General features: G+C 32.5%; 1 protein-coding gene across 4 annotated transcripts; it reads right to left on the bottom strand.

Moving 5' to 3' along the window:
• Positions 1-52,242: 52,242 nt before the first annotated feature.
• On the bottom strand, positions 52,243-102,661 carry LOC127734568 (cAMP-dependent protein kinase type II regulatory subunit-like). 4 transcript variants are annotated; one of them, XM_052244507.1, is made up of 3 exons: positions 102,446-102,661; positions 64,327-64,465; positions 52,243-54,293 (listed from the first exon to the last, which is right to left on the bottom strand). In XM_052244507.1, the coding sequence occupies exon 3, from the start codon at positions 53,924-53,926 to the stop codon at positions 52,808-52,810; it is 1,119 nt and encodes a 372-aa protein (XP_052100467.1). In that variant the 5' UTR covers positions 53,927-54,293; positions 64,327-64,465; positions 102,446-102,661; the 3' UTR covers positions 52,243-52,807. The 4 variants fall into 4 exon arrangements, with proteins under 4 accessions (XP_052100467.1, XP_052100465.1, XP_052100466.1 ...); XM_052244505.1 differs by lacking the exon at positions 102,446-102,661 and adding an exon at positions 79,957-80,327; XM_052244506.1 differs by lacking the exon at positions 102,446-102,661 and adding an exon at positions 69,935-70,255.
• Between the last annotated feature and the right edge of the window lie 41,518 nt (positions 102,662-144,179).

The following is a 144,179-nucleotide window of genomic DNA, read 5'->3' as shown; positions in this document are numbered from 1 at the left end:
AGAGCGTCCGTCTGGTTGTGCGGGATGTATAAATACGCAGCCACGTCCGGTCAGAACGGAGATGTATAAATACGCAGCCACGTCCGGTCAGAACGGAGACGTTAAACACGATACCTCGTGTAGGAAGTGACAAGATTTTTACACATTTAAAAATTATTGCAGCAACTCTTTCTTGGATGGCCTGCTGCAAAATTTCTACCCCTAACATACATGTAGCCTCTTTCCAGTGGCAGTCTAAATTTTTTCGCCCTTCATCCCAGTCGACTCGCTTTACAAACCATACCTATTAAATGTATTGTCAAATTGTTTTTGTTCTGTCAATGAATGAACTATTTTCTGTAAGATAATAAGAAAACCACAATCCATCATTTAGTCATAGCTTAGCTGTCCATATTTTGTAATTGACCATTGGTCTCTTCTAATTTCATTTTAGTGTGAATGAAAGTGAGCCATAGTTTTAATAAAATGCACTCACTTAAAAATCTGAATAGCTTACAAAAAGATCTGAAGTTGAACTAAACTAGATAAAAAATTATATAGCAGTAAACTCATTATGTGGGCAATGAGCTAGAGATAAAAAAAAAGCAAAAAAAAAAACAACCGCTGTTGGTAATGAACATTAAAGTTTTGTAGTATAGGTATATATTTTAAAATGGAGATAAAACGTTTCTTCAAAATTAATAATTATATGACCATTGATTCCGAATTACTACTCTTAAATCATTAAAATGAAATTAACTGTAAACATTTTGTATTTTCAAATTGACTAATTTCATCAGGATTAAACGATTCCTGTTCAAGAGAACTTTTAAATCAGCTTCATTGTAGGGTATTTAATTGAAAATTTCAACTGGAATGACATTGTTCCATGAAGTGAAATTAAAATGCCACTTTGACATGAGAACTTTCTACAAAAGTGATTGATTAACTGCACTTATGTCAAAATGAACGACGAAACGATAGTGAATAGGTGCTCTTCTTTCACTTTTTTCTAATGTTCAGAATTTTAATTGAAACATCTAACTAAACGTAAATCCCTTGAAGGAATCGGAATGAGATTATTGACATATTTCGAATCAAAAGTACAACATTCGTTTTTCAGTGATCCCCGATTGTGTTGGCATTCCACCCAATATTCTAACCTCTCATTCATGTTAAACCTTATTCCTTTCCCTTTTAGATAAATTGATGTTATGGTCAAGTAATTATTCTGAAATTTTTCCATTACACTGCTCTTAGCATATATTTATTTATATTTCCAGAATGTGCATATGATGCACTTTGTTGTTAAAAAAAAAGAAATATGTTGAACGTTTACGTTTAAAGCTATGTGATAAATTAAGTGTCCAGTGTTTTTGTTACGCGTTTGTTTTCTGAGGAAAAATGCCGACGTCGTAAATGATTGAAGTAATTTGAAGACTTTACGTTTGTGGACTCAGCTTTATGCACGCCGTCTGACTCTTGAATGGAATTGTGTTTCGTAGATATAGATTAGCCTATCTTTATTAGGAATCAGCTGTACAGTCGCTTTCTGCTATTATATAGTTCATTTTGTCTTGTATTCAAATTGGATATTAGTTTCCAGCTGTGTCGAGACCTGTACAGGCTTTTGCAGGACTACCAACTCATCCTTTTTTGGCTTGCATGAAAAAATCTATTCGCAGACAACTGATTGACTGTTTAAGTTTCAACGTGGATTTAGTTATTGAATCATGTACATTTGAAAATTTTTTAACTATTTTTTTTTTTGCTCTAAAGCTTCCAAAGCCGCATTTCATGACTATGAAAATACCTGAATACATATATAAATATTATAAACGAACAGTTTGATGTCGTATGTTTTATCTGCCGATGGGCTGTTCTCTCATTGACGTATACCCCACTTTTGCGTTGACATGAATTATCATTGAAATTGTCATATTTACAAATTAACTGTTCGAAATATTGAGGATTTTCTATCATAGGAATAGATTTCCTTAGCTGTAATTAGCAAAACCTTTTGGAATTTTTGGCCTTTAATGCTCTTCAACTTCGTTCTTCATTTGGCCTTTTAACTGTTTTGAATCGAGCGTTAACGATGAGTCTTTTGTAGACGTAACGCGCGCCTGGCGTCGCAAATTATAAGCCTGATATCTTTGATGAGCTTTCCCCCAACACATCTTTTAAATATTGTCTAGTAGTTTAATACCTTGCGTTGGTTATTCCGTGTTGTACTTCATTCACGTACGCAATTCAATTTATAGCAATGGGAATCCAGTTTCAACACACAGAATATTGTATCGTGAACTGATTCATCTTAGTAAAAACCCACTTCATGTTTAGCAAATATCTTGTAGAATATTTAAATAGCTTTATAAACATCAATTTTTGCACGTCATATGACTGATGATACTTTTTATACTTGTGTAATTTCATACAAATGTGACGGATAATGAATGGGATATATCATTTATTACTTGTTTAGTTGCCATTCATAGGAGAAAATGGAAATTTAAAGTTACCCTAGACAGAGAAGCGGTCAGGTAACAGGTGAAAGTTATAAAAAAGGAGAAGCTTTGCAAAATGAAAAAAATAAGAAACAAACAAATAAAAAAACCCCGACAGCAAGAAATTTTATAAGAATTATTTCCTCCAGAAGTAATAGTGTTTTTCAACTATTTTTGCCGTGCCGTCGTCTTCATCTAACAAAGACAGTAATTAAACCTTTGAAGTAACTAAAAATAAGACAGATTATTTTAGTCTTAATACATGATTATTTTGTAAGTTTTCATTGGCTTTGAACTAGCTGTCAGCAACTGTGAGTACTCTCAGATCTTTACTTAGTGCCGTTTTTGTTGTGGGATGTATAAATACGCTGCCACGTCCGGTCTGTGGTTTCGTTAGATATTATCTGCTTTGTATCGATCTGATGAGTTAAGCCCTTTTCAACTGATTTTTATAGTTTGTTCTTTCCCAGGTTTTTGGGAGGGTTTGGCGCCAGCAAACTAGTTTAACGCCGCTACATTCTATATGTGCCTGTCCCAAACCAGGAGCATGTAGTTCAGTGGTTGTCGTTGGTTCATGTCTGTCATATTTGGTTTTTTTTTGTAGATTGTTTTGTTATTATTTATGCCGTTAGTTTTCGCAATGAACTGTTTCATATTTTTCATGTCGGGGCCTTTTATAGCCGACTATACGGTATGGGTTTTTCTCATTGTTGTAGGCTGTACGGTTGCCTATAATTGCTTACATCCACCTCATTTGAACTTTGGTGGATAGTTGCCTCATTGGCAATCATACCACATCTCCTTATTTTTATACTGTGAGATAAAATCCCATTTTTTCATGGAGTTAGATACTTGTACGTCTTATTCTCGGTGTTAGTTCATAATTTGCAACACTTTGTTACAGTTTTGGAAAACTAATACAGACTACCATACCACTTTTACATAATTGTTTAAACATTGTTTATTAATATACCCGATATGTTATATGAGGTTTGTCAAAGTTAACTTCGGCACATAATTGTGAAAGATAAGTCGTGGCTGTGCAGAAGTTGAGAATAGACTAATCATAGATACAAAAAAGACAAAAGATACCAAAGGGACATTCAAACTCATAAGTTGAAAATTTACTGACAACGCTGTGGCTAAAAAAGAAAAAGACAAACAGACAAACAATAGTCCACGAAACACAACATAGAAAACTAAAGACTGAGCAACACAAAGCCCACCAAAACCTTATGGTGATCTCAGGGTAAGCAGATCCTGCTCCACCTAGTGATAAAGCTAATTCGGTAGGTCACATTCGAGGAAAATGGGGCGTGATTGTAGTTTCGACAATTGGAACATATCCGTTGTCATCTGTGAAACGGATATTCCATAACGGTCAACCAACTCGTGATGGCGTCCGTAAAATTTACGAAGGGACGATTTCAACTTCACCACTTGGAACTCTTGGTTTAATAGCTTCCTTGTTTTATATATTTTCTACGCCAGACACGTGTTTCGTCTACAAAACACTCATCAGTGTTGCTCGAATCATAAAAGTTAATAAAGGCCAAACAAAGTAAGAAGCTGAAGAGCATTGAGGACCTACAATTCCAAATGGGGTTAGTCTTAAGATGGTAGAAGTTCGAATAGGTAAGTCTAGTCTCTGTATAGGCGAAAGAATAAAAAAGTAAGTCAATATTACAAGAGAAATGGGAGGTGTAAGTCGAGCTTTTGCTTAGGCAGAGGGTTGATAAATGTAAGTCAAAGTTCTGTATAGAAAAAGGGACGGAAGAATTTAGTCGAGGTTGGTCATAGACAGATGATGGCGAGGCAGACGTTGGACTAGGTAATTAAGTTTGGAATAAGCAGAGGGTTGGAAGAAACAAGAAGTTGTTTTTGTACTGTCAAACAGATGGGCGAATGAAGTCGATTGTTTGCCTCGGCAGAGGGTTCGAAAAGATAAGTTCAAGGTTCGTATAGACAGAGGGTTGGAAAAGTTTAATCGAGGTTCTGTATAAATAGAGAAGATATAATTTTATGATCTCTTTTGATAAATGGATGGTAGAGGTGATTCATAGCTATGGATTGTTACAGCTCATCAAGAATATAATGATGTAGGATACATTTCATCTAGTCATATAATAAGCTTTTAACTCATCTTTACAGTCTGGCATACCAAGCTAACCTGGTAATATGCACTCAATTAGCAACAACCAACTGAACATCACCAAGGAAAGGAAAATTCACAATAAGACATGAAAATTCGTCCGGTTGTCATACAATTCGGTGTGAAGGTTACCATAAGACATTCTATCAAGGTATATAATCAACATTACGATAACCTGCAACATAAGATTTAGATTTATAGTCAAATGAGGTAGATACTAGTATATTTCATTTGTTTATTTAGAAAAATAAGACTGGATTGTTAACAGAGATTATGTACTATTGGGTTTTTCTCATTGGCGTAAACCCTAGCTCATACAACGTCCAAGGAGAATGTCACTTTATTAACATGAGGCATTGAATTTAAAGTCCACTTACACTCTGGACGTGGATGCGTATTTATATATCTAACACGTTCTACCACAGCACGGATCTTATTGTTGCGTGAAAGGATAATTCCAGGTTTTATTACCTCGGTCAATTTTTCGAACCCCTCAAAGAGCTGTTGCAAGGGTTCTTGACGTGCAGTGAGCGTGGCACTCTCTACTGGCCTTTGTTAGTCTTGTATCATTTTTAATTTTAGTTTCTTGTGTATAATTTGGATTTTATTATGACGTCCATTATCACTGAACTAGTATACATATTTGTTTAGGGGCCAGCTGAAGGACGCCTCCGGGTGCGGGAGTTTCTCGCTGCATTGAAGACCCATTGGTGGCCTTCGGCTGTTGTCTGCTCTATGGTCGGATTGTTGTCTCTTTGACACATTCCCCATTTCCATTCTCAATTTTAATTTTATTACTACGATCCTTTTGAAATAATAAAAAAAAAACGAAATGTGCATATAACATGCGTAAACCTCACAAATATAATTATTTTTAATTTTAATTTTAAGATAAATTAAAATGAAGCTATGCTAGTGCTTTATTTCTATGTGACCAAGTAAAACATAATTATGCTTGATCAGACTCATATTCACAGTAGGAGCATTTGCTCTTGATTTCTATTTCTAGAACGATAAAATATATTATCATCAAGACAAACAGTAAATGAAACATTTTGTTGGATGTATCTTCTGTTAAAAAACACACATTTACCCGCTTTACACACTATGTTTACGTAAGTCTCAATCCAACAAGTCTGAGTTCACATAAAGATTGTTTACATCACGAACTATTTACGTAAATGCACTGACATTTTAAGCCATATGAATTTTGTTTTCTCACTCGATAAAACAAGGACGCACTCCTAAAAACACGGACTGCTCTCGAAAAAACACGAACATATAAAAATGAATTTACTCTCCGAAATGTACTTTTCAATGCAAAAACAAGAATTTTTGTGTAGTGTCAGTAAGAATATATAGATTCCATGTAAGCATTTCCGTTGACATTTGCATTGGCATGTGTATAAAAATGGTTTTAATCTATGTTTTGCAATACAGCATTGTAAGACTAAATTAAACGCTTTCAAAACAAAATATGTAGGGTTGATAATAAATTTTTATCACATATACTAATTTACCGTCTATGATATTAAATATAAGGTTCTGCCATCTTGTTTTACGTCTTACTAGAAAAAGAAGTCTATGTGTTTACATTTTTGTATCCACTTGAAAAAAAAAGATCAAATCACCCGAAAAAACACGATTCCAGCCGGACACTACACCTACCGTGAATATGTTGTGAAGTATATTGTAAAATGTAGTAAAAACTTGAGATGGAAGGCTTGTGGTTTGATTTATGAATATAAGCATGTCTAATATAATTGATTATTCTTATAGTCTTGGTGAGGTGGCAACATTATGATGTAACCCATTTCATCACGTGACACGGTATTTATGCATCCCGCTATCGAGTTTTTCAGCTTGAGGTTCATCATAACAAATGGATAAATATGGCTGTATTTACACCTCAAAAACTACTCTGTGTACAGACTTACCTGTCCAGTTGGAAAAGTTTTAAGGCCTGGCATCCACTAGATATATAAAGTTAAATGCATTTTGTGTTTCAGAAAGATAAAATCTTTTTTGGATTTTGATGGGCATTTTTTTTTTCGTTCCTGCTGTTGGTGTAAAAGTAAACAAACACCTACATTACATTTGATACTGTCCACTCAGTTACACCCTTTAACTCACCTATTGTTGTGTAGATATCTATTGTCCATGCCAATCAAGTACAATCAATACAATGCAATACAGTTGTTACCCGAGAGGGAGCATCTCAAAGATTTACCCAACTTAGTTTATTTTTACACCTTCTGCAGGAACAGAAAAATATGCCTATCAAAATCCAAAAAAGATTTTATCTTATTGAAACACAAAATGCATTTAACTTTGATATATCAAGTGGATGCCAGGCCTTGAAACTTTCCAAACTGCACAGGTAAGTCTGTACACAGATTAGTTTTTGAGGTGTAAATTACAGCCATATTTGTCCATTTGTTATGATGAACCTTAAGGCGTCCGTGGTGCTTGTGGGTCCTGTGGTACGATTCGGACGCAAGAGGTTTTAAAAATTTTGCTTCCATTTTCTTTACCCTTGTATTTATGTTTTACTTAATATGTACAATCAACTACAAATACTTTTTTTATCGGCGTCTTTTGTCAATCTACCATCAACTACACAAACTTATTGTTGGAGTCTTTATTAAATTTTCTAACAAATTTTTTGTTGGCTTCTTTGTTAGATTTATTTGTATGTCTGTTTGAATTTTTTAGTCAGTTGTGTTGTATGTCTGTGGTGAATGTTTTGGCTGCTGGATCCCAATTAGTGTCACATTAACCTATAATGTATGTTTTAGTTGCTCATCAATATAACGGAACTATTATATAAATAACACATAGCTGAGAGGGTGATAGAGCAGACTGTTACCCCGAGAAAACATTGTCAACTGAGGCGAAGCCAAGGTTGACAATGTCTTTTCGAGGGGTAACAATCTGCTCTATCACCCTCTCAGACATGTGTTATTTAATTTATTATACTGAATGTTCTGTTATAACTGTCGATTAAATTTCAAATTCAAAGTAATAAACTATGACGTCTTGTACATTGTAACCATCCGTATTTGATAAAGTGCACACTTGATCAAGCGTCTCCGTGAAGGGTAATACAGTATTTGCCATAGGATAGAGTCGTATTTAATAAAGCGCACACTTGATCAAGCGTCTCCGTGAATGGTAATAGAGTATTTACCATAGAATAGAGTAAATTAACACCCTCGTATAAGCCAATCAAAATATTGCATTTTTACGTGAAGTATAATAAAAACAAATGTCATACAAGGGAGATGTTAAGCTATGTATGAAACCAGGTTTAACCCATCATTGTCTTCCCCTTTTAGAGCAGAAGGAGCATTAATACTACATCTGTATGTGGAAGTTGACTCATGCATATTTACAAGCGGGGGCATCTGTGGCCCTTTGATACATTCTCCATTTATTTGTTTTACTTTTTCACAGGACGTCATCAACGCTATTTAAAATTAACATCATGCGAAAAGTTTTAAGGGTTGGCTAAAAGATCAAACTTTCGTCCGGTTACTATTAACGTGCAGGGGAAGGGACTTGATCCCTACCATTGGCTTGCGAAGATGCACTGCCTATGTGAAAATCAATGTAATACGAACAGTTGATAACAACCATTTTCAGAGAAAAATAGAATCTATCAGGTATAAAACCACAGACTCCATTCCTTTCTACTAGTATGTTAAATTTTGCAATTTCCAGCATTCCTAGCTATTTTGTTCTCGTCCTGACCATGCACAAAATATTTGCCACTGGACGTTAAGGAAACATCAATAAACCAAAACAATACGTTAGCCTGGCTTGTGATGAAAAAAATTCAAAATACTATTAATTGCATTTAAGAGAACATTGGTTCCCGGATGTTCGGAGGCACATCTGGTTTGAGAAACCGGTAAAAGATGCCCTCTTATTTCAAATCCATACAATTTTGTAATTGATAATAAAACATTCACCAATGTCTTTACAGTGATCCCATAAGCTTTCATTTCATACCAAAATTACTCAATTATTTTTTACATTTTGAAATTACAGCTATGCGTAGGAACAACTTTGTTTAAAATATCACAGTCACCTAAATTTCTATCGATAAATGATTCAAAAAGATTAAAAATATAATGTTCATTTATCATATATAGTATAGTGTAATATAGGGGTACACTGAATTATATACGCTATTTTCTAACCATTTGTTTTATCAATTATTAATATAAATTCAGGTGAAATATGTACAAATTTTCTATACGTTCTGCCAGGCGCGTTCCGAATTAGTGGTTTTATACCTGAACCCCTCTCACCCGAATCTATGGACTTTATCCATTATAAATATAAATTCAGGTGACTGGAAATATGTACAAATTTACGATACGTTCTTCCAGGCTGGTTCCGAATTAGTGGTTTTATACGTGAACCCCTCTCACCCGAATCTATGGACATGTAAACAGCGCTCTATCTAACGTCCCCTGTGAAGATAACATTGAAGACTGCAAGTATGTCTTTGACCAAATCAGCTGTCTTCTATTGGTATTAAGACACGATACATTCTCATATAATGGTGAACACTATCTTAAGACTAACAGACCCGCAATGTGGAGAAATATCTTTATGGGCAAATGAGAAAAAAATAAATTATCACTTCTCTCTGCCAATTTTCTCTTTGGGTTTCTTTTTTTAACGACGTTAACGTGAAGTGCGATAAATCTAAACAGGATGTTGTTCATTTCATTTATTATGGAAATAAAGCCCATTCCTCAACACATTCACAATCAACAAAATCCTTCTCTCAAAAAGATGTGTCATAAACACTACAAAAACATCAAAGCAGCCAGGCTCTAATAATTAATCAGATTTGTTTCACCATATGACACAGTGACAAAACCATTACAAGACATTTACGACCGTTTAACCAACCGATAATTTAATAAAAATATGTGGTATAGTCTGAATCTAGGGTTCAAAGTCCAACAAAAAAAGACATTAAAATATATTAGCCGATATACATTTCACAACATAAAGAGAAAGCGGTGAGCAAAAGATTTATTTGTGCTGACTTTTCTTTGGTTACCAGATTTGCGTTAGAAAAAAAATACAACTTAAACTATACAAGATCTTTCACAAGCCTCTATTGAAGTTAAATTAATGCTGATTTGTCTTCTAAACTAGGCTCGTCGTCAGTGTTTTTTTTCTTGCAAAGGTTGAATGAATAAACAATTCTTGTCTTTCAACACAAAAACTGCATAGCCTGAGTCTTAACAGTGAGTTCAGAGATACGACCTACATCATATGCAGCAATGTAACTCTCAAAACTACAAATACTATGAATCTCCTATAGTGATAAGTATTTATAATGTGGTATGCGGTATGTTGGAAGGTCAGAATAGCCATTTCACACATGTGTGAATGAAAATCGTAGTGTCAAAGACTGAATGTCTGACATTCCATTCAGTCGTTATTTGAGATACCATCCAACTTGCTGTTATTGTAATTGAACATAACACGGCTTGGTCAAGGTAAGAGGGAAATGTTACCAGATATAGAATAAATGAGAAGAGGTTATTCATAATAAGATGTACAAATACACAGCCACGTCCGACTAAAAACGTTGAACCCTAGATTTCTAGTCAACTAGATCTGAAATGCCTATTATATAAGTGGCAGGTTTTGATAGTGCCCGTTTTATTTCAGGACTATGACTATCAATCGACATATTGGGATTATTTGAAGGTATTTTTCCCCGGACGGTGGTCATTGTATATATGGACATTTATTTCTATTTGATCTGCCTTGAGATTTGGTATTCTTGTTCATATCTGTAACTGTACCCAATGAAATTCTGCCAGTATATGCTCACCTCCATGGTTGGAAAAAACAGTACTGAATAAAATCCACAATTTTCACTAAAAATAAATCCACCAACAATATATGTAAACTTTGTGTTATGTAAAGTTCTTTTAAAGGATAAAACGAATCTTTTAAACTAGATATATAATATTTATTTGTCTAGGAGATCAGCATTCATCCAATGTGAGCTGTCTAAAAAACCAGTAATTTTCATTTTCATAGTACATTTTAGCTGATCCATTGTTTCAAGTAATTTATATATTTTTAGAGCTGCAGGTTATATATCATGAATTGTCTACACAATAACTCTATTTTTGCGTTAAGATCTATTTCTAAATATTAATTTACAGCAGAGTGGAAACGATTAATCATTCATTGTATACCATCTAGCTGTGAGTTAGTATACGACAAAGCAGAAAGCTCATTACATCTATCAATAATAACATTAAAATAATATTTCATAAATATGCAGTATTTTTTTATTAGCAGAAAACAATCACGAGACGAGGCATTCCAAAATCTCTGATATTTCCCTATTTAAAAAATGATAGGCTAGTATAATCACTGTAGATGAACTACTTTGACCATTTGGCCTCTGATGCCCCTTCAATCTTGGATAAAAAGACAGTTCAATCACAATTTAGATCACCTTGACCTACAGCTAACGTATGTTTGATTCCGGTAAAGTTAATACTCAACATAAAACCAAATAACAAATCTCTCAGTTGTATATTTGTGATTTGTGGGGGTTTAAATACCAAGACATGGACTTCGCCTTCTGGGTTGGAACAGGAACATAATGTGGCGGGGTTTAACATGTTTGTGCGCGCTCAGCCCCCTTCCTTATCACAACATATAACAGCACACTAAGAATTAGTTGGAAAGGGCTTGAATCATCTGATCGGTGTTATACATTATACGCAATTACTAAAAGCTAGTCGGAAGCCCAATTTCAACGAATTGATAACCATGTTCTCGCAGATTTTTATTATCAAGAACTGAAAAAATGACAAGGGGATTTTTGTAATTCAACATACAATTAATTATCAACTGTTTCCTGCCAAAGATTACCAGTCAACATGATGCTGTCTTTTATAAAGAGTGAATCTGAAGATACAGATGCCTGTTTAGGCTTTAAATTTATTCGTTCAGTGTATGTTTACTTGTTTTTTGTTAATATATCTTTTTGAGTTAAGCCATTTCAATTGATATTTTATAGTGTGTCTTTCTATGTTGTAATGTTACACTACTAGTCCAGGTTAGGGTGAAGGTTGGCGCCTGTTAAAACGTTTAAACCCGCTGCATTTGTTTACACCTGTCCTAAGTCAGGAACCTGTTTCAGTGGTTGTCGTTTGTTGATGTGGTTCTTAAGTGTTTCTTGTTTCTCGTTTTTTATATAGATTAGACCGTTGGTTTTCCTGTTTGAATTGTTTTACACTAGTCATTTTGGGGCCCTTTATAGCTTGCTGTTCGGCGTGAGCCAATGCTCCGTGTTGAGGGCCGTACTTTGACTTATAATTGTTTACTTTTTACCGTGACATTGTGACTTGGATGGAGAGTTGTCTCATTGGCACTCATACCACATCTTATTTCTATTTAAATTCTAGATTCATACAAGACCACATTTTTGATTTAATAGAGGAGCATCAATATGGAACTTTAGTCTGCCGTATATCTGTAATGATATACAAGTAAAACTGCAAAATTTGTCAAAATTGCCTCATTTTGAGATCGCGCAAAATTTATTTTCTATTTAGTACACAATTATATCCTGCAATTTATGATAAATAATCTAGAGCAAGATTATTTATTTTCAGTTCTTAACAGGCCAGCATATTCATTTCCAAATTTTACCTGCTCAACTAAATTAACGTAATTTATAAATCGATTGATTGATGATTGCTTAACGTCCAGTGGCAAATATCTCATGCATGTTCAGGAAGAGAACTAATAAACAATAGGAAGGTCCTGTAATAGAGGAAGTCAGTGATGAAGGTCAGGGGATGTTTGGACTGCCACAGGGAAATTAGGGTAATTAGATATGGACACAATTGGTACAAGAACGCCTTACAGCTATTTGAATACATCTAGATTGATTGATTGATTCGTCCAGTAGCAAACCTCCCATACATACTACAAGACGAGCCAATATAAGAACTGGGACACGTAAACTTGAAACCTTATATTTTTATGAAATTTATGTTCGACTAGAACAAGATGGGACAGAATTTTTGCCTTGCAACAGATAACTTTTGGACCTCTAAAAGAGTTGTTGCAAGGTTTCTTAACGTGCAGAGATCGTGGCACTCTCTATACTAGGCACTCATGTTGACCAGACGTGGCTGCGTACCCATACATCCCACACAGCCAAACGGACACCCCAATCAAGGGTTTTACTGCCGGTCGGAAGAAGACCAAAGTGACCACATTTCTATTCACCAGTCATCCTTGGGGTTCGTTATTTATAAAAAGAAAATTAATAATGTTAGACAGTAACTTTAGTCATCACTCCTCCTTTGTTGCAGAAAAAAATGCATATATGGGCACGATACTTGTTCTAAAAAAAATTGATTGTCCAAATATTGTACATTTGTGTCCCTCTAAAACCCATATTGGAACCTGATGTCATTGGATGTTTAGTACATAAGGCATATAGATTCCACCACTGCAACAAGTGTGTTACGATTTTTCTCCACTCGAGACAATTAAATTTTAATATTTAAAGCGCGAGGCTTGCCGAGCTTTTTAAATAATTAAAATTTGACTGTTGAGAGTGGAGAAATATCGTAATACACGAGTTATAGTGGTAGAATCTGTTTCTCTAATGATTTTTATCCTTCCTTTTCAAAGATTAGCAGAAAGAGGGACGAAAGATACCAGAGGGACAGTCAAACTCATAGATCGAAAACAAAATGACAACGCCATGGCCAAAAATAAAAAGACAAACAGACAAATAATAGTACAGATGACACAACATAGAAAACCAAAGACTAAGTAACACGAACCCCACCAAAAACTGGGGGTGATCTCAGGTGCTCCGGAAGGGTAAGCAGATCCTGCTCCACAGGAAAGTTGTGTTCTTTATATGTGACGTCATCAGACATGGTCGCCTTTTTCATGACGTCACAATAGGAAAATTAAGAAGAAACCAAGAAAATTTGAAGTCATAATTAAATTTCGACCAATCATTAGCCGAGAACAGACATTTCACTAGTGAGGAGAAATGTTTTTCTCACACCGATCAAGAAATGTGAAAATAGGCCAAAAATTAGAGAAAAATAAATTCATCATTGATATCATAATAAAATTTTTGTACCCTAGTGCGCGTTTCGTCTTCAAAAGACTCACCAGTGAAGCTCGAATAAAAAAAGTTCAAAAAGGCCAAAAGTACGAAGTTGAAGAGAGCATATTGGTACAAGAACGCCTTACTGCTATTTGAATACATCTAGATTGATTGATTGAGTCGTCCAGTAGCAAACCTCCCATACATACTACACGACGAGCCAAAATAAGAACTGGGACACTTAAATTTAAAATCTTATATTTTTATGAAATTTATGTTCGACTAGAACAAGATGGGACAGTTAGCTTCAATATTTTGATAAAGCTTTGTAAAAATTGAGATGCAATGAAAAATGGTTCACCGTTTATTGACGGAAGTGGGAAAATTTGCGTCTGCGCCGATAACATTTTCAAACGTTATATAAATATCCGATGACAACGTTATATTGTCGAAATATCGCCAATACATCAAAATCGGATAAGCTGTAGTGGATTTTAATTAATTCCTTTTTTTTGTTATTCGGAAATCAAAGTAAATGGAAGAAAGTGTGGCAAGTAAACTATTTTATGAATCTTTAAGTTTTCTCTCAAACTCACAATTCAGTGTTTCTCTCTTTTCATTAAATGTAAAGCAGTTAAAGTAATTGGAAATATTTGTCAATCCCTTTGAAAGTTTTATGACCCGTGACGAAGCATCCGAATCTTGTCAGATGGTTAATCATTTGAATATTTTATGAGTTGCATGATTTTTAACATCCAGATTTTCATCAAATAAGGAGAAAAATGGATTTTTTTCAATTTATTTTAAGGTGAAACGTCTGAATCTTTGAGACAATACTGCGTTTTATTTTACGAATCTTTGAGACAAAAATATTTATGTGGCAAAAAACTAGTTTCATTTAGCGGTTTCCATTAAAATTTCATATTGCTTCTTTGTTTTTTCTTTCTATGACCGGTTGGTGGTGTATGGTGTACAGTTTGAACTCTGTTTTCAGTATGATTTTGCTAAATTTATGTTTTTGCACTACACCCAATTTGTTTTCCAATAATTATAATACTAAACTTTTTTATTTAGAAATGGACAGGTCAGCATAGAATGATGAGCTAGAGCAGCATATTTGAACCTGGTGTCATTTGATGTTTAGTACATAAGACTATTGGTTCGTCCAGTAGCAAACCATTTCAATTTATTTTGAGGTGAAACGTCTGAATCTTTGAGACAATACTGCGTTTTATTTTACGAATTTGTTTTGTCAAAAATATTTATATTGCAAAAAAACTAGTTTCATTTAGCGGTTTCCATTAAAATTTCATATTACCTCTTTGTTGTTTCTTTCTATGACGGGTTGGTGGTGTATGGTGTACAGTTTAACCTCTGTTTTCAGTATGATTTTGCTAAATTTATGTTTTTGTACTACACTCAATTTGTTTTCAAATAATTCTAACTCTAAACTTGTTTTTCTTTAGAAAAGAATGATGAGCTAGAGCAGCAAATATACAGAGTGTAGCTCAGTTAGAGTTGACGCGTGAATCATGGGAAGGGATAGAGGAAGATATACGGGTTGATGAAGCTAGAGAAGCATAGCTGATAAAGGAAATAGGTATTGATTAAGTTTACACATATACTTACATGCCATTCATTCCTGTATCTTAACCGGCTGGTAGTAAAAATTCTATACCTTTATTGAATTTCTCAGTTTCGACATATTAGCCGCACTGTTACCTTTTATAGGGTTTTGCCCATGTGAAATTTATGTGAAAAACAAAATATAGACAAATTGAGATATAAAAAAGGGAAACAACAAAATTGCATTGTATATACGTAAATCAATAAATGTTTGGACCAATTGAAAGAAGAATTAAAAAAGTTGTTTATCTCTTGGAATTAGGCATTTTTCCTTTTGACCATTATTTTTTTTTTAATTGGCCACTATCTGCTAAAGTTGTATGTTTGTTGTGTGTTGCTTGTTTTTTGTATGTTTGCAGTTTTTACAACTTTTTTTCTATAATATGTGTTGGAGGATGTGATACCTGCTAAGCCATTAAAGAGAGGTATCAGTGCTGCAGACACGAAAGATTTCAGAACAACATCAGAGTCCGAGACTGACAACACGACCACATCAGGTACTGACAACTGCAGTAACCTAAAAATATTTCGTTTAATTGCAGCTTGAATATTTTAAATCGTATATTGTTTACTGTTAATCTTTTGCTGATTTACACTTCGTTATACTGTTTAAATTGTATATGTAGATATTAAAATAAATCAGTAATGACACAAGCAAACAAGTAAGAATACTTGGAAAGTATTTCTTGATCATAACATTTCCGTTGAAAAGACGACAGCTAAATGCAAATGAATAATCTACACCGCAACATATGACTGACTCCCTGTATCAATCTGTTGCATTAACATTCTATGAGTCAAGTAATCAATATTTCATCATAACAATAGCACTTATATTAGAAAAAAGATAGTGTAGTAGAAGAATTAAGACTATTTATTATTTTATGGTCGTTAATAGACCTTTGGTAACTGATCATATTGGTACCTCAGGATGGCTCGATCAAATCCCTGTTCAAGAGCAAAAATATTAATACCGTTTAACCGTTTCGCATGTGGTCCGCTTGTCTTTTTTCTGGTTTATATTTTAAATTATAAATGAGCACCTTTCAGACTACATTTATTTAGCACAATTAATTTTGATTTTTAAGTTTCTTGGATAACACAGATTGAAGGGAAGAATATAGCACTGAACCCATTCATCATGAAGACTGTCATTGCGCGTCTGGCGTATCAAATAACAAGCCTGGTACCTTTGATAACTATTGATTACAAATATCGGGTACGTAACACTTTTACTTTTTATATGGTTTTGCCAATGTGAAAAACAAAAGATAGACAAATGGAGATATAAAAAATGGAAACCAAATGGATTGTATATGATACGTAAATCAATAAAAATTTGGACCAATTGAAAGAAGAATTAAAAAAGTTGTCTAACCACTGGGAACTAGACATTTTTTCTTTTCAACTTTATTTTTATTAAACTGGCCACTACTGTAAATTCAGAAATTATTGCGTGCATTTATTATTGCGATTTTGTCATTTTAGACTAAAATGCGATTTTAATTTTTGCGATATTGAGAAAAATCCTGTTTAATTCATATAAAAAATTCAAAATGCGAGTTTAAATTATTGCGATTATTACCCTGTCGCATTTTTCGCAATAATAAAACATCGAAATAATTTCTGAATTTACAGTATCTGCTAAAGTTGTTTGTTTGTTGCTTGTTTTTTGTATGTATGCAGCTTTTACAATTTGTTTTTATATAATATTTGTAGAAAGATATAGATGTGATGAAACACAGACAATTGGAAACGATGGGCCGATTCTAAGAGAAGGTATACAAATTGTAGACAAATTTAATAGAAATTTTAATCTACCTTTGATTAATGGGAAGACACAGCAAGGGATATAAAAGAAGAAGAAAGCGATATTAGGGCAATAGTAAAGAAATATTTAATAACTCAAGCAGAGAAAAATCCAAGGGCAGCAACATAATATAGTTAAATCACACAGTCATCTGGAGCAGATATTGGGACAGGAGCAGAAGAGAAAGATACTGAAACAAACGATGTGATACCTGCTAAGCCATTAAAGAGAGATATCAGTGCCGCAGACAAGAAAGATTTCAGAACATCAGAGTCCGAGACTGACAACTTAAAAAAATGGACTTTGCCATGAAAAAGCACAAACAACCAAAGATTAATGAAACAAAGGAAATGACATCTAAAGAGAAAAGTACAAACGGAGTAAACAATGATTCAAACAAGGAAGAGAAGAAAAACACATTTGGTGCCACCATCCGGGCTCACTTGAGATCCCTGTCTTGTGTGAAGACACACCAGAAGGCTTAGAAGATATTTAGACATTCAAGACAATGCTTCAGCGTGTTATTTTTATTTATTGAGTTATGTTGTTATATTTTCCATTTTATATGCAACAACTTTACCTCATTTCTACATTTCCGCTTACATTTCAAGTCATAAATACATGTATTTGATCTCAATAATGGTTTTCAATAATCTTTCTTATTAAACATCCATAATGACTATAATCACAGTGTTTGTAGTTTAAACGGTTGAAAATTACCTTTACGGGTATAGATGCAATTGTGTGTAACGCATTGTGATCTATCAATAATATTGGTCAGAAAGTGTAAACGATTCCTTGAAACACCTCCTTGGACGATTTCTTATCTAATACGTCATATAGTATTCGAAACCTAACATGGTGGTACATTTTAATGTTCAAAGCAAGATTTTAAATATAGCTCGAACTATTACTAGAATAAATATTGCATATAAGATTGATTTCAAAAAGTCTAAAGTATCTTTTTGGAGGACAAATGGGTATTCTCTTTGGTTTATAACTAATCTTCCAAAACTATGGTATATAACTCCCTTCATCTTTCAAACATTCTCACCACTGTCATTTGAAATAGAAATACTGATGAAAATAATTCTAAATATCATGTATAGGACCGATTCCTACAAAACTGGTTGAAGTAGATAGAGACGGTAAAACTGAGAATCTACGGGACTGCGTCGTTTATTTGTTGCTTGTTTTCTGAAACATTTATTATATTTTTTAACATGTTGAATATCGTTCGTCTATTTTCTTTTCTAATTAAGCCATAACATTTTATTTTATATCTCTTTCTTCATTTCAGGTATTTGATGATAACGCCTCAGAATCAATATTTTTACAGGCAATAATAATACAAATAGTACATCTAGGCAACCATCTAGCCGACTGATTCGAAACTTCACTGTCTCAGAAGAATGCGTGAAATGATTCTGAACATCGTCTTTGTTTTTTTCCAGGGATACTATTCTGTACAAAATGTATCAAAATAAAGTAGATTTGTCAATTTTATAATAAAACCAAAATGTCCATATGTCCAAATATTTCCTTATTTTCTATTCAACTCTTTAAATGTGTCGGTGTATGTGAGGGAATTTTGAAATGTTTATGCAGACTTGTATTCATTACTGAAGTAATGATTTAAATTTCTCTCAGTCACAAACAGAATACTTCTGTGACATTCTGTATTCCTATTTAAGGTCTTTCATTTAAATTATTTACGGTGGACAGATAATTCAAATTGCCTTCAATTCCCATTTTCCAACTGATGACACAGCCAGGTTCATTCAATTACCACAGATATATTTATGATTGAAATATAAGACGACTTATCTGAAAGATAAATAAGATTGGAAAATAATAAGACTGCATTGGTATTTTCCTAGCTAATGAACTTCTAAAGTACAATTCCTCTAGACAATCCTAGACAAAATGAGCCACGTTTCTGTTTCCAAGTGTATATGTTAAGTAATGGCATGTTGAGGCAGTCATATTGTATGATCAAGCATAATAACTGTTACAATTCACAAGCTAAACATTAATTTCTCACCAGCTTTTTTACAAACATGAATATTCCTTATTAATTTTATTTACTGAAATGTTCCATTTAAATAATTTACCTTCCTGTTACTGACATGTTAGAACAACTTCCTTTTATATGATATTTAAAAAAAGTATAACAAAAATACCGATCTCTAAGGTATATTCAAAAAGGGGGAAGTCCATAAAAACTGATAAAATCAAACATGAGACTTTATCAACCAACGGAACGAATGGAAAACAACCGTCGTATTCCTGATTTGAAACATTCATTTTCCGAAGAATTTGGTGGGTTAAACCTAGTTTTATAGCTAACTATAGCTAACTTAACCTCCCACTTGTATGACAGTTGTTTATAGTTCCGTTTTATGAGCAACCCAAACAGTCATAATAGAAAAAAGTATAACAAAAATACTGAACTCAGGCAAATTTAAAAAGGGGGAGTCCATAAAAACTGACATAATCAAACGCTATTAACCAACGGAACAAATGAAAAACAACTGCCATATTCCTGACTCGAAACAAGTTAATGTGACAATAAGTGGGACCCAGCAGCCAAAACTGAAAACATACATCAGAGACATACAACACAAATGACTATAAAAGTTCAAACAAACATGCATTTAAATTTAACAAAGACGCAAACAAAAGGGATTTTGTAGTTGATAGCACATACAATATATAGTGTACACTTTCTCGATAGAGTAAAATAAAAAAAAAGGGTTAACAGAAATGAAAACAAGTGTAAAAATCTCTTGCGTCCGAATCGCAACTCTGGACCGACCTGCATCGAGAACGCCTAAAGGCAAAGCCCCGATGGCTGCATAAATACTGAGTCACGACAAGAGTCGTACGACCAAAGGAACATAAAAGCACAACGACAAATAAAGAAAACTAAAGAAAATAAAGAGATACACAACTTCAGAACCTAGAATCTATAACTCGAGACCATCTTGTATTATTTGTGAAATACACAATGTAGCCTCTGACTATTTGTCTATTAGTTTCTTGTTACTCTCCGATGAACTTTTTAAGAAAAAGGACGAGACGCTCTTTGACAAATCCCTGGCTCATGAATCTTTTAAGCAGACACCGATTAAGTTCTACAAAGTCTGAGTAGCAGCTTGAAGCTCAAAACATAACTTTAATATGTATATCTATATGCAGTTATGACCACAGCTGCAAGCTTAAAACATAACTTAATATGTATATCTATATGCAGTTATGACCACTTATGGTACTACAGCCTGTCGTTACTTATATTTTGATATTGCACAAGGTCACGCTTTTCTCAAAATGCTTAGCACGTCTTTATACTAAATACGTTGGAAGTTTATTGATTGATCTTTAAATCTTTGAAAACATGACTTATCTTTTAGTTGTAATTGGCACTGCGAGTATATACTTATTGATCATAGATTGTCTATTTGTTATTTGTGGTTTTTTTAATGCTTCGTGCCTATATGATGAATCAAACTCTTTCTGACAAATATTTTAGTTTTGTTGTTTTGCTGTTACACCACTGTCCAAAAGGGGGATAGGGTGTTGAGCGCGTACAAACATGTTGAACCCCGACACATTATTAATGCGCATGTCAAAAGTAAGGTGCCTGTAACACAGAGGTCGTTGGTCTCTGTCAGTCATACTTTTTTTATTCGTACATCATTTTAGCATAAATAAATCTGTTGGTTTTCTCGTTTGAAATCTAAATTGACATTTTGTCATGTCGGGGCCTTTTATAGCAGACTATACGGTACGAGTTTAGCCCATTCTTGGAGGCCGATGGTTTCCACGGTTTGAACTGTTTCATATTTTGTCATAGGGAGGAGAAATGTTTTGTACTCATAGAACTACAGAATTTAATAATAAGGAATATAGACGTATTTTTGCTTTACATGGATACATCGTCATTCTTTGAAACCGGCTAGCGGAAAATGAATTTTACTAATGACCATATATCGTTTATCATTGTAAGACAATTTACTGTGATAAATTGATACCGATAGTTCTGTTGGGCAACTAGTCAAATTTATCTCCTCATCAATATAAATTGCGGTCAAAGTTATTCTCTTAAATACTTTTACCATCAAAATACACAGACCAAAAATGTATAATTAATAAACCACGAATAAGGTTTACCGTACAAAAGGAGAATTTTACACACCAACAAGCCAAGCGTTATAATGATTGTATTTTTAAACACAAAAGAAAACAATGTCTCCAACACCATTGCATTAATATAATTCTTTCTTTTAGTTCAGTATTGTCTTTTATATTATTTTGTCGGTGTGAAACACTTAACAATTCTGGATCTGCGCCTGCATTATGATGGTATTGATTAGAAGCATTCATGCTAATGTGTATCAGTAATGGGTATCTTCTTTCTGGGTTTTTCCTTTATGGTATATGGTTAATTCCATGCTGGGTGTATAAAAGGGTTTGTCAAATCCTTTACATTCTATTGTATACGAGAAGTTTCTTTGTATTGATTTTTCAACGTTTAGTGAGTTGATAGTTGTACATTTTACGGATTTCAGAGTACTCACAATTACTGAAAGCTGGTTAAAGACTTAATTTCAGATAATTGTTTTTCATCAGACTATAATATCTATCGGTACACCTCCAACAAATTTAATATATGAAGATTTTTGGATAGAGGGTTGAAGTTACTCAACAAAGGGTCCATAATACTAAATCCGTCACTTTCAACATATTAACGATCACTTATGTCACATATTACTATGAGTTACCTTTGTTCAATTAAGTTCTTATTGTTTTGTTGTGGTCATTTTGTGACTTCTTACCGAAGTTTGTTAATCACGATATGTGTAACGTGTACATCAAGAAAATGTTACTTTTGCTGAACATTTCAACTGAACTCCCAATTCTAAATTGGCACGTAATATTAGATTTATGTGTCCATTTATTTTTTAAGATTGGTTGTTGCTTATCTGTGTTTTTCTTCTTCTCTTTTCTACTTGTAAGTATTAGAGAATTTATAAGAAGTAGTGGATTCGTAAACGATAATCAACGAGCGAAATTAGTCGCAATTTGATTATCGTTTCCGAATCCTCTTAAAGATTTCTAGCTTATTCCCTTTTTGGTAAAATGACTGTCTGTTTTACGTTTTGGCAATAAATCAACGAAATTTCATAAAGATAATTTCATATTTTGTCTTTTTTATTCTTTACTAGTTGGAAATGATTTTATTCACACGGTTTACTATATTTAAGCATTCGACAGTTAACAAAAAATTAAATATAACGCAAAATTTTAAACATCTGTTACAGGTTGTTTCTGTAATTTTTCAGAGAGTAAATTCAATCATAGCTGTTAAACCAAGATGAAGGCAATTATTAACATCTATGCAACCAAAATTAATTATTTGAAAGTGAAGGATCAATTATACTTTAGTTTTGGATGTATAACTATGTTAATTTTAAATTTTTAATCAAGCTACTTATAGCCCTGATCGTATTCGTTTGTAACGAAAGTCATAACGGTGATATTAAAAGGAAAAAGTTCGAACCTTGAACCCGGAATGAAATTTTTAATCACAGAGTTATTATATATTTCATTTTCACATATCGATTATTATTTCGTGTTTGTTTTTTACTGTCAAAGAAGTAGTTTTACGGTCGTGGCTTTTATACAACACTTTATTTAAAAAAAAGAGTCCGTTCAATGTTGATGTGATGTTTATTTGGACAATTTATAATCAAACGAAGAAAATTTGATTGATAGCTAGCATAATACTAGTGTTATAAATCAAAAACCATAAGTAAGAATTTACTATGATGAAAACTAAAAGTCCCTGTACGTAAAAAGTGACAAGCGTAGTGGACATATGGATGTTTATTTTATAGTAGCTACCATTCATGTGTAATAACCACAATCGTATAAAGTTTCAGTTCTTTCTGCGATGTAAAAAAGCGACCAATGTTCAAACCTGAAATCTGGAATAAACTCATATGTTTGATTCATATTTTCTCTTGTATCATTGTAATTCTATATTTTAATATTGCCATATAATCCATATATTCCTGAAATAAAAAATATAAACACCCAAAATAATACAAATCAACAAACAATTGAAATGAATATGAACAAAAAGTAAAATAAGAAACATACGAACTCCAAGGAAAATTCAAAACGTAGAGTCCGTTATCAAATGGCAAAATCAAAAGCTCAAACACATCAAACGAATGGAAAACAACTGTCATAGTCCTGACTTGGTACAGGCATTTCCTAGAAAAATGGTGGATTAAACCTGGTTTTACAGCTTGCCTATCTAAACCTCTCACTTGTAAAGACAATCGCGTAGAATTCCAATATATTGACAACAATGTGTGAGCAAAACAAACAAACATAATAGGTAAAAATGTAAAAAATTGGGATACAGCAGTTAACATTGTGTTATAATCTTTATAACTATAAAAACAAACAACTATGTCAACAAAGAAAAACAAACTGGCATACAGACATAATATATATTTCATAAATTACAGAAGCTGATTGTCAATGAGACTATAATCCAGTTTGTTGGCATGTATTGAAAATTAAGCGCCTAAAGAGTATAATTTAATTAATGATTTATGTCAGCACTCGTGGTATAGTGGTATCATGCATAGACTGAAGACTAATGAGTTGCGATGAAAATACGCGCAAATTCGAACCCTTCATATAAAACTCGCTTTTGAGATGATAAAAGATTGTAAATTAAAAGTTAAAATTTATATTTTAAGTTATCTTAAGTTAACACAGTGGTCAGTGGATTCTTAAAACATAATCTTCAGTCAGAACAATAGAGTGACGTCAGATCACTATATTTACAATTTTAAAACGTAAGAATTGTCGAGATATTAAACGTCTTTATTGACTTTTTATATTGATTAACCTTGCAAAATTATACCACATAATGCATGTTCTTGAAAAAGAAAACAACGGCTCTTAAGCATATAAAACAGCGGCAAGGAATCAGGGAAAACATTATTTGCTGACAGATATGGATTGTAAAGATATTTCTCTTTGCTACTCAAGAGTTCCTAAATCAAAGTAAAAAATATAATAAATCTCAATAATGACCACGATAACGAATTAATTAGCTGAGCACTATTTTAAATTATCATTATTTGAAAGTTTCAAGCCTTCCATACCTTACAAGAGTAAATCCTTATGTGATATACACAAAGTCAACAGATAGATACAATGTATTCAGGAAGGATGGGTTCTTGTATTTTAAAGTTAAGATCTAAAATGTAGAACTAAAATAACATTAAAAGGATATTACAAGGAATTCAAAGGACAATACACAACCAAGATGAATCAAAAGCAAAAAGAAAGGTGAATGAAAAAAGTTTAAGACTGGTGAGAACAAGGAAAACTTAAAGCTAAAAACATGGGTTATACGAACTCCCAGCGCTACGGAAGAGTAAACATATCCTGCATGTACAATCGACGTACTGCTAAGTAGTCAAAACAAAAAAATAAGGCAAATTAAGTAATCATATTACAAATTGTCAATATTCGAGAAAGTAAACAACGGATCTTGAAGGATGTAAATAAGTTTAAAAAAAAACTTAATATGTCCAATTAAAAGAAAATGGATCATTTAAGGCAATAGATGTCTACAATCAATTGTAACTAAGGATCGACATCAGTTCAGGATGATTATAATTATGAAAAGGCAGTGATTGTGATCTCTCAAGGATTGATTGAAAGTTGGTTGCTTAACTTCCAGTGGCAAATATTTCATGCATGTTTAGGACGATAACAAATTAACAATAAATACAGTATATAGGTTATGTAATAGAGGCCGTACGGGATGAAGGTAGGATAAATTTTGCCTTGCAACAGGCCATCTCAGGACCCCTCAAAGGGTTCTTAACGTGCAGAGAGCGTTGAACTCTCTTTACACGAGGCATCGGATTTAATTCTGAACGGACGTGGCTGCGTACTTGTACATCCCGCTCATTCAAACCATACGCCCCACTTCGGCAAGGGTTTTACAGTCAGTTGGAAAAAGCCCAAAGTTACCATGGTTCTACTCCTTAGTCACCCTTGGTGTTTCTCTCAGAAAACAGAAGTAGATAATACTCTATATGTACAGGTAGTGTCGGTATGTCGCTGGAATAACTCTTTGTCACTTAAATAATGCTCCGTTTTATCTTTTACTAGATATCATGTCTCAAAGCAGATAACATTGTTGGACTAAATTTAAGACGAAGTGTATGTAATATATGGTGTTGGTCCTATATAAGCCTAGATTATCAATTGAGAATGTCTCCGTAGAGTTGTCGCATATTTAGTGGTATACAAATATTGATATGACTGCATGGTAAGTATTATAATCTTTAACTATTAACGCAAAAACAGTAATCTGCAAGGCAATTCATCTACATGCCACTATACATAGTTGTCTGTGTTACAACCCTTTGTGAAGCCAATTATTATTTCAATTTGTACATATATATTAACAAGTACACAGTCTAAAAGGTTTGATTTAAATAAGAAAGACAGTGTATATTTCTTCGATAATATACATTTTTAAATGTCCAATATAATTATTGTACATAGCATTTGTTGCATCTGATGTGAAATTATGGATATTTTCCTCTGAAACACTCACAGCGAAAATGGCAAATACATGGAGATCTAGATAAAAAAAAAACGTAGAAAGATTTGACAAAGCTATCTAATGCTGACTTGCAACCTTACCTTTCGTATCACCAGCTTTGAATTTGTCAAAATGTATGTAATAGATCAAGGTCAACAACAAAACATTGTCGACTGGGCAGATGATAAACACTGTCACAGCAGTGGCATTGGCTTTTAGTGGTATTATGTTGACTTAAGAAAGTACAGCCACAGTGATGTTTAGAGTAAAACAGAGCCAGTGGTTGTATATATTAGTTGTAATTGGCACTGCGAGTACTCATTGATCATATATTGTGAATGTGTTAGTTATTGCTTCTTTTCGTGTCGATCCGATGAGTTAAACCCTTTCTGACTGATTTTTACAGTTGTGTTATATTGTGCTGTAACACGACTGTCCAAAAGGAGTTGGGGGTGGTAAACGCTTACAAACATGTTTAAACCCGACACTTTTAAAAAAAAATATGTTAGTATAAATAGGGATGTTGGTTCTCACGTTTGAATTGTTAATTCACATTTTATCATGACGGGACCTTTTAAAACTGACTATACGGTATGGGTTTTGCTCACGGTTGGATGCCGTTAGTTGAATAATTTCATATTTTGCAATAGGTAGGAGAAAGTATTGTGTTATTGTGAAACTGCCTATTCTAGAGGTGGCGTGAATCAGATGTGGATACTAAAAAATTCCAAAGATCTTTTAGAGTACATACAATCTAAGACTCTCTCATCTTGCAATAGTATTAAAACATTTGACTTTTCTACACTTTACACAAGTATTCCCCATTCCAAACTAAAAGACAAATTGAAAGAGTTGGTATTACTTTGTTTCATTAAAAAGAATGGCGAACGTAGATACACGTATCTTGTCTTGGGGAGGGATAAATCCTACTTTGTAAAGAATCACTCTGATTCAAACAAAAAATTCTCTGAAACTGACATTATCAAGATGCTTGATTTCTTGATTGACAACATAATTGTTACGTTTGGAGGACGTGTTTTTCAACAGACTGTCGGAATTCAAATGGGAACCAATTGTGCCCCTCATTTGGCCGACTTGTTTCTTTATTATTACGAGGCTGACTTCATACAGGAACTTCTTATGAAGAAAGATAAGAAGTTAGCAATATCCTTTAACTCTACGTTCCGCTATATAGATGATGTTCTCTCACTAAATAATACAAAATATGGTGACTATGTTGAACGAATCTATCCCATCGAACTAGAGATAAAGGTTACTACAGATACAGTTAAGTCTGTCTCATATCTTGACTTACATCTAGAAATTGACAATGAGGGTCGGTTGAAAACAAAACTTTACGACAAAAGAGATGATTTCAGCTTTCCAATTGTGAACTTTCCATTTCTATGTAGCAACATTCCAGCAGCGCCTGCATACGGAGTATATATCTCCCAATTGATACGATATTCCCGGGCTTGTGTTTCCTATCATGATTTCCTTGATAGAGGATTGCTGCTCACAAGGAAGCTATTAAACCAAGAGTTCCAAATGGTGAAGTTGAAGTCATCCCTTCGTAAATTTTACGGACGCCATCACGAGTTGGTTGACCGTTATGGAATAACCGTTTCACAGATGATATCGGATATGTTCCTTATGTCGTAACTACAATACCCTCCCTTTTCACGAATGTGACTTATCGAATTAAACTATTTACCGGATTTGTAATAACATAAGCAACACGACGGGTGCCACATGTGGAGCAGGATCTGCTTACCCTTCCGGAGCACCTGAGATCACCCCCAGATTTTGGTGGGGTTCATGTGGCTTAGTCTTTGGTTTTCTATGTTGTGTCATCTGTACTATTATTTGTCTGTTTGTCTTTTTATTTTTGGCCATGGCGTTGTCAGTTTGTTTTCGATCTATGAGTTTGACTGTCCCTCTGATATCTTTCGTCCCTCTTTTGTACTTACAGAACTACAGGATTTAATAATGGAACTACAGCTCAGACGCATAGGTCATTCTTTGAAACCGGCTTGCGGAAAATGAATTTTACTAATGACCATATATCGTTTATCATTGTAAGGCAATTTACCGTGATAAATTGATACCGATAGTTTTGTTTGACAACTAACCAAATCTCTTCATCAACGTAAAATGCGGTCAAAGTTATTCTCTTGAATAGACTTGTTCATTTTTTCTCGTCCTGCACATGCATGAAACATTTGCCGCTGGAAACCAACAATCAATCAATCCTTGAGAGAACACAATCACTGCTTTGTCATAATTTTAATCATCCTGAACTAATATCATTTTATAAATTTTACCTAACCGGTCGATCTTTAGTTACAATTGATTGTAAACATCTACTGCCATAAATGATCCATTTTCTTTTGATTTGACAAATTATAAGATTTTTTTTACTTGATTTACATCATTCAAGATCCGTTGTTTACTTTCTCAAATATTGACAATATGTGATATGATTACTTAATTTGCCTATTTTTTTGTTTAAACTACTTGGCAGTACGTCGATTGTGTATAAAGGGTGTGTTTACCCTTCCGCCGCGCTAAGAGTTCGTAGAGCCCATATTTTCAGTTTTAAGTTTTCCCTGTTTTCATTAGCCTTAAACTTTGTTCGTTCATCTTTCTCCTTGCTTTTGATTCATCTCGTTCGTGTATAGTCCTTTGAATTTCTTGTAATATCCTGTTAAAGTTATTCAATTTTACATTTTAGAATTTATCTTTAAAATACGAGAATCCATCCTTCCTGAATACATCGTATCTTTTGTGTTTGACTTTGTGTATGCATCACTTAGATTTACTCTTGTTATGTATTAAAGGCATGGAACTTTGAAATAATGATAAATTAAAATACTGTTAAGCAAATAATTCGTTATCGTGGTCGTTATTGAGATTTATTGTATTTTTTACTTTGATATAAGAGTAAACTCTTGAGTAACAAAGAGAAATATTTTTACAATCCATATCTGCCAGGAAATTATGTTTTCAACAATTCTTTGTCGCTATTTTATACCCTTAAGAGCCGTTGTTTTCTTTTTTCAAGAACAAGCAATATGTGGTTTGATTTTGCAAGTTCAATCAATATAAAAAGTCAATAAAGACGTATTATCTTGACAATTCTTACGTTTTAAGATATATGTAAATATAGTAATCTTACATAAATCAAAAAAATTATTTTCTTGTATAACATTTTGTTTCTAGAACTTTTAAGATACCCTGCTACCGTTGAAGAAATTACAAATCGACAAATTATAAGTAGAAAAGGGACAAAACAGATAAGCAACAACCAATCTATAAAATAAATGGACACATACATTTAATAATAGGTGCCAATTAGAAATTTGGACTTTAGCAAAAGTAACTTGCTGTACACGTTACACATGTCGAGATAAACAAACTCCGGTAAAAAAAAGTCACAAAATGACCACAACAGAACAATGAGAACTTAAATGAACAAGGGAAACTCATGGTTATATGTGGCATTACTGATCATTACATATGTTTAGTATTAAGAACCCTTGGTTAAGTAGCCTCAATCCCCTATCCAAAAAGGTCATATATGTCTTTATTCTAAATTCTCAATTCGTTGGAAGTGTACTGAATGATGTTAGCGTTCAATGAAAAAGTTAAATTATTTAACTGAAAATAAGCCTTGATTTAGCTTTCGGTAAGTTAACTACGAGTACTCTGATATCCGTAAAATGTGCAACTATCATCTCACCAAACGTTGAACAAATCAATGAAATAAACCTTCTCGTATACAACAGAACGCAAAAAGATATGACTAACCCCCTTTTTAGACTCAGTATGATAATTTACCCAATGCAATAAAGGGAAAATCCAGAACGAAGGAACCTATTACTGGTACCATTTAGTCTGAATGCTATCTATCAATACTGTTGCGTGAATAAACTAGAGGCTCCAAGGAGTCTGTGTCGCTCACCTGATATTTTTGTTTACAATTGATGCATGAAATAATGCAACTGTTATACTTTTGCTTAAGTTTCAGAGATATAAGCCAAAAACTGCATTTTACCCCTATGTTCTATTTTTAGCCATGGCGGCCATCTTGGTTGGCAAGCGGGGTCATCGGACATATTTTTTAAACTAGATACCCTAATGATGATTTTGGCCAAGTTTGGTTAAATTTGGCTCAGTAGTTTCAGAGGTGAAGAATTTTGTAAAAGATTAAAAAAAATTACGAAAAATTATTAAAAATTGACTTTTAAGGGCTACAACTCCTTAAGGGGTCAATTGACAATTTTAGTCATGTTGACTTATTTGCAGATCTTACTTTGCTGAACATTATTGCTGTTTACAGTTTATCTCTATCTATAATAATATTCAAGATAATAACCAAAAACTGCGAAATTTTCATAAAATTACAAATTCAAGGGCAGCAACCCAACAATGGGTTATCTGATTTGTCTGAAAATTGCAAGGCAGATAGATCTTGACCTGATGAACAATTTTACCCCGTCAGATTTGCTCTAAATGCTTTGGTTTCAGAGATATAAGCCAAAATCTACATTTTACCCCTATGTTCTATTTTTAGCCATGGCAGCCATCTTGGTTGGTGGGCCGGGTCGTCGGACACATTTTTTAAAATAAGATACCCCAATGAAGATTGTGGCAAAGTTTGGTTAACTTTGACTCAGTAGTTTCAGAGGAGAAGATTTTTGTAAAAGTTAACGACGGACGACGACGACGGACGCCGAGTGATGAGAAAAGCTCACTTTGCCTTTGGGCCAGGTGAGCTAAAACATGACAATTTTGTTAATGTTTTATAATATCTTGCTAATAACCCAACCAATAAAATATATTTTGAACCCTTGCAGTCGTTTTATTTATTCCAAGGTGCCCACAATAAGTCGCCATGTAACATTTCAAGAATTTCTTGCTTCCAGTCATTGGGAACTTGTAGAACAGTTTCCTCAGTTGTGGAATGGATCTACTTTCCATCTAATATGTCATTTTTCTTTACTATGCGATTCCACAGAGACCAATATTTTTTAGCTGGATATTTTGAACAGCAATTTCAGACCAACTCGGTTTTTCTTTGAATATTTTCTTTATTTTATAAAACTGAGCGAGAATCAAGTCTTGCTTTTGAGACTCAAGATAGTTTTAACTGTGTTTTATGTGTAAACAAAATACTCATGACATTATCTTCATTTGACAAGTTTTCTGAACTTGACGTATTCTTTGTCCTGTAAGATTCATAAGGTTCAATATGAGAGAGTTCAAATTCATTTTGATCTTGATTAGTGCAATAATTACAGTCGACACAAGGACGACATGACAAGCCGTCGGCGTTACCTTGCTGTTTGCCTGGGCGATGTTGCACCTTAAACTACTAAAAAAAATTGCTCCATACAGAAGAACTCAACTGTGCTTTTGAAATGAAGAACAGCAATAAATGCGTAGTTTTTTGTGCATGTAGTAATTTTATGTCGTGAATTCATACACCATATCCTTTCTTTTCCATAGCATTATGGGTTTGAGAAAGGCGAAAGTAAGTCGTTGTATTGGACTACTATATCAACTTATAAAGAATTGGAAGTATATATTGAAAGAATGGTGGCCCTCTCCATTGAATTAGTGATAGTTTTATCCAGCAGACGACTGGCAACAGTTACTTCCTTGAGAAAAACACCAAAGGGTGCCTGGGGAGTAGCAATATGGTCACTTTGATCGTCTTCCGATTGGCAATAAAACCCTTACCAAAGTGAGACGTCCGTTTGGCTGTGCAGGATGTACAAGTACGCAGCCACGTCGTCTTGTCAAAATGGGGATGTTCAATCCGTTGCCTTGTGTTAAGCGATTGCCATGTTCTCTGCACATTAAAAACCCTTGCAACAACTGTTTGAGGGGTCCGTAGATGGGCTATTACAAGGCAAAATTTCTGTGCCTTATCAATATACCCTCATTTTTCAGTAGCAGTCCAAATTTTCCCTACCTTCATTAGGGCCTCTGATATATTACCTACCTATTGTAATTATTGTTAATTTATCTTTTTCCGACCGACAGTAAAACCCTTGCTAAAGTGGGGCGTCCGTTTGGCTGTATGGGATGTACAAATACGCAGTCACGTCCGGTCAAAATGGGGATTTTAAATCAGATACCTCGTGTAGAAAGATTGCCGCGCTCTCTGCACGTTAAGAAACATTGCAACAACTCTTTGAGGGGACCGTAGGTGGACTGCTGTGAGGCAAAATGTCTGTCCTTATCCAATATACCCACATTTCTCAGTGGCAGTCAACATTTCCCCGATCTTCATCTTGGGCGGCCTCTATTACAGGACCTACTTATTGTATTTATTGTTAATTTGTCCTCGTCCTGAACATGCATAAAATATTTACCACTGGACGTTAAACATCAATCAATTTCCTGAAGCATGAATTTTCGATTATCAAAAGATAGTATTTTTTTCCAATTAGTACATTTATTGACAAGTATACAGTCTAAAAGTTTGATTTCAAAAGAAAGACAGTCTACATTTCTTAGTATTTGATGCGTAATTCTGGATATTTTTCCCCTGAAACTGATCTAGATAATAATAAAGAAGTCCTAGAAAGATTTGACAAATCTATCTATTAAAGGTTGACTTTGAACCTTACCTTTCGTAACATCAGCTTCGAGCTTCTCAAAATATACGTAATAGAACATGGTCCATAGCAAATTATAGTCGACTATGGAAGATGATAACCTCTGTGACAAACACTTCCCCAGCTGTGGTAAAAAAATTGTCCTTGTTTTTGTTGACTTAAGAAAGTAAGTTACTGAGTACAGACACAGAGTAAAAAGAGTAAAACATTGCAAAAGTCTAAAGACAACATGGTAGTGATTATTATACCATTAAATGTTCAAAAGTTCAAATTCTGGTCTCCGCAGATCCAAATTACACCAAAACTGAACGCAAAATACATATCAGTAGGTACATTGTAAAAGAAGATCCCATCATACGTCAATATAAATGAGATCATAACAATGCAGCTTTAAGTTTCAATAGCCTCTGCTGAGATTGTTCTATTATCTCCATACCATAAATATAACTTATTATGTTTTTATTAAGGAACAGTATAATAAAAGCGTTTCAAATGTCATTGGTTTATTATCAATGTAAAGAAAGAGCACGACCTTTAATCATATTATTCTGATTGCATTTTCCTAGACGATAGAATAGTGGGAAACATTATTTCTTATTCAGGAACCAATATCTAACCGTAGGGTAATAACATAAATATATGGTATACATTAGTGGAAAGCCATGTTACTGATACAGGAACCAATATATAGCCAATGGGCAAATGACATAAATACTCAGTAGTATACATTTTTTGTAGATAAGTGGGAAGCCATATTTATGACAAAGGAACCAATATATAAACCGTAGGGTAATAACATAAATTCTCAGTAGTATATTATTAGGGGGAAACCATATATCTGATACAGGAACCAATATCTTGTCAGAGGATAATAACATAAATACTCAGTAGTATACTCTATATTAGGGGGAACCATATGTCTGATACAGGAACCAATATCTTACCAGAGGATAATAACATAAATACTCAGTAGTATACTCTATATTAGGGGGAACCATATGTCTGATACAGGAACCAATATCTTACCAGAGGATAATAACATAAATACTCAGTAGTATACTCTATATTAGGGGGAACCATATGTCTGATACAGGAACCAATATCTTACCAGAGGATAATAACATAAATACTCAGTAGTATACTCTATATTAGGGGGAACCATATGTCTGATACAGGAACCAATATCTTACCAGAGGATAATAACATAAATACTCAGTAGTATACTCTATATTAGGGGGAACCATATGTCTGATACAGGAACCAATATCTTACCAGAGGATAATAACATAAATACTCAGTAGTATACTCTATATTAGGGGGAACCATATGTCTGATACAGGAACCAATATCTTACCAGATGATAATAACATAGATACTCAGTAGGTATAGATTAGTGGTAAGCCATATATCTGATTCAGGAACCAATATCTATCCATAGGGGAATAACATAAATACTCAGTAGTATAGATTAGTGGGAAGCCATATATCTGATTCAGGAACCAATATCTATCCATAGGGGAATAACATAAATACTCAGTAGTATAGATTAGTGGGAAGCCATATATCTGATTCAGGAACCAATATCTATCCATAGGGGAATAACATAAATACTCAGTAGTATAGATTAGTGGGAAGCCATATATCTGATTCAGAAACCAATATCTATCCATGGGGGAATAACATAAATTCTCAGTAGGTATAGATAAGTGGGAAGCCATATATCTGATTCAGAAACCAATATCTATCCATAGGGAAATAGCATACATACTCAGTAGCTAGTATAGATTAGTGGGAAGCCATATACCTGATTCAGGAACCGATGTCTATCCATAGGGGAATAACATAAATACTCACTAGTATAGATTAGTGGGAAGTCATATATCTGATTCAGGAACCAATATCTAACCATTGGGTAATAATATAAATGACTGCCTGTATTATTCATAACTTTATTACTACTCATCGAAAGTTTCTATAGAACAAAATGTGAGAAATATGGAATTATATAAGTTGATGTGAGTGTTTAGTTCGTTTCAAAACTACTCGATTATAACATTATTAGAGTTCATTTTAAATGTACAATATTGGTAATACAACACATGTATACCTTTTATTTATAACTTTTTTCACCCTTGTTTTCTTCGGAATATTATCTGGTTTTTCTTTCAAGATATTTGTTTTCCTTTAGATGTGTTTTGATCGTTTGTAAGATTTGTGTACCTGGTTATATCCTAATACTAAGTAGTACACAAAACAAGACCAGCTGTTGTAGTATTTTAGAGTAGTTCACAAAAATGTTCAAATAACTGACCAATCAAAATATTTCAAGACCAGTCGGAAGATGAAGAAACAAATCAAATATGATACATGAAATGACCACAACAGGTCAGTTATTGTCCTACTTAAAAGGGGATTTAGTTTTAGGTTTTGAGTACGTTCATAATAGAACCAAAGCTGGAATATTTTTCACAAATAAAATGATTATTCTTGAGTTTTTTTAATGACAGCACATTTATAGAGCGAAGTTTTCAACAGGTTCTTTGCATTCCAGTGTATATCAACCGCCTAAGATATGTCTTGTGGAAACCTGTAAAAGAAATCTTGCCTACAGATTTATGATACATAAAATAATAATGTCGTTCAAATTACTAACATTCACGTCTGCGATCCAAATCAAGATTATGGTAACTATGAAACTACCTTCTTGATTCCACCAAAACTCTGAAACTGACATCATAAAAAAGGCTTTTTATTGACAGAAAACTAGTATTTGTTAGGTTTGATAGATGTGTTTTCTTAGATATTTCTAGGAAAATCAACTAACCTTGTTTTCTCGTCTACTTGGTAATTTATTTTTTTTTTGTTTGGAAGTAAAATTCATAATAAAAAAATAAAAAGAAACGAGCTCTATGATTCTAGAACTCCACCTTATAACAGTTCGGCTAAACGAATTCCAATATAGTAATGTCTAGTGGTTACCAAACATGAGAGTATATACTGATGTATGCATGTTTGAACTATTTGCTTGCCAAATGGTAAAACAATCTCTTTACAGTAATTTTTTTACACATAAAATCATTCACAAAAGGGAAAGTCGTACTTGACAAATAAATTCGTCAATATTTAAAAATTTAAGTATTTTAATGGTATATCCTTGTCCCGTTATCAACGACAACTACATTTGGTGATGTAAAAGTAAGAAATGTAAATTTTCGATAATTAACACCAAAACATATTTTGCCCGTATCAAGTAATATAACATAAAGAATATATGGTATGATTTACAATGTGACAACTCTCCACAAGAGACAAAATGACAGAAGGTTAGCAACTATAGGTCACCGTACGCTCTTTCAACATTCAGCAAAACCCATACCGCATAGCAATCTAAAAAATACACCAAAATGACGAATATAAAACAATTCAAACGAGAAAACTAAATGCCTGATTTATGTCCAAAACAATAAACAAACAATATTGTATACAGCAACAAAGTAACGACAATCACTGAATTCCAGGCTCCTTAATTGGGACAGGCACATACAGAATGTGGCGGAGCTAAACATGTTTGCAGATGCGCCCTATCCTTGGACAATGGTGTAACAGCACAACATAAGACCAAACTATATAAATCAGTTGGAAATGACTGAACTCTTCAGATTGATGCAAAGCACACATCAACTAACAAAAACACAAAAGACACAAAGTACAGATCTGAGAGTACTCGCAGTTACTGAAAGCTAGTTCAAAGCCAATAACAACTTATATACAATCATGTACCTAAGGCTATCTTGACAATATCATCAGTATTGTTCGTTGTTGTTTGTATGTCTATTTTTTCCGGAGTAAACAGATGTGGTCTGTTGTATTGAGTGGTAGTTTTGGCGATTCATGTTATCCCTTTTTATGTATACAATTATTCATATGATATTTTGTCGAGAGATTGTGATGATTTATGTTCCGGAAATCACACTTAGATATAATTGTTCAATTTCCGTTACTAGATGTTTTCTCTGTGCCAAAAAGCCTTACGATTCTCGCTTTTTCATTTTTCTTCAGGTATGCGTCGACATTTTATATATTTAGTAGAAACGACATGACATGGAATTGTATGTACACAAGTCGTTGTATTTATCTCAAGAAGAAATTATCATAGAATTTACTGAACTCCTCAGCTTTTCGAAATCAGAATAAGATAATAAAAATAAAAACAATAATGAAACCATAAATCCAGTTTCCCCTTTCCAACGCACGTATATATACTAGTTCTCTGTCATATGTATATGCATTAAGAGACTATCGTCCAATTGTCCCAAATTTCTTTTATTATTGAAATGTAATGCCTACAAAACTCGCAACATATTTAACAATCTCACATTTAATTGTAAACTCAGTTATCACATAACTTTCCCTTAATATATCTGCATTCTGAATATGCTTGAAATATTTACCACTGGACGTTACGCAAAAACCAATCAATCAACCAGTCATATTAACAAAATTTTATTTTGACAGCAATTAATTTAAAAAGAAACCACATGGGAACTATCTTCAATTTTATAAATCAATATGTTTTACAAAATCTTAAAAATTGTGAAATTATATTAAAGGAAATTGTTACGAAATTGTTACTTGATACTTCAAGTAATCAAGTAATCATTAACGCAAAAAAATGTCCTAGGTCGAAAATTAATTTCCTGCTTTAATAGCGTTCTGAAAATGTGCTGAGTTCTTACAGATATATTGTGATGCCACATTGTTTCTTAAATTCATCTGGGAAGTTTCCTTTCATTTCAAAATTTATATTCAAAATGAGGCTCGACTGACATGCTGAATTGAGTGAATTGCTACTGTCCATATCATCGATGCACTAGAAATAAATTAGAATGGATTTTCCCGGGGTCAATCTTACAGAAAGCTAAAGTAATTATTGAAATTGTAGTTTTAACATGAGGTCTGAAAAAAAATAAAAGTTTTTTATTTCGAAATAGTTCTTCGATATTCTGTATCTGGATTCATCAGCGCACACAGTTTTATCAATGCATTTTTAATGGCAACGTAAAGTACAAAACTAATGTTTATATTTGTTTAATGACTAGTCATATCTTGGTTCGAAGTAATTAGATGAACCGCGCTGCTGTCAAAACAAAGTAAATACTAAGTTTTTATATATCTGTGCTTTGTTTAAATTAATGAAACCTCAGCTTGTTCAGTCTATGCATCACATAAAGTATACACTTAAACGCAGTAGTAAGATTTAACATGTAAGTGTAAGGTTGATCAAAAGAATGAATACAAGAAAGAAAGATATATACAAAACGTGCTTACGCCTTTGTTTCTTTCATAAAAAAGACATATTTCGCAATAATTTATTTCAGCTTGTTAAAGTTTCAAAGAATAATTGTTCTGCAAATTATTGATGAGGCGCATTCTGTTTACGGGTAGTTCTATCATATCTACTGACATTTTAAATTTAAAAGTAAGTAAGAATATATCACGTGGTCTATTTTAAACCATTAGTTGAAGAAATCAGACAATATACCATGAAAGGCAAAATTGTAAGAAAAGACGAACAGAGCAAATAACAATCCCCCTAAAAAAATTACAAAAAGTAAAGATTGAGCAACACGAACCCATCCCCCCCCCCCCCCCCCCCCCCCCAAAAAAAAAAAAAAAAAACCAGGAGATAACACAAGTACCTCGAAAATATCAACATTTCCTGGTCCATAGATCATAATTAGAGTATTTTTGTTGTTTAACTTTATCCATTCATAGACCACGGTCGTGACAATTTCTACTGAACAAATCGCAAATGTGCAATGTATTACAAAATAAAAGTACAGTCACATTAGTTTGACAGGAGAATACGTTGGTTCCTATAGAATGTCATTCACGGGTGTGGTAATACGATTAATTGAACGATACTGTATTCCAGTCATTAAGCACGCTCCATGTCAAAGTTTCCATTAAGTATGAATGAAATCTTATAAATTTTCTCTGGACTGACATTGTTCTGTTTTAATTGTCTTTGTAATTCGAAATGTCAAGAGAAAAAAAGTACAAGTGCTCCATCTTAAAATGTAAAGACCAAATGCATATCAAAACTGCATGCTATAAAGGATTATCGACATTTACGACTCTTTTATTATAAATTGCATGTGTGGTCTTTGATGTCATGCACCATCGTGTTCTTTTTTTTCAGGTATGTTAACCTTTGAAACACGTCAGATGTATGTGCATCGTTTGTCGTTTCCCCTTGAAAATATGCATGGTCTAGATTCGTACATGTATGGAGAATCGAAGTGATCTGCGAGTGGAAAAATTAATCAAGGTTGGTAACAAATGTATTCCAATTTAATTACTATAACCCGCTGTTCTCTCGTTCGTTACATTTATAGTAGAATGATTAATATGCAATTACTTTGTTTTAATCATTTTATAACTATTTGAAAGGGGAAAGGGAGAACGTGCCGAACATCAAAGAGCTCAAATTGGAAGGGAGATAATTGCTTGATACCAAAATTTACTAACAGGTAATCAAAACAAACAGAGAATAGCGTACATGTTTGCACAATACCCAAGATGTCAGAACCCTCAAATAGTTTTAAAAAATTCTAAACCTTGTATGGACGTTCAAAGTTTTCACCTGAGCAAACATAACCTGAAACCGTAATATTTACACATAGACAACACATTTATAACAAACTTTTCCCGTGAAAATAATTTGACCGATTTATGTAAAAACTACGGTGTTGAAAAGTAGTAGGATAACGAAAAATTAATATCAGGATTACAATGTATAAGATAAGATAAGATATTTTTATTTCCAATTATGGGCCCCAAAGTGCATAAACATTACAACATCAATAATTTTTCATAATACAATACAAACAATGAGATAAAAAAAAAAGTTTAACAAGAACTATTTAAGTTCTTAAAGAATACGTAGATAAAGAATCTATAGTATGTTTTTTTTAATACTAATGCATTTTATTGCAAGTGTGGTTGATATAGATAACTAACAAGCAGCCCAAAAAGAAAAAAAGAAAAATAGATATCCATATATGTATAGTACACAAAAAGTTGGATCAATTAAACATATAATAATTAGCCAAAAAGAAAGTAGAAATTAAGCATGTCCATGACTCATCCTGTGTCAGCAGCAAATAGGAAAGTATTATGGTTTCCTAAAGGCAGCTGACACCAGGGGCAATACCTTATGGGCCATAGGCATGTAAAATGTGTGTAAATGTCTCTTTCCTACCTGTATCAAAAGCAAACAAGGAAGCATCATAGGTAACTTGAATGCAGTTGATACCAGGGGACGATGCCTCAAGGATATAAGAGAACATTTGAATAAATAATATATGAATATATAAATGTCAAAATGTGTGAATGACTTTATTTCTCATAAAACTACAGTTACATGGCTATAGAGAACATATATAAACATAACTATAAGGTACAACCATTACATGTGAACAATACGACGAAATTAACTTGAAGGACTGACTCACATTTATAACATAATTTTCCTAATCTTTCTAATATTTCTTGAGTTAAATAGTTGATAAAAATTATAGATATTAAGGTTTGACCAACAGTACTGTGTACTTAAAGTGAATGAGAAGAACATATATTTTTCCTGTGCATAAGTTTTTTTGCCAGATTTTTTTAATGATTATGCAATAAAGATAAATTAATCTTCAAATCAATGTGACACCCAATTAATGCTATTTTCAGGTAAATATTTGTTTAAGAAAGAGAAATTTACAATCCCATTTTGTCAGAAGTTATAGAATCATGGATTAATATTAAGGAAATATGGTCTGATGCCAATGAGACAACTATCCATCATAAGCTCAAGCACAAGGACAAGGATGTAGACAACTACACGTTGACGTACGGCCTTCAACAATGAGCAAAATCCAGATTGCTTCGAAAGAAAACAAAGCCATCAGTACCTCTATGGATTCATTCATAACAGTTACATTGTGTACTATTAATAACCAAAATAATAGTCTGGGAATGTTTGCCGATTTTAATGAATTATAATATAAACGAAATGCTAAACTTAGAAAATGTTTCGATGCTAAAATAATATCTTTTTATTATAATTTGAAATTTGTATAGTTTTCACAATAACAACAAAATTCTTAGGAGGATAAACTGTCCCTTATGAAAATGATTGTATACAGATTTATGCTCTCCTAATAAATAAAAAAAAGACAAAACAAACATTACGCCTTTGCTAAACTTATGATTTTGTTTTTTGTTGTTGTAAATAACATATGTTTTATTGAAAACATTTATCACGGGACACATGGTGGAATTAAATATAAGCCAAACTCAAGAAATGTTGTAAAGATTCTGGTGACACGAAACAGTTTTGAAACTGATTATATAGATGATTGGGATTTATGAATTTCCCATTTTGATGAATTCCGATGATCTCACATAGAAAATAAACTTATTTTCACTCTCGAGACGTTCCCCGCCTTTTAACGGGCCCTCACTTGAGACTTCCAACTGAAGATTTGTGATCTCTTACAATTGTTCTAGTATTTGAACTAATATAAATAACAGTAGTATACCGCTGTTCGAAATTCATAAATCGAGAATTGAGAATTGAGAATTAGGAAAAAAACAAAACCGGGTTACAAACTAAAACTGAGGGAAACACATCAAATATAAGAGGAGAACTACGACACAACAAAAACACAACATTAAAATGTAACACACACAGAAACGAACTATAATATAACAATGGCCATTTTCCTGACTTGGTACAGGACATTTTAAGAAAAAAGTGGTGGGTTGAACCTGGTTTTGTGGCTAGCCAAACCTCCCGCTTTTATGGCAATGTTAAATATAACATTAAAATGACAACATTACATGACAGGACTACAATACCAATAAATGGGAGAACATATAGGACAGAGAAACATACGAATAATAGCTAACAAAAGGTACCAGGTTTAAAATTTAATACGCAAGACGCGCGTTTCGTCCACACAAGACTAACCAGTGACGCTCAGATAAAAAAAGTTCGAAAACCAAAACAAGTACAAAGTTGAAGAGCATTGAGGACCAAAAGTTCCAAAAAGTTGTGCCAAATACGGCTAATGAAGTTATGTAATATAAACTAAGCTATTTGAATAATATATGTTCGATGTGTAATGTACTTTTGATGAAGATGGAACTTTTTGTTAGCAGTAAATTAAGTCTGTTGTTAAACTACCATTTTATTGATTAGTGAAAATACATTATACTGTAGATAATGGCTTCACGAGAGGGACACTATAATTATTAAATAATTTATAGAATGATAATGGTTATTGTTTTGTTCATAATGGAAGTGATCAATGATTTTGTTGTCGACAGAGATCAGAAAGCTGTCATGTACTATCCAGAAATTGTATTCTTTTTCTGTCGATAGTCTGTCTGTGTTTTAATGTTCTTTACACGCTAGTTGAAAGATGCATTAATGTTCTTTACACGCTGGTACAAAGATGCATTCTATTATTGACAGCTTTTCGATGTCAGAGACTTCAAAAACTTGATTCGTTTTCTAGTTGATTTTTTTGTTTGTTTGTTGTTGTCATCTTTTATCCCTATAACGGGTATGTTTGGCGATCATATATGATACGTGATGTCTTAAGTAGGATGAACTAAGGCAGTTTTTGTTTACAAATTAAGTAATTATTAAAAAAAAAACTAAAGTTCCAACATCCTCAGGCTAAGGTGACTGTAGTTGAAGTTTGCTATTATTTTATGTCCTTTTGGTCTGGCGTACAAAACTTTAATCCTAAAATCAATGATGAGTTTATTGGTCATGTAGATCTTCACGTGTTTCGGTACTTACATCCTTGGCTTTCAAATATTTATCTTTGAGTGTTCTTGATGAAGGCAATTCAAGAAAAGCACTTCGGGAGCATAGAATTTATAAACTTTTAAAGGATTATTTTCATTTTTTTATAACACTGGGTATAGATACTGTTGATGGTGGGACTATATAAGTCTCAAAGAATATCATCAGCTCAGTAGTCGATGCTTCAGTACTGACATGATTTATAACATTGTCAGTTTACAAATGAAAAAAATATAACAAGAAACTAAGGCCCCACTCCCGCAAATGCGAAGTTGGATTTTTTTTGTCAAAATAGCTCCTCACGTGTTTCGGTACTTAAACATCCTTGACTTACAAATATTTTGCTTTAATCCTTCCTGGTGAAGGTAAATCATGAAAAGCGCTTTGGGAGCATAACAATTTTAAGTGTTATTTTTCATTTTTTTTATAGCACTGCGTAGATCCCGCTGCTTTTGGAATATTAGTCCCCGAGGGTATCATCAGCTCAGTAGTAAGTGCTTCGGTACTGACATGATTTGTAACATACCTTTATTAAATTGTCTGTTCATAAATTAAGAAATTATTTTAAAAAAATTAAGGTTCTAAATTCCTGTGGTATAGTTGGTCGTAGATGGTTTTGGCTATTATTTTTAGGTCTCTGTTAGGTCATATAGCTCTCCAAGTGTTTCGGTACTTATACATCATTTGTTTTCGTATAAAGGGTTATTTTCATTTTTATAACACTTGGTAGATTCCCCTCTGTTGGTGGACTATTTGACCTCAAGGATATCACCAGCTCTGTAGTGGATGCTTCAGTACTGATATGATTTATAACATACTTTTCTTAAATTTGTCAATTAGATAAAAATAAAAAATAAAAAAACTAAGGTTCCAACTCCCACGATCAAAGTTGACCTTAGATGAAGTTGGTATTATTTTAAAGTCCCATTTGGTCATAGAGCTTTTCATGTGTTTCGGTACATCCTTGGTCTTTAATTATTTGGCTTTGGGCGTTCCTCATGAAGATAAAAGCGCCTCGGGAGCATAACATTTATTAAATTTTATTTTATTTTTTTATAGCACTGAGTAGATACCGCTGCTGGTGGAAGTTTGTTCCCCAAAGATATCATCAGCTCAGTAATAAATGCTTCGGTGCTGACATGATTTACGACATACCTTTCTTAATTTGTCAGTTTATAAATTAAGAAATTATTAAAAGTACTAAGGTTCCAGCTTCGAATTTTAGTTCACCCAAAGGGTGAAATGAGGAATAGAAATTTGGCCACTTTGCCCTTTTTCCGACCAGCAGTAAACCCTGGTCACCCTTGGGTGTGCGGGATTTACAAGTACACAGTAGCGTCCAGTTAGAATGGGGACGTTAAAGCCGATGGTTCTTGTAGAGTGCCACGCACATGAAGAACCCTTGCAACAACTCGTTGAGGGGTCCATAGCTGGCCTGTTGCAAAATTTCTGTCCCGATCCAATATACCCTCATTTACCTATAGAATTGTATTTATTCTTAATTTGTTCTCGTCCAGATCATGCATGAAACGTTTGCCACTGGACGTTAGGCAACAAACAATCAATCAATCATATAGTTGACTAAGATGGATTTGGCTATTATATTAGGTCCTGTTTTGGTCATATACCTCTTCACTAGTTTCAGTAATTACACATCAGGCCTTGGCTTTCAAATATTTGGCTTGGAGCGTTCCTGATGAACGTAAATCCAGGAAAGCGATTCGGAAGCATACAATATATTAATTGTTATTTTCATTTATTTCGAATGAATAAAAATTGACTCAGTTAAAGTTAAAATTAAAATACTTGTTAAATGCCATGTGTCTAATGAAAAGTAAAAGTTTGAATACCATTTTTTTCAGTTAATGTCTATCTCTTTTCGTATTTTATTCACATTAATGCAGAAAATGAAAACTTATTTTCACTTCAATGAACATTTTAATGCTATTATCAAATTATTTTACTATTTATATCTATGTTTCGACATAAACAAAATGTCATATCTCGAATTCACATGTATAAATAACATGTAAGCTGCTGATACTGTTTTGTCTATTGTTATACGATAAGGGTATCTGATAGTTGTAAAGTGTGATCTTCTCTTAGACACTGGAGTAGACGTACAAAAATTTTGAGGATTACATAGACATGCTAATTTTTTTGAGTTGTGGTCCTGTATATAAAACTGACGTATGGAGTCCCAACCTTAACTTGCCTTGTCTGAGAAACATGCTCGTATCCATTATTATGGTACTATCTTTAGTTGGTAATTATTTGGTAGACTTGATCAAAACTCGTGTTGTCGTGTTGTCCCAACCTTATCTTGCCTAGTCCAAGAAACATGCTTGTATTCATTGTTATGGTACTCTCTTTATTTTGGTAGACTTGAACAAAACTCGTGTTGTCGTGTTGTCCTAACCTTAACTTGCCTTGTCCGAGAAACTTGCTTGTATCAATTATTATGGTACTCTCTTTATTTGGTAGACTTGAACAGAACTCGTTTTGTTCAAATATCAGATAAACAGTCTAAGCGTGTGCGGTCAAAGTTACAACAAATTATATATCGTCAATCATTTTTTTTCATAAAAATAAAAAACTTACCTCCATAATATAGCAAAGAATGTTGAAAATGGCGTTAAACACCAACACTCAATCAATCTATCAATCATAAAATGTTAAATCATTCGAGATACTAAGGTTTTTCTATCCCCAGGCGTAGATGGCCTTAGCCGGATTTGGCACACATTTTGGAATATTTGGTTTCTGTGCTCTTCAGTTTCGTATTTGATTTGAGTGCTGCTTATGTTTTATGAAGAACAAACGCGCGTTTGACTTAATTATAAACTTGGTTTTTGTTGTATAGTTTTTATATCAAGCACAATATTTATAAAATTTAACAACATTTAAAGTTGAAATTAAAGCCTGAATCTGTGTTCTTTAAAAGAAAATAATTAAGATTTTCATGGATATATAATACGTTTTCTAAATGTCTCCAAGTTTGGAATATTAGGTTTCGTACAACATTCTACGTAATTAAAAGGGAAATTTACTAAGGGGGAATCCAATTCCGAAGTTAAAATATGACAAACAACACTATAGCCAAAAGAAAAAAAAACATACTATTTCCAAAAAACTCTACACAGAAACTCAATATTATTGAGCAAAAGATCTCCAAAAATGGGGTGAACTTGTTTGCTTTTTGGTAAGAGTTTCTTCTTCAGTATAACGATACGCGTTGCCGTATTGGTGTTAAAATCTGATAAGTTAGTGCATGGATGTATTATACAATGTATTGACATTTTACTTCCATGGTTACAGTCATGGTTACGGCTTCATGCAACAGTGATTTGGTAGATGTCTTATGTGTTACCCTCAAACATAAACAATCTGTATAGCATAACTCTTAGACAAGACCAAATGTGAAAGTCTGAAATGAAAATAAGAGCATGACAAATGTTTGACATGGGACTGATAGAAACAAAACACAAATACACATCATTGAAAAATCAGGTGCTCCTGAAAGGTAACCAGTTCCTGCTCCCTCATGCAATGCATCCGATGTGATGCCCATGATAATTAGAACTGCAATTGTTAGTCTCATTCGGTGATAGTTATAAATGAGGGAAGGAAGACGTGATTGAAGCTATAATTAATGTTACGTTTCCGTTGTCTTCTTTGACACAGATATTTCGTAGATCAACCAAGTCATGTTGGTGTCCGACAAACCTGCGAAGTAACACTATACTTACGAACCTTTATCAAGGATACATGTATTTTGAAAGGTAACTCAACTCTGAAATATAGTATCAACTTGACAATATATAAGCTTTAGAAGTTAGTGATGCTAAAATTGTTGATGCGTATAAATAGGGAAAGGTCAAATAGAGAAAATTGAAGGCATCCTGTTAATTTGTGGTAAAGTAACTGTATCTATGGTATCTTTCATTTTAAATTCAACGGGATATTTGCGATCAACATGGTAAAAAAACTTTTAATTTGGAAAAGACATTCTCTGTAAGGCAATTTCAAAGATAATACTAGGTTTCGTCCATTCGTTTTAAACACACCTAAACACAACTAGCTTTAAGTAAATGCGAGTACTCTTAGATCGGTATGTTGTGTCTTTCGATTTTATGTTAATTTTTTTGTGCTTTTTAAAAATCTGTTGGGTTAAGCCATTTCCAACTGATTTTTATACGCCCGTTTACGGGACGTATTATGGTATACCGTTGTCCGTCCGTCCGTCGTCAACATATCGTACAATAACTCAAAAACTCTTTAACCAATTTTCATGAAACTTTGGTGAATTGTTTATATCTATTGATGTAAGCTCCCTTTCGATTTTTATAAATTTTCGATTTTACGTTTCTGAGATACGGGGTTTTATTCATTAAAAAAGGGGGATTTTCAAGTTTACGTACAATAAATCAAAAACGCTTTTAGCAGTTTTCATGAAACTTTGGTGAATTGTTTATATTTATTGACGTAAGCTCCCTTTCGATTTTTATAAATTTTAGATTTTACGTTTCCAAGTTATGGGATTTTATTCACAAAAAAGGGGTGATTTTCCAGTTTTCGGACAATATCTTTAAAGTAATTTGAGCAGTTTTTATAAAACTTTGGTGACTGGTTTATATCTACTAGTATTAAGATAACCTCACTTAAGTTTTTCATAAACTCCTGATATGACATTGAGAAGTTATTGAACTTTATTCTTTGAAAACGCGACGGGCGTATCATGCGCTCATGGCGCAGCTGTTTATTACATTTTGTTCTTATTGTAATTGCTGTTACATTACTGTCCCAGGTTAGGGGATGGTTGAGCGCTCACAAGTGTGTTTAACAACGACACATTCGTTATGTAACTGTCCGAGGTCAGGAGCCTGCAGATCGGTGGTTGTCGTTGGTTGCTGTCTCTCATATTTGTTTTTTTTTTATTCTTCAATAAATCAAGCCGCTGGTTTTCTCGTTTGAATTATTTCACATTTTTTGAAGATGCTGACCATTCATTTTTTTAATGTATAAAATGTTTAGAAAACTTGTCATATAGATATAATTACAATATATAATTTAGTTATAAAGAAAATGTTCTCATTTTTAAGATATAAAAAATGTGTAAGTCATTTCTTATTTCATAAAAAACTTAATCATATAATACTTCCTGCCCCCAACAGTCTAAGTATCACACTTCATCTGCCTTCCTTTCTTTTACATTCCAAAACCACATAACTGTAGCTATTCTCATAATTAATTTTACCTTTATATATACTCAAGTTATATTACTTTTATATGTGCATGCTCAATATTTTGTTCTATTGTTAGCGTTGTGTTTGCAGGAGAAGTCTTCATATGTTGGTAAGTAGGATGGCTGATCCTACTTGTATCATTGATAAAAACAAATAAACTAAATTATTTTTTTTTAGTTCTACTACTGTTAGCAAGTTCCAACAATTTCAGCAGTCGTCCCAATTAACCGCGCTAGTTCCCCATTCTTTTTTGATTTGTGAAAAAAACGATAAAGTTTTTGTGTTTTCTGTGAAATGAAAATGATTATACTGCATATTATTATGCATTGGTCGACACAAAATATTAAATATCGTGCAGTTATTCAGAAGTCGAAAAGAGTGTCCTAGCGATTTAAAAAAGATGAACAACAAAAACATCTTTAAATTTAGCTTCTGATTTTCTCAATGTATTCCTTTATTTACCTTGTATTTCTCACCAATGTATCTATCTCGTGGAACTATTTTAATACATTTCATTGATATCTATAAATTAATTTACATGAACGTAACAAGATCATTGATTGAATGCATGCATTTTACGCAATGGTTTAACTATAATTAAAGAGTAATTTGATTTTCGCACATGAGCGTGGAATCGCCAAGAGAAAAATTGCATGTTTTGAAATTAAATTTCTGGTGTATTTAATTAAATATAATAGCATACATGCTGTGCTAGAGGACTTACTTCGCTCTTGAGTATATTGGTTTGTCATTTTAATACCAACAAAGCTTAATCATCATTCAATTTCCAGGAGAAAAAGCCACTAATTAAAAAACAATATTACACAAATGTATACTCCATGGAAATACACAGCGTCAACATGACTTACAGTTATACTTCAATAAAACAGCTTTTATCACGAGTTTAAATTTTATTACTTTTTCACAGAGGGTTCGTGCTGTATGTCCTATTAGAAAATTGTGAGTCTCTCGGCCTAGCAGAAGATCATCGGGCAATAAAACAGTCATCCAAATTCAACCTTGTTCTATAAACATTCAGAAGTTAAGAAACTTTTGACCATGTGATTGATTTAGTTGGTGACGAATTTAACTTATTAAAAATGTGTTGTAAATTAGACTAGTATTTGTAAATGATGTTGCCCCTGGTAGTAGGATGATGGACAAATATTAGATGACTTGACGGGTGCCTTTACATACCTCGGACCCATCTGTCTTTACAATGCCATACTCTCGAAGTGTTGAAGATCTTGATGCAACTCGTCGTTAAACTTAGGAGCTTAATGGTGTATTTATGAAAAGCGTTTTAGTCCTTATTCAAAGTGCTTTGGCTTATGGTAACTCAAAACTTTGCTTTCATTCGTTGGCCGAGTCGTTTAAGTAGTTCATCTACAATTACCACTAGCCTGTCAACTCTGTGGTTGTGAGTTCGAACCCCGATCGTGGCCAGTTGTGTTTGACTGATCTTAATTGACGGGTACCCAGGCTTCCTCCACCAATAACAACTTCCCCCTATGATATAGCAATGGACGCTGTAAGTGACATTATACACCAACAAACCAATCAATCGAAAGTCTAGTTAAAGCTTAGTGTTCTCGATCAGTCAGGATTTTTTTTAATGTAAATGGAAATGTTATGGTCTGTGCAAATTATCATTGTTATATTCGTACTTTTGATGTATTGCCTTCATCAAATAAATGATAAAATCTTTCGGTCAAATGGCCACCTTTTAATTCATTTAAATATAGATTATATGATGTATTGGAACCTACAGGTAATGACAATTAATATGGAATACATAATAAATGAAAGAATATAAAAAAAGACGACATCACATAAAAAGTCGATTCTTGATCAATCAAGCATTAAACCTTAGGAAATTTGAATTAGCTTCCGTTATAAACCAGGTATACTGGCATTAATTAATTTGCTTGACGACCACCGATTGTTATTAAGGAATCATTGATTTCTAGATGTTCTCTGTTTAATGTCTGATAGGTCATTTTCTAATAGAATTACATAAACGTAAGCAGTACTGAACAGTTAAGCAAAAGGAGGCAAGAGAAAACGATAGGAATCATTAACATTTTAAAACCGGGGCCTGACTTCCGGTGCTGCGGAAAGGTAGAGGTTCCTGCTTAACACGTGACAATTGCCTTAAAGCCAATAATAAATCCTGGTTATTACAATCAAACAACCGAAATTTTTACGATCAAAACTCTCGTCTAAATTAACCTTCAGTAGAAACATCAAGGAGTAAAAAGTTTTCGAAAGCCAAAGATTCGAAATTAGTTATATAAATACTCGGAGAGCAAAAAATTAAAAAGATCTATAAAGAATACCTAAAAGAGTAAAAAGTTAAATAACAAAAATATCAAACTCCAAAGAAAATTCAAAACGGAAAGTCCCTTATCAAATGGCAAATTCAAAAGCTCAAACACGTCAAACGAATGAAAAAAAACCTGTCATATTCCAGACTTGATACAGGCATTTCCTTATATAGAAACTGGTGGATTAAACCTGGTAAGAATTTAATTTAATATCGGTACCTTTTAAATAATGAAATCAAAACGTTTCGTCGTCCTCCAAAAGCACGAAGACAGTAATAAATTGTATTAAACATGGTTCATGTGTACTTAACAGGTGTCGTTTTTCAAGCGTACAGTTTTTAGTCATCATCTTCTTTAAATACACATTTGAAAGGCAGTAGATTCTCTGTATTCATTTAGTTTTTGTAACGATTCTTTCTCAACCAATATATAAGTCGTTGCAATTTATGAATGCGATACAACGCAATTTCATTTAAAATAACTATAGCGAGTGCTGAAAACTCATTTATCTACTATGTAATCTTTCAATTTGTTACATAATGTAAAACTTGCTGACGTTTTTAGACCTGTATCTCAGTATTTTAAAATGTTTATGTCAGATCAACATCCAATTAAGAGTGAACCATCAAGTCTAATCACCCGGTTCTAGCTAGACTGCTGATTTCAAATAATGTTTATTCGAGTACAAATCGGACACATTTTATAAGATATATTAGAATTGTTTTTACCTGCAGAGTATAACAAGTATAATCGGCAACATTCCCGATTTATTTTCGTCTTTTAATAGCAATCTTGTTTTTTTCGCGGGACCGGGTTTTCTAAGAAGATGTCTGTTACAGAATTGAATATAGAATTTAAGTTAGGATATTCAATTGTGCTAAATTTCAGATTTTTATTTTACGAATAGTTTTATAAAGTTTCCTGAATCTCCATCTCTACATGGCTTTCAGGGCACATATCCGTTGATTTCCGCTATTTTTATGAAATCCGTTTTACTTTTCAGCAAAAAAGTATGTTACATACAAAAACTACATGCTACCTTTCTGCAATTTACCTACACCTTTTTTTTCAAACTTTGACCATATAGTCTCATATAAAAAAATAACCTCCCTGGCTCAATCTGAAGATACTTTCCTATATGATATATCATGCTGATTGGTGATTTCTGTTTTCTTCTAGCATTAAACAAAAAGTGTATGGTCTCATCAGTTATTCACTTAGTCATTAGGATTATCATCGACCCAAATAATTTAACGGGAATTTTATAATGTATAAGGAGATGTACGAGCCAAATTTGATTCTTCGACCACACGAAGACAGTGACATTTGAATCAGAGCCTGCTGCCACAAGTAGGTTATCTGCTCCGTTTTTTGATGGAAAAAAAAACTTTAAAAATTCCTCAGATTGATACCGTTAAGTATAGGACTGGTTACCGATTAACATAAATATATATATATATACACGTCTGTTTGAATCTGTTACAAAAAAGTTTTGTCGTTTGAACTGGTCTACATCTTGTCATGTCGGGTATTTATATTATCTGACTATACGGTATGGGTTTTTCTCATTTTTTTAATGTCGTACGGTGACCTATAATTGCTTACATCCACGTCATTTAGACTATGATGGATAGTTGTCTCAATCATACCACATCCTCCTTATTTTTATATTATTCTGCCCAAAAAGCATTTTCTCCACAACCCGTTAGTAGGCAGGGGACAACAAGCTGGATAAATAAAGAGTCAAAATAATAGCAAAAATGTAAACCTCATTTAGTGAAAGATCATCGAAAAAAAATTCGGAAATGTAATATAATCTATGTAGAAACGTAATGTCAAATTCCAGAAACGAGAAACGGTGGGCTTTCCATCATTATGAGGCTACCTATAGTGAATGTATGTAGCTGATGTGATCCGTACTTATTATTTTAGAACAACAAGTTGTTATTTTAGAACAGTAAGTGTCAAAATGATAATCTGGCAATCTTTTTATTTTAAATCATATTAAAGTGACTATTGTATAGTTTTGTAAAATGTGTATCTATCTAATGCAAAAGGGACCTAATACAAATTCTTCAAGGCACTGATAATGGGATTTGTTTTATAAATTGATATTATTTTTGTTGTGTGGATATCTCCTATGTCTATTAAACACAGTTCCAAAGAAAACAATGTTTAAACGCAGTAAGATCTTGTATTTTACATCATATTATCTTGAAATATGCCGACTTTCATGTCAAAGTCGTCATGTTTAATCTTATCATCACTGGGAAAATAAATTTAACTAATATGCTTAAGAAGAATAACAAAGAATAAAAGATTTATTCATAATTTGATCAATCATAGACTTCATCACAAAATCACTTTTCCATTTACACAATTGTAAATACAACATTTTTACAAACAAAGCATAGAAATGAGTAATTTTGATTGCAACGTGTTAGACGACGCCCTTTTATTTGTTTCTGACCCCTCGAAGTACTTTGATTTGAAATATTACATCTGCCTAAATAAAACCCACTTCACATTTCTGACTTATCTTTATATGGCAAAATTTTCTACAGGAGTAGACTGTTCATCACAACTCTCAGCGAATCCAAAACATTCTTATCTACGATATATAGACACAATTTAATGTACACACAAAGTAAAATATGTGCCATCTCACTGAAGTATTAGGATATTACTTAAAACATTTATTGTTCCTATTCCTAAGCTCTCTCTAAATAAAAAGAGCGATTAACATGTTTGCACCATAGTATCCATGACTGAAACACGTTACTTGTAAATATGACATAAACCTAATACATTCTATCGTGAAGGGCCTCAACATACATAGCAAAGGCATCTATCATACATTTATATATATCAATGAGAATAATTTACTGAATCATTTGGATTAATATACTGTTTATACACTTCTGAATTTCTTTTCATAATATCTACACAAGGTCCTAGTAACCTTTCAAATGATCCTCTCTCAAGAAAAGCTACCTTTACTTTTCCTATTGCATTAACACTAGCAGACCTTGGCTTATTTTCTATTAAAGCAAGCTCACCGAAATATTTACCCGTTGAGTGTCTCCCTACCTCTTCTTCTTCCCCGTCGGGTTTTTGTATCGATACCCGAATCATTCCAGATTCAATAAAGAACATTCCATCAGCTTCTTCGCCTTGTTGAATGATGACTTCGTCATTGTATGTTCTGGTAACTAATGCATCTGCTAGATTCATTCTTTCATACGGTTCTAAGGACTTTAAAATAGTTACGTTTTCTAATAATTCTTCATACATTTTTCTCTTCTTAAAAGCGCTTCTTAAAACGATTCTTCGGAAAGAGTTCCGATCCATTGCCCATAACGTGCCATCAGATACAGCTACAATGGATGCTGACCGAGGCATATTATAAAGTAAAGCTAATTCTCCGAAACTTCCACTATTATCAAAACGGTGAATTTTCTTTTCGTTGCCACCAGTTGTAACGAGGACATCATAAATACCTGAATCGATAACATAGAAATTATCGCCGTCATCACCTTGTTTTATGACGTATTCTCCCGGATGCACTTCTTTTTCGAACATGGCATCTAAGACATCCTGCATCTGTTCTGGCTCTAGGCACCGAAAAAGTAATATACCACATATAGCATCTGATAAACGTGCTCGTTGTTCATCGGTCTTTGGATGTATTACCTTTTCATCGTCGTCGTCTTCTTCTGGATTGTATCTTTCGGCTGAAACTGATTGTCTTCTAGCATAACGATTATTTTTTTGTAATTTGGGTTTGAAAATTTCTTTATCCGGTTCACCTACATCTTCTTCGTCGACAATGACATACATAGGAATTGTTTTAGGCTTCCTTTTCTCTCGTATTTTTGTGAAATAATCCACAGCAAAGTCATATAAATCTCCTGGTCTATCTCGTAGCACTGCAACTGTGAAATCTCGCAAGAGATCTCCTAGTCCATCAGGTATCTCAAGACTCATTGTGATTTAATTTAAAATGTTTACACAAAATATAAATCCCACGAAAATATCAGACGTTAACACTTAAATAACTTCGATTGCTTTTAAACCATAAAAGTATGTTTATCATGAATTCAAATTACACTAACTTGGTTATTTAAGAGCATCTCCCTATTAATATTTGAAAATATCCCATAGATGTACTTTCATCGACAAATATTCACAAATGTTATCAAAGCGTGATGTCTCTCCGAGAGAAAGTCAATGCATAACTAATTTTTTATTGTCTTACGATGAAGCTTGCGTTGTAGAACATTTCGTTGTTGTCATCTTAATTCTATTGCTCTCGATGATTTCCTGGACAAATGAGCTGTTACCATACTATTGTCTGGAAGAGAAAAATAATGCATGAAATTGTTATAGATTTATTCTACATGACAGCAGATATCCATGTTTAAATGTAAAGAAATTCTAAATGAACCATCATAATTGATCGATAGAATATCACGAATTATAGCCGGATAAATTAAGCTGATACAACATTAAAGACGACTCATGGTATTGAAAGAATATTTAGATTACGAATTTACGTGTAAATCTAAATGCCGAGTTTCATAGAAGGAAAAAAGACTTTGAAATTTAATTTCCTGGAAAGCATCATTGAGGAGTAGCAGAGTATAGAAACATTTGAACAAGAGATGACTGATAATCCGATGTTTTTAATGACCATCGTGGTGACAAACAGCATTAACCTAAAACCCAAAACATAAAACATTGAATTAGCCGTCTTCAAACTAAATACAAATTTGCTCAGCCGACAATAAACCTAAACGATTCCTGGAAACAAATTATGTGTGGAAGACAATCTTCTGTAAAAAATCGATGGAAAAAAAAAGATCTAATGTCATAGGAACATCAATTTCGCCAGATATGTTTAGCAATTTTTACTCGGAGTGAAAAAGATTTGTCACAATTTATGCATGACGATGTTCAACATGTAAAATTTTACAATGATTACATTTCAAATGGCAAAACATTCAAAAACATGTGCAAAGAACAATTTATATTGCATTATCAATGCTCTCAGATCATTAAATGTCGTTTTGTATGAATTCTAGTCATTTATGTTTTTGTAAAGTCTACATGACTTATACATGTTTGAACTTTGCTGAATTATTATTAGTATTTTAGACATTGCAGGTGATTTGTACCAACGTAAAGTTAAACTTCAAAAAGACAGTTAGGGAATATAAAAATATAGAATCCTTAGAATTTAAACGAACAGGTCTTAAAATGTTTGCGCCTGGAAAGGAAAGAAGTATTGGAAAATGACACAAATATTGTTCTTACACTATTTACAGCAACTTTTCATTTTATACAGTATGCTATAATATTGCCTTAAAGGCATATACATTTACAAACTTTCAAGTCATAAAAAATGAGAGGCAATATTGTCTTGATAACGATAACGGTACCAATTTAACTGAACAAGATGCGCATTTCGACAACCATTGACTCTACAGTTATGCTCGAGGCCAAAATATTTGAAATCCAAATCTTAAATCAAACGATGAAGAACTGATAAAACCAAAAGGGACCACAAGGGTAAGGCCAAATTCGGGCAAGGAATAAGATAAATCACGGATACCATATACAATGTTACAATCGCTTTATGCCTATGAGAGTCGTGACGACATTGTATTTAACTTTTTCTACAAATGTAGTATTGAGTATTTGGTTAAGGTTAGAAACACTTGTGGTGAAATCGGTATCAAATGTTTATTTTACAATTGGTCAGTATTTATTCTGCCCTGCACCCATATAATCACTAGTAAATGGTTCATTATAACTGTAACTCTTCAACTTCTAAATTATGAAAAGGCTATAACACTTAAGAACTACGGTAACCGTTGTTAGTTTCATAAGCAAAATTGATGTTATACATTTTTGACTGTTCTGTATATGCTTTTATCCATTTTGATGCCACCAAATAGTTTATGCACTTGGCTTCTTAAACTGTTAAAGAGTACCAAGTTTCAAGTTGATGTGAGCACAAACTACCTTAAACCAGAACTTTAACCTGATATGGAACGAACGGACGGACTCTAAACCAGAATATAATGCCCCACTTCTATAGTAGGCGGCCGTACAAATCAGTTTCAAAAGGCTTGACACATCAAATCGGCACGAAGTACAAAACAACTTTACAAAATTAAAAAAAACCCAGAAATTACCAATCTTAAGTTTCCTGAGTATAATCAGAGAAATTGTGATTATTTAAAGGAAAAACGTTATCAAGGTTACGGTAAGGGATATTACATTTTTTCTATTTAAAGGAATTGAGATATACCTGTACTGGGTACAGGAACAAGATTGCAATTAAGAATGTGCAATTGGTGCCAATAGGAATACCTATGACCTGTCAATAAACTTCATTGTCGAATTAAAGCGACTGTAGTTTACCGATGTTCAAATCTCGTAAATCTCAAACGTCAATGATGTTGTAATGGAGAAAATTGACAGTTTAATAATCTCATTACAGTTCGTGTAAGACTATCTAGCATTACAGAAGAAGGCTTTATATGAGTTGCATCAAATACATTTGCAAACCGGTTTTTCAAAGCGCATACAACTATTTGATTAAATAAGAACGTGTCTGTTTGATAATATTTTGTGGAAGTAAAGTGTAGAGAGTAAAAAAATCATAACTGCCAATAATTTGAAAGGATCATCAAAAGCACGCAATTCAGCGTAAGCATCCAAAACAGTTTTCACACTTCAAAAATAATTAATTCCATTATTTTCATTTTTTTTTTTAAATAATAAGTATAAGTTCTATAATTGTAGTTTTGGGACTAGTTAAAAGGACGGAAAGATTAGATATAGAAGACTTTGGAAATGATAATCGCCCACTACTTGACTCTGTGGAACGCACGGCCTTGAATGTAAAATAATTTATAATTTATTTTCAAAGAAATTCCGTGTAATATTTACCACATTGTGGCTGCTTTGCGAGTACCGAAGTTTATTTCTTATTCTAGAACTTGGCGTATTATTAATATAAAAATAAGGAGATATGGTATGATTGCCAATGAGACAACTATCCACCAAAGTTCAAATAAAGTAGATGTAAGCAATTATAGGCAAACGTACGGTCTTCAACAATGAAAAAACCAATACCGTATAGTCGGCTATAAAAGGCCCCGACATGAAAACATGAAACAATTCAATTGAGAACTTATAACAAAACAATATACGAAAAACAAAAATGACGGACATGAACCAACGACAACCACTGAACTACAGGCTCCTGACTTGGAACAGGCACATAAAGAATGTTGCGAGGTTAAACATGTTTGTGAGCGCTCAACACTCCTCTAACCTGGGACAGTGGTGTAACAGCACAACATAAGAACAAACTATAATCAAAGTACTGAAGTACTTAACATCGGATGACCGCAAGTTCTGGTGGATAGTCACAGGCACTTGTCTCAGAAAAAAAGTCATATCTCTATACCTGAAAGTTAGGTTAAGGTACATAGATATATTTTTTTTTCTGAGACAAGTTTCCTGTGTGGATGATGAATAAATGACAGGGAATTCAATCTCACCGTGATAATTATTATATTGTAGTGATATAATCATGGACAATCATTTGTTATCAGTATAATCTGGTTTGTTGTTAGATTTTATATTAATATTTGTATAACAGTTATATATATAGTAGATCATCTTAATAACTCTACCGGCAAATTTTCATCCATGTATACCATCATTCTATTCTACTATTCTAATGATAGTGCAGTGCAAGTGCATGGTGGACACTCTTCTGTAATACTTCGTTTTTCTATTAGGTTTGATTTGAGAAGGCATTCATATTTCTCCCGCTGTTGTTGCAAAACGTCATCGAAATATTCTTCAGCATGCGTAACACAAATTTTCGGTATTCATGATTTGTTACTGATATATATATTTCTCAAGACAAAACATTTTCATATCATTTTGCTATGTTCTTAAAAAAATAATTTCATGAATATTTATTCATGAAATTAATATATAACGAGCAATAAGAGATATTCATCCGCAAACACAATTTTCGGTACGTGTGCATAGATATTAATAATTGTTTTACTTATATATATATATTTCTCACGACAAAACATTTTCATATTATTTATTTATGTTCTTAAAATATATTTTCATGAGTATACATTGAAGAAATGAATTTATAACAAGCGAGAAGGAATGTTATTTTGCACTCGATAATATCCGCGTATGTATACGAAATACGTTCGGTTATCAATCAGAAATTTTTGCGGCAACATAACACCGGTATGACCTCCCAAGGTCACATCCGATGTAAAAATAAGTTGAAAAGGCTTAACTCATCAGATTAACCCATTTAATAATTTCTAATCTTTTTTGAAATAAGATGTGCGCATATATACAATAACAAATGAAATTAACACGTATTGTTAATTTATTCAAACAAGAAAGAATCAAATGATTTTTTTATCATATTATCTCCGTTTACACCAAATTTTGAAATCGAATGAACGAGTATTTTTAATAACCTGGCAACACTGGTGGACAAACTTGGACACATGTTATTTTGTTCCTCTGTGGAATTGAGACAGGAACAATTAATGATCCAAACAATTTTTGGAAAATATTAGTAAAAATGCAAGGATTAAAAACTTGACTTGTAAATCCAATTAAAACGCCAATTACGTAATATAACACATGGTCGAACAAATATGAGCCTGAATCCAGACAATTTTATAGGGAACCAGTAGATTTTTTTTAACTCGAAGTTATTTGCTGATATTTCCTGTTGCTAAATCAAGTGTTGTTTAAAAATCTCTTTTGAAGTCAATCCAATATTTTCAAAAACTTCAGTATTAAGGGTTTTCACAGGCTAAAAAATAATCACTGAAAAATTTGAAAATAGACTGTACAGAAGCGACATGTCTAAACCGCATTGCATTAATTGCAGGATATGCCTTAAAATTTAGATATTTTCCTAATTGTAAACCTAGTACTATTTTGACATTTCCTCTGCAGCCAAACCAGTATTGTTCAGTCACATCCGTATTGTTAAGTCACATCAGTATTGTTCAGTCACATCAGTATTATTAAGTCACATCAGTATTGTTCAGTCACATCAGTATTGTTAAGTCATATCAGTATTGTTAAGTCACATCAGTATTGTTCAGCCAAACCAGTATTGTTCAGCCAAACCAGTATTGTTAAGTCACATCAGTATTGTTCAGCCAAACCAGTATTGTTCAGTCAAACCAGTATTGTTCAGAAAACCAGTATTGTTCAGCCGTACCAGTATTGTTCAGCCAAACCAGTATTGTTAAGTCACATCAGTATTGTTCAGTCACATCAGTATTGTTCAGCAAAACCAGTATTGTTAAGTCACATCTGTATTGTTCAGCCAAACCAGTATTGTTAAGTCACATCAGTATTGTTCAGCCAAACTAGTATTGTTCAGTCACATCAGTATTGTTCAGCCAAACCAGTATTGTTCAGTCACATCAGTATTGTTCAGCCAAACCAGTATCGTTCAGTCACATCAGTATTTATTTTAGACACATGCGAGTAACAAATACTCAATATTCTTAAACATGAAACTGAACTTCGCTTAATTCACCGGAAACGAAGTTTCTGAATTGTACTGCATTTAGTGCTGTGTATTTGTCTGAAACTTCACAGAAAGATAAATATGACCTTTTTTATGATAGGTTTAGAAAAAAATGGCGTTTCAAAATTCGATAACTTTTTACCAAGCAGTTAAAACAGAAAAAAATCTACTACAAGGAGAAGTATTTTTATGCGCGGAATATATATAAACTATATCAAAGTTAAACGTACAGATTTTAGTTACGTTCCTATCGCCTATATGAATTTTACAGTCATAAGAAACGAAGAGATGAAAGATGAAGACACCTAGCAACTTAAAAAACGCAACAACTCCATCAGTTTCTTTAAAGTTAAATTTCTCGTGTATATAACTTTTTTAAAAGTTAAAAAAAGGAGTCAGTTATTTAACACAACCTTTCTGGAGTAATTATCATCGAATTCTGAAAAAAAAAACAAATTTTTTTAATTTTCGTTTTTGACGTTTTTTTAAACCAAATTTTCCATCCAAAAATTCAAAATTTTGCCAAATTTGTGAAAACTTAAGAAGCGTGTATCTTTTCAACTGAAAACAACAACAATGACTGTGATGTTCAGTTTCTTCATCCATTTTATTTTTAAAGACCAATTTGAAATTGACTAATTTCCAAATTGATTTTTTTAACGAAAATGTCTGTAAACCGTGGATAAATTTCAAATGTATGTTAAAAATGTACAAGATTTTTAATTTTTTTTTTTAGCTAAAACTATATAAGTTGCGCTTTATTTGATGTTTAGTTGAGAATACACTTTTTAATACATTCAAATCGTGTTTCTATCAGGTATGATTGATGAAAAAGTTTTGAAGGTCAAACACAAGCGTTAAAACGTCACACCAAAAGAAATACGAAGCTTTCAAATTGTCCTTATTTGGTAGTTTTGGAGCTTTGAATTAAAAAGATATAGAAACATATGTACATTTCCAAGGTATACTCACAGTACTTTCATGGAAGGGAAGCATATAAATACCTAGCAGAGGGAGGCATATAAATAGCTAGCAGAGGGAAGCATATAAATACCTAGCAGAAAGAAGCATATAAATACCTAGCAGAGGGAAGCATATAAATACCTAGCAGAGGGAAGCATATAAATACCTAGCAGAGGGAGGCATATAAATACCTAGCAGAGGGAAGCATATAAATACCTAGCAGAGGGAGGCATATAAATACCTAGCAGAGGAAAGCATATAAATACCTAGCAGAGGGAAGCATATAAATACCTAGCAGAGGGGGGCATATAAATACCTAGCAGAGGGAAGCATATAAATACCATTAATTAAGCGCAAAAAGAGGGAACATATCAAAGGTGCAAAAACTTCACTCTGAATAAACACGCAATTCAATTACCAACATTACAGTTTCATCATGCAAGTATCAAACAGAATAAACGGGGTGAACGAAACCTTAGAATATCAGTAGTAAATTGCAACAGATGGTAAATAGCATGACCAATCAGCACTGAGTAATATATTTTACATAATTTCAATATATTGCAGTGTTTAGCACAACATTTAATTATCCCTTTTATGTTTATCAAGACATAAACATTCTCTAATACTTTTAAAGCTTCTATTGATTTTGGATCTTAAAGTAGCATGACAATTCAGCTAATCATCTAATAACGTGATAATAGGAATCTTGCTTCATTTAGAAAATATCCTCAATTTGAAATTTCCTCAATATACTTTCCACAGTAATTACTGACAGGAAAAGAAAAGAAACATTTCATAAGGGTTGCAGGAATTGACGTCGCCGTATAAAAAATGATCAGAATTTGGAGTAGTTCATTTTCAAATAACATAACTTCATTATTAATTTAGATTTTTTTGCAAAATGAAATAATCTTAAGGTAGGACAAACTGTGGTCCCTGCATTTACAAAGCAAGTATCAGCTTACGTGCATCAAAATATTCTCCTTCTGCAAAATTTGCATTAACAGGGTGCACAGTATGTTCTACTTAAGACTTTTGTCTCATTGCCAATAATTCCTAAATTGAAACCCAAGTCTGTTTGAAAATGTACTGTTAAGAATACGTAAGAGAAAAAAAAATATTGATAAAAATAGGACTGATATATGTCTCTGCAATAGATAAATAAACAAATATCAAAGCTTGGTATAACAAAAAGATTTTCACTTCAAAGATCCATAAAATACTTTTACTTCAATATTTCTTTGTAATATTGTTTAGAGTGTTATTTAAAAACAAGGTCGTAATTAGTTTTGGAAAACAAAAAATTCTCAAGTTTATTTATTTAGTATGCCAATCTTCGAATTGTACTTGAAATTTTGGCTGATTATATAAAATATGGTAGGTATAAACTTACTCAAGGAGAATGGACATATAAATTCAACAATTATTTCAATATTGACACATTTACAATTCAATGACATATAAATGTATCAATGATTCTTAAATAAGACACAAAAATGAACAAAATCCGTTTGAGCAAAAATGGTCCCAAAGTCGGACAAAAATGGACATAAAATATGTCTCAATGGACAAATATTCCGTGAATAGACATACAAATACCAAATAAACTCCAAGGGATGTAAATAAAACCATATTTTATGCTGTTACACCACTGTGCCAGGATAGGGGAGGGTTGAGCGCTCACAAACATGTTTAACCCCGCCACATTCATTATGTGCCTGTCCCAAGTCAGGAGCCTGTAGTTAAGTGGTTGTCGTTGGTTCATGTCTGTCAGATTTGTTTTTCGTAAATTGTTATGTTCAAAATTACATATCAGGCCTATTATAGCCGACTATACGGTATGGGTTTTTCTCATTGCTGAAGGCCGTACGGTGCCTATAATTGCTTGCATCCACTTCATTTGAACTTTGATGCATAGTTAACTCATTGGCAATCATACCACATATCCTTATTTTTACATTAAAACTCAAAATCATTGACAAAAAAGAGAAAATGATTAAGTACATATCAACTATAACGTATGTGACGTATAATCCACGTCTTGTATCTAGCCAATTAATAAAATTCATTTGTTCAATATATAAAATTGATGATGCCCCTGCATGCGAAAAAAGAGATATATATATATATATATCAAAATTCCTGCTAGTAAAACCCATTAAAGAAACAGATTGGAAGTAATATGTAAATATGTTAGTGTCTAAACAAACACAACATGAAAAGTGTGTTCAATAATGAACATTACAGATTAAAACTATTCAGTAAAACAGAGCTTATCAAAATAAACATTCCATTCTTCAGTTTAGTTGCTGAATGAATAAATCGTGCTATTTAAAAAAAAAATTGAAGAAAGTCAACATGTATGTCATGGGATCTATTTACATTAGTATTTAAGTGTAAATTTATACCCAGTGTTACATATTTCTAATATTTGTATGACAATTTTTTTTATTCCGTCCTCGTTAAATCTTTATGTGAAATGATTAAGAAACAATACAGTTGCATATTCACCAAATTTTATATCTGGTAAAATTACCATCATTCGAAAGACATGTCGGATATTTCCATTTGTTCTATTATCTTTTTGTTAGGAATATAAGACAAACCTGTATACTCGAAACAAACAGTTTCAACTTCCAATCCTTAAATGTATTACAAAACTTCAATATTATCAGAAAATTCATTAGTTTAAACATTATCAAGATAGAGCTAAAAGAAATATTGATTTATGTTGTGTATAATGAGATTTTGTAATCAATTTTTATTTTTAATTCACAACCGAAACAAAGCTGATATAGTAGCCGTGACGGATGACTAATGCTACTCAAATATTTTCAAAAGCAAAGAAAACACGAGAAAATTCTCTAAATCAATGTTAAAAGAAAATAATGTAGTAGATATTTGTCTGATTAGGACTTCTTAATTTGTGTTGATATATTCCAGTAGAACTATCCGGAGAAACTTCTGTTGCAAAAATAAAAGTAACAAGAGTCAAAATGATAATAATTAACTATATATTTATTTTCTACATTGACTATATAGAGGTTAATGAAAAGCAATATCTGAACTGCCATCTTGTTTCACCGAGTGTATTACTATGCATTAATACTTTTTCCTATGTATTTTCACAGCATTCATAGTATAGGTTAATTGCATAAATATTGGGAAAAGTAGAGAGTATATTCATGCAATAACCCTTGTATTGTATAGTAAAGCTTGAAACCCGTTTAAAACATATGTTGTCACTGATAACGTCGATAACTTGGAGTTCTATTATAGAATATTGCACATTAACGTTTCAATACGTTCTGTGGAAATATAAAGTTGCTATACAATAAAACCAATTAAAAAGCGAAAAAAAGCCAAACTTACATTATTATATGGTAGACACATGCATTACTGCTTCCAAAGGGCCAGATAACTTAGTTTTGTACTTTCACATTATTACAAATGTCAATTTACATACTGGTATTTTTTAATCTTGTTTTTATTGAATTTTTTCAGTTTTCGTCATCGATGAAAATAGTGTTAATTTTTATTTTCGTCATAATTTGCAAGTTAAAAATGTGTGAAATCAAGCAGAGAATAGATTTAGTACTCTATCTATTAGAATTTCAAAACTACCGTATACACTTTTAAAGGCAATTATTGGTTTCGACCTACTATAACATATTTTAATAATAATATGAAAAATATTAGTTTTAGGTTCTTATTATAGATTATGCCAACCAGTTTTAACAATTATAGATTATGCCAACCAGTTTTAACAATTAAACTCATACATAAAATATTACATGAAACTTACCATTGTCATGGTTTATTTGATGAAAATAAATGATTTCCGTTTTTAGCAAAGCACTCCAATATTCCTTACAAACTATGAACATAAGAAATGATCATATAACTATGTTATATTCCCAAGACGTATCCATCAGCTGGCAAATCTGCAATCAAAGAGGATCTTTATAAATAATCGATTTGACGAGAAAGACATGGTTTACTTTTATAAATTTTGACTTGGATGGAGAGTTGTCTCATTGGCACTCATACCACATCTTCTTATATCTATATGATAAAAATTTTCATCAATTGTTTTGTCTGTTTTCTGTTATCATTAAGTTGTCAAATCCATATGGCTGAAAAAAAAGTTAAAATTATTTACACTTTTCAGTATTAGACATCAGTTACCTTAGAAAGGTCTTTTGTTTATAGGTCTATTGGGTATTAGACATCAGTTACCTTAGAAAGGTCTTTTGTTTATAGGTCTATTGGGTATTAGACATCAGTTACCTTAGAAAGGTCTTTTGTTTATAGGTCTATTGGGACAATGTCTATGTTGCTTTAGAGATCCTTATTTTGAATCTCTTAATTTTTCTTTGTTTTACTATTTTCTCCACCTATCTCCATGTTACAGGTCTAAGAGAAACATTATGCGTATTTTAAACAGACAATAGTACAAACAGTTGCCAATAAAAATAAAACGTGGAATGCAGTATCACAATAATGAAAAGTTAGAAGCTCCGATAGAAGAATGGTATGGTTTAGGCTTATTTAAATAACGTGTATGTGTAATATCAAATGAGTTTGATTCATTGATGTATAGTGACCCTTTGACGATACTAAGTGCTAAGTATACACATATCTGCGAGTACACCTTAAAAAATAGCAAAGTTTGGCATTAATAACTCTGTGATAAACTTGTATACAAAATAAATGAATGTAATAATAGAGAGGATATACAAATTTTAATATTCCATTGTGCGCATGTATGTTCAATTTCTATGACATAACTGGAATACAGATCATAGAATTATTACTCCCACATGTATAGTTGTAAATCGTCCATTTCAGACATTAATTCCACTTAAGGCAAATATATCCATCATCTTAATAGCCATTTTCTAGAAAATTAGAACAATTTTGACCAATTACATGGTAAAGTAACCTTTATCTTCATTGCATTTCCGAAGTTATCGTTTTTGAAGTCTGCAGATAACGTTTCAGTATAAACATGCTAAATATAGGTAACGAAGGGAAATAACTGTCGACTAAAACGGAATTTTAATTCCAAAATCTGTTATTTTATTATACTTGTATTCACCAACTGTCATATTATATGAGATAGGCGGAATTAATTACGTGAATTTTGGAAATTATGGTGTTTTCACTATAGCAGATACTTTATATATGGGCAAAAACAGTGCTCACAGTTGATTTTGTAGTACTTGGTATCTGTGCTAAACTATAATCAACAAAGCCTAAATCACTCAATATGTATATGCTTTGATATTCAGTTTCATGAAAATGAAGGACCGAGCTTTACTACTTGTGTCGACCTTAATTTTTCTTTCCCTATGTTTTGAAAAAAGGAAAAATAAATGCATGTGAATATTTATAAAAATAAGGAGATGTGGTATGATTGCCAATGAGACAACTTTCCACCAGAGTTCAAATGACGTGGATTAAAGCAATTATAGGTCACCGTATGACCTTCAACAATGAGAAAACCCATACCGTATAGTCAGCTATAAAAGACTCCGAAAATGTGAAACAATTCAAACGAAAAACTAATGGCTTAATTCATAACAATAGTTCGCATGGTTCTAGTTCATATAAGTCACGTAATACGTTGGCATAACATATACAAATACCCGTGTGCTAAAATCATACGAAACGCTAGATAACCAAACCAACAGAATGAAACAAACACAAAAAATGGCAACTACAAATATTTTTTACTGTTCAGATAAAACTTAGGTACACACATTTTGAACAAGAAACAATTCTTTTGTTTATACCACCATAATAATCATTTTGGAATCTATTTATATTTCCGACATGATTTATAGAAGTGTAAAATTTGAGATAGTTAATTTTATAGAGTTTTCCTCTGCAAATCAAACAAACCGTTTGTTTACTTAAAGCAGATGAAGATAGATTGGTTTTATCTTCTAACTGTTTAGATTAAGCATTCGTTTCAAGAGAATCTTTAAACACAAAAGCCTTTCTACAACATAAACGACCCCAAGTCTTATCGTTATAACATTCAAAGAGTAAGCTGTATTAATTCGTAGAAGATTAATCCGCACTGAATGATTTTACTATGAAAAATCTTTATATTTTGTTCTTAATCCAATAAATATTCAGCAATGACATTCATTTTAATTGTTTTATTCTGCAAATTTCAAATACATTGCACCAGTGAAATAAAAGCAACAGATTAAAATTACAACGGTATAATGCAGGAAACCTTTGTTGATAAGTGCATATATAATTACGCTGATATATATATTTACATAATGTTCACCTTCAAGTTGTTTTTCAGGAGTTCAAATTATTTCTATATCATTTATCATGGATCAATCGTAGGTTGCTTTACGGACAAAGTGAGTAGAAAATCATATTCGTCGATCTTGAATGATTTATGTGTATACACAGATACCTTTTAAACAAAATCAACCGACTTTATTTGAGTGACATTTAAAAAATTAAGTTCATTTTTTAACAAATTGGCATGAAGATAGGATGTTCTACTCGGAGGTACTGTCGAGCCTTGCCGATCGACTGACACAGATAAGAACCTTGATTACGGAAATAATACCAAAGGTGGGTATGTGTTTCTTTATTGCAAAGAAAACGTGCATCTTCATTTTTATTGTTTAAGCAATAATCCAAGTTGGTCGTTTGCATACAGGGGAGTATTGCATATAGTATTGTCATTTGCTTTTCATCGATTGAATTATTCTAATCAGTACAATTTTGACAAAACCAACACTCATTTGAAATTTTCAATCCATAAAAGGGCCTTGTCAAGACAACAAGTACATACAAAAGGTTTTGTATTGAAGATTGTTTGCGAAAATGGAAGGACTGAAAATAGTGAATGTCTTTGTTGTTTAACAAAAAGATAGGGTTTATAAAGTAATACTGTGATAAGCTGTATAATAAGAGACTTCCTTCTCATCTGTACTACTGTTGTATCTTTCCATATAAAAGAAAAGTGTACTTGTTTAGCTCTGTAGAATGTTCTTGGAGAATGTATAATTGCTAGCTAAAGATCTTTAAAAGTTTGCTAAAACTCTTTATGTTACAATTATGTTACAATTAGGTAAAAAATCTGACAACTTTGTGAACATGGTGGATCCAATATTTGTCCTGCTACCCATATCTATTTGTGTGATGTAATTATAGAAACATCATATCAATAATTACTATAAATCTACTAATACTTTCCAGTGATTTTTGTTAGACAAAATATTCGTTAATAACAAAAATATCTACTTGTAAGCATCTTTTGCAGATTTAATGTGATTAAAATACGGGCCGATTCGGCACATTTTACACCCAAAAAATACAATGCACCTTATGGTAATTTCTACAATTATTTTGTTCCTGAAACAAAACGCCAGAGATTCAAGAATATAAAATGTGAAAGAGCAATAAAGACGCCATTACCTCATAGGTTATCAAGGTTGTAAAATACTACAGTAGTAGTATGCTTATCCTCTGAAATTAACAAATTTGGCATCTTTTCGTCAACTAACATTTCACAAGTGTATCAGTATCAAATAACTGTCCTTCCTGTATATAAGAACCTCAGAGAAAAGCCATATCAATACAATGGCTTTAATAAAAAATTACTTCAGCATTTTGCTTGACTAAAATGATACTTTTTTGTGCATTTCAAGTTCAAATAATATGTTATTGTGCGAAAATTGAAATTGGAACTCCCTCAAGCAAAGTTAGCTGTTTCGTTCATTTAAGACTATTTTGGTCATTATGCTTTAACACAATTTATATTGTCGGCTTTTAAACCTTTGATCCTGAGCTTATAAGATGAGGGTTATTCAGTTATACGTGATATGCACAAGGATATCAAATCTTTTGGTGTTTTTGGATACCATTGGGTCTGTACCGCTGCCTGTAGGCTATCAGTCCATGAGGGTACAATCAGCCATGGACCCAGTTCCTCGGTATTGTAATATAAATGATACAATAACATTTTGTTTGTTAATTTTTAGTTGATATCTATACTACTAAAATAACGAGGTCCAATTTGTTTGCCGGCATGACGTAAAAACGACGAATAAAAGATTTCAACTTAATATATTATTAATATAAGACAATAGTGTTCATTTAAAATTACACTATCCAAGACCCTTTTGTTTTCCACATAATTAATATTACCAATAATTAACAAGTTCCGTGTCGAATCTGATACCGATACCAATAGTATATGTCACAAAAGTCATGTAGTTTCCGGTTGTAGTAAGAAAACTAGGACGTTAAAACAGTCAAATTTTGAAAGCAGAGAAAACTTTGCACCTTATTAGCAGCATAACTTTATCAGATGACAATACGAATACTAAAAATCCAGAATAAAAATAAGGCGTAGGTACTTGAATTCAGTCACGGACCCGTGATGTCGCGGGTGTGTTCTAGTATTATGTAATGACTAAAGCTGTAACTCCCTCAGGCTATACGAACTGATCTGATGGGGTTTATTCTAGTAACATGCGTTTTAAGCACGGATATCATATAATTTGTCTGTATGTTTTTTATGCCACTACTAAGGTTGCAATCCATACAATAGGTAACTTTAGACAATTTTGGTTGTTCTAATTTGGCCCTTTTGGTTTTAGACGTTTTTCTTTTTTTTTTCTTTTTTTTTTTTTAGATTTAAACCTTTCAATTGTTTACAAGAGTACCCTATGAAGGTTATCCCACAGTGATGTGTGCATGGAATTCATATCAGTTTTTACCTAAATTTATTTGACACACACTTTTATATCTAAATTTAATTTCCGTCAGTTAAGTTAGAAATCAAATATTGGAAATCCGCAAATATAAAACATTTAACTCAAAAACTTTGGACGGCTCGTGTTTATTTGGTAAAAAAATGAGATGTAAAGTAAACGACCATGCAACAGCAATCCAACAACACAGCCAAAAAGACATATAAAGTGCTGAACCCAGTCTTCAACAATAGACAAGTACCCATAATATGTCAAGCTTAAAATCAACTAGGAATAGTAATATAAACTTCGAGCTTTCATAATACTGCAGTTAATGACAGAACCATGCGTCGTGCACCACTGAATACTACTGGTAATATAAATAAAATATCACAAAGAACGTTATGATAGTAGCGACAAAACTCCCAAGTGTTAACATTTAACTAATTAAAATGCTTTGTTATTTCAATAATGAAAGAATTTTTTCTGTGCTTAAATATTTCACACCAGCAAGCGTTAAATGGTAAACTGATAGTATTCTACAAAATCTTAATATCAAAATTACTTACTTATAATAAAAATTAAACAGAAATAGTTTTTTATTCCAAGAAAAATCACCGCAGTAAAGAAAAAAAACATTTGAAAGTGAATATTATAAAGACTATCAGTGAAACATACCTTTCATAATTATTCTGTGCATAAGAAGATTAAAGCCTTACATACTTAAGCCAATGTAATGATCTCGGTTTACTTTGTAATCTATAAAAACATTTCTACAACAGATGATGCGCTATTAAGTATCCCGGGATCAATCTTCTAAATATTTAACCGATGCCTTCTCAATACCGTTCATCGAACGCACATCTGTTTCAAGTCGGGACTTATCCAACGAATAATTACAAATCAATGTATCCCCCGGATAAACAGATAAACTGTGACAAATAGTATTAAAGTACATAGTTATTGATATCCATATATCATATTTACAATTAATTTTAACGACTACTTTATAGACCTTTAACTTGTAAATTTCTGATAGTAGTGAAATCTGCAATAAGTAATGATCAAATTATTTCATAGGTTACATTCCCTTTTTTAAGAAAGGATGTATGCGAGAAACAACGGATGTGTTGTGTAATGATTGGAACCATATGCAAAATGATAAATTACCTTCATCCAATTACCGTCCCTTGAACAATTAGTTGAAACATACACGAGTATAATGTACACTATGGATTGCCTTTTTGTTATAATGTATATTTTTTGTATAATAACCCAAATGATATGATTTCCGTGTGAGCAACACGTGTTTCTGTGGTAACCTTCAAGAGCAAAGGATTATATTACTATCAATTATAAGCTGTCTGGCATTTGAATACAGTATTTATCATTGTATATATGTATGTATGATACAGATATTTTAAATATGACTCAAACACATCATTACATGTAGAAAATATACTAACCGTGCATGTGTGACGTTGCTGTTTTTTAAATAGAAGGTACAGATACTGTTAAAGTCATATGAAACTTCAAATTAAAATATGTTTATATACTTTAATGGTTAAGTTTTACTATAACACAAATGTACGTGGACTTTCTTTTATCCTTTATCTAATTAAAATCATCAGAAATGGACTGCTATTGAATTATTGTCTTCCCGTACACTAATTCGCCGATATCTTTCCGTATGCAGTGATCTTAACGAATATAAACAAACGTGCACTGGAAGGCAAATAGTACAATACATAACTGATTCTTAAAAGAACAAATTAAATACACCAAATCATTCTAACAACTGTTAAGGAAAAGTTATTCACAAATGGGAAAGCATGGAAAAATATCATGGCTCTATAAATTCACGTGCTCCACATGCTCTGTGTTGATTGTTTATCAATGTCACAATCCGGTAAACTTCGGCAACAAACTCGAAAGTTAATCAGCTTGCGATGAACAATCACTGAATGAAATATTATTTGTCGGTAATACATTATAGACTCGTAATAAATGTAACAAAACACGTGCATACAGGACTTAATCTAGTATGTATGCATGCATTGGTTCAATTATTTCGATAACATTATAAATACAAGAAACTTGTTTTATATGGCTTTAAAGGCGTAATATGTAAACCGAGTATAACGTTTCTTTATACGTTGAAACACCTGAAACAATTTGTTTACTGACTGGGTTAAATTTTGACTTTTTTATCACTTTTTTATGTTTAAAATATTGACAAAAGAAAGAAAAAAAAGAAATTATGAAAGGACGCGGTTTCACTTTTGCCAATATATGGGCTTCAGTTTCAACTTTATCATAAAATATTGAAATAGCTGTGATCTTTTTTAAAAACCTTAATGATATGTAAAACAAATGTTTTCATTAAAGTACATTATAGCTCCAAAGTCAGCATATAAAAGAAAATAATTTTTTGCATTTTCGGACCTAAAACCTTCAGGAAAACCTTGTCCTCAACATACAATCGAAACAAACATGTAACCATGATGTGCAAGGTTATATTGAATCCCTAGACACAAACAATTCTGTTTCAAGTTTTGCGGCCAAAGTTAGTTATGCTAAAAACTGTTTAAACTTATAAAAAAGAGAACAAAACTGACATTAAAACATGAATAATGCATAATTGAGGGGTTAAAACTTCATAGATAAAAATGTGTGGGCCAATATTAAACCTACCCCTTAATATGTTTTACAAAGGTTGATCATAAAAGTCAATAGAGTCCGACAAACCTGTTTCTTGTGCTGTCTGTATATGTAGCGTGGCAAGTCTTTTAAACACTTAACGTCCACTTTCAAGTTATAAACAAAAGTGGGGTCAAGTTACATTTATCATATTTATCATATTAGATATATTTACATTATTCATTTATTGCAGTCATTTATATTAAGATGTTTATACAGAGAGTGTAATTTAAAACATTCCACGAGACGACGAAGAGCTACATAAAATACCTAAGTGATATCTCTATTGTTATCCATCTCTTAAGCAATGGAATGTTCAACACTTATTGAAAAGATAGAATGATGTTCCTGATAACTGGCTTAATATGAAACAATCCGTGTTTCAATAAAGATCAAGATTAATATTGGTTATTAACATGAAACCAATTTAAGGTGGTACCCAACACATTGACTTATATCAATTTGGCTCGTTTAATTTTCATAAAATTTTGACAAAATGTTTACTTTGACCCTTTGACAAAAATATAAAAATTTCAAAAAATTTGAACCAACCACTTTATCAGAAAAATTTCGTTGGTTATATAGCAGTTTGACAAACCCATATTTTGATCATTGAGAAGCTTAATATTTCCTTAACAATACAACGTGATTAAAACGTTTAGCTGATTTTTACAGAGTTATCTCCCTGTAGTGTTAGGTACCACCTTAATTAATTTCGAGAAGAACAATCTACTTTGTACAAAAACTATTACAACTGATACGTACAAGCAGGTGTATAGTGGGCATAGGATGTAACGTGCTTTTTGCATACCACACGTAAACTATGTTTTAATTTAACTATCATATCCAAATAGCGCCTCGGTAGTAAATGTTCTGACTGTCTGACGTGGACAATTCAGGTAATTTATATCCCAAATATTCATGGGTTTAGTTAACGAAGTAAGAAAACTGACACACCAAAAAAACCAGTCGTAAACTTCAGCTGTAAGTTCAATTGGCACATGCAGTTGATACGGTGAAAATGGTATAAAGTATTTGCATGGAACACATTTTGATCCTTTGAAAAATATAGTGAACCAATGAAAGCCTTGCAACATTTAATGGCTAGGGACAACAAATAAGTACATTGTATTTATTATTCTATTGATATATCAGACGCAATGTATTCATTTTTTTTTCAAGATAAATGACAGTACCACTGCATTCATTTCATAAAGAAAGAAGTCATAAAAATCATTTAATGTGGTACTAAATATTTTCTTACAATGTTTTATAGTCGACCAGATACAAAAGAAATTTAAATTGGCTAAATTATATTGTCAACACAATTGGTCGATATCAAATGCACTGGAAATCAACCAATTGCTCCATGTATCATTAAAGTTAATTGTCAAAACCTGAATTTTATGTTGAAGATCAGTAACAATATAAAAATAAGAATTAAGATGTGGCATGTTTCCCAATGAGACAACTATCTTCCAAGCTCACCGTATAGCCTTCAACAATGAGAAATAACACTTAGTGATAAAAGGCCCCAACATGAAAAATGTGAAACAATTCAAACGAGAAAACTAACGGCTGTTTTATTCAATACAATTTACCCTCTTTAAATAAAGTATTTATTATTATTGTTATTATCTACGAAAAACAAATATGACAGACATGAACCAACGACAACCACAGAACTACAGGCTCCTGACTTGGGACAGGCACATGAAACAGCATTTCTTTGTATTTAAACGTAGTGTTGCGTGATACATTAATAGATTGGTTCATTGATGCTTTGTTAACAATCGTTGTATTTTTCACGATGATGCGTGTTTGCTTACATATGTATTATTAAATTAAGTATGAGACACTACGAAGACAAGATATAACTAAAAGTTTGTCTAGGAAATCTAGCTCCTAGACAGGATAATTCATGTACATGCTTTCATACAAAGAAGATTTGCCTGGCATCGATCGGTAAAGTGGGCAGAATGTTATTATTAACTCCCAAAGTGACAATTAAAAATCAATATAGATTGGGAGTATTTCTTTGTTGTCACTTTGCAATGATAATTGATTCAACTTCAATTTAGTTTTATATGATGATACCTTAGATAACCCTTGACAATACAGTACCGAACTTTAGATGCGCGTTAACACGAAGAGGGTTCATACACTCAACCGTCTCCATATTATTTTCATCAGTGGAAGAACAAATCATAAAGTTATGATAATACTCAGTAATTAAAACACTCACCATTCTATAATATCGATATTATATTCGAGTCGAACAGACGCAAAATAGCAAACCCTATATCAAATATGACGCATCGCCATACTATATTACTACCGACTTTTTGGTTCCCGTCCGTAACCTTGCAATTGTATGGATAGAAATTTGGAATCACATGACAAGAGATGCTCATTCTAATTACCATATTTCAAACGATTCAATAGGAACAGCACAGATTACATTTACCCCATGCTAAGAACACACAATGAAAAAGATCGACAACAACTGGGCGTATTCTTTAGCACAGAAATATGTGACCAGGCTTGACTAGTTTTTTTCAGTATTCAATATAGAATTAGGAAATGTGGTATTATTGCCAATGAGACAATTATCCACCAGAAACCAAATGACGTGAATTTAAGCAACTAATAGGTTACCATACGACCTTCAACAATGAGAAAAACCCATACCATAAAGTAAGTTGTAAAAGGCCCCACCATGACAAGTTATGAAACAAACGAATAGCCTGATTTATGACAAAACAATAAACGAAAAACAAATATGGCAGACAGCAACCAACGACAGCCACTAAATTACAAGCTCTCTTAAGTTAAATAACCCTTGCAACAACTTGTTGAGGGGTCAGTGGTTGGCATGTTGTAAGTCAAATTTCTGCAGCTATCCATCAATCCCTTTTCTAGAGTGGCAGTCGAATTTTTTTTCATATTATTTACTGCTTTTTTGAAAAGCACGCATCGTTTATAAGACGGACTGGTCGACTCGGAGACAGAATTAACCGGGAAGCGTCACCGGTCTTTCTGTGGACATTAACCATGGAAACTAACGCGTTAAACATTACGTTTACCATGTCGACCTACTAGTGCAAGGCAAGGTTCATATTCATATATTAACATATTCTCGTTCTAAATTGTCATGTACTGTTTGCCACATCACATTAAACGGTCAACCTTTCATCCTTCTTTATATCAGGACAAGCAAGCAAAGGACGAAAGTTGCTTGTTTGTAAAAGTAGGCTTGGGTAGATTTCAATAACATATATATTTTATTTTTTTAAGTTAAAAAATTGGGATCATTTAGAGAGAATAAGATATCTAAATGTTAAAGAATTGCTAAAGATATTATAGATAAAATAAATTTAAACTGATCTCTACAAACAAAGATGTCTAAAAACTAATTTTACAAACAAACTTAAATATGTACTCAATAGAAAACATTCCTGAATCTTTATCTATGTCACCAACCATAGAATCCTTCAAAAGATGTATCTCCACTGTAACATTTAAAGGATCCAAACCACCATCACTCCCTATTAAATACTACACTGTTATGGGATGGGTATATATTGTTAATTATATATAAATGATCGTCGTGGAAGGCCGCACGGTGACCTATAGCTGTTTACACCCTCGTACTTTGGTGTTTATGGATAGTTGTTTCATTGGCAATCACGCCGCATCTCCTTAATAATATCTATATTTCTCTTTTTTGTTATTATTACTTGCTGGGTTTTTAATAACTTAGTTATGTCCATACAGATGTGGCATGATTGCCAATGAGACAACGATCCAATAGAGTCTAAATGAAGCGGATTTAATCAACTATAGATCACCGTTCGTCTATAACAATGATAAATTAACCATACCGTATAGTCAGCTACAATAGGCCCAGATTTGACAAAATGTGAAACATTTCAAACGAAAAAACCAACACCATAATTTATGACAAAACAATAAAAGAAAACAAATATGACAGACAGCAACCAACGACAACCACTGTCTCCTGGCTTGGGACATGCAAATAGAATGTAGTGGGGTTAAACAGATTTGTGAATATAAAATAAGATGTAGTATGATTGCCAATGAGACAACTATCCGCCAGAGTGTGGAGCTTGTGAGCGCTCATCCCCTTTTTAACTTAGGACATGTACATACTAGTAACACACACTACTTTCAGTATATTTTACATTCCATTCTAGGAGTCTACTCGAGCATTTGGAAGAAGAATAACATTACTGCAAGAGAGGAATAGTTAATCCATATATGGTGAATGTACATCCCGCACAGCCAATCGGACGCTCCTATTCAGCAAGGGCTCTACTGCCGTACGGGAGAAATGAGGACTATAATATTTCCATACCCCAGTAAACCCATGGGGGTATAGGACATCTAGGAGGTTATACTGGTACTTGAAAGCGATAAATAGTTGGTGAACAAGAAGGAACAGCTTATTTGAACTGATTGGAAAACAAGGAAGTTTTATATGGGACTTGTGATTTCAACCATACAACATATTAAGAGAGAGAGATTCCCTAAACATGTGTCTTGAATTACACGTACCTCATCAGACCCAACGCAACTGCGGACACACTGTCAGATAGAGAAAAACTACCAGAAGTCTATAGGTAGCTTCTTAATCGTAGCTATATCATTAGTATTTTAATATATTTAGAAAAGATAGTTTCTGCGTGTGCATTAATAACAAGAATTATGCTTCATAATCAAGCAAAAATTAATTCTTTTTTTTCTTTTATAAATCTTACTTCTAAAATCATAAATTTACGTTTACATAAATCTATGAATATACTGCCTGCTCTGTAAAAAATGTATATATATATATATATATATCGTGAACTAGGTAAAGTACAAGTCAGAGGAAATTGGGGAAAAGAGGGAAGGGTTTATTTGATCAGTATATAAATATCTTTAAAACATTCCGAAATGTACAAATTGATATGAATACAAAATCAGCTACTTAGTATTCAAAGATATGGTTTATGCCAAACCAGAAAAAAGTAAATTATCACTTAGTTCTTTTCAATTAATCTTATAGAATCGCGTGTTGATGTAACGAAAACAGCTGCTTAATAGCACTAAACTCTACATGTGCGAACAAAATAAAGAAAGGTGTCAACAATGTGAAAAGAAAAACATATCAGGAGAGTAGTGAGATGAATAAGAAAAGTATGCTTCTACAATGAAAGAAAATATCAGGAGAGTCAACCGGATAGAAATAATATCCAACAGATGTGGTATATATACGTCTAAAGACACAGTAACATAATGAAATAGATCAAAGTTTCAACTGGCCAGGTTGCGCAGAATATTTCTTATACAATGGAAAATGCTCTATATTCAACATTTAAATATTTGAAAAATGACTAAGTTCCCAATTTGGAAAAATGAGAAAAAAATCCTCAAATAATTCCATAATAGCAAGTGCACAACTTCAACATATGAGCAATTTTCCTGTGACGTTTCAGGGATCTGGGTTGAGAATTGTAGGAGAAGTTGATTACACAAAACTTGTACCATCTTTCATAAATTTTTCTGAAAAATGACTAAGTTCCCAAGTCTGGAAAAATGAAAATAAAAATTCTCAAACAATTCCATAATAGCAGGTGCATAGCTTTAATATATGTGCAACATTCCTGTAAAGTTTCAGGGATCCTTTCCTCCGCCTGCCAACATCACCACGATAAAAGCCGGTACAAACACTAGACAATGCATTTAGATTCACCCATCGTCGGTAACCCTCGATTTCGTACCGCTCTTCTCGGGTTTTAGGAAATATGTGGTTTCACATCCCGTGGTTTGTGAGGATGATGCTTACCAGAAACTTACTACACATTCAATATTGCTCCAATTCTAAATAAGCTACGAATAAATTCAAAAGAAGCAATCGAAACCCTGACAGAAGTCATATTCTTCAATACAGAAGAAAAAACAAAGAGTCATAGGACAGACACATAAACTTATGTAACATGTTAAACTAATAGTAGGTTAAAATTAGGGGTTCTCAACCTTCCCCATGATTTCAGTCGATCAATGGAAAAATAAATGATACAATCAAAATTTTAATACAAATCAAACAAGAAAAAAACCCACTTTATTTAAGAATTGAATGCTTCTTTTTGTAAATTTATTGGGTTGTAAAAGCGTTGACCGAAGTACATTTTGTATGAGGCGCGAAAGCGCGTCATTTTAAAAATATGCGCACAGCCAACGCTTTTACAACCCTATAAAATTACTAAAAGTTATAATTACATTTTTTTGCTAGGATCATGAAAACACGATTTCTATCAAGTTTTTCTTTTATCTTCCTGTGCACTTTATTGTCGAAGCTCGTGTCATCATGAATATTACATTTCATTTTGAAATGAATGTTAATTTCAGAATGACGCGAAATTGCTGTTAGCCAATCAAAATAACGTATTGTAATGAAACATACATGTTATGTATATATTTAATAATAATTTTATTTCAGAGTACGGAAACTTGCTAATGTCGGCTTTGACTGTATCTGAACAGTTTTCATAACCATGCCGAATGCGTATACAGTGTGCAAAAAAAACCAAACCCAAAAACAGTCTAATGCAATAATCATTGTAAATTTGTTCCAAAAATCAAAATACAGAAAAATTTACAACTGAAAGTATATAAACAAGCGAATCAACGTTTTTTCCTAAAACAAAACATTGTTTGACATTTTTTTCTTGTCAGGGCCTTTAATAGCTTACCATACGGTATAAAGATTTTTTTTCATTTTTAAAGATCGTGCGGTAATTTATAGTTGCTTCCATATATGGCATTTGGACTCTGGTGGATACACGTAGTCGTCTCATTGGCAATCATATCACATCTCCTTGTTTGTATAAGAATTGATTAATCTATGGCAAAAACTTCACTTCGCCAATTAGATAAAAAAAAAATCAGCGATGTTACCACAGTATACATGTAGGTGTAAACTATTCCTTTAAAATGTCTATATTGTATTAGATTTTTTTGATTAATTGTTTCTTTGAAACATGTGCACTTTTGTTTTGCTAGTAGACAGTAAATTTACGGAACCTAAATAGACATATAAATATATGGGAGCAGAATAGACATATAAATATATGGGAGCAAAATAGACATATAAATATACTGGAGCAGAAAAGACATATTATAATATGTTATTCGGAATCTTCTCGGGAGATATGGGCTCATATTCCCTGTGAAGCCCGAATAATAATTGTATTATACTGTAGTGTCCTGATTTCAACATTAATTATCATTCTAGTCTTCCTTTTTTCACAGGGCGCACATACTCTGCCAAGGCAAACAATCAAATTGCAGGATTTGTCAGGATATTTCACTCCAGTATAATATAAATATATGGGAGCAGAAAAGACAAATAAATATACGGGACCAAGAAGAATAGACAAATATATATGGGACCAGAATAGACATGTACATATACTGAACCAGAATAGGCATATCAATTTATGGGAGCAGAATAGTCATACATGTATGAATATATGGGACCAGAATAGATAGTTCATATTGTTTGATGTTTCCAGAGATACTAGTGCGGGGTGTTTTACATATCTGCAGTGTTTTCGTTTGATGTATTCGATTGCATATTAATAACAAATTAAAATGTCATTTTATTCCAGACTGGTAAACATTGCGCTTCAGATGTATTTTCTAATTAAGCTTGAAATCTATTTAATGTTTCTATCATTTCATCATGACTGATATTCCTTTTTTTTTTAGATTTTGTTTTTATAAATTTTAAAGCGAACTATACATTTTTTAGCAGAAATATATCTATATAATCACCAACTTGTAAACTTTACGCTTTCTCAATCTTCAATTAAAGTAAACTGTAAATTCACAAATGAATGGTGTAAGTACGTGAAATCACGTGAGTACAATTTGTTATAAACTCAATAATGTTGCCAACTATCAGTATGATATAATACAAAAAACCTTCTTACCTGCCAAGAAAAAAATCCAAATGAATGATTATTTAAACAGGTTACCTCATCCTCAATCTAATGACAAACGTTAAAACGACTATCTGTCTTCGTGTAAATATTACAATGTAGAATATCAGAATAATCCAGGCCGCTCTATAATTATAAATCAATGGGTTTCCTCGATGGATGAAATTTATTCTGACAGCTGATTAATATACAATTGATGTAAAATTTTAGCCGGCTGATATTTGTTTCAGTGTGTTTACAAATGATTTTCTATGTTTATGGAGTGATGTTGTTTAAAGATGACGTCGATACCACCATAAAGACGAATTACGAAGGATTATACCTGGCAAAGGTCAAACTAGATACCAACTTGAATATTAAGACTTTATCCCTGCCATTTATGACTAAAATCCTTTTTATACAATTGCAGGTAAAGATTACACGACTGCAGTTGTTAACAAAATTAAAAAAAGATAATGTTGCCTAACCTCCAATTTTGTTAAATTATCAATTTCACAGTAACGTCGAGTATTTCTTACTTTTTATACGATCGAACACTTAACTTTCTGATTAAGTTGCGATCATGATAGTAATGTTTTGTAAAGTTTCATATCAATAAACAAAATAATGAGAGTGTATTAATTGTAATAAAACAAATAAAATTAAAGTTTGCTAATTTCCAAAATAACTCGGAGAGTCAATATCGTATAAAGTCAATTGCAAATTTGAATATAATCCCTCTTTAGCCTTTATAAACTTTAAAACAAGTACATAATACCCATGGAATCTATATCATACGTTGTTACCATTAGGTCGATGCCACCCCTGGTGGACTGAACGTTCCCAGGGGTACTAATTATCTTTGGTACTGACAAGATCGGTACATCTTCATCTATATTTTAACCTTATGGATAATTTAATGGTACACAAAATGGTTGCTTCTGCTTCAGACAAAATTCACCATGACTATTTTGGATGTTCTGTTTAAAATGTCTTTTTTTTTTGTTAAAGCTTTTGAATGTTTATTCATTTGGCTTCTCAAACTATTAGGTTCAAGCGTTACTAATGTAAATAATTCTAGAAACACAAGTCTTACATACTTAGGCACCATTCATCGGTTGATGCTGTTATTTTCTGTTGAAAAGTTTATAAAGTGATGTCAAGGGTAAGAGTTATACCTGTGGTAAGATTACAATCCATAGATGCAGCACTATGCTTAAGGGTGCATGCCAACATGCTGTTTTGTTTTACCATGTGTCTCCATGTTGTTCAAGTCTGTAAACATACATGTATTGAAATGCATTAAAGATACAACTGGAAATTGAACCATTATGCAATGAAACAGAAGATAAACTTTTTTAACAAGTACTCGCAAGGGACTTGTTAGTAAATGTACTGGATTAAATTGCATAATTAAATGGCAAACAGAAAGTATTGAAGTTGTTGAATTAAATAATTTGTCAATATCATTTTCAAACATTGATATTTCCGTAGTGCAAATGGGCGTCTATTTAAATAGTTTCTGAAAATCGAATTACAATGTTTGCACAGATATTTGTATTTCATAAATCTGAACATTGTATCGAACTGCTTGATCATTTTATATAATGGAATAATAATAATGGAACCAATAGAGAACAATATAGATTACTCGGCAATATAAATTGGACAGACTTTTATTGATAGGAAAATTGAAAAAGGAAGAAATTGTAATCCATGAGTATTTCACAAATGAGAAAAGTAATTGGTATAAAATGATATGAAAAAAAAAGGTATAACAAAAACACCGAACTCCAAGGCAAATTAAAAAAGTGGAAGTCCATAAAAACTGACAAAATCAAACGATATCAAACAACGGAAAAGCACGTTGTGAAACAGATAATAACAGAATACAGTCGCGTATCCATGAGTAGGTCCCTTTTTAGACTTTTAAATAAAAGATATCAATAGGCTCAACAATATCCTTAGATTTTCAACAATTAACCAATATCGATAAAACAAAATGTCATATACATGTATCCCTCATGTGGAGTGTTAGTGCGTTGGTAAGGGTCTTCTATATCACTGATAAATATCCAACTTCGTCTTTTAATTCATGTTTTAACATTATTGCTGCGGAAAAAACTTGTTTTATACATTTCAGAAAACACAATTTTCAAACTGTTATCTAGGAGTTGGAAAATTATATTAGATTCGATAGAATAATTGAAGGATAATAACCAGTAGATAAACTGATTTCCTAATAGAACAAGAAATACAAATTCAATCTCTCAATCAAATTTTATGTAAAATTATTTATGAATAAATAAAATGTAATTATCTGATAACTATTTATTGAAAATTCTGTTATGCCATTTAAATTATTAATTATTAATTGATTTGTTTTATTGATTTGACACACACTATTCATATTTAAAGTATCTTTCTTTCTTTTACAAAAAGCATGTCTTCCTTTTGTGGTATTCAATTCAAATAAAATTGAAAATGGAAATGGGGAATGTGTCAAAGAGACAACAACTCGACCAAAGAGCAGAAAACAGCCCAAGGCCACCAATGGGTTTTCAACATAGCGAGAAAATCCCACACCCTTAGGCGGGCTTCCGCTGGCCCCTAAACAAAAATGTGTACTAGTGAAAATGGACGTCACACTAAACTCGAAACATATATATGAACTTAAATTAAAAAAACATACAAGACTAACAAAGGCCAGAGGATCCTGATTTGTGACAGGCGCAAAAATGCGGCGGGGTTAAACATGTTTTGTGAGATCTCAACCCTCCCCCTATACCTCTAGCTTATGTAGTATTAACAAACACACAGCAATACGCACAGTAAAACTCAGTTTCAAAAAAGTCAGAGTCCGATGTCAGAATAGGTAACAGAAGAAACTAAGCAAAATGACAATGATACATAAATTAACAAAGGACTACTAGCAGTTACTGACATGCCAGCTCCAGACCTCAATTAAACTGAATGAAAGATTATGTCTTCATCATATGAAAATCAAGCACAATCCCTCCCGTTAGGGGTTTAGTATCATACCATCATAAAATATATGAGAAGAACATAACCCGTATCATGCCAACAACTTGTTTTAGAATGAATGTGTTTATTTCCGATGCAAAAAACCCTAAGAGTGAATCAATATTAGTTCCAAAATATGCCATTTTTAATGACCTGACAACAGTATCTTAACTATATCCCTTCTGAATAAGTCTGTTTAAAGGTTTGGTTAGCTTTTGAGGTGAATGACGACATTCTTGTGCTTTGTATAGAATATTACCATAAAAGATTGGATGTGAAATACCTGAACCGTATAAGATGTCTGCATGTTGATTTATATTTACGAATGCTGTCCTTGTAATGATAAAATTTAGTAAATGTTTTGACTAGTTTGTGATATCGAAAACCCTGGTGTAATAATTTTTCAGTAATACAGGGATTTCTTTCGTTAAAATCAAATACGTTGTTACATACACGAGCGAATCGAACAAGTTGAGATATCTTTAGTGTACATACTGAAGTTGTCATTATTGGGAGCCAATATATCATCCAAATATCTAAAAGTGTTATTAAATTTTTGTATCAGATGTTGTTTCGATGGGTCTTTGCTGATTTTAGTCATAAATTGTAACTCATAACAATACAGAAACAGGTCCGCAATAAGTGGTGCACAGTTAGTTCTCATTGGAATTCCGATAACTTGACGATATATGGAATCTCCATAGCGAACAAAAATTTTATCTAGTAAAATTAATTCAAGTGCAGTTATCGTATCAAAACAGGTCCAATTGACATAGTTCTTTTGTTTGTTGTTACTTAAAAATGACCTAAAAGAGTTTGAACATATATATTCGCATTCTGACTTTTTAAATGCCAATTTAATTAGGTGTGTGAATACTTCCAGAAAAAAACACTTTCAATTCAATGAATAGTGCTTTCCCTTTCCCAGAACATTTTTTTTAATAATAAATTGTTATACACTGCTCTTTTTCTTTCTAAAATGAAAGATCGTCTACCATTTAACATTAAACAGAGTTTCTCCTACGCGCATGGTAAACTCAGATTTAGTTTCTCGTCTTAATTCGAGAAAAAAATTCCTATTTTCAAATTTTCAAAATCCGTCCGTTCGTCCGAAACACTTTGTGGACGCAACTCCTATGATACTATTTGATAGACGAAACAGACACTCTCAAATCTGTAGTAGGATAGTTTGTGATCATGTGTAGTTTACCATAATGCAAAACGTCTTTTTAATTGGACAATTTTTAAGGCGATCATTCGACTATGATAATTTTTCACTATTGTATCAAAATAACATCTTATGAACCCAAATCCTCCGAGACCGTTTACAGAAAACTCTCATATTTGGCAGGATTGTTTGCCAAACTTTATAGTTATTATACCGTCATTTTGATTGAACAATTTTTACGGGAGTTATTGGACTTTCATTTTTTTATAACATTGTATCACAATGACACTTTGTGAATGCAACTCCGCAATTTGACAGATAGCTCTCATACTTGATATGACTGTTACCGTTATTTTGATTTGATAAGGTTAGTTGAAGATTTACGACTTTAACCATACTTTGACTTATTTGTACCATAATGAAAGCTTATGAAAAACCATTATTTTCATCATTTACACAGCAGCTTGGGACGTTTCACCAAGGCGTAGCAATCTTGTTAGTTTAACTGTGTTGTTGGTTTGTGTCTTAACAATGTATACTTTATATATTTTTATTTCCAAATCAAAATAAATCTGATCTATCAAAACCCCAAGGGTTGAATAGAGTATACAAATATGGTCACTTGTTACAGTAATTCTCCCGTCCAGAAGTAAAACACATGCTAAAGATAGGCGTCTGTCTGGCTGCGTGGGATGTATATAAATACGCAGTCACATTAGCACTGAATAGGTCGAATGGGGACGTTAAACCCAATACTTCATGTGTAGGGAGAGTACAACGCTAAATAAAAAAAACCATTGCAACTACTCTTTGAGGGGCCTGAACTTTACCTAGCTGTTCGAAGTAGAATTTATGCCTCTCCAGCAAACTGTCTTTTTGAAGTGGAAATCTAAATGTTCCGCCCTTTATTCAGGCCGACCCACAAGTAAAATCTAGTACTTAGTATGTATATATGTCGCTTAGGCTCGATTTATTGGTCAAGACGCTGACCATTAAGGGTTTTTAAATCACCTTAAGTAAAAATCATTTTGAACGGGCACCTTCTAGATATCACGGATACCCGAATATCCCAAATATTGTATCGAAATGCAATAGTCAGATAATTTATTTATACGCCCGTCGAATTATGGGATACCACTGCCCGTCTTCACGTTGTTTAAAAGTAAGATAATGTTTTGATATTTAATGAAACTTGTATTGAATATTTAACTTGGTGGTTTAAAGCTCCATTTCGAATTTGAAAATGTTTCAGAGTTAATGAACAGTCATATTTGAGAGAATTTTTCACATATCGCGAATTGCGAGTATAATTGGAGTAATGAAAGGAAGCTTCCCTTTGAATTTCAAAATTGTCTTGTTTGTCATTCCAATGTTGAAGGACTTTAGCTTTTATTGTACACTTACTTAAAACGATTAACTTGAAACTTTACACAATTTTTGGAATTGGTGAAAGTAATTTTCCTGATGAAATCGATTTTTTTTTCGATTTGTGATTCCAGAGGTATGGGACTAACCATCATATTAAATTAGGGTTGCTGTCACATAGACGTATACTCATCATTCGTTTTTATTCAAACATATTATTATTTCATGTTTTTTTTTAATATGAAGACGAATGGACTATGTCCTATAAATGACAGTTCAACTTAACTTATGTTACTAATATGAAAACTATTCTAGTATCATTTTAGTAAGGGTCTTCCATGTCTCTCATTCTTAATTATCTGTCCTCGACTTTAATCTGAAGCCATTGAAACTCATATTGATGTATCATCCTCCTTAATTACTCTTGGTTATATTAAGATATATTTTATTACAGTACAGGAAAACAGTGATTGTAGCAAGATATTATAGAATATTTTCTATCCTATAATGTGTCTACTTATTTCCTTAATACGGATAATTAAAGAAGCCATTTTCCGAGTCTGGTTGGTTCAAACATGGACTTTAGATCCAGTTGTATTATTCTAACATCTAATCCATTATTTCAATGACATTATAGAAAATGTTTCTCGCCATCCAGGCTGTCGAGTAGATCATATAATGGAGCTTAGCTGTAACTGTCATAGAATTTACAAATCCCAAATCTAATGGCTTATAATGGTAAAATTTGTTCATATAAATTACATAATATATACTCCACTGAATTAATAAAAATAAAACTGGTACTGTAAATTATACAAATTTATATGACATTTTGCTTTTGCAATTTTTCAATTTTATAAAGAGCAAACTGTAAATTAGTTTTGAAAGGTACATAATTCTCCTCTAAATTATGTCAATTTATACTATAAATCATTTGACGGGTTTTGCAAAACTGTTTTTATTGTACAAATTGATATGTTTGGAACTTTATTGTATTTTGTCATGAATTTCCTATGCTACTATCAAAATTGAAGCAACTTTAGGCTTCAAGGCACTTATGAATTACTAGAGATACTTAATCGATGATCGACGGTAAGAGCAGCTCTTATTCAGTGGCTGTAAAATCATTGTACATTTTCCAAACAACCATCATTTAAAAACATGCCCGATTAACCGTCTAAAATATGCGTGTAATATTTGTTATTGGACGAGAAGTAATCAACAATATATAAATGATTTCAAAGTAGAAGGGGGTTATGGTAAATTATATCAGTTGAGTGAGCACCTGTCTGCCATATTATAATACTGAAGAGTTAACATTGATGCGAAATAAAGGTGGACATTTGTTGAATATATCGGTTGATTGACTATGGATCCGACAGATAATACCACAAACCACATAAAAGACCAGTCGATGTAAAATGAAATTAAATAATTGACCTTCCGAAGATCTCCTTATCAACATCGCCCTATCACCTGCATTATCGAAAGATCTCTTAAAGTTTCGATCATCCGATATATCGCCCTACCACCTATAAAGTCACATTTATCTTCCAAAGGCGGTGATATGTCACCAGGACCAACGAGAACAGTATCCCTACCATGAAGGACAACCAATCCTAAAACTTTTCTAAATAAGACATAATTACACTATTACCCTAGTTTTCTGAATAGGGTCCACGACATAGTCGCTTATTATTTCCATTACACTGCTCTTAGCATATATTTATTTATAATTCCAGAATGTGCATAAGCTGCACTTAATTGTTAAAAAAAAAAGAAATATGTTGAACGTTTATGTTTAAAGCTATGTGATAAACTAAGTGTCCAGTGTTTATGTTACGCGTTTATTTTCTGGGGAAAAATGCCGACGTCGTAAACGGTTGAAGTAATTTGAAGACGTTACGTTTGTGGACTCAGCTTTATGCACGCCGTCCAAAGGAACATGCTGTGTTTGTATTATCAGACATGATAGTATTTAATGAAGTAAAATCATGTAAATTTTTAATGGTCAACTTCTGTACTTTAGTTAATAGTACATACACACAAAAAGAAAAGAAAAAAGATTTATATTCAATTAGTCTTTAACTTTTAGTACATCATTTTGTACCAAGCCACAACAGTCATACATTGAAGAACACCAATAAAAGTGCTGTTCCTTTGCTTTTTGTGAGTTATTTCCTGTACATGTTCTGATTTTGTGTCATGGATGGATACCCCATATCCTTTGATTTTTTCTATTATAATCATATGTGACTATCCACGAGATTTTCAGGATTATGGGGGTAGTTGGTCTAAAATGGGCTTTTATTATACTTCATGTCAAAATGCCAGATTTTGATTGGTTAATACGAGGGAGACAATTTACTCTATCCCTATGACCATTCACGGAGACGCTTGCTCAATTGTGCGCTTTAATAAATACGGATGATTGTTATGTACAAGACGACATAGTTTATTGCTTTGAATTTGAAATTTAATAGACAGTAATAACAGAACATTCAGTATAATAAATTAAATAACACATATCTGAGAGGTGATAGAGCAGATTGTTACCCCTCGAAAAGACATTGTCAACCTTGGCTTGACAATGTTTTCTCGGGGTAACAATCTGCTTTATCACCCTCTCAGCTATGTGTTATTTATATAATATCATATTTATCTAGTACATACTGAAAGAAACCATCTATGACGCTGAGTAATTTCGAACAGCCTATTTGAAAACAAATTGAAAATGTAATAATGTACTCATTGACAGTCATACCACATCTCCTTACTTTTATATAAACACAGCTCTTTGCTTTAAAAAAATGAAATTTAAAATTTGCAATGAAATTAATTTTAAATTACTTACACTCTTTTGATTCGAGCGTCACTAACGAGGTTTTTGTAGACGAAACGTTCGTCTGTCGTACACAATTTTAATACTGATATCTATGATGAGTTTATTAAGTCTCAATGACAGCTTGTGGTTGGTTGTTTTTTTATTTTCTTTTAAGCTTAACAGTTTGATTGTTTACTGATGTATGTTTCGACCATAAATAACATACGAAGCGTAACAGCTTATGACGTAATTTCCTACATGACATCTAAAATAGGCATTAGATACGATGCATTTATTATAATGATGCAAATTTAATCATTTTAACTATGAAAACTATATAGAGAAGATAATATTGAATTTTGAACACATTGAAAGCGTGTGTACTTGCTAGCATAACATGTATAACCAAAGTAATGCGGTATACCTTATTCACAAATACTTCGAAACGACAACTTAATACCATTCAATTAAATCTAGAGCGAATTGAAGGAACTATCTGAAAACAGGCTTAAATTTGAAAATGTTTGATATATTTTCAATTTATATATTATTTATGAAGTAAATTTGCCATGCTAACATATCTTACGACTTCGTTGGACTTCTATGATAAATGTCTTATATTGTTTCTTATCTTTCTGTTTACTTTTATATGGATATTTTGAGTATTTGGGCTTTTATGACTTATAATAATAGATCACCACATATCTTCACGTCTATCGACTGTTATTAACCGACTAGGCCTAACATAGACAAATTGTCATGCGAGTCTTATAATTTTATATGTCCACTTTTGATAAAAATGGAGATAGGTATATATTTGAGATCCATGTGCAATGTTCTATCTCCCATAACTACTACAAAATGAGATTTCTACATTCTACGAGTTAGTTTCAGAACTATACTGTTGAAAATCGGAAATCCAGAGAAAAATTTTTCAATAGTTTTGTATCTCCACTACTTTCCAGATATTATTGCTCTAGAACAATTGTTATCGAAATCATTTAGTTAGTAATACTATGCTTAATTTTGTCTGCATAAAATCAACTCAATCTATGAGTAATACCAATAGTCCATTACAAGGGGTTCCCCTAGTAAGTGACTTCTGGTAATACTGAGCAAATAATGCTTAACAGAATTTGGGATATTACAGAATTCAAAAATCCAAAGTCTATCTCCAATACAAATATAAGAAATGATTAAAAGAAAAATTTTTGGTATTGTAGTGAACTCTCTCCAGAAAAGGGGATACTTTATTTATCTAAGGGGCTTGTTTTTTCAAAACCAATTGAACAAAGAGTTGCTCTTTAACATCATAAATTCGATTGCTACATAACTTTCTCTATCTCAGGCAAATGTCTATAATATTGCGCTTTTAAACTTCATATTCAATTTCCTTACATTTAGACAAATAGAACACTCACACGACGAAATACATATTTCTCTGTAAATAAACTTCGTGGTCGTCTTAAAGATGGAAACTAAAATACTTCACACTTTTAGGTAGGCAATAGTGTTGAAAATATATATAATGGGAGACAGTCTTTAGTTGAGCTGTTAGAATTTAGCAAAAGGACGTTAAGTTTTCAATAACTATAATTTGAGTTCTCAATGAATGCAGTTTCATTTTACAACAGAATATTTTGGTATTCTTTAATTCTGTAATTCGATGGTTGTCGTTTGTTGCTGTATATCACATTTGATTTTCGTTTATTATTTTGTACATAAATCAGGCCGTTAGTTTTTTCGTTTGAATTGTTTTGCACTTGTCATTGTTTGGCCTTTTATTATAGATTGATATGCAGTATGGGTTTTGCTCATTGTTGAAGGCCGTACGGTGACCTATAGTTCCTTACTTCTACGTTATTTGGATTCTGGTGGAGAGTTGTCTAATTTGCAATCATACTATATTTTCTTATTGTTATATATATAATACACCAATCAAAAGAATACGAAAGAAAAGGGTGCTTTACCAAACTTTTCATGTTTTAGACAAATATTTTTAAAAATAAAATATACAGAAAGTTTCAACTTTGATTAGTTCCTTTCGTATAGCTTAAAACTTTAAATTATATTTCATATTTAATGCTGAAAAGTATCGAGACTTTACATTCAGAATAGAAATAAACATATTTGTTTTTCGTTCATTATTTTGTACATAAATGAGGCCGATAGTTTTCTCATTTGAATTGTTTTACATTTGTCATTTCGGGACCTTTCATAGCTGACTATGCGGTATGGGTTTTACCCATTGTTGAAGACCAATATATGGTAAACAGGTATTTCAGTGTGTTCAATTACGATGGAAAAATTACACATACGCTAAAAAGAATAAATTAAACGACACTATGTATCTTCATCTTTATGTTAAAAGTACCTTCACTTCAAGTGTAAAATCAAACAAGTTATTATAGTATTACTATAGATAATTGGTCTAGTAGAAACAGAATGAGTATCGAAAATCAGTGTAACAAGGAAAATCGAACGTCCATAAGACAATACAATCAAGGAATAAATAGTCTGAAATCCATTGGTTGTCACTTGAGATAAATAAGGGTCAGAAAAGGTCAAACAAATAAGAAAACAACAAACCATTTTTTACAACTTGCAACCTTGGTAGTACGTAAGTGATAATCGCGAATCGCCTAGTCACAAGGTGTAAACGTACCAGGCTAATTGGGCAAGTTACGAAACAAACACAATTGCTACACCATAAGATTAGACGCCAACAAGCAACTGATATACAAACCACGCCTTCTCTTAAAAGGTTAAATGTACTAAACTATAAAAACTTAACAAATCTCTTCGGAAGGTGAAGTCAAACAAATGTGAATGAAGTGTCCAAACATGATATCTACGATATCATAAAATAAGCAAATACACAATACACTTCAAAGTAATTAGTAAATTGTTGAAATTTCTATTATTTTGTACGCAAAGCAAAGTTACTAGAGTTTGTCTTTTGTTGGGTTTATATAGTTGTTTTAAAACTATATTTTTTTTCAAATGTTCGTCACTAAAATTAACGACTAATAAACTCATCATAGATACCAGGATTGAAATTTTTGTATTTGCGCCAGACGCGCGTTTCGTCTACAAAAGACTCATCAGTGACGCTCGAATCAAAAAAAGTTAAAAAGGCCAAATAAAGTACGAAGTTGAAGAGCATTGAGGACTAAAAATTCCTAAAAGTTAAAGGTCTTCTGTTAACACCTTTCTAGCAATAAGAAAACAACAAACTCGTAACCTAGGAAGACTGAGTACGCAAGTGATGGTCGCGAATCATATAGTCACTAGTCGACAAAAACAATTGTACAACGTACCAGACTTATCTAGATCTATAATGACACAAACACTAAATATATAAACATAAAAAAACCAATAAATTCTGCAAGAAAATTAGATAACTTTAATATCAAAGAACTTATATCATTAACTTTCATAATAAATCTTATATAATAAGATGGTCCTTTGAAAAATCTGATTGCAAATTTATTTGCTTCAACTCATATATAGCCATGTTCTGTAATGAAAAAGATAAACATACTAGATACTCTTACATGAACTGTGATGAGATTGTTAAAGCTGAAAATTTTCTCCTTGACTACTTTGTGCGTTTTGACTTTAAATTTAGTTTCTCCACAGGTTGTTTATTATATGCATTTCTAATAGCAGACGTGTTCCTGTATTGTTAAGAATCACAGTTTATGTCCAAACTCTGTAAAGTTCGTATAAATTCCATTAAATTGATTAACTACAACAGTTACTGTTACCTTAATGATATTTTTGCGTTAAATAATCAAGAATTCTCTAATTATAACTGTCCTTTCCTAGATTTTGATTATTCAGCTGTATACGGGGAAATCTAAAAAAGGAATTATGACAACAGGGACGATTTGTCGTTCCCTTTTGGAATTTTCCCTTGTACTTGCAGAAAAATGATTAAAAAATGGATATCACATCCTCCTTTGTACTATGATGTTGTTTATAAAGTTGGTAAATTTAGATTCGATCTATGTAATTTATCCGCGATTCATTGATTAAATTCATTCATAAAAGATTATCAATTTAACACTGTAATAAGTCCTTTGAACATCGTTTATATCGGAACTTTCATTGATTTTGTTATTAATAAATTGAAACATTACTAAATATGTATTCCTATACAGTTAAGGAACCTTAAGATCCTACATCCTGTCAGAACTTTTATTTTTGCATTGCACAAGTTCATGTTTTTACAGACTTTTTATGACTTTTTTATCTTTTATCCATTGGATGTAAACTGGTTGATTTTTCTGGTCTGGAAAACATGATTTATTTATTGGTTGAAATTGGCTTTGTTGTGGCCTTTTATAGCTGACTATACGGTATGGGGTTTTCTCAATTGTTGAAGTCCGAACGGTTACCTATAATTGTTTATATCTTTAACATTTGAACTCTGGTGGATAGTTGTCTCAATTTCAATCATACAACATCTCCTTATTTTTATGTTGAACTAGCTTTCAGACACTGCGAGTGCTCCTTGATCAGTACTTTGAGTCATTTTGTTTGTTTTTTTTCTCGTGCTGTGTGTCGATCTGATGAGTTAAGCCCTTTTCAGACTGATTTCTTACATGATGTTTTATGTTATGCTGTGAAAGAGTGAAATGAGTGTTGAGAACTCGCAAATATGTTTAACCACGCCACATTTTGTATTTGACTGTCCTAAGCCAGGAGCCTGTTATTCTGTGGTGGTCGTTGGTCGCTATCTATCATATTTGTTTTCCGTTAATTGTTCTATACTAGATTTCTCGAAATCTTGTTTCCCTGGTGGTCCTTAAAGACAACCTGCTGGTACTTGCTTTTATTTGTTATTGCAAAAAAACAAAATCAAAATTGTATCAGTCCTTGCAAAATTTTGGTGGTCAAAACTTTCGGAATACCACTTTTAGAGAATTCTGCTATACATACAGCAGGTCGTTGGTTTCCTCGATTGAATTGTTTTACATTTTGTCATGTCAGGCACTTTTTATAGCTTACTATACAGTATGGGTTTTGCTCGTTGTTGAAGACCGTAAAGTTAGAATCTGTACTCTATAGTTGCCTACATCTACATCATTTTGTCACTGGTGGATAGTTGTTTCATTGGATATCATACCAAAACTTCTTATTTTGTGGCAGGAATTGTTTATACTTCTTCTGGACATAAAGTAATCAATATCAGTTGCTTGTCCTGTAGTTCAGCGTATTTACGTTTGGCATGTTTAAAAACAAATTTAACGCTCAAATACAGATAGACAAATAGACGGACAAGGAGACCGACGCATCGATTATAGGGTTATTCTAGGATTAGGGGAAAAGGGAAAATACATTCGTACATTTTCTTCACCTTATCTTTCACCATTTATCAACTGACAGGATGAATAGCCAAAACCAGTTGAAATACACCGGCTTTTCCTTCCATCCCTGTATAAATGTCAAGATAATAATCAATCATAAAAATTAACGGAAGCGGTTTTATGTCGCACGAATTTTTTCATTGCTCAGTTTTGAAAACATATTCGTTTATAAGGGGTTTTGGTGTTATTTATCAAGTTTATGTTGTAAGCCTCAATAACTTATTTAATTTCATATCAAACAGGGAAATAATGGGGCAAATTTTCGTTGTAAAAATGATATGGGAGTATAAGTGCTTTGCCATGAACATGCGTTGTTGTCTTTCAATGCAATCCCTAGACACCGTCAAGTCGAACTACATGCTATAAACATACTTAATAGTATGCAGCTGTTTAAGGTAATGCATCTGACATTTTTTAACATAATGAATAGAATAGAATTCTGGTGAATAGAGTTACGACGAGTCACCTTTCTCCATCCGACAGACGTTCCCATGCTTGGAGAGGCGTCCGTTTGACTGCGGTAATTATAAATACGCAGCCATGTTCGATTGAATTGGGAAAGTTAAATATGATGTTTCGTGTAGGCAGAATTCGACGCTCAAAGTTAGCTTAATAATTCTAAATCAGTTCTTTAAGCAGTCCGTGGATGGTCTAAACCTGTCGCAAGGCAAAATTTATGTCTTTATCCAAAACATCCTCTTTTAAGTTTTTTTAGAGATTCTCGCTTACATGTCACTAGACACAAGACGTGAAGCATGCAGCAATCAATCTTACATTTACGGTAAAAACTATCAAGATATTCTGTTTTCTGGCCTGTTGCTTTCCTATTCAACATGCCTGTATGTTCGTTCATAAAACCTCATAGAAGCGCCAAAATCCCATCATTAGAAAAACCTTATTTTTGGTCAATCTAGTTCATAGAGTACATATTACTCTACTTTTTGCAACACTCTGTTTAGGTGTTTTGCTTGATTATACGCAATACTAGGTATTACTGGCTATACTACGACAAAATGTCAAAGATGGATATATATTGTATATTAAATTTGTCTCGCAAATAATCTTTACCTGAGATATTGCAGACAAAGATCCAAAATTTACATTAAATGCAAATTTTATAAGAAGAAATAACTATCAAGCCTAATTAAATTCACTTTTTACTGTCGTTTCCATAGAGATCAGGTTTGACGACATATATTTACCTTACTTATCGTCTCAGAATTGATCCACTGGGACATGATATGTGTCTATGTAGGCCAGGGATCTGTTTCTATATATGAATATGACTGATTCAGTCACTATTTACTAGTCAATCTTTAATAATTTGACCAATACAATTTAATTTGATGTTTTCATCTTATTAAACGTAGGTAATTTTGTAAAGCTGAGTAATAGTTATTTACAGTGGAATATAACATATTTCTTTCGATATCTCTTTACTTTTAATTGCTGATTTTGAGTTACTTGGTTGAATAAATCACGTACATTACTTTTACATTTGTTCTTTGTTGAAGTTATCTTTAATTTTGAGTTAAAGAAGAAAATATGTTGCTTACAATTACTCTGTTGACGCACCCGGTTCTCTCCGTATGGAGTACATTCGATTCCCAAAGTTTTTTTTTAACTTGATTCGAGATTTGAATATAGGTCAACTACTTTACGATTGCCTCAATTTGAGTGTCTGTTTTTCTGTTAGTGTCAAATGTAAAAGTACAATGTCGGCATAAATACTTTTGACATACCACATATTGAAAATCCAGGCATAAACTGGAATAAAGGAGTAACTTAGACCCCGTTTACACCAGTAAAAAAGATCGATCTTTAGTCAAATAAAAACGGGAAAGTTCGATCTTCAATCGGATTTAAAAGGTCCACCTCGATAGGTGGTTTAAAAAAAGCGATCTTTTTAAATCTATCTTTCTTCAAGTGTAAACGGTTAGATTGAACGCGATCAATCCTTCTAAAAGTAAAAGTGTTATTATAGTTAGATATGAAAATAATTCTGCGCATGGTCAGTTAGTTATATCCTTATAAAAGTCTGTTTCCCGGGGATTTATCCATAATCTCCAATTTATTTGACAGAACGTGAGGATAAGACAAGATAAAAAAGAAGTATTCCGACGTTTTTGCATCATTCTTCTGAATATATAAATCCTATTTCTTGGCGGCAAATTCCTTATCTTCAAACGAATTGACATTTCCGTTATAAGTGATAATCTTCTCACATGTCTTTGTTTAATGACAAGTGATAATCTTCTCACATGTTTTTGTTTAATGACTTGTGATTTGTTAATCAAAAAGATAATTAATAACTGCATAAGCAATTCCAATGACCCAACTATTTCCTGACAAGCACACGTTATCATATTCTATTTGTACGATTTATTTGACGAAATATAAGGTAATTAGGTCAGACCGATTGTTTTTTTTATTGCAGTGTAAACGCACTAGATTTAAAAAGATCGATCGAGATCGACCTTGCTTATTCAAATGTAAACGCGAACTGGTCTTAAAATTCTTTGTAAGATCGATTCAAATAAAGATCGGTCCATGCAATTTCGTGCAAGTGTAAACGGGGTCATAGATGCACTCTAACTGTAGTGACACACGATGCACCGACAGGGTACGCGTCATTTGTTGCGCATACGTCACTTCCTATTTGATTCCATAGTCATATCAAAAAGAGAGAGAAGATACATGTACCATGGGCAATTAAAAACCAAAAGTCGAAAAAAAGATCAAACAACTGACCACCAAACCAAAAATTGAGCAACACGTACGAGCCATGATTCGATAAACGTATTTACACTTTTGGTATTTAGCTATATTTTGCCTCCGAATGACCTTAGATCTACCCCGAATCACCTTTTAACGTCAGGCAACAATCACTTTTTAATTGTGACGTCAAATGTTTTGAATTATGATGTCAAAGTTTACGGGAACTTGTGTGATTTTACGTAATGGCGGACAAATTTGCATACAAGTGTAAATACGTCTATTAATATGTGCCACGATTAGAGTTATTACAAAACATGTAATAATATCGGAATTTTCCAGACATTTTTAAACTTAAAGTTAAAACCAGCTTAAAATTAATTCACTAGTATTCCTGTTTTTGTATGATGAGACAAGTTAACAAATTCGTTATTGTGACCGCGTAGGACTTGTAAAGTTCTAGTGCAAAAGTCGTATTTCTTAATACCCCTGTTAAAAGTTATAGTTCAGTAGTATCCATTCTCTTGCATATATATCGCATCACTTCAGATGCGTGAACACATAGGCAGGGGGAGGAGATATGTTACTACTTGAGAATGGAACTTCACAATTGTAAAACAAAAATAATCGCCTTTTTCATAGATCTTAGCTTAAAGATAGATTTCAATTACAAAGAGGATCTCTACATAAAGCAAGCTTAAACGTACAAGTAACCTAGTTTGCGACTATTAACATTCTACTTATCTACAAATGAGACATCGGTATAGTAAATATGAAAACAAAACAAAATCTTGACTATTCCAGAACTGAAGTTTCGTAATTGGAAAATGTAAACACATAAATGGAGACCGTTTATGTACCTCTTAAAACCAATCTTAAATACCTTGTTATAATTTGGTACACCAGACGCGTGTATCGTCTACATATTTGGTGTAATTTGATACAATGAACAGCCTATCAAGATTTTACCTAAATATTTTATACAAAATACGTCGTATTGATTTTCGGAATAAGTTATTGTCCACTTTTATTACACTCGGGATAGTTTTTGTCTACCAATGATTCTTTTTGGTGTCAAATAAAAAAAAGAAAAAAAATGATTTTATATCTGTATATTGGAATTCCCGACTGAATAATATTTTGCTGAAATGGAATCGCTTCATGAGTAAGTGTTTGGTGTAGAAACAATCATTTGTGATCGAGAATTTGATTGCATTACTTTTTGTGATGATGGATATAATACTGTCATGCTGTATACATTACATACTGAGGCTAGTACGATATCAGATTATTTGGTTGCCATCAGCCAGTTCAGTTAGCAGAGACATCAACATGATAAACGCAACTAAACAAGATATGGGTCTTTTGGCACTATTCTTACTCGAGGCATCAGATTTAACCCCTGCATACCAACCAAATGCGGCTGCGTATGTATACATCTCACAAAGCCAAACAGACGGTGCCGTTAGAATTTGTTTTACTACATTGTTATTGTAATGGTAATATGAAGCAATATTAGATTTAGCCTACAGTTTTGATTAAGTATACACAATCTTTTATTTACTCTAAAGGAATTGTATATCATATAAATTTGTCTGTAACCTAAGAGTTTTAGCTTGGTACAAAAAGCTTGTAAGCCATCAGAATAAGTCGTATATATCTTGATATCGAGATATTTTATGATCGAACGTCAATTAAATTCTGGTAAATAAAAGTATAATTGACAACATGGGATACTAACATGACATTAAGGGCTTCATATGTCATTTTACCCTGAAATTTATTGATTGTACAATCCTTTAATGTTCAAATCTATATTTTCTCGACTTATATATCTTACAACTTGTATTAGGAGTATTATGTATTAGTCTCAGTGAGAATACTAAATTTCATTCTTGACAAAAAATGTTTATCCTCAGTAATAGATTAATTTGTTTTGATCAACAATTTCACTTGCTTGACCTTACATTTTTTTTCTTCATTTTACGACAATGTGAACCGACGAAGGATTTGGTTCGTATAATTAGTTAGGAAGTCAATACAAAATTGATGTTTACCTAATTTCATATTGTTTGGACATAATTGACGAATTAAAAAAAAAATGTCCATCTAGTTTCAGTAAATGGCTTTGAGTTCATATCCAAATAATTGGTTTCAAGTGATGGTCTAGACCATTTTCCCAAGATACTTCTTAGGACTTTCATTGAATCAAATTGCTAAGCACAAAAACTGACAAGATGAAGTACCGACCTACGATTACTCACAGTTAACCAAATCGAGTTCACTCCCAGTTGCCAAATCTAGTTCAAAGCCCAATTTTACTAATGATAAATAGACTAAAATAACATAAATCATCTAATAGATTTATAGTAAAGACGCCGTAAGTAGTCTTGGGAAAAAGCATGACCCTATGCAATGCCAAAATAGTATCGACAGGATGCATATTGACTGGTTAATTCACATATTGACTGATGTGTTTGTGTCTCCACTCACTGGCGACTTGTTTCGCGGTTTAGATGCCAGAACAGTCGCCTGATCTGTAAATTTAACGATTATGATAATTTGACCGAGTGCTGATTTGCATGGTGGATGATTCATCAATAACAGAAGCCGTGTACCCTCTGGACGCACTCGGGCATTTTGGAGTTCATGTGATTGCCCGAGGTTTTTTTTACTTAGAGTTGTATGTTCTGAATGGATTGGTGAGATTTGAACATCGGTAAAAGTACTGCTGTCTCTAATTTATCAAATCAAACGGTTGAAGATAATTAAGTTACAAAGCGATTTTTGCATGTTACATAGATTAGAGACCATATTAGCCAGCAAGTTATAAAAAAGACAAGTCAAAAGTCAAAAGAAAGTAGAATGATGTTTATTACAGCCAAGAGGACGACATTGAATGGCGTACTGAGTTATATTTTGACTAATGTAATCGCGATTGTCATTGTATATAATATCGATCAAAATGGTATTAATTACGCTCTTACATCCCCTCAGTCAAAAAAACAAAACAAAAAAAACCACGGCATGGGTTTTACTACCGGAAATCCACACGACTATGTTTCTATATCCTAATCTACCCTTTGGGTTCAGACATATAAATACCAGCTTCAAACCTTTGAATGAATGAACAAGTTAACCCCGGTTACAGTTATATACGATAACAAACAGCAGACAATTAATTAGACGATTAAATCTAAACACACATGGTAAAAATATAAACAAAAACTTGACTTAATTAAGATGTGTGAAATATATATCTATAGAACCTGCAGTTATATTTACATTGACAGCATATGGTAGGTAATCAAATGTTAGGTCAGCTGTTGTGTAGTACATATGAGTAAAAGGAGATGTGCGGCGAACACCAATCAGATGCAATCAAACAAAAGAAGACTTTAAGAGGTCAACATTCGGTCTTCAATGATAAAAAAACAAACAAACAAAAACAAGCGTCTATACCTTATAATCTCTAAATCATTCCAATATCAGGCAACTTCTCAAAGAAATCAATAGATACAATTAACATTTGCCATCAACATGAAAGTATCAAAAGGCCAAAAACATTAAGAAACAATAGCAAGAATTGTTCAGATTCCTCTCTTGTGACAGACACACTGGCATGTAGCAATATTTACCTGATTTAGTTGAAGCATGTCATAAGATATGAATATAAGAACAAATACACTGTTCTGGAAGTTGTTTGAAGATACAAGGCCGTAACTACCATCGAGGCAAGTGCGGCAATTGCCTCACTAAAATTTCGACACTGATTTTTTTTTTTGTGTATTTGTTTATGGTAATTAAATACGAAATATAGTCATTTGTTTTTTCTGTCTCAACCTTAATTTCTTCTATAACTTAAGTCACATCGTTCCTTTTAAATTGTTCTTCCCGGATATAAATCAGCATCTCACCGGGTTTCTCGATTACATTAACCTAGTAACGGTAATCATCATGGATCTCTGGTTAAAAACAGGCTCTTGCAGAAAAAGGAAAAGCGATACTGAAGGTGAGGAAGGAATAGTTCTAGTAAACTAACTGATGTTGTTTGTGATCATAACAGGTGTTAAGAGTTTGAGTATTAAATATATTTTCATTGGAACTAATCCAAAAACTATAGATAGACTGACAAATCAAGTACTTGGGCACCCGCACGGGAGCAGTCCTGTCTGCATATTCATTTCCCCGTTTTCCCCAACTTTATTCATTCTCTTTACAGATAAACAAAATATAAATAATATGAAACCTGCATGGATTAGTTTTTATCCATGTTTCTTTTACCTTAAAATTTTTAAGAACATCCCGTAATCCAATTTTGACATTATTGGGGGATGGTAGGACCTTTAAAACGGGATTTCATGTTTTCTAATTCGGGATTACGGAATTTCGTGTCTTTTAATTCGGGATTTCGGGATCGGACCCCCTCCTACCCCCCTCATTATTCGATTCTCGATCTAAAATATCAGTGACGAGTGTTTGCTGTGAACGTTCTTTTTCTGCCCTGAGACGACTGAAAACTTGGGAAAGATCATGCATGAGTGCCGAGAGACTGTGCGGTCTTGCCATGCTCCATGTTCATCGCGATAAGGATGTCAGCAGACCAATTATTCTGAAACGATTTGACGAAACCGGCAATAAAAAAATTGGCAAACTCCAATTTGAATAACAATTGCTACTGAGTCGATGTTTGTTCTGAGTTCTGGCGGCAGACTCAAATTGATATTTGGATGTTTATCTGACATATATATTTAGATAAAGTTGTTAAAAATTTGGTGTTTGTACACGTCTTAAAATATGAAAAATGTATAAAAAGTGTCCAAAAATAAAAAACGATGTCAAGCTCTCTGTAAATGCCCAGAATGCAGGATTTTACACCATCTATCCCAGACCCCCTGCCAAAATTTTGACCTTGACCGGCCTTGAGATATCCAATGATTAACTAAAATAACAGATTGTATTGCTGGTACAGAGCGATACACAATAATTAAATCCTGAAATGTAAGTTAAAAGATTCTTTACAAAGAGTCAGGATTTGAAAAGAATGTGTTCATCTATGAACATTAATGAGTTTATTCATAGTTTGAAAAAAAAAAAAAAAAGAAATTCTGCAAAGAAAACATCTCTGCAAAAATTCTAGAAATTGCTCAAAATCGTGCCTTTGTCTACAGTAACTGTCTATAACGTTGCTGTTACCAAGTAAAACTACCGATGGAACAGTGTAGGCTGGCATGGTGTCTTATTATTAGGTTAAGACAACTGCGATTGCTTTCAGTGACTGCCAACATTTTTTTCATAATTGTTTGATTGTATTTGTCGTTTTTTATGTATTACAGAGTCAAGTGCTTTTCCTGTACGGATTCTTGTGGTGTGTTTTTTTATGTAACTTTTATCATTCCACTGATCAAGATTAATAGGGAGGTATTGATATCTCAAAAACAAGTTTAACGCGCCATATGTTTATGTGCCTGTCCCAAGTCACGTACCTTGTCAGCGGCTGTTTACATTTAATCTTAATGTATCAGTTGTCTTTTAGGGAAATTGGTACTGATGGAAGATCTTTCTTGATAGTCTCTTGTAAATTTATTAGCAGTTTTTAGACTAGCGGCGATGTAGAGCTTAGCATACGTGTCTGTTGTTGAAGACCGTATGATGACCTCACGACTTCTTTTGGTTTTTTGTTGTTGTTGATCATGAGTTGCTGTCTCATTGGCTTATTCCCAACATCTCCTTTTAATTTGTATCACTATGCTCACGCAAGTCTTATGTTCAATTTCTTAAAGAAAACATGTAACTTGCGCATGCGTAAGTCATGAGAGTACCATTGATTTCCGTGTGGTACTGATTCTTAAAACTACTTGTGCCCTGTTTGAACTTCAATATTTTTTTCCATTTATAAGTACTAATAGACGCAGTATAATTTGCACTAGGATACTATACAATTGATGCCTAGAATCATTAAAAATGATTACAGACTGTGCAATACATAATGAAATAAAAATATACAAAGAATTAAATATAAAAACTTACCTTGATTCGTCATGCATATCATATACACTAAAAACTTTGAAATATAAAACTGTTGTTGAAAGCAAATTGTTATCATGGAAGACTTAGATCATTAACATTGAAATCGATGGAATAAATTCTTAATCAAATCAGCATCACAAGTGTGTAGATCAAAATTGTAAACAAATGCATTAAGCATTTATATATGAAATTCTCTATTTCATGAATCATATAGAAAGTCTGTTATGAACATAACTACTCTTATAATGTACAATAAAGTGTTTTTATACAAATGATTTAAAAACCTATTAAATTTCATTATTTAAATGTTAACAAACTTCGGATCAATTGAAGGATTTTATTAGATAAAACTATATAAATTATACATGCTTCTATCAAGTGTTGCTTAACTTTACAATTTAATGTTTTCGACATGTACTTAAAATACCATTCGTCTATGAGTTTTCAATCAAATTAGAAGAAAATCATGTCAGATATAAAGCTTTCTGAATTTGTTAAAGTGTAAATTACAGTTTATAAAGATATTAGGTTTAAGTGTTTATAATGGCGGTATTACACATTATTTACATACTTCTTACTTCGTACGAAATAAGTTATAATCTGATGATACTGTGTAGCATGTACATAATATTAGAGAATATGTATGTAGCGACCCTTTCATATAAACAAATATTAAGTGAGATATGTCAAATTAAAAAAAAATGATTTCCAAACAGGACGTTTTGCCTGAATTTTCAATATCGCTACCTGTTTGTCGCCTTCTAAACATGGATTTGATACATGTATGATGCATATAGAACGGCCTTTAAACTGAATGTGCAGTCAACCATTCGTTTTAAACATAATTTAACGCAACATTCTTCTAATGAATAGTATTTGATGCATTGCAATATTTTAAATGAAGTAAAAGGTCTAAACCTCAAAACTTTAAGAAAATGGAAGAAATAAAAGTTTCATTTTAGATAGACTACGACCCAGGATCAGATGCTGTGCTGTAACTAATTTTTGTCTCGCCTGCGACGAAAGTCTCGGAAGGTGAGACATAGGTATTGCTTTTTTGGCGATGTCGTCGTCGATGGCGTCAACAATTGTTAAGTTTTCTGCTTAATTTAGTTTGATAAGAACTATTTGTGATAGATCAATGATAGTAATATTTTCTATAAAGTTGCATTACTATCAGTTCATATCAGTTTGAAGACTATTTCGAGGCCCAGCCCCCTAGGTGGTGGTCCAGGGACTTTCAATGTTAAGTTTTCTGCTTAAGTTAATTTGGTGGGAACTATTTACAATAGACAACGATATTTTCTATAAAGTTACATTGCTGTCTGTACATCTCATATAAAAATAAGAAGATGCGTTATGATTGACAATAAGACAAATCTCCACTAGCGACTAAATGACATAGAGGTTAACAATTATAGGTCACAGTACGGCCTTCAACAATGAGCAAAACCCATACTGCATAGTCAGCTATACAAGGCCCCGAAATGACATATGTAAAACAATTCAAACAAGAATACGAACTGCCTGATCTATGTCCAACACAATGAACGAAAAACAAAAATGATATCCAGCAACAAACGACAACCACTGAATTACAGGCTCTTGACTTGGGACTGGCACATACAGAATGGGGCGGGGTTAAACATGTTAGCGGGCGCCCAACCCTCACCTTACCTGGGACAGTGGTGTAACAACACAACATAATTATGAACAAACTATAAAAATCAGTTGAAAAGGACATGGCAGGGTATTTATACATCCCCACGACAAAAAAACACTAAATACTAGAAAGATTTGAGAGTACTCGCAGTTACTGACAGCTAGTTCAAAGCCAATAACAACTAATAAAAAAATCTTGTATCTAAAGTATCAAACAGTACACATCCAACATCCAATGGATTTAGTGTAAAGACGTCATTAACAGTCAAAGAAAAGCATGCAATACCAAAATATATGTACATGTATATGCAAATCTAAATTGAAAACAACGTTCAAACCTATGATTGCGTTGGATAAAAACCGCAATTTTTATACGTATGCATGCAAAACAAATTTCTTGGTAGAGGGGTCTAAATACAGCACAAACAACATTTTCCAAAACACCAAAAAAGTGAAAAAGTATATTTTAACAAAACGCATTTGACTAGCAGGTCGAACAACGGATGTTCTTAAACCCTGCTGACTGCCATTGGCGATTGCCAAATAAACGGATAACCGGATGTAACAAAAAAGGAGGGGCAAGTAATACCAGAGGGACAGTCAAACTCACAGATCGAAAACAAACCGACAACGCCATGGCCAAAAAATAAAAAGACAAACAGACAAATTAAAGTACACAAGACACAACATAGAAAACTAAAGACTAAGCAACACAAAACTTGTGGTGATCTCAGGTGCTCCGGAAGGGTAAGCAGACCCTGCTCCACACGTGGCACCCGTCGTGTTGCTCATGTTATTACAAATCGGGTAAATAGTCTAATTCGGTAGGTCACATTCGTGGTGAAAAAGGAAGTGGATTGTAATTACGACATAAGGAACATATCCGATATCATCTGTGAAACGGTTATTCCATAACGGTCAACCAACTCGTGGTGGCGTCCGTAACAAAATGGATCTTAACTATTAATTCAATTCCAAACAGAAAACAATAAACTTGCGGAAAAGATGGTATACCGCAAACAAAAGGTGCAAAAAATAGTACACCATATCCGGATTTCGACAATTAATGTCTCTTCAGTGATGTTAGGAATCGAAACGGTATTTGGAATGCCATATAATTTACCTCAATTTAGGATAGACTCTTAAATTTTGAAGAGTCGAAATAGGATGAACGGATCATATAAAGCCGAAGGCAAATATAATACAAGCCCAAACGAAAAAATATAAACAAGACTAAATTGAAAACAACGTTCAAACCTATGATTGCGTTGGATAAAAAACGCAATTTTCATACGTGTGCATGCAAAACAAATTTCTTGGAAGAGGGGTCTAAATACAGCACTAACAACATTTTCCAAAACACTAAAAAAAGTGAAAAAGTATATTTTAACAAAACGCATTTGACTAGCAGGTCGAACAACGGTTGTTCTTAAACCCTGCTGACTGCCATTGGCGATTGCCAAATGAACGGATCACCAGATGTAACAAAATGGATCTTAACTATTAATTTAATACCAAACAAAAAACAATAAACTTGCGGAAAAGATGGTATACCGCAAATAAAAGGTGCAAAAATTAGGACCCAATATCCGGATTTCGACAATTAATGTCTCTTCAGTGATGTTAGGAATCGAAATGGTATTTGGAAGGCCATACAATTTACCTTAATTTAGGATAGACTCTGTATATAACAAAACTATCAGTTTGGTTTAATTTACTGATAACAAAAATATTTATACAAAAAAAAACAATATTTTAAGATCTAATTACAGTGTTGAATTTGTAACCTTTTAGAATTAGTTTATTTAAAGGATCGATTAGTTTACCCGGATCGTGTCTAAATTTCCGGGCTCGGTAAACAACATCTTCGTAAAAATTAGGATGTGCTATCCTGTTTGAAATAAGTTTTCTACAGGTACAGCCAAACTTTCAATCCAAATCTTTGTATCTATCGAAGAATTTAGTAAAGGTTTTAAGTATAATTGTGGTAACGAAATCCCTGACTTGATAATTTACCAGTAATACATAGATTACGTTCATTGAAATCCAATACGTCACTACAGACACGAGCATAGCGAACGAGTTGTGATATATAAACACCGTAAGATGGTGCCAAAGGAACATCATTAGCTTGTTTACTATTTCGAGGCTCTGCCCACTAGTTCATGGTCCAGCCACTTTGAATTAATTAACAATGTTGCTTGCCATCAGATTGTCTTTTTCTGAATTTTTTGCCGATAGGCGAGACATATCTCTATTCCCACAGTTTATCTCTAGATCTCTGTTATTCACACACATTTGAAAAAATTTTGTTTTACATCATTGACGTTTTTGCAATTAGACGAGCCCTTAACCATTCGAAGTAAAATGCTTTGATAATAAATCTTTCATACGTTGCAAAACCAATGCCCAATTTGGTGTTTTTTTATCAGAATTATGGAAACAGTAATGTAAACTAGCTTGAAGATACCCAGAGGGTAGTTAACACCAGTAAATAGTCAACTTCGGAGTCGAGGAAATAAAATATTCATACACAAAATATTGCACAGAAAACGAAACATTGAGCAACCCATCCATAAAGAAAAGATAAAATGAATTCTAGTATAAAAATAAAAAGATGTGGTATGATTGCCAATGCGCCAACTATCTACCAGAGACCAAAATGACGTAGGTGTAAGCAACTATATGTCATCGTAAGGCCTTTGACAATTTAAACGAAAAAAAAAAACGAACGGACTCATTTATGTACAAAACAATAAACGAAAAACAATTAAATAAAATAGACAGTGACCAACAACGATGACCACTGAATAACTGGCTGCATATGTTTATCCTGAGTTACTTGTGGTAAATAAATCGAGGAAAAGAGACCTTCTTATGTACGATCGTATCTATGTTGATGTTTATCATAAATATTAAACCAAGTGCTGGTTGGTTTATTAAATATCAGTAACATGATATTAAAATTAAAAAAAAGCATTTGAGTTATCAAAGAAGAACAGTCAACTTTGGAAACAACTTAAAAATGCTATTTTCCAATCAATCTAGGACAATAACTCCTGAACAAGAAAGGTCAAAATCGCTCTAATAAAAATTGACCTCCGTTTTGTCATACTGGTAAATAACATATACATTTGAAAAGCATTGGTCGAGCAGTTCATAAGATATATCAAATGAAAACAAAATGACAGGCCTTTTCTTTCTCTGTCCGTTTTTCTTTTTTTTTACTTTTATGCTATAATATTGTCTTAGATCCTTATATATATTATGATATAGGATTGGTTAATCGATTTATAGTTGCTTTAAAAATAAGTATCACTAAATACTACGAGGATACTAGGACAATAAAGTTAATACCTTATGTTTTGTACTAGACACGCTATCTCACACGATACACTGCAGGAACTCTGTGTCACCGTACAAGAATATCATTCTGACTACGCCGTTCCCTAGCCCCCTTTGCTATATTATACAATTATAGCCTTGGTATGAGGTCGATACAAGGATATATTGACCTGAAAGAAGTATATTGACTGAGGACGAAGTCCAAGGTCGATATACTTCTTTGGGTCGATATATCCTGTATTGACCTCATACATAGGCTATAATTGTTATATTATTAATTTCCGACCATATTTGTTTGAAAATCGTCGTTTGATTTTGTTGGAAATTTATAGATATCATATTGTCTCCTAGACAATAACAACATAATTATTAGTTGTTATTTCATTTATTTTTTAATATGTTTGTTTTTTAACATCTTATTTATTTGAAGATTTTTTTTCTTCAAATAATCGATCAAAGATATTTTTTAATCAAACTTTTAACAATATCATGAAATTCATTACATGACGTCACAAAGTATATCGGTTTTTAGATATTCTAAAAATAACCGTGCAATATGCTTTTTGCTATGCAATATGCTTTTCGCTATCCACCGTTTTCTGTCTACCTTCGAAAATATAGTTTAACATGTGACTATCCCTGAACGAATCAAATTAGTTAAAATTTACGAATTAATAATATTCCTAAATGCTGATACCTAAGCAGTCAATCCTCCTTTACAGTCCTTTGTTTGACTCTCCAAAGATCGAACCAACGATTCCCTACATACTACAAAGCAGACGGAGGGGCTAACATTTAAGACTCGCAATTGTAGGATAGATGTTTTTGATGGAGTGCGTGTTGCTGAGTCTTTAGTTTTCTATGTAGTGTTTTGTGAACTAGTTAGTCTTTTCGTCAATGGCGTTGTCACTCTATCTCGACTTTATGAGTTTTGAAAATCCCCTTGGTAACTTCCGCCTCCTTTAGTACCATAGTTTCGATATTTTTAATCTTAATCTATGGAACTTTGTACTTTACATGTGTTAAATTTGTACATCTCTGAAAAATAATATTTGTAATTGGTAATACAATACAAATCAGTTAAACTTAGACAAAGCAAACAAAAAGCTCTCCAAAAGTATGTGGCGATATCATCAAATCATTGTAACTACGCCAACATCGGGATAAAAGTCATTCGTGTAAATAGTCTCAATATCAAATTGATTGTTGATTGTTTCTCGTCTAGTTGAAAGTATTCCTATTCCCATAAGATATCACTTTGCTTTTTTATTTTCGCTTTTCTACGTTTTAATGCTGTTTTTTTTCTTTTTACCGAAATGATAACCAATATGAAGAGCAAGTATTCGAAAATCAGTTAAACATGTATTGTGAGATCTCAACCCTCCCCCTATATCTCTAGCCAATATAGAATAAACAAACACACAGCAATACGCACAGTAAAACTCAGTTTAAAAGAAGTCCGAGTCCGATGTCAGAATAGGTAACAAAAGAAACTTAGCAAAATGACAATGATACATAAATTAACAAAGGACTACTAGCAGTTACTGACATGCCAGCTCCAGACCTCAATTAAACTGATTGAAAGATTATGTCTTCATAATATGAAAATCAAGCACAATCCCTCCCGTTAGGGGTTTAGTATCATACCATCATAAAATATATGAGAAGAACATAACTCGTATCTTGCCAACAACTGGTTTTAGAATAAATGTGTTTATTTCCGATGCAAAGACCCTATGAGTGAATCAATATTAATACCAAAATATGCAATCTTTAATGACCTGACAACAGTATCGTAACTATATCCCTTCTGAATAAGTCTGTTTAAAGGTTTGGTTAGCTTTTGAGGTGAATGCCGACATTTTTGTGCTTTGTATAGAATATTACCATAAAAGATTGGATGTGAAATACCTGAACGTATAAGATGTCTGCATGTTTGATGTTCGGCTGTTGAAGGCCGTACTTTGACCTATAATGGTTTACTTTTACAAATTGTGACTTGGATGGAGAGTTGTCTCATTGGCACTCATACCACATCTTCTTATATCTATATATGTTGATTTATATTTTCGAATGATGTCCTTTTACCGATGATAAAATTTAGTTAATGTTTTGACTAGTTTGTGATATCGAAAACCCTGGTGTAATAATTTTTCAGTAATACAGAGATTTCTTTCGTTAAAATCAAATACGTTGTTACATACACGAGCGAATCGAACAAGTTGAGATATATAAACACCATAAGATGGCGACAAGGGAACATCACCATCTAAAAATGGATAATTAACAATAGGAAATCAAAAATCATCTCTTTTATCATAAATTTTGGCATTAAGCTTCCCGTTTACGATATAGATATCAAGATCCAGGAAAGGGCAGTGCTCATTGTTATTATTAGCTTTATCTAAAGTCAGTTCAGCAGGATATATATCCTTAGTGTACATACTAAAGTCGTCATTATTGAGAGCCAATATATCATACAAATATCTAAAAGTGTTATTAAATTTTTGTATCAGATGTTATTTCGATGGGTCTTTGTTGATTTTAGTCATTAATTGTAACTCATAACAATACAGAATCAGGTCCGCAATAAGTGGAGCACAGTTAGTCCCCATTGGAATTCCGATAACTTGGCGATATACGGAATCTCCATAGCGACCAAAAATGATATCTAGTAAAAATTCAAGGGCAGTTAAAGTATCAAAGCAGGTCCAATTGACATAGTTCTTTTGTTTGTTGTTACTAAAAAATGACCTAAAAGAGTTTGAACATATATATTCGCATTCTGACTTTTTAAATGCCCATTTAATTAGGTTTGTGATTTTTTTTCTTAATAAGATTATGAGGCAAAGTTGGTTATAGGGTAGAAAAATCAAAACTTTGAACAGATTCGAAATCACCAATATAAGCATGCAATTTATCAAGAACTTCCAACGAATTTTTGACACTACAAAAGTAATTAATTCCAATATTTTCAAAGGCCTTATTTGAACAATTTATTACCAGGTTTTTGATTGTACCAAGTGTACTAGTAAGTAGAATAGACAGTTTAGTAGTGGAACAATGGCTTGAAGACGAAATAAATCTATATTTGTAAGGTGTTTTGTGCAGCTTCGGAAGCCAGTACATAGTTGGAACTTTCATTGTATTTGGTTCTGCTTGTAAAGAGGTAGCTAAAAATATTTGCAACAGTAATATATAAAGTACTAGGTTCATTTAATAGAAAAAAAGTGACACGTTTGTATATATATGATTTGTAAATTGATTTAAGTTTGATATGAAAGACTTGATTGTAGACTAAAAGTCACAAGATTAAGTGCTACGCATCTTTAAGAAAATATTACATGGAGAAACGTTTTTTTTCAGTTTTGTTAAATGTTTTCGTTTTTCTCTTTATTCTTCCAAGTTTTTCTGACAATCTTAAGTTTTCTATTATCCAAGTGGGTGGTCTAGGTACGTGCAGCTTTACTTTTGTTTTATAGATGTACGAGTATAAATTGATTTATCAAAGCTGGTACAAAGTTATTACCAGGGTTAACAATACCAATGTTTGATAGATAAGAGATAGGCAAGCTTCCTCTGCATTTGTTTTACTGACAGAGGTCAAAATCAGATAGTTAGTAAAGCCTGAGTTTTCAATGTTAAAGAGTCCACAGTTTTCCACAATTCAACATATTTTCATAAAACCGAAAAAAAAAGTCAAACAATTTGCAAGCTTAACATGTTTTTTATTTATACAATTTGGCATTGAAGGATATCTTTTACAAAAATGAATGATATCTTATGCATGAAAGACAATCTGCAACTTGAAGAGTTTTGTCTTTCAACTTTTCGTAAATCCTCAAAATTTAGGCATGTCTTATTTGGCCCTTTGTTACCTAATCATAATGATAGAACATTAATAACACACATGCAGCCATGATTTTGGTAGAGAAGGAAATTTTTTTTTGAAAACATCACTCTGGTAAAATGAATAAAGGAATTTGACACTTCTACTTTCCCCACAAGACTTTAGATCTAATTCGAAATGTGAAAAAAATGTTCGTTTCAAAGCATTTTCAAAACTTTGATTATCTGTAATTTTTACTTAGGAAAAGGGGGGGGGGGGGAGGGGTTGCCAGAGTAAAAAAAAGATTTTTCATTTTCTACATCAAATTTGATAGTTTATAAAGATAATAGAATGAAACTTGACATGAAAATTTAACTTTATACTTTATACCACATTCAGTTACTTGATCATCTCTTATTTTACTTTTAGTCAGATTGATTGTATTTCAGTATATCAAGAAATGTGTCGATGCAAAATTGCCTACAATTTTTCTTTGTTGTGAACGAAAAACTTAGCCTTGATACACATGTAATTATAAATATTCCTTATTTTATCTTCTTTCATTTTATTGAATACTATATTTCACCAGAATTTCCATTTGCAAAACATTGTTATCTTATATATTTATGGGGTCGTTTATGTACGCAAATTTTCCTTGTATAAATTTGAATGCAACGACTCATTGGTAGATGATTTATGTCAAGTGGCAAATATTTCATGCACATTCATAACAAATAAGCCATAAATCGAACAAGTAGGTTATACAAAGTGGGTCAACCGTGGAATTTCGACTGCAACTTGAAAGAGGGTTTGGCTGACAGCCTAAAAATTGACATACAAGAGGCCACCTACTGACCCCTCTAAGGATTACCTTACTGCAAGGGTTCTTTCTACAGAGAGCGGGGAATTTCGCTGCACGAGGCATCGGATTTATCGTCCCATTCTATCCGGACGTGCTTGCGTATTTATGCATCCCGTACAACCAAACGGACGCACATATTTAGCAAGGGTTTAACTGCCGGATTGGGAGAAGTCAAGATATAACCATATCTCTATACTCCATTCAACACTGAAGGTTGTTGAAATAAGTTATGTATGCATTTGCATTACCAGATGTTTGGTCTCTCGCCTACCTGTATAAATATTTCTATAACAAATCTTAATACCAAAATTTTGTAATGTACACTAAAATGTTCATGACTTTTTTTTTGTGAAATTAGTCGCAGATGGTTATTACAGAAACACGTGTCATACACACTGAAATATGTATAATAATTTTATTATAACAACATCCCTGCTACACTGGTGACGTTCTCTTTTAAGTATGTATCTTTTATTTGTTTGTTTTCTTATTTAACCACATCTCTGCTTCACTGGCGGCTTTCTCTTTTAAGCATGTGTCTTTTGTTCTTTTATTTTATCAACACCACTGCTACAATAGTGACTCTCTTTCAAGCATGTATCTTTTGTTCGTTTCTTTCTTCATTTAAAAATATCGCTGATACACTGGTAACTTTCTCTTTTAAGTATGTATCTTTTTTTTGTTTGTTTGTTTTCTTATTTAACCACATCCCTGCTTCAATGGCGACTTTCTCTTTTTAACATGTTTCTTTTGTTCTTTTATTTTATCAACACCACTACTACAATGGTGACTCTCTTTTAAGCATGTTTCTTTGTTCGTTTCTTTTCTCTGTAGAGTGAGATTTCAGATGGTATTAAGAATTATTAGGCATTTTTATGACTTAATTACGGACAAGAATACTAGTAGCATGCCAAGTTTTCAAAAGATAAGAAATGATTCACTGCATGTATAATCTTTAACAATCAATTTACTATCTTTTAATAAGAGCTCGTTTTATTAGATCAAAACGAAATTCGAACTCTGCTGTCATTAACCAGATATTGCCAGCGGTTATGTAAGATTACAATGCGTTTCGTTTGTAAAGAAAAAGTCGAAGGTGGGAGTTGACACATGTGTTTAAAGAATATTATAGGTACATAAAAATATTAAAATGGTTTGGGTGTTTGTCAAATTACAGGCAGTGTGGTAATCAGCATAAGGAATAACTCAGGTTGCCTTGTTTCTTGCTTTATAAAAATTATGTATCCTTCGTTATGTTACAATATCGACGATCCCAGTTATTCATGGGATATATCCGCGTTTACAAGGAAGCTACTGAACCAATGGTTCTTTATTTAAGAGATGTAGTCATATTTACAAAAGTTTTGCCTTGATTGACTGTTATGGAAGGTTAAGTCCAAAATGACCATGAGATATGTTATATTTGAAGCACGTCTTCCTTTCCTTTAGTTACTTACCAACGGGGATTACTTCGCATTAGCAAAACGAACCATGGGGTAAAATAAGCTATCGGAGTTCATTCTAGGTTTAAGTTGGGTCTTGTTGCTCATTATTTGGTAAGAGTTCCATATGGCGCCCCCACCATACTAAAAGAACACAATAATGTATTACAGTTTATTCCGTGGGGTGCCATATAGAACTCTTTCCGGGAATTGACACGTATGCCCAAGATGGCGTCCGTTTGTTGTCACGGTGGGATGCATAAATACGCAGCCACCTTCGGTCGACATTCCCATGTTTAATGAGAGAGAGTGACTTGCTCTCTGCTCGTTGAAGAACCTTAACACAATCATTTAAGAGTCCCTTGTAATTCCAAATTTCTGTCCTATAAATAGCCCCCATTTTGTAGTAGCAGTCTTGATTTGCCCTGCATCCCGTTTGACACACTTTGCAATGTCACCCTGTTGTAATGAATGTTTATTTCAATCTCGTCCTGAATATGCATGAACTATTTGCCACTGGATCTTAAGTAGGTAAAACAATTCAACAATCAATCAGTGTTTAGTTCTTGCTACATGTACATGTATCAGTAACTTATACCTATATTTTACGTCTGGTAGAAAGTCATTTCTCAAAAAAAAATAGTTTGTTGTAAGTTTTTTTACAATTCTTTGTACAATCTATTTTTGTCACATTTTTTTTGTTTGCTGTATTTCTTTTTTAAATCACATGAAAATGTAAATTGCCATAAAATTGTATTCAGCTACTCCTGATTTTTTGTCGCAAGATTTTTTATGAAAATAGCTTTTAACCTCTCAATCAACTCTTTCTGTAAGTTTCCTGTCTTCGCTAATGTGATAAGAATATTTTTTATTATTTACGTGGTTTTTGCCAACATAATTATTCTTCTTCAGAATCAAGTATTGAAATGTCACGTGAAATTTTCAGCTCTAGAGTTATTCTCGAAGGGTTAAGTGTGTGTTAGTTATTAACAATTGTCTTAAAAATATCACTATTATGTTGGTACATTTACCTATACAATGCATTTTCCTAATTTTTGTAATGTTATCTTTTGAAATTTTTTGTGTCAGAAATAACCAATGTGGATCGGGGCAAAATATTTAATTATTTTTATTTTCCAATGTGAAAATTCAAGCTTACTTTCTCATTGTCGTGTGTTTTTTTCCTTTTAAATAGTACTCTTTGCATATCTTTTTTTAGCGAATTATAGATTCAGTCTCCCATTTGACAGATTGTTCTGTTGTAATTTCATTTTTTATCTTTCACAAATACACATTCAACAAATCTATAAACATTTTTTGTGCTTAATAGTGTTAATGGTTTTCTGTGTCTTAAATGTATTCTATGTAATAATTTATAAAGTTCTTTTTTTGTTGATATGTCATGGTTACCGATAGTACATATGCTATTTTTATTCTGAATCTTTCGGTTCTCAATAAATTGTGTTGATGTTATATAATAATTATATATATATAACAAGTCTAAATTGAAAACAACGTTCAAAACCTATGATTGCGTTGGATGCAAAACAAATTTCTTGGTAAAGGAGTTTAAATACAGCACAAACAACATTTTCCAAAAGACCAAAAAAGTGAAAAAGTATATTTTAACAAAACGCATTTGACTAGCAGGTCGAACAACGGATGTTCTTAAACCCTGCTGACTGCCATTGGCGATTGCCAAATAAACGGATCACCAGATGTAACAAAATGGATCTTAACTATTAATTTAATACCAAACAGAAAACAATAAACTTTCGGAAAAGATGGTATACCGCAAACAAAAGGTGCAAAAATTAGTACACCATATCCGGATTTCGACAATTAATGTCTCTTCAGTGATGTTAGGAATCGAAACGGTACTTGGAAGGCCATATAATTTACCTCAATTTAGGATAGACTCTTCAATTTAGAAGAGTCGAAATAGGATGAACGGATCATATAAACCCGAAGGCAAATATAATACAAGCCCAAACGAAAAAGTATAAACAAGTCTAAATTGAAAACAAAGTTCAAACCTATGATTGCGTTGGATAAAAACCGCAATTTTTATACGTGTGCATGCAAAACAAATTTCTTGGTAGTGGGGTCTAAATACAGCACAAACAACATTTTCCAAAAGACTAAAAAAGTGAGAAAGTATATTTTAACAAAACGCATTTGACTAGCAGGTCGAACAGCGGATGTTCTTATATATACGAATTTTCTGCACTATGACATGCAGTTTATCGGTATATTGATATAGTAATGAATATCCCGATTAGGGTTGAGGTTAAAAGTTTTGGCTATGGCTCAACTGTTTTTTTCCCGCCGTTCTTAACTTTGAAAAGTCAGTATTCATATTATTGTATCCTGTCATACCGGATGAGGAGGTGTGACAACGACCGTTATTTGGTCATAAAAAATTGAAAATGATGTGAATTTTTTTGTTTAATGTATTAAAATGTAGGATGATATCATTAGACACAGAGTACAGAACGTCTGATGAAATGTAACAATAATTTACGAATGATACATCTATTTTGCAACATTCGAAATTAGCAGCAGTCTTACCAAAACAGTCGTTTTTTTAACAAATCAACATCTTTGTACAAATCATTCTGATGCATAAAATCTTTAATGGTAATGTGTGGCTCATATATATCTAAATATACACAATATATCAAAATGAAGTGTTTTTGCAGTTTTGCATTAGTTGTGTAAAGTTTGAACGACAGTGGCAATTGAAATTCCCGCTTTTCATCCCAGTCGATTCACTTTGAAGAACCTATCTATTAGAATGTTTGTTATTCTAATATGACGTCCTTATTTCGCTTTGTAAACAAAGCCGTGTTCTAATTAACACGAAATAGGTTGGACACACGCGCACAAATTTACTGTTTACATTCTCGTTATTTTCATTTTTATCCTAATAAAGTATATATATTTTAGCTGCTTATATAAAATTTTATTATATAATGTTATTAAAACATCATATACTTACCCTGCTATTAGTTTTTAAACTTATTAAATATGAAAATGTAATGTACATACTTCATGGGGAGGGATCGGGGACAGCCAATTATTCTTAAGGTATTTCCGTACGCTTCGACCTATAAAAATATCGTATTTGTCCTTTTAGAATCAAAATAATTTCTTCATGTCGTGCTCTATGCTCATTTTATATTTGACCAGATTTTACACCTTTGTTAACGCTCAGTGTAAAATATCGACAAATATAATGCCTACCCATGTTAAAATGAGCATAGAACATGACATGAAGGAATTTTTTTTTAGATTTTTTTCCTGGTCCTGAATATTCATGAAATATTTGCCACTGAATGTTAACCAAATAACCAATCAATTACTATATATTACAACAATATGATATATTTATTGACATTTAAAATAAATTATCTGTAGGAAAGGAAATTTAATATCTGCTCATGAGAACTATGAACCTATTGATGTGTTTTTCATTTAGAAATATAATTATCTCATTCTTATTCCCTTATGCAATCATACTTTGCAGAAGATTAGTTCGTGTCAGTTGGACATCTATATGTACCTTCGACTTTACATAGAAACCCTATGAGGTACAAGAAATAGTGAGCATATTGGTTGATATTATCAACAATACAAGTTAATGTTTATGGATTGATTTTATCCAGACCAAGCGAGGTGTCTCTTGATTTGAATTATTACGTAATTTTGGTGAAATGATTCAGTAATTATAGCAAATGGAAACTTTTATTACAGATTCTTCTGCAGCCATAAAATTGATAATTCAGATAGCAATCTGATATGGTAACATTTTCCATTAAAACATAACAAATAATTGCTTCGGGAACATTAAAAACACGAGATGCGACATGTGAGGTTTAAAAAGCATACGATTTGAAACAGAAACAGATGAACTTTGCTTCAAAGATTAATTTTTTCTGTAATTAATTTTTTTTGTACTTAGTATCAGATGCCAAAGTCCAAATTAACTAGATTTGTCGAGAAAACGTTTAAAATATTGACAAATCAAAGAAGGAGTAACAAATTAACCTAGTCATGACTTGGAAGATTATATTGTGCTTTAGTTTCCACCTACATGATCGTTATTCAGAATGGAACGGATAATTTGGGTACAAAGTATGCATACACGAACTGAACATTGATGGTATTGATATATAGTGTATATTATACAGATGGTCGCATGAACTCTTTTGTTTTCTCACAGAAAAAAAATTGATAAATATGCTTCTTTCAATATAATTATTTAGAACACAGCAAATGATTATCAGTATCTTGGAATATCTTAAGACAAATTTGTGCCTTAAAGACGCAAAGTTGTCTACAGACATTGATAATTATTTGCTAAGGAAATACAGTCACATTTATATATACGTTACATCTAATACATATTTTCAAAATTCAGGATGGTTGATTAGTTTTGCTTTAGTTTTTTTTTGTTGTTGTATGTTTTGTTATTTGATAGTCTTTTATTGGCTTTAGTCATAATTTTAATTGTTCTGGATATTGCTGTTGATTTGGAATAGCACTCTTAATTTACGACCAAGTCGCAAAGGATTTATTCAATAGCCAGAGAGATTCATCAACAATCACAAGGATTCAATGTGTTTACTTCAAACCGTGATTTTCAACTGAAATATTTGTTTTGTGTGTTCTGTAGCTCCTTTTGGTTTTTAAAACTCATGCCATTCAGTTATACGATACGAAAGCTTTATTTAAATTCGGTATAGTTATCAACTACAAAACATAAGCTTTAGAGGGCTGTTAAGCGCATATATACAAACATATACAACAACATAAAAAACACATCATGCAAGCAAACTAAGAATAGATAAAGCACATATATAAGTTCAAACAGCACAAACATAGCAAAGCAAATTAAGCATGCATAGCATAACTATAAAAGAGCAAAGAAATGTAAAATAAGCACAGTGAAATAAAATGAAATGAAATTAAATTGAGAATGGACACGGGGAATGCGTCAAAGAGACAACAACCCGACCAAAGAGCAGCAAACAGCCGAAGGCTACCAATGGGTCTTCAACACAGCGAGAAAATACCGCACCCGGGGGCGGGCTTCAGCTGTCCCCTGAAATTTTATCTACATGCAGAAAAGCAACATTTCGAACCATTTCAGGACTATAAATAAGACTCTTAAACTGAGAAAAACTGTTCTCCGTCCTGAAATGGTCCCGAATACTGTTCAACAATGTAGCAGCTGCCAATTTGAAATTTTTCTTACCATAAGTAGTAGTTTTTTTACATATGGAGTGTCCTATTTATTGTTACATCTGAAAGAATAATCCCATTGTTTTACCTTTAATAAGTCTTAACTTATAATAAGTATAACTGTGACAGTTATCAAACAACATCTAAGAAATTGTCTTTCCACTTTCCTAAAAGCCATGTGTTTACTTTACTATGTACATGTATTAAATTTCAAGAAAACTGCATGGACACTTAGACAAATGCAAATTTAAAAATGTATTTAAAGTAATTAAATAAGAGTCTTTATTTCAGTTTTCAGATTTTAAATTGATCAAAGTTTTATAAAAACGTCAGGTTGTCCATTTCGATATCGACTCCATTTTTAAATATTATAAAATTAAGAAGCTGTAGTATGATTACCAATGAGACAACTCTCCTCCAGAGACCAAATGAACATAGAAGTTAACAATTGTAGGTCGCCGTACAATCAAAACCCAAACCACATAGTCAGCTATAAAAGGCCCCGAAATGACAAATGTAAAACAATTCAAACGAGAAAACTAACGGCCTGATTTATGTACTTATGTACAAAACAATGAACAAAAAACAAATATGATATACAGCAACAAACGACCTCTTTTGATTTACAGGTTCCTGACTTGGGACAGGCACATACAGAATGTGGCGGGATTAAACATGTTTGTGGGCACCCAACCCTCCCCTAACCTGGGAAAGTGGTGTAACAGCATAACATACGAACAAACTATAAAAATCAGTTGAAAAGGGCTTAACTCATCAGATCGATACAAAGCAGAAACACAAGTAACAAAAACACATACCGGAAGTGGCAGGGCAATTATACATCCCCCCAACAAAAAATTCACTAAGTACAGATCTGAGAGTTCTCGCAGTTACTGACAGCTAGTCCAAAGCCAATAACAACTAACAAATAAATCATGTATTTATAAGACTAAAGTATATATCAATCAGTACAAATCAAACATCCAATGGATTTAGTGTAAAGACGTCATAAACAGTCATAGAAAAACGTGACCTTGTGCAATGCCAAAATACAGGTAACGACAGATTGTAGAACCGTGAAAGTGCATATGTATATGTATATAACAATAGTATTAGTTTGGTTTTACTTTACTGATAAAAAAATTAATATTTATACAAATAAAAACAATACTTAAAGATCTAATTACAGTGTTGAATTGGAAACCTTTTAGAATAAGTTTATTTTAAGGATCGACAAGTTTACACGGATCGTATTGAATTTCCGGGCTCGGTTAACTACATCTCCGTAAAAATTAGGATGTGCCATCCCGTTTGAAATAAGTTTTCTACAAGTACAGCCAAACTTCCGAACCAAGTCTTTATAGCTATGGAAGAATTTAGTAAAGGTTTTAAAAAATTTGTTGTAACGAAATCCCTGACTTAATAATTTACCAGTAATACATAGATCACGTCACTACAGACACGGGCATATCGAACGAATTGTTATTTATAAACACCGTAAGATGGTGCCAAAAACATCACCATCCAAAATAGGAAAATTAACAATAGGGAAAGACAAATCGTCCGTTTAGTCGTAATTTTTGTGTAGAGTTTCCCCTGTAAAACTGAAATATCTAAATCTAGGAAAAATTATCAACGTTTAGGTTGCACTTTGTTAATACAGCTGTTTCACAAACCACGCCTCTTTTGGTGAGATATATAATTTTCATAGATATTTTGTTTTGTTACGTACTGGTTCCAAGATATGATCTCTATATGTTTCATCTCATAGAGACATAACTTGGGAATGTTACCAGTATACATAAACATGAATAGCGGCCAAATTAAATTATGAGGAAGACCCAAAGTGAAGGGAGGGAAGTACAGAATTTTAGTATAAGTTTAAACTCTTAGAAGTTTGGGGCATATAAATGTTGAAAATATGCCGCACATCCCTATATTTTGACCTTTGCAAAAAATAGTAGTACTTATGAACTTTTAATTCTAGGGTATAATTTTTTACGAAACTTCATAGTAAAAGTGGTACAGTTTTAGCCGTAAAAGGAGTTCCTATGGGAAATTGCATTGTCTATATTTAAAGAAGTGCAACTTATATACTTGATTTATTCAAAGTAAGCTTTGGGGAAATGTCGGCAGTATATTTAGAAAATTCTTCATTACTTAACGAACACATATCATCAAGATAACGATAAGTGTTGTTGGATTTATCAATCAAATGCAATCTAGAAGGATTTTTACTGAGTTTGGTCATAAAATGTAATTCAAAACAGTAGAAGAACAAGTCTGCTACTAAAGGGGCGCGATTAACCTGTTACAAGTTGCTTCAATAAACAACAGTAGGGATAATGAACTGAATATTGTTTTGTAAACTTTTCTTCCCTTTCAATTGTTGTCTCCTGTCGGTATGTCTGATTGTCAATTGAAGCAACCACCTTTACTTTCCTTTTGTCTTAAGAAGATTCAAGATACTGTTAATCATTTGCTATGACATATTAACCTTGGAAGTAGCAAACATATGAAGTTTTTTTCTTATTAGCAAACAAACGATTTCATGAGAAATATTTGTATTTTACAGAGCTTATGTTTAATTTATTCACAAATTTTTCAGATTCTTCGGAACGATTAAGAGCTTGACATATTGTAGGCACCTGTCTATTATCTAACTATCTACTTAGGCACCTGTCTATTATCGAACTATCTACTATGTTGTTCTTTACGTGTCTTTTTGTCATTTGTGTAGCATGTTTGCTGTTTCATTGACGAAACCCCGACATCTTCCTTTAATTAGAATAAGCAACACATGATACACACCTTTACAGACCTTTTGTTTTTGTTTTCATGATACATTTACTCATGATTTTTTAACCTAGACGGTTTAGGGTGAAAACTTCATTTTTGAAACGACTTCAAAGTTTTGCACCAGAAATCAAGTCATGGGAGACCTTACCAATGTACATAGAGTAAAAAGGAACTAGAAAACAAATAAAGTTATTCTTCCTTTCTGTACGAGGACTTCAAATAGCCACTGCAAGGAGAGTCGATTTGACTGTTCGGGATGTATAAGTACACAGCCACGTCCGGTCAGAATGGGGACGTTGAATCCAATGCATTATGTAACTAAAATGGCCAAGCACTCTGTATGTCAAAGAGCAGTTTTAGTTTTAACAGTCATTCAATTTAGTCCTAGGTTAGGAATGCTTACATCCACGTTATCTAGACTCTGGTGGATAGTTGTCTCATTGGCAATCATACCTTACAAGCTTACTTTTTGATGGTTTTCAGCTTACTTGTCAATAAGGCAAGGGGACCACTGATTATAACATGTAATTGTAAAGATATGAGATGCTGAATGAGAATTGAAGTTTATTAAATGTGTACTCTTCTTTGCAAAATAACAGTTATATGACAGATTATTTTGACAGTTCTGATGAAATGTTACAATTGATCCCAACAGTATAAAGCTTCCAAATGAAACATATAACAATTTAATAGAATGTTTTATTAGCGAAAACAATCATGTTAACTGCAGAACTATGCTTGATTTGGACACTGTATATCATTACAATTTCAGATTAAGCGACCTTTTGCCAATTTTCTACATTTATCAGATTGGTCTTTTTCACGGATGCTGATTCCTTGCTATTTAATTCTTAGAAATACAATTCAAAATGTTAAGTAAGGCATACATATTTCTGAAAGACTCTAATCAATATATTTATATTACATGCTACCTCGATTGCTTGTCTGATGAAAATGACCGTGAAATTTATGTTCAATTTACTGGCTTGTATACTTTTTCGCTTTATGGCTGTAAACAACTTTAATAATGACTGATTCAAGTTCCATATAGCAACTTGCTGATGTTAAATTTAGCAAATGTTTGTTGAGATGATATTAGAAAAAGTTAAAATCATTTGATCAGATTTTACAACCGGCATTAAATGAGATATTGAAGAATTCTTTAAAATCGGTGTTGCGTTGAACAGTAGCTATTGAGTTTTCCAGAACTTTTCAAATACACTTTAAAACAAATGACGATACTTCTTTTTAATAGAGCAAAATTGATAAGAAAGTAAAAGGGCATTTTATACTGGCTGTGTGAATTGTTTCAAATTGCTCGTAAAACAGAGAGTATAAAATTATATATAAAAAACAAACAATTTGTGACTAATGAGGGTCTTGCAAATCTTAAATAAAAGACATTTTTATATCCAAGGATATGTGTACACATGACACCATACCCCGCTCGCACTATCATGTTTCTTATTCATTCATTCACAGACCCTTAAACATAAAAAAAAATCAAATGATATAAAACGTCATGCATAGAGAGATGTGGTGACAAGTTGGGCTCAATGCCGGTTTAAAACTTTTAGCCTCATGTGACGAATATAAACTTAACATCCACAATTCCTTATACGAATCTAATTATGAAGATTTTTTCACGAAGATAGAATAACCTATTCTATTTGGCGTCGACAAAGTGTGTGTATTCAACCTAAAATGGTGTAAAAATGTATTATGTTTTAAATAGACTGAAATATAGTGTTATTAACTGGCTGTTTCTGTATTGGCCCTGTTATAGATTCGAGGTTAGCTGTATTGGACCCGAGACTCGAAGAGTCGAGGGCCAATATAGCTGATCGAGAATCTATAACAGGGCCAATACAGAAACAGCCAGTTCATAACACTTTTATTAAATGATTTAAATTTTTCAATTAATAAACAACTTACCTTAAAGTAGAAGAAGATACAGAAATTCATATCTGGTCATATCTGAACTTGTCTTTTCGTATTCACGATGGATTTTTTGTCAACATTGTTAGATGTAATTTCTGATTTCTCGTCCAAGTACTTAATCTTATGCTATTACAAATTATTTTATTTAGCAAATATTAAGTAGCTGGGAAGAATTAATCAGACTGTTTAACTTTTCTTGCTCTAGAATCGTCTGCGTACTGATCAACGGAAATGAAACAGTAAAAGTAATCGGAAGTCGTACTCGAAAAGGCTGAGAAATATTTCCGTTTCAAGACGTTACCGTTCAAGACGTTACTGAACACTGAACATCATTTAAACTTGTTTATGATATAAAGTTCAAATATATGAATACAAATGTATTTTTTGCATAATGCTACATCCAAAGTTAACTGTTAAGTAAGCTTAGGCGTAAGCAAATTAAAAAGTGAAGTGAACGTCCCGTATTAGCCCATGGGCTTATACGGGGGCCAATACGGCTTTTTCCGTATTGGCCTCCGTATTGGCCCTGTCCGAAAACCAATATTAACTCCGGATTTATATCGAACGGACAACGTCACCAGTATTGCACATGCTGATTTATCCGTATTAGGGCTGATTTGCTCATATCATTTAATAATACCTTTTATTAAATGATATGAGTAAATCTGCCCTAAAACGGATAAATCAGCCTGTGCAATACAGAAAACGTTCCACTGTCGATATAAATCAAGAGTTAATATTGCTTTAGAAACAGGGCCAATACGGAAAAAGCCGTACTGATTGGCCCATGGGCTAATACGGGACGTTCACTTCCGTTTTCAATTTTCTTACGCCTTACGTATAGTTATGCATAAAAACATTTGTAATATATTTTATAACTTAAAATCATAGAATAAAATGTTTTGAAGTCTTGAAACGGAAATATTTCACAGCCTTTTCGAGTTCGACTTTCGATTACTGACATTGTTTCATTTCAGTTGATCAATCATCAGAACGCAGACGATCCAACACTACGAATAGTTAAACTGTCTGATTTATTCTTCCTAGCTACATTATGTTTGCTAGATAAAATGAATTGTAATAGCAAAATATTGAGTACTTGGACGAGAAATCAGATATTACATCTAACAATGTTGACAAAAATCCATGGACGTGCAATATGCAAAGAGACCAAGTTCTCCCAAGTTCAGAAAAGAAATTCTGTATTTTCTTCACGGTAAGTTTCTTTAAAATCGTTTAATAAAAGTGTTATTTACTGGCTGTTTCTGTATTGGCCCTGTTATAAATTCTTGATCAGCTGTATTTGCCCTCGACTCTTCGAGTCTCGGGTCCAATACAGCTAACCTCGAATCTATAACAGGGCCAATACAGAAACAGCCAGTGAATAACACTATAATATAAGGTTCAGTTGTGAGTAACAGCTGTGACTATGACAGTTGTTTTCACTCCTCCGTTGGTTGATATAGTCTAACGTTTTATTTTGTCAATTTCTATGGACTTAACCTTTTATGGATTTACCATGGAGTTTGGTATTTTTGTTAATACTTTTTTTTAACAGGTTATGATATGTATGGTTGCTTATCATGATCCATTGTTTTCAATTTTAAACTGAGCAATGTGGTAGGGCCAATTTACCCTGTAGTTGTTACACTGACAGGGTGAAAATCTTATACTTTTTTTAGATTAATACTTAATATTTGCTGACATCTGTCAAAATTGCGGTTTTAGGCTGTCTATAATTTGATGAACTGTTTTGAAATAAGCCATAGCATTGTCAGAAACTTGAAGTACACACATTTTGCTGTGATGTTATGAATTTAAGTAACGATTGAAAGACTTTTTGAAAATGGCCCTGGTGTAAAATATTTATTCAGGGGAAATTGGCCTTTAAGTTACATCTTTGTTAGAATTCACACAAACAGGCTAATTCCTACAACCTCATGTTATTTCCTGTGGTTAATTTGACATTAGAAATGAATGTTCATGTGTTTGAAGTCTAGAAAAGATTGAAGTGAAATATTGATCACTTTGAATGTTTGTCATCGTATTAAGAAACGCCGAAAGGCGACATATTAAAGAAGTGCGTATGAGGAAGTTATAAATACATCGATAATTTCTTAAGTACAATTTAGAAAGAAACTTAATCTCCATCGATTAGTACATTTATGACAATGAATCTTTAGTCAGAAGTTTGGTAATGCATTTGAATGATGTATAATCCAAATTTATGCTACTATGTAGTATAGCGTAACACAGTGTTCAACAATGTTCTTAGTAATCAAAAGTTATTCATTTTTCATCCTTTGTATATTAGTAAATTTCTCTATATCGGTCATTTAAAAAAAATGTCGAATTTTCAGTACACCTATGCTAATTTTCTGAATTTTTTAATGCCAAATGTCAATGTAACTGTTTTTAAACTGCAGCTGGAACACTTACTGTATCTAACAAATATAGTAACCAAGGGATATTTCGTGTAATGTCGATTTCATGTCACGTCAATTTTCTTAACAATTTGGGGTTCATTTAGGAATTGAAAATAAGTTTTATTTTTGTATAAATAATTTTGTCTTGCCTGCGACAAAAGTCGCAGTATGCGAGATATAGGGATTACTATCAGGCGGCGGCGGCGTAAACTATTTGTTTAAAGCTTTATATTTCAGAAGGTAGAAGACCTGGATGCTTCAAACCTTGTATGCAGATACCTTATGTTACGAAGTTTCCGTCTGTCAAATGTCCATTGTCGTTGAGCTTACTCATAATTAAGCGACTGCTTTAAAAAAAAAATATATTTATTTTCATGTAAATTTCTCACTTATGATTAGTAATAGGATAATCCTATTTGGTATATGGGTTCCTTGCAACGTCTACATGTCCGCCAGACAGGGTTCACATGACCTCGCCCTCGTTTCGTTGATCAGTTATCAAGGTTAAGGTCACATGATTAGGTCCTTTTTTAAGAAACTATAAGCAGTCGGTCAACTATGTGTGGTGTATGGAATGATTGTAAGGGGTAAATGTCAAACTGGCAGGTTTCATCTGACCTAGACCTCATTTTCATGGTTCATTGGCCAATGTTAAATTTTTGTGTTTTTTTTTTTTTCAAGTACTATAAGCAATAGGTCAACTATATTTGGTGGATAGAATGATTGTAAGGTGTATATGTCTGTCTAGCCGGTATCATCTGACCTTTTCATGGTTCAATGGTCAATGTTACATTTTTATGTTTTGGTCTGTTTTTCAATTACCATTACCAATAGGTCAACTTTATTTGGTGTATGGAATAATTGTAAAGTGTACATGTCTGTCCGATAGAAATTTTCTGACCTTGACCTCATTGTCATGGATATTTAAAAATGTTATGTTTATGTGATACTTGTAGTAATATCTTTGTCTTTAAGACTTTCAACATAATATTAATGGTTAGTAAAGTAGGCGAGATATTTCAGCGTGTGCAGTCTTGTTATAAATTGTAGGAATTTTTTTAGTTGCAGTATAAAAACAATATTAGTTCAATGTCAGAAAAATATCAACCTTATTGTATTCGGCACGAAACTGTTGAAGGGCTCGGCGAACCTCGCCCTTCTCCAGTTTCTAAGACTCCTACAAAAAGTTGATGTTTTTCTGACATTGACCTAATATTGTATATAAATGAAAGTCTGTTCATCTTAAATAAACACGATTTAGATATATTTTGATGATATTAAAATACATTTAAGTCAGATTTTTTGCGTAATTTATTTGCGTACAGTATACTCATTTCAATAATACAATTTAAATTATGTTTTTCCTGTTTTCTGATCGCCTTAACATCTGCAAAATGAACTATTTTAGATGGTGTTTGGTAACTCTTACGAAAGATCACAGTTTCTTTATTATTCGACGTAACATTTTTTTCTCCAACTAAATGCAATCGGCGTAAAATGCATGTCTATCCTGTTACCGATTCTAGATCAACCGTTAAATTGTTTCTCCCTCTGAATATGGAACTTGTCAGTTATGATTTCATTAGAATAAAGTATTCTAGAAATTGTACACATCGAGTTTCTTGTATAACAGTGTAGAGAAAAAAAATTTAAGAAAAGTAATACAAAACGGTTATAACGTCTTTATCTTAGCAATTTAGCACACTCAAATTGCAATACTGCTATAAGTAACAGGATAGGCAAAACTAGTAATGGGATAAAACATATTTTGGTGATATATCGTAAAAAGTATAACACAAATACCGACAAAAATCAAAAAGGGGCGATCCTTAAAATATGACAAAATCGAACCTTGGACTTTATCAACCAACGGAACTAATGGAAAACTCTGCTTGACATTTTCCGTAGAAAGTGGTGGGTTAAACCTGGTTTTATAGCTAGCTAACGTACGTTCCTGTTACCAGCAACAATATCACAAAAGTAAAACAATAGGTGACTTGATGTTAGATTTATCAGAAGGAGCGAACAACATTGAACATTATGGATTGGTATCTTGTACTGGCTTTGCGCATGGTAATTTTTATAACGTCTAAATTTTTTAAGATTACTTCATGGAAAATTGACAAACAATCTATCAAAACACAGAAAGAAAGTATATAGAAGTTTTGTTCTTGAAAGACACCTTTTTATTCATGAAAAACACACAAAACTTTATCGAGACCTTGTCTTTATAGCCGAAAATTCCGTAAGAAAATGGTAACAGGATCGACAAAATATTTCACTACTTTTCAAAAAATGTTTCAATACATTCTTGTATGTCATTACTAAGATTGCATTTTTTATATTTTGTTAACAAAAGTATTGTCTATTTTAATTTGCTTATAAAGAGGATGGTTCAAACTAGTAGCTATAATTCAATTTTGTAATTTCAAAATACGACACTAGTTTTTTTTTAAATGACACATATAAACCTTGTACTATTCGACATCTAACATAAATAGTCTGAGATTTCACCTGGAACTTCAACGGAAAATTCAACCACTGATAAAACAATTTTGTGTGGTAGGGATCTTGACATGTGATAAAGTAAGGATTAAGACCATTGAGACAAGCAACTTAGCTTAGCTTAAAAACATCCAAGAGACGAGTATAGTAGCTTTGACCTGGTGTAAAAACTGTAAATGAGACACCAAACTAACAATACAAAGTACACATCAAAACATGAAAATATGACAGATTCGTCACTGAAAAATTTAATATGACACAAAAACTCCACGGTTATCACCAGGCATTTTCTGGTTGAGTTTTAAATTAGGATTTATAAACTGAAATTACAATAATCAATATATGTGGGAGAAACGTTAATGTGATAGCAAACTACCTTCATAAATATACCAAAAGAAATATAGAGGCCAACATTCAGATTTCTACATGTCTTTACAACATGACAGGCTCTAAATCGAACTTTGTGAATACATTCAATAATTTGATTGACATCAATCCTTCACTTGAAATTTTTCGGTAAAAAAAAATAATGAAATCAATTGCACGGTAGGTATAGTGTCCGGCTGAGATCGTGTTTTTTCGAGTGAATCGGTCCGTTTTTATCGAGTGTAGATCAGGTTTTTTTCGAGTGATATTACATGCGATCAGATCGATTTACTGCTATTTCGAGAATACAATAGTTGTATTCGTGACTGTTCATCTTATTCGGAATGCTATACACGGTTTTTAGCACAAATGACGCACAGTCTCCTTGTAGTTCAGTGTTTTATATTGTCCGTGTTTTTTTCGAGAGCAACACCTAAACGTCCGGGTTTTTCAACAAATGGTCCGGGTTATTTTGGGATTTTGGGATATCCCTTTGGCGTCCGTCCGTCACTGATATACACACCGAAATAGGTTGTATTTCTAATTGCTAAAGTTGTGCTTGACATACAGTTATAACTGACATTTCTTCATGGTTCTAAACTGTTTCAAGTTTATTATTCATTACAGATTGTAACCTGATAATATCTTATGTTTTTGTCTATTTCAAAGCTAGGTACTTCTTTATCTCTGAAAAAATACGTATATATACATTTAGTTAAGTACCAGTATATATCTTAATTCTTTAGAGAAAAGCGCATATACTCAACTTTCAGAATCGTCAGGCTTTCAACCAGTGGTGTCAATCAGATGTGGATTCTTAAAAATTCTAAAGATCTACTGCTAAATCTTAGATCACAATCTCTGCGATTTTGCAGCAACATTAAGACCTTTACACTACTATTCCCCATGCTAAATTGAAAGATCGACTTAACCATCTCATTAAACAGAGCTTTTTCTTTAAAAATGGGAATAAATTTCTTGTTTTGGGTTATAATAATTCATATTTTGTGAAGAAACACACTGATTCTATCAGAAAATACACAGAAGATGATATTATCAAAATGCTGGACTATATTTGTTGAGTTTGGAGGATTGATATTTCAACAGACAGTCAATATTCTAATGGGTACTAATTGTGCACCCCTACTGGCCGATTTGTTTTTGTACTCGTATGAAGCAGAATTCATTCAGAACCTTCTAAAAGACAAAAAGAAAAAGCACCTTGCGAAATTCTTTAATTTTACTTTCAGATATATTGATGATGTCCTATCACTGAATAACCCATATTTCAGTCAGTACTTGCATCTCATATATCCCAGTGAACTTGAAATTAAGGATACAACTGATACTAGAAGGACTGCTTCATACCTTGATCTTTTCCTCAATATTGACACAAATGGACGACTTAAGACTAAAATCTATGACAAACGGGATGATTTCAACTTCCCAATTATCAATTTCCCATTTCTCAGCAGTAACATACCCTCTGCCCCGTCGTATGGTGTTTACATATCTCAATTGATACGTTTTGCTCGTGCATGTTCACACTATACGGACTTCATATACAGGAGTGTGCTCCTTACGCAGAACTGCTCCAGCAGAGTTATGAGGAGGAAAGATTAAAAATGATACTCCGTACATTTTACGGACACCATCACGAATAGGTTGATCTATACGATGTGTCTGTGTCTAAACTAACTAACGACATTTTTATCACGTCTTAGATTGTGGTTTACCATCTACGTCGTCTGGTCTGCTAAGTACCGAACGTGACCTATTCCCGAATATGACTATTTTGCCAAGTGTGAATTCGCATTGCTATACGACGTGTCTCGGTATTTATATATCCAACATTTATGTATTTAATTATGATGTTTCTTTTGTAAGTCCGGTTAGATATTTTGTTATGTCTGTTGGAGACGACGTGGTTAGGTATTTATATATCCCGCTTTCGGGCATTTTTGTTGTAACTTTCTTATACGTGTGGGTCTGGTGCGTCATTTTGTGCTGAGTTGTTGTCTGTTTATTTAGTTTGTGGTTTGAATTCTGTATTTTCGGTACATCTCACATATGTCTTATTTGTCAGTATAGTCGAGTTACTCGTGGTTCGTCTACAGGGTTTTTGTTTTATGTTGTTTGTTTTCATGTGTGTTTACTGTTTTGTCTTACGTGATCTTGCCTTATATTACAGTTATTTATTTTTATTTTATTTTCTAATATATGTATAAGTTAAGATAAAACAGCTACTTCATTTATATGATTTTAAGTTTAAAACAACTATATGCACAGGATTTTTTTTGTTTATACACAGTTTTGATTTAGAAGAAAAACCAACACGGTTAGAAAATACAAATAATAACACCACTACAAACAAAATTCCATTTTAATATTCTTGTCATGGTTAAAAATACATAAAATAACACCATTACAAACTCAATCCCAATTTATAATCTTGTAAGTGTCTATAAATTAAACAAATCTATTTCATTTTTAGAAATTAACCTGTGATAATATAAACGTAACAAAAAATACGTCACTTTTTGTGACGTTGATCCATTCATGTGACGCGCAGTTTATATTTCGTTTGTGGTGTCCTGGTGTGCTGTAGTAATTCATGGGAGGTGTCCGTTGTTATTATGCGGTTTACATGTTTTAATTTACTATTATATTATTTATTTATGTATTTCTCTGTGCTAAGTGTTCTTTCGTTTGTTTGTACTGTATTCCTGTCACGTAGTGTTGTCTTTTTAGCTGTATTTTTAACATGCCATATAAGCAGGAGGTTTGGCTAGCCATAAAACCAGGTTCAACCCACAATTTTATCTTTAAATGTTCTGTACCAAGTCAGGAATGTGGCAGTTGTTATCACACAGTCCGTTTCTATGTATGTTGGCGTTTGCTTTTGTTGTAGTTCAGTGTTCCGTTGTTTCCTCTTATAGTTGATGTGTTTCCCTCGGTTTGAGTTTGTTACCCGGATTTCTTTTTGCTTAATCGAATTATGACTATTGAACAGCGGTTTACTACTGTTGCCTTATTTAGTCGTCAAATTTTATGCAATGTTTTATCCATGATAACAAAAAACCTGATAAAGATTCATGGTTTGTTTTAAATTCTATGCTCACATCTGAATGCGTCAGATACCTTTTTTTTTAAATATTACTTGTTCCCTTTTTGATTGTTTTGTCATAAACCAGGTCGTTGTGATTTTCGTTTGAATTGTTTCACATTTTGTCATGTCGGGGCCTTTTATAACTGACTACGGTATAGGTTTCGCTCATTTTTAAAAGCTGTATGGTAACCTATAGTTTCCTACATCCACGTCATCTAGACTCTGGTGGATAGTTGTCTCATTTGCAATCATACCATATTTCCTTATTTTAATTTTGAAATAGTAGCTTTAACATACACATATCCACCAGAGTTCAAATGACATGGACATAAGAAATTATAACAGGTCACCGTACGGCCTTCAATAATGAGAAAATCCGATACCATATAGTCAGCCATAAAAGGCCCCGACATGAAAAATATTAAACAATTCAAACGAGAAAACTAATGGCATAATTAAAGTTCATTTTACGAAAAACAAATATGACATTCATGAATCAAAGACAACCATTGAATTATAGGATCCTTACAGAATTTTGCGGGGTTAAACATATTTGTGGGCACTAAACTACCCTAGAACCGATTCTGACAGTTATACCCTACATTTTGTAGAACAGTTATATGAAAGATTAGTCTGACAGTTCTGAATAGATGTTAGCATTTATCCTAACTGTATATATATAAAGCTTCCAAATGCAAGATTATAACAATTTATAGAATGTTTTATTGGTGAGAATAATCGTGTTAACTGCAGAACTATGCTTGATTTGATACTGTATATCATTACAATTTCAGATTTAACGACCTTTCGCCGATTTTCTACATTTATCAGATTGATATTTTTCACGGATGATGATTCCTTGCTATTTAATTCTCAGAAATACAACTCAAAAGGTTTGGTTAAGCATACTTAATTCTGAAAGACTCTACTCAATATATATATATATATATATATATACATATATATTACATGGTACCTTGATTGCATGTCTGATGAAAATGACCGTGAAATTTATGTTCAAATTTACTGGCTTGTATACTTTTTCGAATTATGGCTGCGAATAACTTTAATAATGACTGATTCAAGTTCAATATAGCAACTTACTGATGTTGAATTTAGCAAATATTTGTTTAGAAAAAATTAAAATCATTTGATCAGATTTTACAACCGGCATTAAATGAGATATTGAAGATTTCTTTAAATCGGTGTTGCGTTGAACATTAACTATTGAGTTTTCCAGAACTTTTCAAAGGATACTTCTTTTTAATCGAGCAAAATCGATAAGAAAGTAAAAGGGCATTTTATACTGGCTGTATGAATTGTTTCAAATTGCTCGTAAAACAGAGAGTATAAAATTATATAAGAAAACAAACAAAATATGACAAAACATTTTCTTCATCTGTAAATTTGGGTAAATTTGTCTGTAAAGTAAGAAACAAACATGTGTCTGAAATTTTTAAACGAATATACTATCCTAATCATACGCAAATCTTCTAGTGTAGTGATTTTTTTATACAAGAATATGTATAAAACATGACACCATACCCCGCTCGCACTATCAGTTTCCTTATTCATTCATTCACAGACCCTTAAACATAAAAAATTTAAAATGATACAAGACGTCATGCAAAGGAGAGACGTGATGACAAATTGGATTCAATACCGGTTTAAAACGTTTAGTCTCATGTGACGAACATCAACTAAACATGCTCAATTCCTTATACGGATCTAATTATGAAGATTTTTTCACGAAGATAGAATAACATATTCTAAGTGGCGGCGACAAAGTGTGTGTATTCTACCTAAAATGGTGCAACAATGTATATGTTTCAAATAGATTAAAATACCTTTATATATTAAGGTTAAGTTGCGAGTACCAGCTGTGACTACGACAGTTGTTTTTCATTCGTTCAGTTGGTTGATAAAGACCAACGTTTGATTTTGTAAATTGTTATGGACTTGACCCTTTATGGATTTACCGTGGAGTTTGGTATTTTTGTTAATACCTTTTTTTGAACAAGTTATGATATGTATGGTTGCATATCATGATCCATTGTTATTAATTTTAAACTGAGCAATGTAGTAGGGCCAATTTACCCTGTAGTTTTTTCACTGACAGGGTGAAAATCTAACATTTTTAAATTAATACTTAATATTTGCTGGCATCATCTGTCAAAATTGTGGTTTTAAGCTGTCTATAATTTGATAAAATGTTTTGAAATAAGCCAAATTTTGCTTATGAATTTAAGTAAAGATTGAAAGACATTTTGAAAATGGCCCTTGTGTGAAACAAATTCAGGGGAAATTGGCCTTAAATCTTTGTTAAGAGCTTTATCATACGGACAGGCTGATTCCTACAACCTCATGTTATTTCCTGTGACATTAGAAATAAATGTTCATGTGTTTGAAGTCTAGAAAAGATTGAAGTGAAATATTGATCACTTTGAATGTTTGTCATCGTATTAAGAAACGCCGAAAGGCGACGTATTAAAGAAGTGCGTATGAGGAAGTTATAAGTACATCGATAATTTATTTTTTAAAGTACAATTTAGAAAGAAACTCTAAATCGCCATCGATAAGTACATATATGACTGTGAGTGAAATGAATCTTTAGTCAGACGTTTGGTAATGCATTTGAATGAAATGTACCCTTGATAATTCAGATTCATTCTTCTACGTAGTATAGCATAACATAATATTAAACGATGTTTTATATATATATGGTTTAAAGTTTTAAAACATTCCATTTTTCATCCTCTACATATTATTAGGGACCGTTCAATATTTACCAGATGGATGGGCCGGTGCATTCTTAATATTATTTCATTAAAAAAGTTAATGCCCATCCTTTTAAATTCTGCAAAAAAGTCCTTGCCCATCTAAAAAAAACTATAAAAAGAGTCCTTGCCCCTCTAAAACTTAAAGACAATCAAAAATGATTAAGGTTTTTTTTCTATTTTTCTATTTGCATGTTTATGTCTGGAAATCAAAGAATAGACTTTGGTGTATAAATACAAAATTCAAAATGTGCTAGTTAATTCCATATATATATATTTATGTGTGTATCAGAAACATACATTTTATTATTTTAAAACCAGTATGAATATACACGTATAGATTTGATTTTATATGTGCATCCTCAGATACAATATCACAATTAAATCTCAAAACATAAGTAATAGCATACTATATCAGCCAGCTTTTCATAGAGGCTTAAGAAGTGCTAACAATATTCATGCAAGTCATAAAACATATGAAGAAATATTAACCATACTATTAAATGTATTTAGTTTATATTTTTCTGAAATCTGAGGTCATCTTAAATTTGAAACGGTTTAATGTATCTCTTCTTACGTCTTTGTTCTATTAAAAAATTGAGGGTCACCACTTTTTTCCCCTTTTGTGACCATAGGACATAAAGATTTATTCAAACTATTGTTAACAATCAAAAAAATATTAACTAACTATCCAATTTGTATACAATTTTCAAAATACCATATAAATTTAAAATAAAGGGAATAATTTAAATTAAGGGACAATAACTCTTAGACTAGTAAACATATTACCATATGCTGAATTAACACTTATTGTCTTAATAATAGAGCATGCTTATATTTCAAATATACAATGTCCCTTTATCTATTCTACTTTTCAAGAAAGAAATTATGGTCTTTTTAAAGCAATTTAGGCAGACATGTTTTTGACTTTGATGCAGCTTTTTTTTACCTATTAATTAAATCCCAAAGGCGGATGGGGGGGGACAGGGGGCCCGGGCCCCCCTTTTTGTTGGAAAAATTTAGTTGCTCATATAAGAAATCACTGAAGCATGACTGGAGCGGACCCCCTCTTTGGCAGTCAGTGGGCCCCCTCTTATGAAAATTTCTGGATCCGTCACTGAATCCCTAAATTTGTCAGCAATACATGTACACCAAACTACCAAACAGCCTGGCATTCTGTAAGATCAATATATAAATGAAATGGCTGTAGAGTTTTATGAAAATCAAAGTTGATTTGGAAACGCTACACCAATTTTTAAAGATGACTATATGAATTTAGCCTAAACTGAAAATTGTAGCTTCTTTTACCTATTAACTAAATCCATAAAAAAGACAATAATAAACCAAAGTACCAAACAACCTAGTATTCTGTAAGATTAATATGTTAATGAGATAGTTGTAGTGTTGTCAGCAATACATGTACACCAAACTACCAAACAACCTGGCATTCTGTAAGATCAATATATAAATGAAATGGCTGTAGAGTTTTATGAAAATCAAAGTTGATTTGGAAACGCTACACCAATTTTTAAAGATGACTATATGAATTTAGCCTAAACTGAAAATTGTAGCTCCTTTTACCTATTAACTAAATCCATAAAAATGACAATAATAAACCAAAGTACCAAACAACCTGGTATTCTGTAAGATCAATATGTTAATGAGATAGTTGTAGAGCTATATAAAAATCCAAGCTGATTTGAAAACTTTATACAAATTTTTAAAGATGACTATCTGATTTTAGTCTAAATTGAACATTTAAGCTTTTTTTAACCTATTTATTAAATCCATAAAAATTACAGCAATACACCAAAACTACCAAACAACCGTGGCATTCTGTAAGATCAACATATAAATGAGATAGCTGTAGAGTTATATGAAAATCTAAGTTGATTTGAAAAGTTATAAAAAATTTAAAGGTGACTATCTGAATTTAGCCTAAACTGAAAATTGTATGTTGTAAATTGTAAATTGTAAAAATTTTTAACCTATTAACTAAATCCATAAAAATGACAGCAATAAACCAAAGTACAAAACAACCTGGCATTCTGTAAGATCAATATGTTAATGAGATAGCTGTAGAGTTATATGAAAATCCAAGTTGATTTGAAAATGTTATAAAAAATTTTAAAGATGACTATCTGGTATTAACCTAAACTGAAAATTTAAGCTTTTTTTTAACCTATTTATTAAATCCATAAAAATGACAGCAATGCACTAAACTCCCAAACAACCTGGCATTCTGTAAGATCAATATATGAATGAGATAGGTGTAGAGTTTTATGAAAATCCAAGTTGAATTGAAAAAGTTATAAAAATTTTGACTATCTGGTATTAACCTAAACTGAAAATTTTTGCTTTTTTTTCTTACTTATTAATAAAATCCATAAATTTGACAGCAATACACGAAACTATTAAACAACCTGGTATTCTATCAGGTCAAAATACAATTGATATGAAAATCCAAGTGGTTTTGAAAATTTATATAAACTTTTAAAAGTGACTATCTGAAAATAGTCCGAATATAACATTCTTGCTTTTGTATTCATTAATTAAATCCTTAAAATTGACAGAAATGAACCAAGCTACTAATTTGTTGAGACCATGTCTTTTATGTTTTGTGTGCCTGCAAAAGAAATTTCCTACACACCGATAAAATTGATAGCAAAATTTTTCCTATAAAATAAGTTCTGGCTCATCCACTGTACATGTAAAAAAAAGTTCTCGCCCATCCAAATATTTCCACAAAAAAAGTGCTTGCCCCGCCCCATCCATCTGATAAATATTGAACGGTCCCTTAGTACATTTCTTTATATCGGTCATTTTCATATATCGTCGAATTTTCAGTAATCAATGCTAATTGTTTTTTTGAATTTTAATGAAAAATGTCATTGCAAGTGTTTTATGCTGCAGTTCATGGGGTTCATTTAAGAATAGAAAAATTAGTTTTACTTTTGTATAAATATATTTGTGCGAGACATCGGGTTTGCTATCCGGCGGCGGGGTAAATTATTTGTATAAAGCTTTATATTTCAGAAGGTAGAAGACCTGGATGCTTCAAACCTAGTATGCAGATACCTTATGTTACGAAGTTTCCATCTGTCATATGTCCATTGTCCTTGACTTTCATAATTCAGCGACTGCTTTACAGGAATTATAGTTTGTTTGTCGTGTGAATTTCTCACTTATGAGCAATATGATAACTATATTTGATATATGGGTTCCTTGCAACGTCTACATGTCCGCTAGACAGGGTTCACCTGACCTGGACCTCATTTCATTGATCAGCGATCAAGGTTAAAGTTACTTGATTAGGTCCGTTTCCCAGATACTATAAGCAGTAGGTCACATATAAGTGGTGTATGGAATGATTGTAATGGGTAGATATCCAACTGGCATGTTTCATCTGACCTAGACCTCATTTTCATGGTTCATTGGTCAATGTTACATTTTTGTGCTTTGGTCTGTTTTTCAATTATCATTAGCAAAATGTCAACTTTATTTGGTGTATGGAATAATTGTAAGGTGTCGGACATAATTTTTCTGACCTTTATCTCATTGTCATTGATAATTAAAAATGTTAAGTTTATGTGATACTTGTAGTGAAATCTTTATCTTTAAAACTTTCAACATAATATCAATGGTCAGTAGAGCAGGCGAGACACTTCAACGTGTGCACTCTTGTTATAAATATGATTGTAGGAGTTTTAGGTACAGTATAAAAACAGTATTAGATCAATGTCATTGTTTCAATGTTTTTTTCTACACTATATAAATCATAAGGACATACGATTTCATAACGTAATATTTATTCAAACTTTTCTAATTGGATTTTTTTCTTAACATGCTCTTAACCTATTCTAGCTTTTCTGAACGGTGATAACTCTGAAAAAACTCAGACAACATAACCAAAAGTTAAAAAGACGAACAACAACAGTAAAAAAAAAACATTACACAGGAAACAAAAGATTTAATACCACGGCTGGGTTGAACTGAGATGCAAGGGTACAATATTAGGTCAATGTCTGAAAAATATCAACCTTTTTTTGTATTTGTCACGAAACTGTTGAAGGGACTTCGCCCTTCCCTAGTTTCTAAGCCTCAATCCAAAAAGTTGATATTTTTCTGACATTGACCTAATATTGTATATAAATGAAAGTTAGTAGGATTTAGGAGTCTGTATATCTTAAATAATCACGATTTAGATTTATTTTTGACGAACAATCTATCAAAACACAGTACGAAATTATATCGAGAAGTTTTATTCTCGAAAAACACCTTATTGTTCATGAAAAACAAACATAAAATTATATCGAGACCTTGTCTTGATAGCCGAAAATTCCGTAAGAAAATGGTAACAGGATCGACAAAATATTACACTACCTTTCAAAAAATGTTTCAATACATTCTTGTATGTCATTACATAATTGCATTTTTTATATTTTGTTAAAAAAAAGTATTGTATATTTTAAATTAAGGATTAAGACCATTAACGTAACTTAGCTTAAAACATCTAAGAGAAGAGTATAATAGCTTTGACGTAGTCTAAAAACTGTAAATGAGACAACAAAATAACAATACAAAGTACAAACCAAAACTGAAACTATGACAGATTCGTCACCGAAAAAATATGACACAAACACTCCACGATTATCACCAGACATTTTCTGGTTGAGTTTGAAATTTGGATTTATAAACTGAAAAGCGTTATTTATCAGTAGATGTGGGAGATACGTTAATGTGATAGCAAACTACCTACACAAATATACCAAAAGAAATATAGAGGTCAACATTCAAATTCCAACAAGTCTATACAACATGTCAAGCTCCAAATCTTACTGAATTTACGACCTTTTGAATGCATTCAATAATTTGATTTACATATCAATCCTTCACTTGAAAATTGACGGTAAAAAAATTAGGTTTACATAGAAGGTAATATAAAATACTACAGTAGTTCATAAAAAGTTAAAAAAAAAAATTAAAAAAAATAAAATCAAACAAGCATAAAACTATCCCGAAAAACATCAGAATTTTAAATACTCGTGTAATGTGTAACCAATTTACTGAAGGTGTAACTGGTTAGATAAATAATACATTAAAAAAAAACAATTGTCTAACTACAATATGACAAGACCATAACTGTTATACTTAAAAGTGAATCGTCTGACGGATGTACAGTATTAATAAGTGGCAAGTCAGTAACTACTTGATTGTTTTTGAATAACAATCTAGCCGATATCGACCATCTGTTAAACAAAACCCATCCGTAGCACAATTTAATGGGAACGTCTAAACGCCGTTCTAAAAACCCTAACAGTAATAAACAATTACAAAAGTAGCCAACAACACAATTAAATCATGTGTATACCATGACAATAAACTGATGATATCGTCATTTTCATTTTAAATGTTATGTTTTATGGTTGCATATTGTACTGTTAAGTTGCTAAGTAATGATAAAACACTCGTAAGTCATTATCTAGAATTGCAATTGTAATTAGAATCTAGTTTTAAATGTTGTTTTCATGCCAATTTTATTTTCAGCTCAATGGGTTGTAATCAGCACAGATAATTTAAATATTATACATGTTATTAAGATTGTTGTGATATATTACTGAAGAGGGGCGCTTATTATACTGATCTGAGAGCTTCGACTTTTAATTGCAATTTTCTGCCCATCTTTTATGAGTGAAGAGTTGTCTGGAACTAGCAACATTTTATGACCCCTTACATCAACTTCGACGCCATGTTGAAACCGATATAAGATCAAATACGAAGAAATATATCTCTGTGTGATTAAATTTAAATATCATATGCGTCATTTCAAATGTTACAACTTTTTATTGTTTGCATATGAAGAATCTGAGTGTGTCGATGATGCGCCCATAAATTCCTTCGTAAATATTTAAAATTTGATTTGAGACACTTCATCTGCTTTGTCCAGGGAGTTGTTGAGATTGATGTGCTTTTTCTTTCCATGTACCATACGGCAGTAAACCCAAGTTAGGGAGAAGCATCCGTTTGGCTGTTTTGGGATGCATAAATACGCAACCCTTTCCGATTGGAATGTGGGCATAGAACCCGGTGCTTTGTTTCGAGAGTATTATGTGTTATGAGAGAACCCTTTTAACAACACTTAGAATTGTTCGTAGTAACAAGGCTAAATGTCTTCCCCTATCCAAATAACTATCTTTTCCCAGTTGTCATTTAATTTTTCCTGTTCCTCCTTCCGGTCGACCCACTTTCCTACCTATTAGATTTATATATTTATTTATTGTTTATAATGTCTCCTCCAAAACAATCAATCAGATTTCATGGAAGGTTTTTACACAATGCATATTTACACACTTTGTAAAACTTTTCTTGGTACATCGCCTTATGTGCTGACTACTGATAACGAATAACATGTGCTTTGTGTTGTTCTCATTTCTGGATTTTATATCTACTACAGAATATTTTTTTGAAGCAAATACAGGGAGCTGTATAATCAAACGGGTCTAAACAGAATAACCATAATTATTCAAAGGTCAACTCGACATGAGGATGTTACAACCCGATTTTACAAAGATTTAGTAGCTGCAAATTGATCAAAATATTATACCTAATTAATCAAGCCCTGACTCTGCGCTCTTTTGAAATACTGATTATGGGAATGTTGAATACCCTCAGCAACTAACAGTTCAGTCATATTATATTTGTAACAGTTAACACATGGTTAGAGGTTATTATTTCAGTTTAAATGTATCGGAAGAATGGGGTTGTCAAGATGTCTTATCGCATTAGCGCAAAGGCTGTTTCCACTCTTTTTCACAACATTCTTAAATACCGCAAAATAAAGTATTTACTTTACTACTCTACATTACAGTTTTAACTGCTTACCTCATTCATCATACTGTGGATTCATTTATTCTCGTGAATTATTGGAAACAAAGTTTGTGGTTTTTACAACTTCTGCAAACAAATAAGTAAATTCGTAAAAATCTCCGAAAGCTAGATCCCCATGGATACAGTTGAGAATATAAATGACTTGTTTCAACTATCCAAATAACCACTGCTTTATTCCGTATCAACTTCACAAATAATATATGACGGTCTTGAAGTATAGAGTCTAGGTACTGACGTTGTTTATCATCTTAAGTACGTGTTATAGTGTTCTTTATTTTGTCTTTGTAAATTGTTAACCTTTACTGTTTAGTCCATTTTTGGTAATATCCTTTTGGCGTGGCTCCGTACTTCTGCATCCCGCAATTGTGTTATTGTGCTGTGGTCATTTTTTGTATTCTTGTCTTTCATTTTTGCTTATGTGCTTTGTCTGACATATTTGTTGGTTTTTATAGTGATTAAACAATGTTGACTGCTATTTTTGACATTTTTACCTATTATGTCTGTTTGTTTTGTTTACACATTGTTGTCAATATAATGGAATTTTTTGCGACTGTCATACAAGTGAGAGATTTAGCTAGCTATAAAACCAGGTTTAATCCACCATTTTCTACATAAGGAAATGCCTGTACCAAGTCAGGAATATGACAGTTGTTTTCCATCCGTTTGATGTGTTTGATCTTTTGATTTTGCCATTTGATGAAGGACTTTCCGATTTGAATCTTCCTTGGAGTTCGGTATTTTTGTTATTTTACTTTTTAGTAGAGTGTCCGTGTGTAGTTTTGCGAGATATTTAAATACACAGTCACGTCTGATCGTAATGGATCAACTCGAAGCTTATTAAGGGAGAATGACATACTCTCTGCGCGTTAAAGAACCCTAGCAAAAGCTCTGTCTGTTGAAAGACAAAATTTCAGTCCCTATTCAACATACTTTCATATTTCAGTTGTAGTCCAAAGTAGAAGTTATGTAAAGGGCCCATCAAATCAAAAATTCAAGCCTTTCAGATTTATGTTAATATTAATGATAAATGACCACGTTGCTTTAATCTGAAAACTTTTTAGAGAAGAAAGGTCACTATGACCTCATAAACTTTCCGAAATTTACTTATTCAACCTAAAATGGCCATTTAACGCATAGTTTTTGGTCAAAATATATATGAGCAAGAGTTTTACCCCAAAAAAAATTTTAAACACATTAACATCAATTTAAAATACATTTTGTAGCAAAATATCTTTTTGGATAAAGCTCTTACTGATATCTGAATATAAATGACAAGATCTCAAAATCAGTTTATTTTGGGAGTTTGTGAAGGTACATGTATGCACTAAATTAAAGTAGTTTGAAGCCCTATTGGCAATGTGTAAGACAAAATTCAACAATGTAAATAGTATAATGTATGTTCGGCAGACTCATGTTTTATGAACATCTGAAGGATTTTATTTCACTGTGTCTAAAGTACCCCGGCAAAAAAAATGTTAAGTCTCGATAGTATCTAATATGGTACAGTAACGGACCACCTGCAGAGAGAGAAAACGATTTTGGTATGAAATTGAAGAATATAAATACACAATTTCTATCCACGTTAAATTTTCCACTTCCAAACATTTTTCCGGGGGGGGGGGGGGGGGTCAATATGCCGTTATTTACACACCAGACCGTACTGGTTACCGGAACTTTAGATACACCAATCAAGGAACTGAGAAACTGGCAATATATGCCCTCAACTTTTGAATTCATCCATACATTATGTACTATTCAAAATCATCAGTAAATATGTGTTCTACAAGGATCACCAGTCATTCACCTTTCATTTGATACTAGTATATGTACACCTATGCGTAGGAACTATTTTGTTTTAAATATGTACTACTTTCCAGTATGTTCTTTTTGACCGGGCTCGACTTGGTGGTGTATGTTCTTATTTGACAGGGCTCGATTTGGTGGTGTTCCATCTTGCAAAGTCTATCAGAATTGTTTACTATACACCAGGACCCGGTTTTGTTTTGTTTTGAAACCACAAATTTATGAAAAGCACCGTTAAAACGGATTTGAACATTTTCTGTCCGAAGAAAGAAATTCAATATATATGTTAAAGTAAAACAAACCTGTGGTGTTAAGATTGATTTCAAACGGAAACATTTCGAAATAGCGAGTAAAACACAGTTTGCGAATGTTATACTAGTAAGTATATCTTATTGCTTTTATCTTCGAACTAAGTTTTAGTGGAATGCAAATAGTTATACTTCATAGCGAACACTTACATAAATTGTTTTATAACATTATGATGTTTGTTTCTTTCGACAGTGTGCTTCCCTTAGATATTTTAGCGTATGGGACAAAATTTGTACGAGTGCTCTGGTTTGGCTATTAAGGAGCTAATTTGGATGGCAGTCTGATGTCGAAATTTATCTTTCAGTATGTTTACTGTTTTTTTTTCTCTTGTTCCAGTCGTAGCTGTTTCTCGGCCAGCGGTGATGTACCTTCAAAACTAAAGAGATCTATATATCCATAACTACCACTAATTGAACTATTGATC

This window comes from Mytilus californianus, unplaced genomic scaffold, assembly GCF_021869535.1.
Source record: "Mytilus californianus isolate M0D057914Y unplaced genomic scaffold, xbMytCali1.0.p SCAF_3, whole genome shotgun sequence".
Classification (NCBI taxonomy): domain Eukaryota; kingdom Metazoa; phylum Mollusca; class Bivalvia; order Mytilida; family Mytilidae; genus Mytilus; species Mytilus californianus.
The sequence above is the reverse complement of the archived record's forward strand: the minus strand, read 5'-3'. Positions and strand labels throughout refer to the sequence as shown.

Bases quoted from the DNA above. Each gene is read 5' to 3' on its own strand.
- LOC127734568 (XM_052244507.1), bottom strand. From the start codon at position 53,926: ATGAGTCTTGAGATACCTGATGGACTAGGAGATCTCTTGCGAGATTTC.